Source organism: Caloenas nicobarica, chromosome 1 (assembly GCF_036013445.1).
Source record: "Caloenas nicobarica isolate bCalNic1 chromosome 1, bCalNic1.hap1, whole genome shotgun sequence".
Taxonomy (NCBI): domain Eukaryota; kingdom Metazoa; phylum Chordata; class Aves; order Columbiformes; family Columbidae; genus Caloenas; species Caloenas nicobarica.
Window position 1 is genome coordinate 203605762 of NC_088245.1, and position 120477 is coordinate 203726238.

The 120477-nt window shown below is 46.3% G+C and overlaps 2 protein-coding genes across 5 annotated transcripts; one reads left to right on the plus strand and one right to left on the minus strand.

The window, feature by feature from the left end:
• The first annotated feature begins 48451 nt into the window (after positions 1 to 48451).
• On the plus strand, positions 48452 to 93352 carry SESN3 (sestrin 3). Of its 4 annotated transcripts, none has more exons than XM_065634401.1 (11): positions 48452 to 48591; positions 72438 to 72503; positions 75231 to 75428; positions 76136 to 76318; positions 76693 to 76929; positions 78455 to 78602; positions 80834 to 80949; positions 83636 to 83826; positions 84229 to 84373; positions 85472 to 85595; positions 85923 to 93352. In XM_065634401.1, exons 1-10 carry the CDS (start codon positions 48493 to 48495, stop codon positions 85556 to 85558), a joined length of 1470 nt encoding a protein of 489 aa, XP_065490473.1. In that variant the 5' UTR covers positions 48452 to 48492; the 3' UTR covers positions 85559 to 85595; positions 85923 to 93352. The 4 variants fall into 4 exon arrangements, with proteins under 4 accessions (XP_065490473.1, XP_065490482.1, XP_065490489.1 ...); XM_065634410.1 differs by having other exon boundaries at positions 85928 to 93352; XM_065634417.1 differs by having other exon boundaries at positions 92513 to 93352.
• An 8120-nt stretch (positions 93353 to 101472) lies between these two features.
• ENDOD1 (endonuclease domain containing 1) lies at positions 101473 to 113700 on the minus strand. Its single transcript, XM_065626786.1, has 2 exons — positions 113191 to 113700; positions 101473 to 107073 (listed from the first exon to the last, which is right to left on the minus strand). Exons 1-2 carry the CDS (start codon positions 113482 to 113484, stop codon positions 105940 to 105942), a joined length of 1428 nt encoding a protein of 475 aa, XP_065482858.1. The 5' UTR covers positions 113485 to 113700; the 3' UTR covers positions 101473 to 105939.
• Between the last annotated feature and the right edge of the window lie 6777 nt (positions 113701 to 120477).

A 120477-nucleotide genomic window follows, 5' to 3' on the forward strand; every position in this document is an offset into this window, starting at 1 on the left:
CACCAGATCAGTTTCCTAGACCACAGGAAAGCTGTTCCTTCATGTTGGTGTCATGTGGGCTGATCCCGCTAGCTTTGCTCAGGCAAAATGCCACTGATGGATACTCCACAGTGCTGGGGCTCATCGGAGGAAAGGGAATGCTTTGGCGCAAGGTGACAAGTGCTGAGGAGTGAATGCTGGGTGTAACTCCCCAGCCTGGCTGGCAGAGCAAGCACAACCCAGCGTGCCCCAGAGGAGCCCGTGATTCTGTGAGAGGCAGCTCCCACCCAGACCCAGCCACCGAGAAGGCTTGTCCGACCTCCCGCTCACTGAGGCGGCACCCTGATGGCATCGAGACAAGGTCAGAAAGAATTGTGAAATGTAGCCTGCTCGGTCGTTGATTAAGCATGATGCCTTTTAGTGTCCCCTGATGCTGCACGTAGGACAACGAGCCCTGTGCACCACCCTTGGGAAGAGGAAATAGCACCTACAGACTTTAAACAGGGAGAAGAATAAGGGGCAAGTTTGATGTTTGATTCCAAGTGGTAGGCACTACCTAGGCAAATATTTGTAAAAGATAGCTCTGGTTCTTTGAACAAGGAAGGGAAGCGGAGGGGCAGGGACCTGCCCAAGGTCATCCAGACAATCTGCGGCAGATCCAGAGACCTTCGGGTCCCAACCCAGCCCCCACACTCTAGACAGCGCCACATCTCACCGAGAACCCACAGCTTCATGCCTTGCTTTGCGTGTGTTCTGTTTTCCTTCTCCTTCCTTGGGCCTTGCTTTGAAATCCTAGATATTCTCCCAGTTTCATAAATCACGTTTCTTATTTCCTTTTACTGTAGTGAGCTGTGCTTTGGGGTGCAGTTGCTTGCGATGCTGAGAGCAAGGCATTTGAGATCTAGGAATGACGTCAACCTTCAAAATGTTTAATCAGCAAGTCTTCCCTCTTGCCAACCAAAAATGCCATAAAGTTGATATGGTCCTTTCCTACAGACAACCTGAAGTCCTCAGTTACCACAGATTTCTGTCTAAAATAGACTGACATACAAATAAGCATTTCACAAAGGCCAAAAGTTGCCTCTCCGTAACATATGGAGTAGGTCACTGGGATTTCTGAGACATAGTGCTTTACCCAGAATATAAGGAATGGTACACATTACTATCTGGTAACATTGTTGACTTAAGTCTCCCATGCAACAGAAGAGAGAATGAAGCTAACTAATTTTTGGATGAACGAGAAAGCAAGCCATACTTTTCTCATGGGTAAGTTTTGGGTCTAATACGGTTTGACACAATATTTGCTGAAAGCTGTGGGATTTTGGAAGGACCAAAACGGTACCGCCCTGATATAAACATTTTAAAACCCCACCGGGTAGGTCTTAGTTTTGGTTTTTACAGTGTTTCCTTACTGGGAACCAGGTCCTCCAATAACAGTATGGAAACCTCATAAAGTCCCACATCAAGCCTTGCTTATCTAAATATGAGAAACAGCTCCTGCTCTGCAATACTTTCTGATCTACCTTTTACCTGAAGCCTGCAGATAATTTGCAAAGATGCTCGCAGCTCTGCACACCAGCCACCCACTCTCACCTGCCCACTCCCCGGCACACAGGAGCAGTGATCAGCAAAGAGAGAGAGAGGAAGGAGAGCTGCTTTCTGCAGAGAGCTTCCAGAAACTACTCTTTTACTGTAAAAATACTCGCTGCTGAGCACAATCCTCCTTGTCCCAGATGTTCCTTAGCGTCTTTTTTTTCCTCTGGTCTGACATGCAGAACACCAGCCATACTGAGGCAGCTGATAATTGCACCCACATTGCTCAGACATCGTCTCCCATTGTCCTTGAGGGGTCTCCTGTATCCTTGGTGCCTTCACTTTGTCTCCTGCTCAATCCAGGAGGCTCCTTGAGGCACAGAGCATCTCCAGCTGCCTGCCGGGCTCCTCCTCTGCCCACCAGCAAGGGAGGGCTGAGATAAGGTCTCTGCACAATGAGTTTTTGTGCTCCCCAGCTCTGCCAAGCAGCCAACCAAGGTTCCTGCACCTGTGTTGGTAACACTTGGGGCTGCCAGGGGGTTTCCCATGTGCGGTGCACAAGCCCCCAGTGTGCTCCACTGCCACAAACAGCAGTGAAAAGTGCCTTTCTTCCCAAAACTTAGGTTAGATTTGGTCTCTCAGTATTTAGGGCTTTAAGCTGTGGCCATGTGTGCCTTTTCCAATTGTCTTTCATTTGAAATCAATAAAAGCAACCAGTGCACTTAGTGTTTCCAATGTTTCTACCCGATGTTTCCAGTGTTTCTAGAGTGGAAATTCAACACAGGGCAAAGTTTTGTTTTTTTGAAGCAAGAGGGTCCACTATAAGGATGGAAAGGTCTCGTGGATGTGGGAAGCTTTGCAGACCTTCCCAAAGAGAAATAGCCTCTGTATGAATTTGGAGGGGTTTGTAAATGAGACCGCTCTGTCGGTAGCCTCAATGGCCACGCTGTGTCTCGGCACATGGCAGCAGCCTGCTTTGTACAGGTCTGCCAGCAGCTGACGGCCACCACTCAAAAAGTGGGATGGATGTTTTGCTGGTGGGCTGTTAGGGCCATCAGCCATCTGGAATGAACCGCAAAGCCATTGCTGATAAGGTATGTGGGTGGTCCAACACGGGCAGAATAGTAAATAATGAGACCGTTATACAAAGCAATCAGGGTCCATTTGAACAAAATGCACTTTAATAAATTTATATCTGCCTGTACATGGAGTAAAGCTCAGATGATTTACAGCCAGAGCCGAGGAGCATCTCTCCAAAGCACATAGTAAGAGGGGTTAAATGACCTTTGGATATTTAAACAAGAGAATGATGATTACAACAAGGAAGGTGATTTTACCTCTTCATAGAGACATGATGAGATCAGTACCATAAAACTGTATTCAAGTTAAATGTCAGCATTTTTAAAGGGCTTTTGAAAAAATTTTAGAGGTGGCAGAAAATACTCCCATAAATGATGTGAGGGTAAGGAGAAATTCCTGCAATGAGAATTATGTGATTCCTGGGCTGTTCAGTTTATCAGGAAGAAAACCGAGAGGCAGCTCTGACTGGGGCGGGTAAGCACCCTTGCCAACAGAAATGGAGGGTCGCAGCTGGTTATTGTGCTCGGCAGGAAATACATGAAAAGCTGGAAACCTCTGCTCAGATGAATGAAAAGGGAATAAAAACAGGTGAGGTGTGCTTTATCCTGATGCACTGGCCTTGAAATGGAGGTAGTGAGGTGATTCCTTGGCGGCCTGGGACGCGTGACAGACCAGACTATTTGAAAAAATGCTAGACAACCTTTAAGTCCAATTATCTGACCTTCACCTCCAAACCCAATGTTGGGGATTGCTCTATGCAGTGACAGGTGCTGCTGCAGCCGGCAGGAGGTGAGGAGAGGGCACCAAGCAGTGTCTGGACAGGGCTTACAGAAGGGCAGCCCCACATTTGAGACCCACAGCATCAGTCCTCCCGCTCTTGCAAACACAAATGGCAAAGCTTGGGAAGCAATTAGCAATGTTGTTTTGGTGGGTTTTGGTTGGTTGGTTGGTTGGTTTGGGTTTTTTTTGTTTGTTTGGGGGTTTTTTTTGTCCTTGCAAAACTGTAATGAATACATTTTATATCAACTAGTTGAAGACGTCACTTACCTGGCAAGGGCTGCGTTTCTCATGCTGTGGTGGAATGGGTCCTCAGCAGTGGGAGCAGAAGAGGGGGTTTCTTCTGCCTGTGATGGAGAGGACCCCAGCTTCTCTGGTACGCCCTACGCTGCTCTTCTGTATCACTTCCAGCGTTGTCTCGTATTAGCCAACTTCTGAAGCACAGATGGGTCTGTTAGTGCAACCTAAGTGGTACAAATAGGAGCTTAGGGACCCTTCACTGGAGCAAAACTAGGTACCTAAGGTGCCACTGAGCTGGCGCCGTGCACCTCAGGTGGGAGTTACAACCCAAGGGCAAATGCAGCACTGATAACAGCTTGAGGAGGTTTTGCACCATTTAAGCAAAGATTTTGCTGTGCGCTCCTGTGTATGACTTCATACAATCAACCTGCAAAATGCCCAAGCTCTCCAACAAGACTCATTTCGCTTGTTTGCTGTGCAGCACGCACCGATGAAAAATCCAGCACAGGCCAGTAACATGCCTGAAACAGCTACATTGATGCTGATCTTCCTGCCAGTACAATCAAGCAAGTAAACCCCTGTTTGCCTGAAGCTGATGGCAATAGGCAGAGTATGTTTTGCTGTGAAGGTTTAGAAGGACAACAGTTAAAGAAAAATCTAAAGACTGATAGGACTCAGAGTTCACAAACTCAGAGCAGTGAAAATAACATTCTCCCCACTTTCCCCAAGCTGTTGGTGAGGACAGCAACTGCCCTCCTCTCTTATACACGCAATTTTTGGGCGCTGGGTCCAAGCTGCCAGCACATTAGTAACCAGGTTCTCTTGCTCCAGCTGGGGATGTCTTTTCCCCACCCTGCTTTATCTGAGGGTCTCAGGAGCTGGGCAGAGCTCAGCACTGACCCTCCACCACACTTGGTTGAATTTCATCTTTAAAAGTGGGATGGTTTGGAGCCAAGAAGACATTAGGGTCAGCTGCCCAGGCTTCACTGGTAACACCACGCCATTGAGTCTGCACCTGTATAGGAATGAGACAAATGCTTGAAGGATACACAAGTTAGTCCTACTTCCCACAAGAAAACAATGGTTTCCTTCAAAGGTCATCATGCGTGTCAGTTAGGTCAAGAAGTAGTAACATTCATCAGAACTACTGCAATCAGCCTGGATGAGAACGTTACATGGCCATCCCGCATCCTACAAAAATCCCTGTATGTCCTATGGGACAGAATCTAGCTGTCCTCACCTCTGCCTCCCTGCCACAGCTCTGTCCCGCAGAGCTGGGTCTACGCTGGTTAAACTGGCTGGTAAAATTAGAGACATTTCCTTCATGCTCCTTAAAAATCCTGCCTCCAGCACATGCTGATCCCCCCTGTGGCTGCTGCCGCTTTCCTAGGCATTAGATGACCATATTTACCTTAGTATGTGGTTTCCTTTTCCTCTACTGTTGGGCTTCGATTCCTTGTGTCTGCCACAGAGTAGGATCACTGCTGGGCCTCCTCCTTCCCCATGAACCTGGAGCCAGCTGGTATTCAGGGGGCAGCAAAGATTTCGCTGCTGTAACTCACAGGAAACCAAATTCAGGGAGGGGCACAGTCAATATTAACCACAGGCATTATTGCAGACTAGGATTCGTATGCATTTTCTTTATGTGAGCCATCTGCAGACAGAGGTGGGCTTCTCACTCACTAAGCCCTGGAAGGGATCGTATGGCTGGACGACCACAAAACAGGGCTCCAGATTCACTTTTTTTCCTTCAACCTGTAGGGGGTTTTGCCCCGGCTTAGCTGGGGTCATCCGCACTGAGACCTTACTTAAGCTAGATGATGTTGGCACTGGTGATATCTACTTCGTGTGTTCCTCAAGATCTTGTCACATCTTCCAAGGGCACGAAGCAGGGTCAGATTCAGCGGGTGGGCTTAGGAGATTTCAGCTTTCTTAACAGATCACAACAGTGATGTGGTTCTATTTGTATCTTCCCTGCTTGCCCCTAGTTCACTGACACCATCTGTTAGACTTAGGACGCAAGATGGGAGCTGTGGTGAGCTGTGAGGGAAACAGGAGATGGAAGGCCATGGGGTGTCCTTGCACCTTTGCCCAGCCGATGTCCCACTCTGCAGACCCTTCCTCACCAAGTGACTCAGTGTGAAGAGGTGTCCTGTCACCCCATGGGTATGGAAACTCACCTCTTTCCTCTTTGCTAGGGCTGTCTACAGGCTGACCTGTGTAGTCTATTGATGTGCAGATCTCAGTGATCTCACGCCCTTCACCTTGTGTCTTCAGCAAACTAAAACCAGACACAGAATTGGCTACAGGTGGATGTTAGAGGCAAGTCTGGCAACAGCATGGCGATTGCTGAAATGAAAGCGCTTGGCTCCTTCTTGTTTCATATTCACCACTGAGCATCAGTATCTGCCAAAGGAGAAATGGCAAAATGAATGTCCTTTCTAGTGCTGTCCTTGGCCCAGCTGCCTCTGTATTATCCACTGTTTATGGCAAACAGGCACGTGGTGCTCTGGCTGGAGCAGAGACAAGGACGGTTGTGTGAGGAATGAAGCAGGAACCTGCTTGCATGGTGACTTCTTCACGAGAGGAGTTTGGAGGAGCACAAGGTAAAGTGCCTCTTGTACAGGGGAGTGCACCCGCAGAAGGCAATGAGTCAGTCAGTGTAATCCATACACTTTCACACCTTTTCACCTTGGTCTATGCTGAAGGTCACCTCAAGCAGTTGCACCACACAGCCTGGACTGGACAGTCTGGAGTGGCTGGACATGATGGTAACGACTCTTCAGGTGCCAGCATATCTCCACCACATTAGCTCATGAGCCTGCTAGGCTTGGGATATCCCTTTGACTGATCAGGCAGTTGGTATAAACAAACTACTGGCTGAGGAGGTTTAGAAACAAACTTTTCTCACAGTAGATTCTCCCTAACAGGGTTTCTTACACCTTCTTCTGAAGTACCTTAAGTTGGTCCTCGCTGGTGTTCCCTCATCTGTGCCAAAACCACAAAGTAGGAAAGTCAAGGTATTCATGCAGCTGGTAAGAGTGATCATTCAAAATGGGTGGTGCTAATGACCTAGAGCCCTTTCTCACCTTGGTGACTGCCTGGGCTACATTTAGCAAACTGTTTTAAAAGGAATAGCAACAGCTAAGCACCAAGCACCAGATTCTTTGTGATGATTTAGCTGAAGGAATACCAGACATGTAACGGGATCTCTAACTTTTGCAGTCTGCAAAAACATTGGCAGCACATGCCAAGATCTTCAGTTTATGTTCTCAGGTTGCCACAATATCATATACTCTTTTTTTTTTTTTTTTTTTTCTAATTTCAGTAGCACAGAGATAAACTGTGTTTGTGGGAGTTGTTATTCCTATTTAGCTTTGCACATTGGTGATGTTGCAAAGCAAGAATGCACAGGGCTTCAGGCAGTCTTAATTTCTTGAGCCAAACCTGAACTCTAGAAAATCAGACTTGGACCAGCAGTGTTTATATAGGACAGCATGTGGTCCTTCTGCCCTGGTATGTGAGGTAAGCATCAAGACTTCTCAGCTCTGTAGAGAGGAAATAAGAAACACTTTAAATGTATGTATTTTTACTTTCATTTCCTTTATTTTTTGGATTATTATGTGTAGCCACATTTTTTTACATTTGTTACAGCCTGCCACTTCTAGCAGAGGCCCAGGCTTTCAATGTTCTCCAAAAGTTTCTTAAGTATTTTGGTTTTCTAATGGTTTTCTTTTCCTGCAGGCAAAATTTCAGCATGTATTTGCAATGTCTTCACATGGTCTCAGAACTGCATCTTACCTTCTGTCCATATCTCATTCAGCTCCACTACTGTAATGCTAGAGTAAATACCTTGAGGTCAACACAGTTAATTACTTTTGGTAGAACTGGGATCAATATCTGTCCTTCATATGCACTTTCCACTCTCTTGAAGAATTCTTTATGGGCTGCCAGGGTCTCTTCGCTGGTGGGCTGGCTTTAAAATGTTTCTCTTCTTGGTAGTAAACTGCCTTTTCCAATGTTTCCTCTGGTAATATCTAGATTTTGTAGGCCACCTTCATAGGTGGTCTAATTTAGGCCAGATGCGCACACTTGTTAATGTGTCCATGATGATATATAAAAGCTCTACATTTAGAAACGCCTAATAGGGTATTTCAATAGTAAAAAATAGAAAGAAAAAAATAAAGGAGTAAAATAAATCTCTGTTCTATAAGCGCATGCGACACCAGTAACAGAACTCTGAAAAAGGTGGGTTTTGCTGACTGCTGAAACCAGCATCAGTTCTTAGACACAACAACCTAGTGGAAAGCCACCCTGACAGTAAATAGTCTCAAACACAGATGCCCAGTTCAGTTCAGTGCTTAGAAGCTCAGAGAAGTTTGAGATCCGTGCTCAGCAAATCACTCCAGGTTTGGTTGTCATATTCATTGGGATAACACCTCAGGAAACTGAGCAATGCATTTCTACCCATCCTGTTTGAAGCATTCTACTTGTAATCCTAAAACTCCTTTCTCCTTTTTAGAGAAGCCATTTCTGACTGCAATAAAATACTTACTGCAGTGGCTGAAGGTACTTGGCAGTCTTGCTGAGTCTGTGTCCTTTTGGGATGATGGACCAAACCTGGCCTCATTCTCAATAAGGGGAGAGTTTGTGAACGCTGTCCAGTAAACTCAACTTTGCGTACCCATTGAGCTTAGCTCCCTAAAGAGACCACTCCAGTCCAAGTGGCAGTAGGTACGAGACTAAATTGACTGCAAATTGCAGCAATGCTTTGTTCTCGGTTGTGTTGCTGTAAATCTGGAATATCTCTGCAATTCCCTTGGTGCAACCCAGACTGACTGCTATGAACGGGATTAGATTCTGTAGGTCTTGAATGGCCATGGATTGGCCCAGACAAAATGGAAATAATTGAAAACACCTGTAAATGCTTATCTGCTTTCTCAAAATGTCCCCACCATGTACTAAGCAGGGAAATACTTCTTTTGTAGTATTTGCAGGGCATAGAAACCCAGGAGGGTCTCTACATCATTTCATGTGAATTCGTAACACTTGGTTTTCCTCCTCAGAGATGTTTCCCGCTCAGTTGATCTAGCAGATTGGACTTGTTTGCTGTCCTGTGCCCCATGATCCATCTCCATTCCTTACCCATCAGATGTAGCGGTTGTCCTCTAGCAAACCTTTAATGCAGAAACTCTCAGATCATGCTGCATGGAGATCTCCTGACCTGTACGCTCTCATCAGATGTGATGGTCAGCCACTGCGTCAGACTTTCAGAGACAACCAGCTGGCTCCTGAATGACCAGTTCTGGACAGCAGAACTATCCCACCTGGCGCGCCACTTCTGTGGAAGTGTCTTCATGGTGGCAAAGGAGGTGAGGCGACCAGCTGTTCATAAAATGCATGAAATTAAGTAAATAGCAAATTCTTCCCAACCTGTAATCACCTAAGCACCCCCGCTTCCCACCCCGGTGTTGGAGGTGAAGGCTGGCATCCTGTGGTACCAGAACTCAGACATTCCCCTAAACTGTCTTAAAGTCTTGGAAAATTTGAGCTGCCCTTCATAACATGAAGGTTATGGTGAATGTACTTGAAAAGAAGCCAGAAGAGGGGAAGAACATGGGGTTCCAGCCCACTTCAACATTTTAATGATTTTTTTAAAGGACATAGAGACTGAAACCCAAAATCTAGGTAAGAACATCCCAGCATTTGCAATATTTGAAATTCCTGAAAACTTTGCCAATTAATTCTTTCCTTCTAGACCCAGGAAATAAATCACCAGCCTCAAACTCACCCTTTCTCTTCCTGCTCCACCCCAAATGGAATAGTCTAAACTAAAGCAAGTAACTGGTTTACAAGTAGACTTTTTTCTTGCCACTGGTCTATCAGTACTTGTGGGGAGCTAGAAACAAAACCAGAATAAATCCATGAACTTAACTCAGGTTTCTCAGCCAAACAGAACAAAAGAATGAAAACATCACCTGGCTGGCTATTCAACAGGGACACCCTGAGCTAACCTCCATGAGCACTCAGCATAATCTTTTTCCTTAAAGTGATCTCCAACTGCCATAGATTCGTGTAACACTATCCTAATTTACCCCAGATGGAGATCTCTCTTTTTTTCCCCCTGTTTCTCCCTTCCTTTCACCACAAATTTTACCCAAGCCCAGACCCTGAGAGCCTCTGGCACCATTCCTGTAAGCAGGCAGAGTTTACAATATTCAGAAGCTGTGGTAAACAGTCCGAAGATAGAAATGTTCACTGCTGATCCAGCGAGGATTCGCAATATAGCAGGAGCCTTATGACAAACCATGTGAGCAGAAGCAGATGACTGTAACGGCACCGCATCGCTATATTATTTTCTCACATTTGAGCTACGATTTGTAAAATAGCCAGTTGCCCAGATGGCTCACAGAACCGAAAATACTCAAAAAATACAATTTCAGGATTTTAAAACTAACTATGGCTTTTCTACATTACTTTTACCTTTTTTTTTGTTCCCTACATATTATACTCAATTTCACTAGTAATGGTTTGGGTTTTTTTTGACTTCCTGCTTCCATGTCGTTTTAGTAATTTACTGTACATATAGTAAATGCTGCTTTTTTAACCAATGTTCTTTGTCAAATTAAGCTTGATATCACTCCCTCGACTTCACCAATTTGACCTCTGTGAGCTGGGCTGATGTAGACAGGTAGCAGAACAACATCAATATTTTGTACTCTTTTGGTCGCCCAACTTCCATAATCCTACATATTATTCAAAGCACACTACCAAAGTGCTACTACGCCTCTTGTCCTCCTAAAGACTGAGCATACGCCTGAAGTCCAACCTCTCTTGTGACTGTCCTTTTCACATGTTTTAGCACAGAGCTGTAAATTTAAGCAGCGCTCTGGACTAACACTGATTTAATCACGGTAACTCTTCACGCTCCTACAATGCTGTGCATTTCCAAAGGACTGTTTAAGCAATAATTAACTCAGCATGGGTGTTGATGTAAAGCAGGTGGGTCGGTATTTGCTGTGGCTGCCCAACAGAAGGGGAAAGCTCAGCAGAGAGGCTGGAAGAGCTGTAGCAGGATCCCAGGTGCAAGATCTGGTCCCACCATGTTCCTGAGCCGAGCTTCAGCTGTGCTTCCCGGGGAGCAAACAGGGCAAGCAGCCCAAGCAAAGCCCTGCGATGATGCAGCTCTCCATTGCCACCCAACGCAACTGGTGCCTGATGGTGCTGGGCCACTTGTATCTTCTGTGTGCCCATCTTCCAGAAGACAAAGGAGGAGACTGTGCTCATTGAAAAGAAAAGCCACCGGATAGAGAAGGGATTTTTTCTGTCAAGATACTGGTATATAAAATATCATTACAAGATATAACTTTCTTGAACAATGGGAAAAACAGCAGAGCACAGGGCTGAACAGGGATTAAACACGAGCAATGGCAAGGTTCAAATGTAAGGGCAACCAGGGAAGCATCCTCAAACAGGATCCCATCAGACTTCTTTACTTTCTGTTATTTGTTCCAGTATTTAAAGGGTGGCCATGCAGAAGACGGAGACACCCTTTTCACAAGGAGTTACATGGAAAAAATGAGAGGCAACGGGTACAAGTTACTCCTGGGGAGATTCCGATCGGACACAAGAGGGAAATTTTTCATGATGAGAACAATAAGCCATGGGAATAATCTCCCCAGGGAAGTGGTAGATTCCCCAACATTGGACACTTTCAAGATTCAGCTGGACAGGTTGCTGGGCCATCTTGTCTAGACTGTGCTCTTGCAAAGAAAGGTTGGACCAGATGATCCTTGTGGTCCCTTCCAACCCAGTATTCTATGATTTAACATTTTAAAATATGATATGGAAAGAAAAGATATTGAATAATGTTGATATAACAAATATAGGTGTAATGACAACTAATGAGGACAGCACACCACTGACAAAGCAAATATCTAACAACAACAATTGGTTTTATATGCAAGCTGGAGGATGCTACAGAAAACAATTACTAAGGCCATGCATAGATAAATATAAAGTTGTAGCCAAAAGCAAATGAAGCTAAAGGGATTGAATGAACACAGAAATGCTGAGTAAGAGTCCAGAGGTTATAGCGTCTCTGGCATGACTGTCCAGCTTTGGTGGCAACATTTTAAGAGGAATTTCAAAAAAATTGACAGAGTTCAGATAAAAGCTCTGGGATCAATCAGAGGACTAGAAATATGGTTGGAATACTTAAAGAGATCAGTCTCCTTGTCTAGGAAAAAAGAGATTAAATGGTGCCTTGATGATACCTTATAAGTTTCTCCCATGCAGCAATTGGAGCAAAAAAGAGTTCACTACTCTCACGGACAAACCTGCAGCACGATCCAATGCCTTTAAGCTGACATTTGACACATTCAGAATAGAAAGATTAATTTTAATAGTGAAAGGGTTAATCACTGGAACAACTCGCTAATTGCTATGGAGAATTCTCTGTCAAAGGAAAATTTAAAATCAGGACTCATGTGTTCCGGGGTTTTTTTTGGTAAAAGTCATGCCCTAGTTCTGGTTGATTCATGGGAGTCACAGCTGCATAGATTCTGGCTTCAGTGAGTGACCAGAAGTTGTAATAAAGCCTGTGTTATGCAGGAGATCAGACACTTGATATAATTTCTAAGCTTTACAGTCTCTTAACTGAGAAACCCAGCAGATGACGGTTCTCCAGTTATGTGAGCACTGGGGTTTGTAGGTGTATCCTGAATTGTAGCTAACTCTCAAGGTAAGATGTGGCTGATAAGTAATAACTCCATTCCTTCTCAAAGCACTTAAAAGCACGGAAAGGTAGAAATTCAGTGGATTCAGTGAATTAACTTGGGCTTTTTAGGGTAAAGATCTATTTAAAAAGTGATATACATTTCTCCTTTCACCATCTAAAAGTTAGCAGTAAGATTCAGTTGCAGATTGAGACTGCTTTATGAGGGTGTTTGCCATGTAAAATGCACATGTGAGCTGGGTGTCCAAGTTCTTCCACACCTCATTGAGATGTAGATTCTTGGTTCACATGGACGGGTATTTGAGACATCCCAGGGTATGCTGCCTATTCTGCAGCTGCTTTTCCAGAAGGTCTCACCTCTGCCTCCTACCTACCGAGCCTGCGTGGATATATTGTTTTTGTAAATCATCACAAATGGCACAATATGTCATGTGTGGCAACCAAATCTTAGTGCAGCCAATGGAGTCTAGAGACTGATTCACATCACCTTAAAGTGTATATCTGTATGTGCCCACCTGAATCTCTCTCCAGGATCCATTGATTGCACTGATTAGGTCTCCTCTGATTACAGTTTGGATGCCCAACTCATATGCAGTCGATTTCTAAAAGCAGATGTCTGAGTCTGCAGCTGCACCCCACCTTTGAGGTTTGGTTTGGTTTGGTTTGATTGCCCATCATAAACATCTCGCTCTACATGATGTGTCCTTGACTGTCCTGCCTTCCAGCCATCACTCATTAGGGCGCTTATGTCCACCGGCTTCATGCAGATGTTTCACATGCCCTGAAGAGTCTCAAATGGCACCAAAAACTGTTCTCAGGCAACCTAATCACGACTTAGTACTCCCCATAAGGTAGCTGTCTAGGTTGTCTAGACCACTGATGAAGAACAAGAAGTACATTCAGAAAGTGATCAATCCCATCTGTTTTAGGCAGCTCTTTTAGGACCGCTTGTCTTACAGCACACCAGCCTCACAATGTGCTATTGGTTTAATCTAATCTTAGACATTACATGCAAAACCTTTTGTATAACTCTATTTTGCTCACTTTCTTTCCACATCTTCTCATCTGAGAACCTGCCTCACATTGACAGAACCATTTCCTGTGGTCCAGAAATTGGCCAAATCAGTCAAATATGAGTTGACATTTGTGACTTACTTTTTTTTTTTTTTCCCTTCAGTGAGATGGGAATAAATTGCTGAGTGCATGCAAATGGCTCCAGGCGTCTTACAAAGGAGGCATGAAAAAAGGAAACTACTCAACAAAAGGGAAGCGTTTGGGGAAATATCCATTTCATTTCACTTCATTCGTCATGCCCAGCATCAGCCTGAAAAGGGGAGAGGGCAGGATACAACCACGGCAATGCCGCATTGGCGCAGAAGCCATCCAGCCCGTTAGCCCAACTAGTCCTCATCTGGGCCCCCTAGTGAGGTCTAGGGCGGACTCGCTGCCGAAGCCTTGGCTAGCTCACTTCAGAGTGCAGACGTGCCCTATGCCTTCAGTCCCGGCCCTGGCAGATGGAAATAACGCTGACAGCACTTCCATGGCCCTCAGCCAAGAATTATATCATTCAGTTCTTTTTAATAGGAAATGTATGTCTTTCTTCATTTGCTTGCTGGCGTCCAAGCTTTTAGAGCTCCTCACTTTGTTTGCAAGCTTTCTCTTCAACTTTAAAAATCAGATGTTCCCTTGAAAGACAACCCTTGATAATAAAGCAAAATCACTTGGCTCCAGAAGCTGGAGCTCTATGATGGCAGATAATACAAGATTAACCAGCAAACTATTGAGCTCTGTCTGCCAGGAACCCACAGGTGTCAATGGGGAGGAGGGATGAAGAGAAGTGGGCCCACAGTCCTAAACCCAAACATGGGCTCATGTGCGAACTGCAAATCTCTCATCCTCTTTTACCTCCCGAGCTAATGATGTGTTGAACCTGGTTTGACTTCAGACATTTCTAAAGACCATGCATGCTAGCAGCCTCCCATTGGAAATGGCAACATTTGCACCAGTTATTTTCTGAACTATTATGTGCGTGTCTATGTGCCTGAAACACATACCCATATTTATGAACGAGAAAGAGAGAAATTAAATTTCTCTCCTGCCCAGTTGGTTGAGACTAGTTTTTCATGACCAGCAAAACAAGGTCTTGATAAACTACAAAATGCAGCGATCAGGACTCTGATAATCTGCATGCTGAAAGCAGCACACAAAGCTATAAATACAGAACGGGAAAAACCAGTGATCTCAGCAAGGCAACTGCCAGTAGGTGAACTAATGAAGCAGACACAATATTAACGTCAATTCTGCAGTCCTGTCTGAGTGCTGGTACAAATAGGAAAGGCCATTATCAGATTGACATAATCTCAATCCTTGCAAGTACACTTCTAGGGAAAAACAAGCCAGAAGGGTCTGCTGATCTTAATGGCTCTTTGCTCAGGGGTCTTCTTGGTGTTTAGACAAACTGCTTTCTAAATTACAGGGGTTAAAAGTGGGTGATTGTGCTAACATAGCTCTGAGGAGCCTTAAAAACGTATGCTAGACTCCACTTGCAATGCACTCAACTAGCAGCACAGCATAAAGATTTTATTGACACAAATACTTGATGCCACGTACCATAAATGGCCGAGTGATATTTGGTTCCAAAGTCTCTATAAGTCTGTGTAAATTCTTGGTTAAGACAATAACTAAATTGTGCAAAGCATCCTAAAAGGGGCCAATACCACTCTATGCCCCTCAACTCCGACATGAATTTTGTGCATCTTCCATCCACAAATCTCTTCAGCTACTCAGCTGGAGGGGGTAGTAATAACATGAAACGTTTCTTACAGACACTTTTGTATTAAGCTAAATCTTTGTCTCCATAAGTGCACAGGACTAAACACAAGAAAAAATTAAAAAATAATGACTTTTCAACACCTCTACAAATCATGTAAAGTAAGTTTTCTGGAGCTAAAAACATCTTGACTTTAAGGTCTGCTATGTCTCAACTTGTCAGTCAAAGAAAATGCCGGTGGTCCCTGAAGAAGGCTGAGAATTTATCTTTTCCACTCATATAAAATTCCCTTTTTTCAATCCTGCATGGTCATGCAATAATTGGACCTCAGACCCATTTTTGGTCCAGGAGTCAGTATTGTCTAGCCTGCATTTCTATGGGTAATTATATGGGGTGGGTGGGAAAGGAATTTCCCAACAGAGAGGAAGAAGGGAAGCAGTTTTGTGGCAGGTTGATCTCACTTCAAGGACCGGCGGCTGCTGGCGGCCTTGGGGAGGTTTTGGAGCGAGAGAAACGCCCTTAGAAGACGGATTAGTGCAGCCGAGTGCGGCGGAGGTGATCAAAGGTGCACGATCGATTTGTCAGGATCACTGCCACGGGTTTCGTGTGTGTGTACGTGCGTATTTACGTGGATATGTAATGTAATACATGCACATTGTTGGTTGAAAGGATCATTGCCATCTAGCCAAATATTTCATAATTTTTTATGGTCTGCTTAGCCTTGGATCGGCTGTTACATTGAAACGTCCCAGTAAGTGCTGTATAATAGATTGCAGACCTCTGTGAAAAACCACTATCAGTGTTTCAGCCGTGCACTGTACACGTGCTGGAGAAGTGCACTGTCAGCAGGATAGCAGCTGGGCGTCTATCCGCATTTTCCTTACTTTTACAAGAGCCAGTGACCTTCCAGAGGCCTTGATAGAAATGGGGTGAATAAAAACTAGGTGAGGCATTGTAGTTCTTGATGCAGCTTCTTTCATTGTGCATGAAATGGTTTGTATGTCCATTTGCGGGCACAGGGACTGCGTTTGAGTGCTTCTTGGGCATTTAGCATAGATCAGTCCACACAGCCTGCTACCGTGCTGCCAAGAGCAAACTGCACCTTCTGCTTCCAGAAGAAGATCTGGAAAGGTACAAAACAAAAAAGCTGGGGAAAGAAAAGAAAGAAAAAAAAAACTCCTTCAAAGCACAAAACTCAGCCCACATATCTAGATTGCTTTTCTCCTTTCTCTTTCGGTTCCTGCTCTCTCTGCTCTCCTGCAGCCTTGCTGTGTGAAGGTATGGGCCGAATGTGCCTGCTGCTACGTTTTGGGTGTGCTTAGGGCCAACGTGCCTACGCAAGATATAAAAAGCACTGGGTGCAGGGGGGGAGAGGCGGGAAGAAGAATGAGAAGGAGGCTGAAGAGATGCAAAGTAAGCTTAGAGGGACTCTAGGCACCTGGCGTTGGGTGCTTCTTCATAGCACTGGGAATCTGGTGAGTCAACACACTATCAGTATTATTGAGGGACAAGGCATGCCATGGGGAGATGGAAAAGGGACCGTGAAACACCACTTTTGAGTATAAAGTCCTCCAGAGTCCATGGAAATCCTTTTACTGATTTGACTGACCTTTGGACTGGGACTTCCATCTGCTGAGGAGCACCAGCAGTGCTGAGGTTGGAACAAAGGCTGCAAGACTGCTATTATAATTAAGTTCATTTCGACACATTGCTGTGCCTGAAGGGACCACCCAGGTCTACCAGGACTAGCTGAGCCCCTCAAAGTGGTCTATGTATTTGCCCAGGTGGTAATGGCTCATGGATCATTAACGACCAGAAAGGCTGATCATCGTTCAAAATCCTGCACCGTGCCTGGGCATAGCAACTGGCTCTAGCTGCCCTCGGTGATTTAGGAGGTATCAGACCTTAAGTCTCTTGCTTCTCATTGCCATATCTTGCATCTGGAATCTGTCTCATGTTTCTTCTCACAAGATCAGCAGCTCTGCTAGAATTTATGCCTGGGAAGGAGGCACAACCACCCCATCCTGCTGCAGTCATTTGGTCTTTGACCTGCTGCTGAGCCTGACAAATGTCTAGATGGTGACCCAGCAGTGGAAATCCAAACAACAGACCTGACTGCTTCTTCCACTGTGCTCCCTTGCTGCTTCTGGCAGCTTCCCTCCTGCCCTGTGATGCATGCCAGGCATGGACGGGATGTGTGACCAATCTGCTGTCTCAGCACAGGCCAGGGACAAGCTGGGCACATGTCACTTCGCAGGGCATCACATGCAGTGATCCTCACTCAAAGGCATCCTCCCAGCCCCAGCATGGTAGCCTTCCCTCGGCGCCTGGTTTGGAGCAGCGATCCACACATGGACCAGTGGCAGGGTCCGGGTGGTGCCACAGAGCACCTCAAATCCCATCAGCAGCTTCTGAGGTGTATGGACATCTTGGTGGCTGCATGGAGGAACAGAGACAAAGGAATCATAGAATTATAGAATAGTTGGTGTTGGAAGGACCTTCAAAGCTCATCTAGTCCAACCCCCTGCCATGAGCAGGGACATCTTCACCCAGATCAGGTTGCTCAGAGCCCCGTCCAGCCTGGCCTGGGATGTCTCCAGGGATGGGGCATCAATCACCTCTCTGGGCAACCTGGGCAAGGGTTTCACCACCCTCATTGTAAAAAATTTCCTGCACAGAAAGGAAATGTTCCTTTTCTAAAGACATTAGCTCCAGAGTCCGCATCAATAAAATGTAAAAGAGTTGCTGGCAGGAACAGCAACAACTGCCCAGGCTCCCTTGGGAGGCTACAGGATTACCTGTAGCCACCCAGGGAAAAGCTCAAGGTGCTACCGAAATGCAACCACCCATCAGGGTACGGTGCCAGTCACACACACAGATGCAAGGATGGGTTATTTAGAAACCCTGAGTCAGGCTGCAGTTATTGTACCATCCAGTTTTGTTTGGTGTCCTTTAAAGTACCCTCTACAAGGATATGGCAGGAAGAAAATAAAGAGGGGAAGCTCAGAGGTAAAGCGAGTCTTTCAGAGCAGGAGAGGATGAATTCCAGGTAGTTCGGTCAGTAATGAGTGGTCTAGAGCACAGGTTCCCAAATGCTCCTTCTCATATATTGTCAAAACTAATGGTTCCTGCGTTCCGATGGGCCAGGTATCGCTCTGAAATGGGTTATGTACTTCCAGTGGTACCAGTGCAACATGCTGGGCTTTGCTGGGCTGGTTAGATAACATACCACTCTCACAACTCAAGCAGCAAAGGAAGTTTGTTGAAATACAGAAATGGATATTTTTCAAAGGAATTTATTTGTACAATGGGTAAGCATCCTGTGGAAATTAGAGACAGCATTATGTCAACAAACTTAGCAGAATTATAAGTCACAATGCCATTTTATTGATAAGTGCACCACCTGCCATTAGCAGAACTGCAATTACTAACAAGCACAAACAGCCTCCACTTCAGGATATTGCAGCCAAGCTCACGTAGACTTGGGAAGAATGTTATTTCTTTTCTGATGGAAGTGGCTAAGACATTACAAAATTATCTTTTCCCAGATCAGGACAAAAGACCAAAATCTCAAATATATATACACATCTGAAGAACTTATTCAGACTACCTTAATGGAAAAAATTGAGTCAAAGCACTCTTTAAAGTGATTTATTTAATATTGATCATAATTATGTTTATATGCTGAAATGTATCAGCATAAGGGCATCTTCCCTCCATATGGTGGAGAGATTTGATGGGACTGTACTAAACAGTATAGAAGATGTTCCACGGACTGGACTTAGCTAAAAAAAAAAATAACTTCAGTATACACCTTGGCAAATCAACTTGGAAAAGGATGTCCAACCTCAATTTAGATCCAAATATTTAGGATGCTTGGAGTGCAATTCCTCTCCTTAGCTTGATTTGAATGCAACAGATCTGTTTACATCAGATCTATCTGTTTAGACCCCATTAAACTTCATACATCTAGGCCTCCCTAAAAGGCAATGTATCCCACCTACCTGGATGAGCTGCACCCTCAACTGTCTTTTTCTCCCCACTGATGTGAAAGGGGCTCCGCCGACTGCCCATACACAGATGTCACCTTTGTGAGTGTCTAAAGGCAGGTGGGGTGCCTCTTCTGTCCCTGTTCCTAGCACACAGTGGTTAGCTATGGTTTGTCAACCAACAGCTGAAGATCTTGAAAGCCAAAAAATATAATTCAAATCAACACCTCATTTGACACAGACTATATAACTTTCTAACTCCAAACATACCCATTTGAAAAATGTCCCATACCAGCCTCATCAGAAGCTGCTGCCCTCCAGCTCTGCCCCTGCCGCACTCCCTGGCTCTTCCACCCCTCTCCAGGCATCTTCTCACTTCCCCATCCACACTTTCCTGCAACTGCCGCCTCCCCAGCCTTAACCATCACTTCAGCTCACACTCCCCATCCTGCCTCTCGTGGATGTTACCACCTCCTGCTACCCAGCCCAGTGCCTGAACCCAGCTAGCACCAGCCTCTCCCAGTGTGGGGCTCCGGGCACACAGGGAAGCCTCTCTGCCTCACTGTGTCAGTGCCTTTCCTTGCACGGGCTCCGGGCACTGCTCCCCGTTCCTTACAGGGGACACAAACACAATATTGGAGGGTAAAACATTGTAGTGTGAAAGCCACAAAGCAAAAAACAAGAAGTATTTTTGCCACTGCCTTCCATGGGGCAGGACTAGGCATGTCAAATTTGCGCTGTTTTAACTGTTTTCTTGAAATGTCACTTTTCAGTCAATCCTATATTCTGGCTGTAAACCTATGACAATGGATTTGGAGAGATGATCAGCGTACGTGCTCCGGCACAGCACAGCTATGCCAGGAATCCCTCCACCTTGCTGAGGTTATTTTGTTTTCTGTCTGACAAGGTGAGCGCCACTCGTTGCTTTTTCTTTTTTTTGAGCAAAAGGCACTCAGATGTAAGCTATCCTGTCCTGACAGCACACAAACCTTCCTCCCCCATGCTCCCCCTCACCCCTGCCAAACTGGACGAACTGGATAGCTTCCCAAGATACACCCCAACTTTCAAAGCGCCGTACTGCTGATGCAGTCAAATTCACGTCTCCGTTCAGCTCCTCCACGTACAACGACACAAACTCTCACCATCTCCCAGGAGGATGGAGGTTGCGCAGCAGAGCTGGAGGCAGCGCTGCCCTGGCTGTGGGCTTGTGTGGTCCCCGCGGGAAGCCCATTCGGTCTGTCAATCATGTTCATCTTTTATACTCATATTTTCCATCAGAATCACAAGTGGTTTAGGACATGTCAGAGGAAGACGTGGTCTGGAAATTACTGTAGCAGCAGGGGTGGCCCACATACTTTCAATATGGGTTTGGTGCCCTTGATTGGGAGAAGATGGCTGGTCTCCATTCATGTAAGAACCAACTGATTCGAACTTAAATAGGGAGATCACGGGGAGCAAAGACAAGCTGCTCCACAGCAGTTGCCTCTTTTCTCACCAGGGACTGACGAGAACCCTGCTTTGCCCTCACCCTTGTCCACTGCATCCAAACCTCCCCAGGAACAGGACTGCAGCACCTGGATTTATGAGGCCCTGCACAGGATTCAGTCTCTGGACACTCAAATATACAAGAGTAATTTTTGGTCACACAGCCTCAGTATTAACTTACTCAAGTGAAGTGAAAATAAATTGGGTCATATTTTGAGGAGAATAAGATGTGTGTGCAAATAATAGCCCTCAAAATTCCATTTATTTTTTTAGCTTTTGCTATGTTTGATCTGTCGTAGTCCAGCTCCCAGACTGACCTTTAAAACAAACAAGTAGATGTACTTTTCTCCCAACACATAATTAAATTGTGGGACTAGGTGGCATGAAATGTTGTGGAGGCCAATAGTTTAGACAAGTTCATAGAGGACAGATCTACCAAGAGCTGCTGAAAGTAATTTTCAGGACATAACTTCCAGGCTGGGAAGACCTCAGACTGCCAACTGTGAGAAGATTTCTCTCTTTCTTTGAACTCCTGTTTCTGACCAGATTGAGCCAGGAGTGGGCTGGGTGGATTTTTGCTCTGGCTAGAAAAGGAGGTTCTTCTCTTCGTGCATGGCCTTTCTGCTGTGAACATAGAGCTTTTTTTCTCCGGCGCACCTGATGCTGTAGAGCCACACTATAAGGTCAGACTTTGCATGTTCTGGAGGGGTATTTGTTTGCTTGGGTTTTGGTTGGTTTTGTTTTGAAGAGTGATGAGGTTAAATAAAAACAGGCGCAGGCTGGACTCTTGCATTATTCATCAGAGTTAGGCAATCCTAAACAAAAGCCAGGTTGGCATTAGTGGGAGTTTCATGTGCTACTCATTCTTCAAGGAGATCTGGACCAACAGCGCTATCTGGTAGCCTCAACACCAGGAGTCCACAGCTCCGGCTTTCCCAGGGCATGGTGACACTGGAGATACTGGTGGCCGCGGCAGCCACCACCCAGCGTGCACCCACCTCCCCATGGGCTCAAAGAGGGATGCAGGAGTAGCGAGGCAGCTAGTCCGTGCATGGCATGAAAGCCTGTGCTAGGCTGCAAGAAAAAGGAGAGGAAGGTGAGATGGATGAGTGAAATCCGAATAGGAAATGGGAGACGTTAGGTTGGATTTTCTCCTTGCGTACAGTGGTACACAGCAAGACTTGCAGGGATGCAGAGCGGATGGAGATAGTCCAGTAGAGACCCCGAGGAGCCACTGGAGATGGGCTAAGCTCTTCCTGTGGTGTGTTGATGTGTGAGACGCACCCTGGGGCTGACTCATCCTCATGCTACTTTGGTGGATTCCCTTTGTCGTCAGGGCAGCAGCATCAGCACAAAAGAAGGAATCATGCAGCAGTGATTTCGGGAGCTGGGGAGTGGTGTTTCACTAGAATCAGCCTCTGTTTGCCATGGTCTTTGCTGTGAAGAGCAAATAAGGCTATGGCATGAATTGAACTTTTAAACCCAGGCCGTTCAAGTGGGTTTGAAATTAGGACCTTCTTTACCTTCTTTAGTTAATTAAAAATGAAAGGCTTTTTAGAGCATTAAGCTAACCTTTGATACAGTTAAAACTGTAAGAAGGGAGAAAAACCAGAATCTTAGCTCAGGTTTGGAGATGTAGTTGTTTCACCTTGGTGGAGCACAAGTTGTTTACAAAATTGATGTTTACAATAGGAACAAAGCGCCCTCAGATAAAGCAAGAAAACCTCGTTTACCTGCGGGGAGAACTGGTAACAGGATACTGAAGCTAAAAACCCTAGTTCAGCAGGGCATACTGAAATGAGTTATTTTGTGCTGCTTTCTGTTGATTTAAAATGAGATGACACAGAGACAGATTAGCTAAAACCACAGACATTATAAATTGCAATTTGGCCTCAAAAGCTGAAATGCTTTGATCTGTGACTCAAGTTCGGGCCAAACTGAAGAGCTTTTAAAGAGGGGGAAACGCGTACAAAGGAAAAAGAGCTTTGACGTAAACATTTTCTCAAATTACAGTAGCTGACCTGAATAAGTCTTCGCCATTATTTTCATCAGAGTTTAATTATGTCCACCAGGAAAGGTGCATAGCAGCATCTGCGCATGGAGTCTCTCTCTAAGACTAAACATGGCAGTCTCCAGTAGATTCATTAACCACAAACCTAGAAAGCATTTCTTCTTTGCTCCCCAGTTTGAGGCTCGTATTTGGTCTGGCCTTTCTGTAACAAGTGTGGTAAGAGATTTTGGAGCTGATACATAGGCAATTGGTTTGATTTTGTTTTTTTTTCTTTTAAATAGGATCAGAAAATCTAGGATTTGGCAGCTTTGAAAGTCAGTAAGGGTTAAGAATATGCTTAAAGCTATGTATGTGAGCCAGTGTGTGCTGAAGCAGGAGCAAAACTGTCCTGCTCTTCAGTGAAAAAGATTCTCCATCTCTTCGCCCCTGCCTTTGGAAAGGTTTCTGCTCCAGCCAGCCCTCCCCACTTTACCCAGCAGGTCATCGGGCAAAAACCTGGCTTATTTTCTCAGCAACGTGACCTTCTCTCACTGCTCTTTACGAAGTCAGGCGGTCTTTTGCAGCCTCTTGCAACATTTATCTTTTAAAATAATGTTTTGTTTTCACCTTTATGAGCAGACCTCCATTGTGGTCCCCATCACCTTGGCAAGCGTTTCACAATTCCTGCTTTCGCTGGCGTGAAAGGGTGAGTCACAGGGGGAAGGCTTCCAGCTAGAGACCCAGCCTGGCCACCCACACCAGCCAGGGAGGTGGCCCCGGGCAGCTGCAAGTGTCCCCAGGCAGCAGCCCGGGCTCTGGAGCAGGGGCCATGCTGGAGAACAGCCCACCGCATCTTTCCTATCCAGCTGAGCAAGCTGGCCCAAGGCCCTGCTGCATCCCACCGTCAGAGGACATCCCACAGAGCCCCTCTGTAGTGCGGCAGAGATGTCAGATTTTTTTATGCCAGGAGTTTGGCACTGGTAGTTTAAAGTCAAAGGGTTTTCCTGCTTCCCAGTGCGTAAACAAAACGTATCTCTAGTCCTTTTCCCGTTGGCCTCGTTACTGCCCAGCAAGGATTAGCACAGCGGTGTGAAGAACCCTCCAGATCCATCAGTGCTCCTCTTTCCTTTATCAGAGGTGCAGTCATACCTGTATTGGTTTGTACCACTTTTCAGAGGCTTACCAGCACAGTGTTGTAAACCCCACCTTTCATCCCAAGAAATGTCCTTCCAGATGAGAAGGGAGCCCTAGACTTGCAGGGGTTATCCTAGGCTGGAGGCAGGAGGCTTTTGGCTGACATTTGGTGATCCAATGGTCTGCCATGGCATTGACTGATTCACCACACATGTAACTCACTTGGTTGTTCTGCCTCAGTATCCCTTTGGCAAAAAAAACCCAGCAGCCATATATACCAGGATAATTGCACTGTTTAATGAGACAGCAGCCCTTCTTTCTGTAATTGCTCCTACTGAAGAGAGACCCATCTCCAGAGTAGGATGAACAGGATTTAATGCTGTATTTGCGTAAACCTCCGGTATAAAATACTGCTAAGAAAGTGTTTGGGTGGGAGAGTAAAGGCAACTTACTTACTTTCAAAAAGGCTCTATTTGGAGAGGTCGATAACCTAAATTTAGATATTGATTCAGCATATTGCTGAACCAAATGCTGCTCTTTTGTGTGCAATTCCACTCTTACCACTCATGTGCTTAAAATTAAGGATATGCTTAAATACTTTGCCAGATGAGGTCTTCAGAGATCCATTAGCGCTGTACGTTTTTGCTCTAAATTCACTGTAATTGTTTCTCATTGAATAGATGCTCACTGAGTAAGATACAAAAAGAGCATGGGAACAAAGGGACCCTCAATCTGAGACTTTGATCCACATATTATTCAAATGCATAATGACTGCTTTGATTTATGGATTTATAATTCTATTGAAGCATTCTGGAGATTACCCAAAACATTCCAGCTCCAGTCAATGCTGGAGGGTGTTACCAGAGCCCCTGCCTGGAATTAGAGGGATAAAATCTAGTTGCCTGTTTGCTGCTGAGATTACATCACAGATTGCAGGATAAGAGCGAGCTGCATGGCAATGCACTCACTTATATCTGGTGCTAATCACAAAGGCTTATTTTCCCTCTGACCCAAGAAAAGCATCTGAAAGTACAGACTTTCTTTTACTTGCAGTATATAGAATTTTGGCAGTATAACAAGACAGCAGACTACATAGTGGGTGTCTTGAAAGAAGGAGCAGATGGTAGATTGCTAGCACAAGGATTTAGCAATGCATTTAGAAAACAGATTATTTTGGAAGATGAGAAATTATGAAGTATGATTAGCCCCCTCCCCTGTACTCCCACTTCCCTCCCCAAACATATCCCTACAAAATGTTAGTTTGGCCATGCACCATAGGAATGACTCAGCTCCGATACTCAGTTAGACTTTTGCAAGAATTCAAATAGGTGACAGCTGTGGAGAAAAAAAAAATGCCCTGCTTTTCATTTGCATCAATAGCAGTTTGGATTTTTAAATTCATTTCACCTTACGCAGCCGATCCACCCTGTTGTTAACAGACATTACTAGTAACGGGACCTGGCCTGCAAGAGGGACCATGCCCAGACAATGGGGATCCAGAATCTGCTCTTGCTGTTGTTTGCTCCCCACGTACCACCATTCTTGTGAGCATGGGTGTTTCTCAGTCAGTGGGAACTCAGATCCAGGATGAGGACTTACCTTCATACCTCTCTGGCTGTGAAACTTCCTTTCCGCCATTCTTCACGTATTGGTTATGTTGACAGGTTCGGCTGTGGGATAGAGTGTGATGGCTCTGCTGTGCGAGCAAGAAGGAGGTGTTAGATGCCATTAAGTGCTGAATCTCTTAATGTGATCCATATAGTCTGGCTTCTGGGAGAGAAAGAGCAACATCAGAAATTGGGGCAACCTGTAGTGGTAACCGTAGGGAGCCTTCTAGTGACATAAGGAGTCCTCTCTTTCTTTAAAGGTGATCTTATCATGGGGAGAGGATAGATGAAGGGCTTTGTACTGCAAACAGGTGAAACCCTTGGCCATGTGAGAAGAAACAGTTTTGGGTTTCTCCCCAGTGCTGAGACTCTCGAGGTGGGACTTAGGGGTTGGCCAGACACCAGCTTGGGAGTGACTGTGTTAACTTGGCCATAGTGACAAAAGGAGATTTAAAAAGGATTTAAGAGGGGCTGTAGAATAATACTGGGAAAACCCTCCAGCGTGAGACACAGAGCAGGAACTGGGCAGGAAATATGAGTGCTTTTCTGGTATGGTGCTACGAGGTCACTCTTGTTACCCACTTCTCTGCTTGATGGCTGCATCGCCTCAGTGGCTGCCACCATTGATCACAGAATCACAGAATCATAGAATGTTAGGGATCGGAAGGGACCTCGAAAGCTCACCCAGTCCAATCCCCCCGCTGGAGCAGGAACACCCAGATGAGGTTACACAGGAAGGCGTCCAGGCGGGTTTGAATGTCTCCAGAGAAGGAGACTCCACAACCTCCCTGGGCAGCCTGTTCCAGTGTCTGTCACCTTCACTGAGAAGAAGTTTCTTCTCAAATTTAAGTGGAACCTCTTGTGTTCCAGCTTGACCCATTGCCCTTTGTCCTATCATTGGTTGTCACCAAGAAGAGCCTGGCTCCATCCTCCTGACACCCATTCTTTACGTATTTATAAACATTAACAAGGTCTCCCCTCAGTCTCCTCCAAACTAAAGAGACCCAGCTCCCTCAGCCTTTCCTCATAAGGGAGATGCTCCACTCCCTTAATCATCTTTGTTGCCCTGCACTGGACTCTCTCCAGCAGTTCCCTGTCCTTCTGGAACTGAGGGGCCCAGAACTGGACACAATATTCCAGATGAGGTCTCACCAGGGCAGAGTAGAGGGGAAGGAGAACCTCTCTCGACCTACTAACCACCCCCCTTCTAATACACCCCAGGATGCCGTTGGCCTTCTTGGCCACAAGGGCCCAGTGCTGGCTCATGGTCATCCTGCTGTCCACCAGGACCCCCAGGTCCCTTTCCCCTACACTGCTCTCTAATAGGTCATTCCCCAACCTGTACTGGAACCTGGGGTTGTTCCTGCCCAGATGCAAGACTCTACACTTGCCCTTGTTATATTTCATTAAATTTTTCCCCGCCCAACTCTCCAGCCTGTCCAGATCTCGCTGGATGGCAGCACAGCCTTCTGGCGTGTCAGCCACTCCTCCCAGCTTGGTGCCATCAGCAAACTCGCTGATAGTACACTCAATTCCCTCATCCAAGTCATTGATGAATATATTGAATAGTACTGATGCAATAACAGGGACCCAAAATGAACATCAGCAGTGGAGTCTGGTGTCTTCAGTCCCTGTGGCACCTTGAAATTAGGTAATGGTAAACCATAGAAACAATGCAGATCCCGGACAAGAGTTTAATTTTGATCCTTCACAGTTCAACCTCCTAGGATCTCAAATTCTTGGGACACCAGGGTGAGATTCACCTAGTGACCCAGATCGCTTTGGATGTTTCAAGTTTTGTCATCCTGAGTAAGAGGTCTAAAATAAATCAGGTGCAGAGCATTCTGAGGGTGCCTGTTTCTTCCAACAACTACATAAAGAGCTCAGAGTAAACAGCTCAGATATAGAATATTACTGTATAGACATTTAAGTTGGGCGAGATAAATGCCACCCAAAGGTCCTGGTTAACTACAAGAAATGTTCTGTTCGTAGGGAAATCAGCCACCTGCAATCCAAGAAATAAATTCAGTGTGTTCCCTATGCAGGAGAATACTATGGAACACAGCTGTCATTCAGCAGAACACCATGATTTAAGGCCCTTAGGGAGAAGAGGAGGCTGTACTGATCACTGAGAGGAGATTCTCTTTGGAGATGAAAAAGTCTGGCTTCAGCATGAAATTACACTGGATTTAGCATGTCATTTCCCCAGGTGCACCATCAGATCAGTTCATATCACTTTACAACTTAAATGAATTCTTCAGTGCAGTGACACTGGACATGGTCACTCCCGACCGTGTCAGTCTGCCTGGAGATGATGGAACTGAGGAGGCAGCTGGGAATTTTCCGGTCATCAAAGCAGCTATGTCTCAGCAATTACCAGCAGCTGAGTGTTCGGATCTCATTTTTGAGGTGGGAGTGGAGTACAGGAAACTAGACCTCACCTCATGCATCAACCACTACCTCAGCATTTCAGAGTGGAGGCACATCCTCCAGAAACCACCTGTTCTCCATTCATGCTAAAGCTGTGTCCTTTTTGCTATCCAAAATCCTGGCAGAAGTTTCTTCTGTTTTTAGACAGACTGGTAAATCTGGATGGTCTTGATCTCACAGCAAAGCCAGGTGCCTATAATCAGGAAGGAATTGCTTTTTTTGTGGATAAGTTTGATCTGGGGGCAGAACAAACTCACAAAACAGTCCTTGTCTTCTCTTGTGGAGTGTGGACTATAGGTACTCCTAAGATCTTGCAGATGTTGGAAGAACAGAATTTATCTTGCATATGAGTCCTCTGTGGTGCATGAAAGCTGGTGGAGAACTCTCAGGTCCTTGACTTAAGAGACGGTCAGCACTGCTTTTGAAGAAGGTGGGTCGTTTTGCTTTGAAGGAGTCAATAAAGTGTTTTTTGCTCAAGAAGTCATTGATGAATATTGGTAATCATGGTTACTGTCAGCTATGGCATTTTCTTTTGGGATCAGATTGTGGAAAGCCAGCTCTCACAGGAGCCAAGTGCCTTTGCTCTCCTTCATCCTCCTCATGATGGCCTTGTCTAAAATGTAGAGTTCACTCCTTTTGGATAGGGACATACTGCCATTGGGCTGACTGTTGGGTGCAAACTTTCCAAATGAGCTTTTTTTTTAAAATTTCTTTTTCTTTTTTCTTTTTTTTTTTTTCCTTCCCTGGAAATGCTGATCTGACACAAAGAGAACATACTTCGGGAATGGGATGACTTTGACAATACTCTGACAGAAATCAGGCAAGTTTCCAGTGCAGCCCCACTTGTCAGGTGGGTTTCCAAACCCTCCTCGTTTCTTGTTGGCTCAGGCACAGCACCCCTGGCAGGCGTCCCCGCTGAATCCCAGGCACAAGGCTCATGGGTACGGCAAGTTCCCAAAGCTTCCTGCTGCTCCATTGAAAAAACCCAGCAAAGGTGACTGATCTCAGGGCTGCAGTGCTAAGAAAGCAATCATCCCTTGAGTCTTCCTTCTGGGAGTCTTGGGAACGCTGATAAACAGTTGACACATAAAATACCATCTTAAGGTTTTCTCAGATGACGTTTGGAACTTTGCCATTTCAAAGGTTTTTTTTGTTTTGGAGTAATTTTTTTTTGGTCCCATGTGGAACTGAACATGGAATAAAATGTAGATCCAGCTGCTCAAACTACCGATTACCTCTGACTCTGTCAACACTGTGGTGTTGCTGCACTGCCTGCAAACGCTCCTGGGAGCAGACGTGACCCCTACTTAGCAGCTTCGTTCCTTCTCCCTGGGAGATCTCCACAGATGGTCCCACTCCCCACACATCCTCCCAAAGGGCTCTCAAATGTGGGGCACCACAAGGTGTTAATCCTGTCAACCTTTCTTCTTTCTCATGGCCATGAGGAAAGGCTATTCAACAAGATGCAGCTCTCTCTTCTTTTTATCGGGTCTGCAATGGCCAAAGGCATGTCTCTGTTTCTTCTGGGCTGGAGGACACAGGTCAGCCTCTATATGGGACTGGTGCAGCACCAAGGGCAACCTAAAGGGAGCCCCATGCAGGTGAGATGAGGGTGATTATGGAGGCCTGGAGATATGGTGGAAACCACACCAGCTCTTTTAACTCCATGATTACACATTCCCATAGTTCAGGAAAAATCTGCAATTTTAGACTCCCAGCTTGTTCCTTGGTGGTTTGAGTACTGCAGTGACGGAGCTAGCTCTGCAGAGCCTGGGTCTGCCCAGCAGGCTGTGAAAAGGGAAAGCCCAACCTCATTCGAATGATGCTGCAGTCAGAGCCATGCACAGCAGCATCTCACTGAGTACATGAAACCTGCTGGTTCCCAAGGGGAATTTAAGAAAACCCAAAGTAAATTTTTAAAAAGTCCAGTGTTTTCTAAGCCAGTCTGGGGTTATTGTGCTGAAGGAGGGGTGGATCTTGAGGATTTCATATGCTACAGTGCCAAGCATGGTCAGGGAGCAGCCGGGAGCCTCTCGCCAGTACAGGGCTGGGCTGGCAGCTGATGGGAAGCACTTGGTTCACTCTTTAAAGAAAGACTTGAAAGGCTCCACCATGGGGGAAGGAAAACACAAGAGCACTGGTATGAGGAGCTGGCTGAAGGGACAGAGACAGGCTGCGAGCTGGGGTTTAGCAGCTGAAGCCTATTAAATGGACAGATAAATCAATAGCTCTTTTAACAGGAGGGAAAGATCAATCTTATCTCTTTCCCTGCATGGCTTACTTCTACCCCCGCTCCCCTGTATTCACTTCTTATAGCCAGGCAAATTCAGACAAGTTGGACTGTGGGAGGCTGGATTTGGCCCAGAAAGCTTGCACCGGAGCAGGACCCTGCTGGGTTGTGCTGGCTGTGGCAGGGGTCCCCACTCCGTCCTGGCGCGGCCGGCTGGTGACCACCTGCTCCTCACACAGGACCTGGGGCTGCGCAACGGCCACGCTGCAGGGAGGTGGGAAGTTAGTGACAGTCATACTGGTAACAACTCATGCAGTTAAACAACAGAATCGGGTACAACACGTGGGTTTGATCAGAGTCAAGTGAAAGAGGGACATCCTTGTGATTTATACCTGCAGCCGAGGAGGTCACTCTCCTGTTCCCCGCAGTGAGCAATGCTGGAAACTTCACAGGATGGGTCCAGAACCTCTTCAGTAAGCAGATGTGGTCTCTCCTAATGGGAGAGTAGCTTCAGCCCTGCCATGTTGCTTCAGAAATGTTCCTATTAGCATTTTGCAAGGATCCTGTACCTGTCCACAGGCAAGCAGAAAGCCCAAGAGTCTCAAGAGGCCGGCCTTCGGCAGTGGCCCATCCTCTGCCTCCTTAATTCAGAAAGCTCCTGGGCACAGGCCAGCATGCCTGCCTGCTCACACAGCCCCCGCAGAAACGTGCAGTGCTCTAGAGATCATTTTTATCCAGAGTCATGAAAATAGTCCACCCAGTCAGACAGGCACAGCTTTGTATTGTTAGGAGCTGGTTCCACTGAGGAATTTTTGAATTCAGATTGCCCAACTCTAGCTCGGCAGGGCTGGGTGCCAAGGTATTTGGGCACAAAATGGTCAAGTGAAGTTTCATTCTTTTTTCGTAGGCAGACAATATTTTTATGCCCCGTCATGGCTGGGCAATCAAAACAGCAATTAGGTTGCATCAGCAGATGTGCTTACTTTTAGTGACTGTCAGTCTCAACAGCGCACAAGCTATATTCTGTTTCATACAAAGACCTTTTCAATTCCAAATATAACTTGGACCTTTAAAGTGCTACGTCAACCATCTGAAAAGCTAAGCAGTGGTGGCATTCACTTTTAGCACTCTCAGCCCAGAAAACTGCAGATGTTTATCTTTAGCACTGCTGTAAGGTGATCAGAAAATGGAGACCTTGCATCTGCTTGGCAGGGGCAGGCAGTGCACAGCCTGTGCCATCGCTCCCAGTCCTGGACAGGACAACAGAGCAGATTTTCCTTTCATGTCAGCACAAAATCAGCCCAGCTTCCCAGGTCTGCAAGGCCACTGGGAGCTGTGGTCAGCACAGCTCCACATCATTACTCTCCCTCCTGGTGTGGCCTGGCCCAAAGATAACCAGCTGTCCTGAAAGTCACGTAATGTCCCTCTGTGAGAGGGGACAGTGACAGTGCTGCAGGAGGAGTAATCTGCCATGAGCCCCCCAAGTCAGCTGAGAGAAATGGCGACTCACGTGGTCCTGAGCATCCTAAACAGGAGAGACAAACCATCTGCTGAGGGCTCCTGCCTCTGCAGGTGACCAGAGAAGACGAGCCACCGAAACATGTCACTTCACTTTCAGATGACCAAAGCTGGGTGCCATGAATCCTACCCCTACCTAAACACAGCGTCTGCACTCATAATTTCCCAGACATCCTGCATTCCCAAATCTACCAAGCAGTGATGAAACTTGCTGGTGCCTGTCACTTCAGAAAGTCGGGTCTCAGCCATGCCTCAAGCTTCACAGGAATTTTTGCAGGTTGGAGCAACTAGGGGATTAGGTACAATAATACACAAGAATTTCACTCAAATTAGCCAAGATGCAGCAAGGCAGAGATCCAGGAGAGAGGTTTGTCTCCTGCTGGCTCAGGTCATCGTGGGTGCAGCCACGTGCCCAAACTGGCACCAAAGGAGGGCAGGAACATCCACCTAGTGGCAGGGGCACCTTGGGTTACAGCACACCGCCCTGGAAACACGCTGCAAGGAGACAGTGCAGGGAAAGCTCAGGGCTTGAAAAGCACATAAGAAAATGGGGCTTCATTTTCATTTGAGCTGCTTTGGTATTAATAGAATATGAAAGAGTTTAACAGGCAAGAGCACAACCTGGTCATCTTAGGTGGTCTGCAGGCTGCCTGCAAGGAAAACAGTTTCACCTCTCCATGTTAGGTCATTTCTAGTAATGTCTGAAGTTAAGACCAAACCCTTATTTTTCCATATTGCTCTTGCTTCTGTTATATTCACTCTGCTCTTTTTTCCTCCCCTCAGGTTTGTATATGCTTATTTGTGCTGAGGATGATCAGCTTGTAGGAAGCGCGTCATTCACCGGATGCTACCGGAACTTGGCAAAAATTAATTCCATGTCTAGAGTCTGAACCAAAGCAAGTGAAGGTCACCTGAAAGTCTTTTAGTGACTTCAGAAGAATGCTAGATACTTTGTGCATGTAAGAAAAAAAAAAAAAAGGCAAATTATGAGCCTCCCAGCGTTGGCCCTGGGCCATCAGTTAGTTACTGCATGTTGCAGTGGTCAAAGCACCAGCTTCGTGGTGAACATGGGACAAGCTGGACAAAGGGTTCATGAGTACTGAGAGGGCAGGGACTTTTCCACACAAAGTTCTGAGGGCCCTGAGCTGGGGCTGGTGGAGCAGCTGTGATGGATGAACCCAGCACTGAGAGCCAAAGGCTTCCCTGAGGCTTTCTCGCCAATGTGTCCCTTTGCGGGCGGATTGCATCAGATGCAATTTAAAAGATATCAGGCTCTTTCCTAACTTCATTTGTCTATATAAATAACTGCTGCAGTTGTCAAAGGGCCATTCCAGGATCATGAAAGGGATGGGAACTAGTACTCAGAGCTGGAAACGGGAGGACAGACCTGACACAGCAGTGTTTTTCCCAGGCGAGCTGTCTGGGGCATCCTTCAAGTCTCTTCAGCACCCTGAATCCTCATCACCTCCTGCAAGGCTGGGGCAGCCAGGCCAGGTGCTGATCATCTTCCACTCCGTACACAGATGGAGGATTTCAGTTGTGCAGCCTCCTTTTGATACACAGGGGTCTGGGACTCATTGCTACTCATCCTATGCTATTATCCTATTTATGTCTGTTAAAACCCATACCGATCACCTCCACTTTACCAGCCTGTGTAACCTCCTTACTGCAGCAGCATCACCAAGTCTCAGAACATTAAGTGTCTACCAAAACAGTCTCCACTGCACCGTGGTTCCTGATTCCTCCTGCCTATACCAAGACAGGACTCCCACCAACACCAAGACTTGGGTTTTCTTCCTGCCCTGGACCCATGGCTGGAGAGTGGCTACCAATGGTGGCCTCAAGTGAGCTAAAGCCTTAGGGGCTGATCTGCCCAGAGCCATGAGGAGGCTCAGCCATCTCTCTCATGGTGTACAGAGCTGGGCATCAGGACACGGCCATGGAACAACCCAGGAACCATGAGGTGTCCCCAGGCCATGCTGACTGCAGTACTAGGAGGGCATAGCTATATGCACAGGACGCATCTACAGTATTAGCAGGGATACTTGCACCTAGGCTAAGGAGGGAACCCAAAAGTCACGGTCAGATGCAAGTAAACCCTGAAATACCAATATACTGTAAGGCTTAGACTCATCCTGTATCACCCAAACTTATAGGAATTTCCAGTGGTGCTTCAGGTGTCCAACAGGCTGATTTACCCTTTGGAAAGGTCCATCCCTTCCAGCTCACTGCAAAGGGAGTCTGGCATATCTGCGGTCCTAACTTAAACACCTCTGCTCTGCACATAACTTAAGTGAGCTGAATAATGCCCCAGAGCTGTTCATGAAACTGCACAAACATGCACTCAACTTCTGGGAGGAAAATGTTTGTTCATTCCTTGATCCCTTATCTGGTGCACTGCAAATGCTAAAACGGGCCAAGGAATCTGGCTGAAGAATAGTGATGGACTAGGAACAGAGATTAGCTTCATGTGCCAAATAAGGGCTCTTGATGTAGTGGCATTTTGAAACGGATAGCAAAAGAAGGGTATCAACCATAACGGAAGATGCAGTTTGCTTTTGAAAGAAAGCCTGAGCCTTTCTTTTTAATATAAATTCAGTTTCGAAGTTGCCTGAGAGCCTTTTCTTTTTTCCTACCTCACTCTTACACAATGGACAAATGTAGGGCATACACAGGGGAACTGCAGGACACTCTAAATACTTTTTGAGCCCACTCGTGTCCCTCACCGCGCTCTATGCTTCAGCAACTACAGCAGAAGAGACCAGATGCCTTCTAGAGTAGCTCATAGCAAAGTGCTCCCTGTTGCACATTTTCAATAAAAAATCATTTGTGGATTTTTTCAAATAAGGTTTACATCCAAGGACCTGCTTTATTTGCAACAACTAGGCAGAAATATAAATAAGAAGGACTTCTCATAACAGTGGCTGTTATAAAAGTGCTATTAGTCAAAATCTCCATCTCACTTGTTGGATACTATTCCTTTAAACCATGATTTTGCAGTATCACCAGGATGTCCCATGTGATGACCTTTGCTAAAGAGCATTTCTGCTGCCAGCTGATTTTTCTGCTGATGGGGGAGAGCTCGCAGTACAACCTGAGTAAGAGTACAGTCAAATCAAATGGTTTCTGGAGTGTGCCGCTGTGGAAAGGCAGCTTCAAAAGTTCAGTTCTCAGCTGTGCCCATGACCTGCACCGCGACCTGCACCAAGCCACTTCATCTCCTTGTGCCTCTGTTTCCGCTCCAACATTTTCGCATTTATCTCCACGGCTTGTGAGCTGGGCAGATGAGTTTCATTGTGTTTGTACAATACATACTAAACCAGAGCTGTCAGTCTGATTTGTGCCTCTTGGCACTTCCAGCATCACCAGTTCTTGGGGATTTACTGCGTGTCTGCATGTTCAGCGGCTCTCATGAAGTCTCCTCTCCTGGGATGGCGCATTGAATTAATTTTTCATTCAAAAGGAAAGTACATTTTTAGGCCAGCTTGAAAAGGCAAGTACTAGAGGTTCATACCTGGGAATGGAAATAACACGGAGGTGAGGTGGTGTTATTTCGGGTGTGCTAATCATTATTTTTAACACTTGGTGCTACCAGTGTGGCAGTAACACAGAAAGTGTACAAATGACATACCCACAATAGTAATATTAGCAGAGAGTCAAAATGGTCCTGTTGCAAAGATACTAGACAAGCAAACATCTAATTACTGTGTTTTCAGGGTATGGAAACCCAGCTAATTTACCAGGGGTTGCATAATGTGTCTGCATATTTTGTTTACAAAGGAAGATGCTGCCATTCAAAGGCCATGGGGGTGTCTGTGGGGTTTTTTTACCTGATTTATCAGGCCAGCCCCACGCCCCTCTGCACATGATGCCAGTGGCCCTACACTCCTCCCCTCCTCCAAACAGTGCTGCTGAGCCAATATTTGTCTGCTCCCCATGTTCTGCACAGGGCAGTCCTCCAGGGAGTAAGAAAAGGGGATGGCAAGGAGGAAACCTGGACTTTCTATTTTTCTGTTGTTGATTCCATGGCTGGCTTGTTATGGCGTGTGATGGCCTGGCAGCCCGCTGCTTAAAGGGCAATAATGAGACATCATCCTGCCAATAACAATGCGTGTCTTTATCTAGTCCTCCTCCCAGCGCACTGGGTGCCAGCAGGTGATGGAGGTGGCCCAGGTTGGGTGACAGGGAGTGACTGCCGAGCAGCTGGGGTGAGCGCGGGGTGCCTGGGGAGGGCATACAAATGCCACACTGGCCAGGTGACAGCACCCAAAAGCCACCTCACCTATGCATCTTTTCGGGAGGTGCTGGGGAGAGGATCACCACCCCAGGGAGCTGGGCACGGTGCCCGTGTGCTGGAGAGAGGTGGAAAGCCCAGGGGCAGGGCTCCAGGCGGCAGCCAGACACTCTCATTGTATTCACTTGCATGAATAAAATACAAAAGCGGGTTTATCACATCAGCCATCCCACGGTGGGAGGTAAAATGACCTGCCCCAAGGTCACTGTGAGAGCCTGCAGCAAAGTCCAGCCTGCAGCCAGGTTTGCGAAGAGAGAGAGAGGAGCTGAGACCCTCACCAACCTCACCCATCTGCATAGGACAACCTGAGACTGCATCTGGGAAAAGCTGCTTGTTACCTTTCAAATAATTTGATAAATTCAGCCTTGAGCTAAGCAAGCAAAATTCCTCACTTTGGTAGCTTTACACTCAGGTCCATCCTACCTTGATAATTTCTGAGTTTCCCAGTTTATCTGGTACAGGGGGCACACAGTGCAGCTCTCCCGTGCCAGCAGCAGCTGTGCTGAGCTGGGAGGGTACCTGTGCGGTCCAGCGCTGCCTCTATCTTGGCATCAGATCTTGCTGTGCTGCTGCGCCACGTACAAACCATTACATGCAATAACAAGTAAAGTGCTGCATGAACCTTAGCACAAAGAAGCAAAAAACCAAAACAATAAATGCATTTTCCACAGGGGCAGAGACAGCATCCTTTGAATAGGAATTGCTGGATCGGCTTATGACTCAGCTGGCTGCTCGCAGAGCAATTCGGCACATGCTCAACTTGGGAAGGCAGCTGAGGCTCTGCTGGCTTTGTTCAATTCAAAGCAAAATGAATGTGCAGATGCATGGTAAAAGGTGTGGGACACAGTCAAGGTCTGTAGCACTGGTAGAGCAGGGGGGATGCATTGCCCACATACCCTCCCTGCGAATGATGGGGTCACCCCGTTGCAGGCAGTCTCTCCGGAGGAGTCCGGGTGCGAAACGGTGGGTGAAGGGCAGTCCGTGCTGCGCACGGGGCTCGGCATGGCACGGGGTGCAACGTGCAGGGCTGGCGGGATGCGTTTCACTGCCCCGCTCAAGCCCTGCCTGTTGGAGCGGGAGGAGGGAACCAGCCCAGGCGCCAAAACGTCTGTTACTCTGCTTAGATCATACTCATAATGTTTTTCTGCATACGGATCTAAGTAAATAAAAAGAAACCATTCATCTCAGCTGGGAGGACTGTCAGCCTTTGGAGTCACCCTGTCCACTGATATCCAGCCACCTTATTTTTTGCCTGCTCTTTGGTTGCTGGCCTCCACCCCCCATCAGCACTGTTCCCAGGGCATCATCTTCATGAAACGGCCTTTTGTTCATAGGTGCCCAAAGCCGACATGCCTCTTTGGCTGCTTCATGTCATACGGACACCCTTAACTGCTGGTTTCATCTTCCTGGTAGCGATTGTCTCAGATGAAGTTTCAGTATCGCTGTTTCTCATCTGCGGCTTGAGAGCCCCATTTTCACCAGCCAGAAGCCGAAACCCTTGCGCTTGCCTGACCTCTGCAATTACCAGCAGGACTCTTGCTCCGTGGCACTGCAGCCTTTGGCCATGGAGAAACTTTGGAGCAGAGGCCACACAGATAAGTCACGGGAGACCTAGAAATGGTGCAGAGATTGTTTAAAATGCCCGGCTCTTGCCGCAGTTTCGTTCAAATTCACTGCTGTGACCTCACTTTCTGTGAAGTAGAATTTTGATTGCGGTGTCATCTGAATACTGCCTGTGATGGCAGAGAGCCTGTCCTCACCTCTGGAGGGTCTAACTGTTTTCTACTTTTTTGCTTCTTAATCTAAAAGTCACCAGCCACTCTAGACTGCAAGCCTCCCGTGGATCTTCATGGGCAAGAGGCATTACGGAAGTGCAAGGGAAAGCATTAAACACAACTGTTCAGGGATTTCCCTCGTCCAATGCATATTTATGTCTCTTGGTGCTGCTCAGGATATTCTGCTAGATGCAGGCCACCTTTGGTTTTCATTATACTGTGAACATCTACCTAAGTTCGGCCAGCAGCTTTTAATAGCTCTTCAGCAAACCTCACACATCTGCCAATGCCTTCAGCGGTGTAAGGAGCCCGCAGCACGCAATTCTACCATCCTCTTAAAAGATGAAGAGCAAAGCATGTTAATACTTCCGCAACAGACTCAGTGGAACAACGGCAAGCCCACCACATGCTGTTGCACCGAGTATGTTCGTTTTTTATTTCAGCTGTCACATTTCAGCTGCAGCACATGGGAGTCTGGGCTGGAAACCCCCATTACACCATCACCGCACCGTGGGTGAGTTCAGGTCCAAATGTGAACTTTGCAGATCAGTAAAGCACCCAAAAGCCCATGTCCAGGTGCAGCGCCTGTGGGAAGCCTGCCATCAAAATAGATTACCCTATCTCCAAGGCCCCTGGAAATTTTGCAGCAATTAGGCAAGACATTTAGGATAACTCAGAGTCCCAGGACCTGCTTGCCTGCCTTCCTCTTCTCAGGCAGCTCTTCGTCCTCCTGCAAAAGGCTGCCTGATGGCACAGCAGTTCCACACAAGGAGCTGGAGGCCCACGCTGCTGCTCGCCAGCTCTGCCCGGGGGCTGCAAGCGGCACGGCCACTCAGCCCAGCGCCAGGGAAGCGAACTGGCTCTGCTCATGGACCAGCTCCAGCACACGCCTGTCCTGTGTGTCAGCACAAGCTCTAGGAAACACCAGCTTGGATTTCTGGGCACCATGCTCCAGCGCCGGCTATGGCCATGCCTTAGTTTACACAAGGCAAGAAGTATGCTCCTCTGATGACACGGGAGCTTTCACGGGTGGATGCAACCAGGGTACTGAGGGGAGGGAAAATCTGCCACTCAACTTCTCCCCTGTGCTAACCAGCGGCAGCTAATTAGATGGCTAATGTCCCACCCGGCCCTGCAGCTCTCCTGGGAAACCCTCCCTGGCTCATCGCTTTAGCATGAACTGCACGGAAGCGTTGATAGAAGAAAATGAGATCGCGCTAAAACTATCATACTCCCCTTCTTGGTGAGAAGAATAAAATTTATTTCCATTTGTCACTCGGATAACTTCAGCTACGCTGTGCATGATCTGTTGAGCTCTTCCCATTGATGCCATTATCAAGTACTCAGCAGCCACATCAGCTTTGTCTTCAGTTTGAGTATTTTCCTGTTTTACTTTCTCTGCAGCTTATCAAGTACAGACAATGTTCTCTGATAACTCCACAGAGAACTGTTCTTTCTGGACTTTTATTTTAAGTATTCAGCATCTTGCATGAGCGGATCTCCATGTACTTCAGGAAATCCAGAAAAAGAGTATCAGGAGCAGACAGAGTCTGATTCTCCAGTATCTCATGATGTCCTTAATAACTACATAAAGCTCTAACACCTCCAAAGCAATTCCAGGTGTGAGAAAGGAGAATCCAGTTTGACAGAATTGCAATTTCTGGCTGCTTTTCATGATGAACCTGGATGTCGGCGAACATCATGTCTCTAGAGAATAACTCTCATGTTACAGAAGACACAAGAAGTCTGTGGCAGCCCCCGAAGGCAGCAGTCAGCTGTCCTGGCTCCCAGCACCTTGTTTTAAGAGTGAGCCTCAGCACACAGAGCCAGAGGAGACTTGGGCTTAGGTACCAGGCACCTTGGGAAGATGATGGTGTTCTTCGTACTGAGGAGTTTCATTGCTGCCAAGATGCCCACCCAGGGCAGGTAGCTCCACAGCAGCCGACCAGCACCCCTCCTTGTTTCTGAATTATGTCTCATGTCCATCATCCCGTCGGGCAAAAGGAAAACATGCTGCAGAAAGGACATGACTCAGTTTTATTATTTTTTTTATCAGACACCAACTATTCTGTCCAGCACTTTTCTCATTAAAAGTCAGGTTCCCTGCTTTGGGGCAAATAGCTACAGGTCTGCAAACCCAAAGACGTGATTTATTCACTTATGCCCCTCTTTCCCACCCATAGCCAAACAAGTTGGCGATGTTTTAACAACAGCTGCACGTGGCGGCTCAGAACACAACTGACAAAAATTACCTGGCACGGTCGCAAGTGGTTCAGCACACCGACAGTTACCAGTCACTTTCTTCTGCCCCCCCCAAGCTTAGTCATATTACAGACACTGCTTCTAAACCACATCCTTCTGTTGCAGTATGACTTGTCCCCACCGCTTATGATACATTTTCTGAATAAATGTGTGCATGTTGTATTTTATCGTGGGGAGAAGTTGCTGCGAAGGTTCAGAGGATCCCCAGTCTGCATGGAGGATGCTTTGCCCACCGGCTGCAGAAACTTGCTCGAGGCACCAGGACTCCCTTTCCCTCTAAACAAGCACTGCCCCCATCCCATGGTGGGCTTCTCGGCACTCTTTCTCCAGTGCTGTCGGCTAACACATTACTTGCATGGTAGCACATCACTGCTACTCTACTCAAAGGATATCTAATGACCCTGCCAAGGACGTAAGCAGAGAAATTCATTTTTCATAAGCTGACTGGGAAGGAACAAATTCTCTCCCTACCATTAGGAACGTGTCTATGAATGGCCCTCGTGTAAACACAGATTACATATTGCAGAACAACATCGACCATGGTTACTGCCAGCCACTTCTTCCCGAAATTCAATATACATTGATATTTATACCCAGCCTTTGAGGTTTAGCGTGCTTCAGCACAAATATACATTTATTAATAACGCAATACATCGGGTCTCATTGACTCTGAGTCTCATTTCACTCACAGATACACCTTTTTCCCAGACTGTCATGCTTGAAATAAGTTAAACCAGAGTGAATGACCTTTCAACAGAAAAAGTAATATGCTTAAGGCCACATTCAACATTATATATCCTTACTTCCCTGGACCAAAGTGATATTTATAGAGAGGGCTACATTCTGCTCAGCAGTTCATTATTGTTAATGGTATGTGACCCCAGCGATTACAGCAGAGTGGCTCTGAACACATATTGACAAAAGAGGGAGCAGGAATTCGGCCCAGCATTCTCACAATAGGAGTACTAGGACTGGAGATATGCCAGAGAAGAATTTGGCCCATACCATTTCTGAAATGAGGGAGCCAAATAATACAACAATGTAAGCTGATCTGTAGCCTGTTTACAAGAAAATCCGTGATTTCCAGTGATTTATAGAGCTCAGCTAGAGAAAGGTTAAGTTTCAAGAGCAATAGAACATGACTAAAAGAAGATATTTCTCCCTGTAAAAGCACAGTTTAATAGAAATGAGGACAAATAAAATCCTTAAGACATGACTTTGCTGTGGAACTACAATTCTTTTATGTTTTCCATTTCAGATCATGCTCCTGTGCTGTACAAAGGCATCGCTCTGCCTATAAAATCATCATTTATCTGCTTCTCCTGTCCAGCATTCTCCTGAATTTTCAATACAAATGCTTCAGTGGTGATAGTAAATAGTCCGGTCTGGGTGCCTGAGGTTCAGTTATATGAGATGGATCTGGCAGTTAGCAGAGCAAGATGCAACAACCGCTGTTATTACTCATTTATTTGCCCAAACAGGAGTCGGGTTGTGCCATTTCCAGGTCGGGGCCTCCAGCGCTGGAGCTGTGACTGCCAGGGCCTCACCAGCAGAGCAAGATGCATTGCTGACACCTTTTCTTTTTTTTTCCAGACCGACCCTCCCTTTCCCCTCTCCCAACATCATAAATAGAGCGCGTGCCTACTGCAAAGCCAGGCTGAAATAGGTCAGAGAGTCTTCAAAGGAAAAATCTACATGCGGGAGTCACACATTTCCATCCGTCGGCAGACAAACCGGCAGGCTGGAGGAGACGGGAGCTGAAAGGAGTTGGCCGATGTTGGTCTGGGGAAGCTGCTGCTCTTCTCCTCTGCAGCACCAGATGGCTGGGCCCATCCTGCCCACTGTATTTTTGAATATCACAGTGGGCACGGCCTGGCCGCACAGGAGGGAGGGAGGCACGAGTGGCAAGGTTAGCGGGTTGTGTGGCTCCGTACAGGCACACGGAGCTCCCGATACAGTCAGCTGGCTCACCAGCGAGTGTCTTTCTTTAAGGCTGAATCCTAACATTTGGGACTTCTCCTGTTCCAAGGATGTCCCCAGCATCTGGATGGCAATCCATGAAAGAAGAAACACGCCACACAAACAAGCCTTCAGCGCCTAGCCGATTTTGCTGGGTAAGATGCCGTGTGCTAACTGCACCTAATTGCTTCTAAGTGTGGTACCTTCTGAGAAAATTCCGCTTGCACTGACACTTGGGGTTTTCAGGGTGTAACCATCAGAAAAATAATGAAACAGGGTAAAAACATTTTTAAATGAAAATAAGTCAAGTCCAGAACAGATGCAAATCTTTCAGCACTTCAGCTCTTCTTTGTCTAGAAACAAAGAACAAACCTCTGTTGTAATTCAGCCTCATCTTCCAACATACTTATGTTCATATCTTGGGGTCTTCAATAGGAAATGGACCTAAATTATGTGCCATATCCCAAAAGCTGTTGAGTTTTGTATTTGTTGCGAAAATAATGAAAGTCATAACACTGCCAGTGAATACAAGAAGCTAATTTCACTGATCAGGCCCATCCTTAATGTGGCATCACACCATACCATGTGTTTCATTTGCAAAATAGGAACAGACAAGTTCTGCTGCTTGAGAAATCTTAGTTTTTTTCATCCAAAGACATTTGTGTGCCTCGCAGTGGCCGGGCACAGAACTGAGCCAGAGCATTGGAAGGAAACAGGCAGCAAAACCCTAGGTTCCAGTTCACCTCCTCAACCGAGCCAGCTATCTCCTGCTTGCCCTCTTTTGGCTCCTTGGCTTTTGAACTCCTGGCTTCACGGGAGCCTGGCTGCAAAAGAAGCGCTGAGCCTGACCTACAGTGTCATGGCTGGGCTGCGCTCTCCGGTGATGTGTGATGTGGCTGGGAGCCGAGGCAGGACTCCCACTTCCCAGCCAACGGCCAGCAGCGCTTCTCTGTCTTCTCAAGGAAATCTAGCCACCTGGACCCAGGCCCAAGGCACTGGTGGGCACCTACATCTCACAGAGATGTCATAACCGCAGCTTGATGCAGGCAACCATGTCTAGGAGGGGGACAAAAATTCGGATGCATCCTTCCCAGTGATGTGGTTGGTGCTTCACCTTGCAGTTGCACAGCTGGTGCTGAGACTCAGACTTGTCCTGGCTTCGTCTGTACAACCACAGGCATCCATGTCCACCCTGTGAACCCCACCTCCAACCCTGGAGGGGAGAGGCATTTCTGTCACCAAAGACAGTCCTGCTGCTGTCATTAAATGTGCTTGGTACGGCTATCTTCAATATTAATATGACTACATTGCAAGGGATTACTTGTAATTTTCCTTGTGAAGACAGTAAGACCAGGCTACTTTTGTCCTGACTTTCAGATTTTTTTTCAATTATTGCATTTCCTTGCTATATCACTCTCCAAAATGGTACAGACCAAAATACTTCCATAGTTAACCCAAAGCGTAACCTGTTTTTTCCATATGATCCCTATTTACAGGCTTGCAGCGTTGACCAGTATGGTCTCAGAAGGCTGAATTGAAGTAAACAACATGTTGAAATATCTTTAGCAAATTATCATGGAAACCACAGAAGTACATAGAGAAGAGGTTTCTAGGTTGGGTAGTGATTTAATGCTTTTTAGAGTTGTATAACTGTCAAAGACATTAGGTATTAAAAAGGCCTATTAGGTCAGTGAGCTCACCTCTCCTGGGCCAGGCCATAATTGTCTGTTACAATAAACATACTTTACCTATTCAGGGTTTAAACACCGCCAATGAAAAGGTGTGTACCCCCACCCTCGAGGAAGAATTCCACCAACTATCACATCTTGCTGTCTCATGTAATTATCTGAACACTCATTTTGCAAATTAGGATTTGTAATAGTTAAGGATGGGAAGTCATTTTGTAGTGTCAAAGTGTGCGTAACATCACTCAGGGCACAAACTTTATCTGCTGCCCTTCCTTCCCCTAACAACATAATATAAATTCTGTGCAAGTGATATTAAAATGATGCAACAAAAATCATAATGAAGGCAGGACTATCGGTCGTTTAACATAATGGCAATGGGCTGGGGTTTTGGCCTTGAGCAACCCCATCTATTTTCCTATGTATCCATGTCTGGTATGGCTTTACTGAATGATTCATGGACTCACGAAATATAAGGCACATGACACATGTCAATCACCTCGCCTAGCCATGCACACAGCACTTGATCATGGCAGTCAGACAGGGAGAGCGGGTAAGACTCCAGAGCTGAGTGCTAAGGCATGCCCTCTTTTCCTGCTCCCGAGCAAAACTTGAGGATCTTTTAATTTCATGCAGGATTTCTAGTCTTGCAGCAATCCAGTCAGAGCTGTTGCATGGCAGCTGCTCCCTCCCTTCCTCTCTCTCCAAGCTGCTGGAGGTCTGTGAATCACAAACATATTCACCACATAACAAGTTCAATTTTACAGCACTGATCCTGTCAATCCAACCTTTTCGGGAAGCATCAAGCTGTTGCATTAATGTATGAGCAACAAAAGCACTGCATGCCTGTACAGAAGCTGCACATCCTGGGGAAGCACCGTGTGGACTGAACGAGCAGTCCTGTAGCACCTGCACGGCGCGCTGCAGCGAGGGACATACAGCAGGGTCAGTACCCTATAGTCGGTCGACAGAGCACCTTCTGATTGCTCTTGTGGCAAGAGGATGCTTACGGCTTCGTGCTCTCTCAAAGGCTGGTTGTACAGTGGATGGTTGTTGGGTGTGATGCTTTCTGGAAGGCAGGGGAGATGCACTGTGTCCAGCTTTCAGCCTTCGCTTCGGGAAATTCCAGGCAGAAATATCGCAGCCCCAGCAGGAGCTCAAAGCTGGTATCACACCGCTGAACTGTGGTTAAGTGCTCATTCTGGTGGATGAAAGCAGCTTGGTGTTTGGATGTGCTATGTCTCTCAGCTGATCCATTTGAACCATGTTAGCTTGAAGGCTGCACAGGACATTCGGAGAATTTTGACCTTCTAGCAAAAGCCATCACATCTCACCCAATCCTATGGCGAGGGCAGCAGTCCATGCCTGGCTGCAACATGTCTGCCGAAAACACACCTCATGATTTCAGGAGGCAGAGAAATCTCTGCTTCCTTTGGAAGTTTGTTCCTGCTTTGTCGTTTCATCATAGCGTTTGTTTTTTTAAACTTGGCAAAAGTTGCAATCATTGATGATAAAAATCTGTTTAAGCCAGTAACCGCTTGTGCAACTCTATCTCAGCAGGTCAGTAACCTCTCTGAAAAGATGTGATGGCTCAAGTCGGTATGCTCCATATTATAAAGAAAAAAAATCTCTACCTTTCCCATACATGGCAATAATTTGCAGCCTCTTTAAGTGACCTCAGCAGAGAGGACTGGTTGTGTTTATAGAATTGACTACCGCCTTAAAATTTCCAGACAGGTCAAGATGCAAGGCTGTTTGTAACTTAAATACCTCTTAATTTCATGATTCTACTTTCCTTTACGACTCAGTAACCAGGCAAAAACTGAAGGAAACCCACAGCAGCGTGGCAGGTGAGGTACAGTTGGATGATAAAAACTGCCAGACAATTGTGAAGAGTGCCCTAAATATTTTTTGCAATACTTCTTTTGAGAAATAAGTTTACAAGGAGAACTTTCAAGAAAGTGGATATGTTGACCAAGAAGCTGGCTTGTACAAAGAGACACTTTTATTCTGAAGAACTTATGCACATGTTTAACTCAAAATGGAGCAAGCCAAGAGCTTAAAATTAGGCAGACATGCACAAGTCTTCACAGGCAGGACTCTGCAGATGGCGTAAGCTGAGCACACACATGGCGTTTCACAGGATCGGTGCCACGGGGATCCCAACAATTTATTTCCAAACACTGCATCCAGGCAGAGCTCAGGTGCTTTGAAAACTCTGATATTGTTTCTAATCTACACACTAATTATCTGACACTGGATTAGCACTGCATCTGGCCTTGCTAGGTACACTTCTGATCTCTGTTAGGCATTAAAACTCTTTGTAAAAAGAAAATGCAGAGGAAAAAATGAACTTCAGAAAAGATATCCAAAAGCATTTTTGTTGGGTGCAGGAAAGGATTTTAGGCAACTTCCATTTGCTGTATTGTTTCCAAAACCAATGAAACACTTTCAAAGTTTATGCTTCTCCTGACATTTCTCAGATACCAGAGTACTGAAAGGCAAGAGTGGGAGCCACAAAGGTACTTAAGTGCTTACGGTTTGTGTAAGGGTTGGTCAACCAAATACTTCAAGTGTCTGGGCATACGTGCCCAGCCCACTTTCACATGAAGTTTGTGGCAGAAGAGACTAGATATCAAATTTCCCAAATTTTAAACTTCCATACAAGCCAGCCTAACTTTCACACTCAGCTAATGGAAAACTTCCCTGTTTCCAGTGGGGTTTGCTAAAGGTCTGAAGTTTTCACTTAAGGTGGGAATAATTTCAGTGCAGAGAAATGGGACATAACCACATTTCTGAGGATGTCCCGACATGTGTACTTGCCACTGTGGAAATAAATGAATGGATGCTATTATTGAAATCTGAACATTTGCCAATGTTCCATTGTTAAATATTAAGAGTATCTCAATCTAAATAATTTTCTTACCTGTGTTTCAAACTTGCCCGCTACCACCCTTGCCAAAGGATTTGAGTTTTGAACCAGGCACTTTGACAGCAACTGACTCAAAGTGACCTTACTTGAGCTGAAGAGTCAACTCTCCAATGCTTGTGGCTATAATAACTCTAAACCATTTCTGTTTGCTTTAAAACTTCTAATTTCTGATAACGTTATCATGGAGTTCAGCAACAAATAAAAAAACATTATATCATTCATGTTGCTTACTTACATTTTAGCACTGCATTCAGATTAGACGATGGAACTAAGCTGTTTGGCTTTCCTTCATCGCTTCAGTTGTAATAGCACCACACGCTACTATGTGGGATGCAGACATGGCAAAGCAAGTACCTGCACTACAGCAAATGTTTTCTCATGTTGAGATGTCATTTGTGCTATACTGCTTGGAAAAATTAAAAAAAAAAAAAAAAAAAAAAAGAGTTTTATATGGCTGCCTGTGACTGCAACATTTGGATGTGCTCCACAATGACTTGATCGGCAACAGCAGAGTCCGCAGTGAGCCCATCTGCTGACGGCAGCTCTGCCTCAGGAGGAGATCCCTTTTAAACGGATGGAGGAAGATACTGCTGTAGATGCGGTTTTACTTACAGTGGTAAAGTCTGATCTGAGAAACTTCTCGGTAGTTCTCAAAGACAGTCAGATCTAGGTTCAATTAAGTCTCCTTTAAGAGATGTAAATTACTAATTGCATTGTGCCCTTTTTAGGCAGCCAGTTGACTAAATTATGCAATGCCTCATTTTGCAAAAACAGAAAGTATTCCCAGGCAAAGTAGATCGCAGTTCTCAAGCAGCTGATTTACAATTGTTTTGCCAGGAGAAACCTTGAAAACAAGGTATATAACACCCCTAATCTTCTTAGAAATTTCCTAGGGCTATGGCATTCTGTTTCCATAACAAAATCAAATCTTTCTATACCATCATCTTTCAAACTAGGAATTATACAAGGCTCAACATTTAATAAGCAAACTTTTATTGATATTGGTGGGACTATTCATATTCAAGCCTATATATGCATATTTAAAAGTTAAAGAGCACACAAACAAGGAAAACTGCAGTGATGCTATGATGCAAAAAAGAGGTTTATACCCCAGCTATCCCAGGCTGCAGATTAGAGATTTGTTTCTATCCTAATTACACACTCCACCTCTGTGCATTAGCATGGAACCTAAAAAACCTGACTCATCACTTCTAACAATCCCGGCGACCCGAGGCAAACGCACCCGCGCATGCGCGCTCCGAGCGCTCCCAACCCGCCCCGGAGCGAACGCCGCATCCCGCCCGCCCGGCGGCACAGCGGGGCTGCCCTGCCGGGGCAGAGAGCGGCTCGCCCCCCGCCCTGGACACCTTCGGCCGGCAGCAGCGAGTGCCCCCACCGCGCTGAACCGACCCGCGGCTCTGGGGAGGGGCCCCCCGGGAGGATGGTCTGGCCCCAGGGCCGGCAGCCGGGCGGGGCTCATCACACCCGTGGTCCCTCGCCCTGCTCTGCGCCCCCACGCCTGGGCCCGTGAGGACCATCCTGGCGGGGAGCGCCCCCGCCCAGGCCGGGGGGCCTGCCGGAGCGGCTCGGGGCAGCCGAGCCCCCGCTCCCGCCCCGCCGGGCCGCGACCCCCGCTCCGGGGGCGGGGCCCCTCGCGCCTCTTTTGCATAGCGCCCGTTGAGCCACCCTATTGGCCAGGAGAAGGCACGCGCCGGAGCGCCGGCCCCGCCCCTCTCCCCAACGCTGCCCAGAGACGCGGCCGGCCCCGCCCCTCCGCGGCAGCGGCCACGCCTCTTTGCCCGCCCCCGCTCGGAGGCTGCCTGGAGATGGGAGCCGGCGAACGCTCTGCCCATTGGTCGGCGGCGGGCGGCCTCCGGGATTGGCGGGGCGCGGCGGCGCTGGGCGGGGCGGCCCGCGCGGATTGGCGGAGCGCGCAGGGGTGTGCGCGGGGGGCAGCGGCCCGGCGCGGGTGCTGGGGCCGCGGCTGGAGGATGGGGGCGGCCGGCGGCGCGGGCTGCTGAGCGGCGCGGAGCCACCCTGCCGCCTCCCCCCGTCCCGCCCGGCCAGCGCCGCGCTCCCCGCCAGCATGAACCGGCTCGGCTCCGGCACCGTGGGCAGCGCCACCGCCGCCTCTGCCGCCGGCCAGTACCGGGTGTGCGGCAATTGCCGGAAGGTGCCCAGACAGGTACCGGGCTGGGGGGGGCCCGCTGTGAGGCGGGGGCAGCCGAGGGGGCTGCGGGAGCGGTGAGGCAGAGACTTGGTGGGGGGCTTGGGGGAGCGGGGCGGTTGGCCAGAGACTGGGGGGGGGGCAGTGGGGTGCGGGGGGCTGTGGGGGACTCCGGACCGGGGGTCGGCGCTTTGGGGCACCCGGGGCGGTGCGGGGTGCGGATGGGCCGTGCCGGGCGGTGAGCGCCTGGGGAGCGGGCAGCGGAGCGGGGCAGGGCGGGGGGAGGCGGCCCCAGGTGTGCCCGGGGGGCAGGGGGTGCCAGGACCCGCGCCCCCATCGCCTCCCCCCGCCCCGGGACGGCTGTCACTTGTGCTCGCCCTTAGGCTGCCCCGCGAGGGTTTGGGGGGCACCCTGACCTCCCCAGTGGCGTGGGGGGCCTGACCTGGGGGCCCAGCGGTACTTGGAAAGTTTATCCACGTATCTCGCTGGCAAAATCCATCACCGCGATCTCCGTCAAGCCCTTACGTGGGGACATCCGAAATCAGAGCTTTGCATGTTCAAAAGCACTAAAAAAGCCGCTGACCCCCCCCAGTCCCCTCGACCCCGTCCCCACAGCTTTCAGCAGCTCCCTGGGTGCCCCAGGAGCAGGGTGACCCCCGCACCCCCTGCTCCCTACATCTGCTCCGCGGGGAGCGCTCGCTGAGGTGCTTTTTGTTTGTCCAGTGCAAATGAATTAAAATTGCTGAGCTGTGCAAACGCGCCCAGTCCGAGCGCCCAAGATGAAGGCGATGCTGGTTTTGGTTATATTTTAATTCGGTCCCTCCCGATAGATTTTGCACCAGGTTGGTTCTTGCAAGTGCTGAGAAAGCCTGTAAGTCAATGAGCTCAAATATTTGCGCTCTTTGTCCAAAAACTGTTTTTCTTCCTCTGTGGGTCAGGCCAAGTGCCAATCAAAGTTGTTTTTCAAGCCTCTCTTCGCTGCAGTAGGACTGCTTTTTTCTTTCTTCTTTTTTTTTTTTTTTTTCTTCTAAGGGTTTGGTTTTTGGAAAGGAGGTGTGTATTTAGGGGAGGGGGGAGGAGAAACGTTCAAAATCGGTCAGAGAAGCAGATCTTAAAAATCATGTTTCTTGAATATTTTAATGGAAACAAAATCTTATTAAATGTGCATGCTTGGTATGTGCAGTTATTTTTTCCATAAACTCTTGGATCATATTACAGTTGATACTTGGTGCTCAGCTCTTAGCTCAGCTTGCAAGAAATGTAATGGATCAGAGAAGCGCACATCAGCAGAGTCTCGTTCTTAACCATTTCTTTGCAGGATCAAATCCCCTCTTGGCTTTAGCTTGCTGCTGTTACTGCTTTAAGAAGTACTTAAAAGAGAGAAGTTCTATGGATTTAAAGCCCAAAGCAGCTTCAGACTTGACATATGTCTAAAGACATACAAATTAACCGATGCCAAATATGTCTGTGGAGAAAGCAGGGAGGGAGCTTGCTTTGTTCTGCCAAATGATCAAAATGTTTTGTTGACAAATAAAGTGGTGCTTGGCAGCGCTTGTAGATCTAAAATTAAATGTAAATTTTTTAATTTTTTTGAAGCCAGAGTCTCATCCTACTGGGTAGGACTTTTTTTGTATACCTCTTTAAGATCACTGGGGCGTGGGGAGAGGGCTAGATGTTACTTTCCTGGTAATAGGAAACTTGCAGGATTGGATTGATTATTTTTTTTTTTTTTTTAAAGTAATTTAGGGGGGATGATGGTAAAACATAGGTGCTCGGTTGGGTCTGTTGAGGAAGGCAGCTCAGCACTGTCCTGCTTTGTGGTCATTTCAACTACTTTTGTTGCAAAATTGGAGAAAGAAAAAAGAAACTGAGCAACAGCTGGTGAAACCTTCTTGAAATATCAGTGTTTGTGCTTGCAGTGGTTGTACTAGGACATCATTGCATCTGTGTTTTAGGCTGGACAATAAACGTAGAAGTACAAAGCTCTTGACTACATCTGTGATTATTTAGAAGTGGGTATAATAAAATCACTGTAAATGTTAACCTTTTGCACTTTATTGGCAAGCATGCAAGTAGAAAACAGGAAAAAAGAAAAAAAAAAAAGTCTTGGTGGAAGTGAGATGCAAATTTGACCAGAGTCTCAGTGTAATAATCTTCAGATAAGTGCTGCCTGATCTGTTCTTTTGAGAGTGGTGGTGGTTTTTTTAATGCTCACGTGATAATATAGTGGAAAAATGATTGGCCTTAAAACATATTGAATCTCTTCTGCCCTCCTCAGTCATAAGTCATTATTTGAAGGCACTCGAATGCTCGCAGTTGAAGTAGTGCTGTTGCCAAAACAATAAGGGGCCAAGCAGGCTTCCTACTCGGTGGCCTATAAGGAAATTTGAAATAGTCTACTGGGTTTTGCATTTTCGTGGGTGAAAGGAAGTTTCTCTTTCAACAGGCAAAGAGGAGAAGCTTGACGCAGTGCTTAGGTTCCAGCTAATTTCAAATCAATCAAAGTTATGTTTTATTATGGAAAGTTCTATTAGGATAGTGTTAGAAACTTGCTAAGGATCCATGGGTTAAATTTGCCTACGAGGAAGTTTTTTTCATATTAAAAAGGTACGATTTCCGGTTGAGTTTATTGTTACTTGATACTTTAAATAACCAGATCTACTTGCAGAACAATTGCTGCTAATCAGAAGGGCTTATAGAGTCATAGAAATGACAGCTACATCATTACTTGATGTAGAAAAAATAATGACAACTGGTAATAGGTGATGCTGGTTTGGATTTGGCGAGTCAGCTTGTTGAGCAGACAACCAAGGCTAATGCTTTGACTCAGCTTAAAATAAAAGGAAGAATGAGCAAAACGAGATGAGTCGCTCCGGTTCGTGGGATTGATGGGCGGGCTTTGTCACAAAACTGTGGCATGTCAGTATGGAAACGTGCTTAAAATGGCCCGTGAGAGCTGAAGCCAAGTCTAAGTGAGCAAGAAGAGAATACATAGGAAGGGCTCAGTGTTTCTTTGGACAAATAGCTGCTTTGGGAAGGCTTTTAGGAACAAGCAAAGAGTCTTCAGGGGATGGAAAAATCCTGATCTGTCAGGAAATGTAGGAGCAGGGAGAATTTGCCAACTGTTCAAGCTTAGTTGCAAATTGCAAAGCATGTGAAGTAAAAGGTTCTTTTGCATGTACATACAAGTCTGTAGGATAGAAAAGAAAATGAGTATAAATGCGGTTCCAGGATTAAATATTTGTTTTGTGTTAGATTTCAGTGAGGGAGATACAAGGACAAAGGCAAAAGAGGTGCTGGGGAAGTGTGGTTTATAAGCATCCATCACTGTTGGCATGCTGGAAGTGAACCCAGCTTATCTGAGCCTCCTGGCTTAAGCCAGTCTCTGTGCTGGAGTCCTGGATAAAGGTATAGCTAAAGGTATAGGAAATCCGGGATCTGCTTCTGGTTTTCATAGACCTCCCCAATCAGGGCGATCCTGTCAGAGGGAAATACATGTGCCATCAACATGATGAGCGTAATTTTCAGTGCTCCTCATCCCCCCCACATGCCAGCCTCCTCCTTCAGTACAAATCTCAATATTATGCAAGTTACTAAAGCGAATTTTGACAGAAAAGCATACAGATATATGAAAAAAAAAATGTATGACATGATACCGTCAAAAGTAGGTCACGCTAGACTGATGTTGTAGTCTTCTGTTGATGAGACATCTGCTAGAGTGTCCTCTTCTGAAAGCTTTAGATGGACTAAAACTAGACTTCATTCATTAAACATCTGAAATAACGTCAAATATTTAATTCTTTGCTGCACTAGCAAGTCAGCTCAAATTAACCTTTGAGATTTAGTAACACAAAATATTCTAAATTCCCAAAAGTTCAAGTGCATTTGGGAAGTATTTGGGAAAACTTATAACAGAAAAATTGAATGAGACCTGCAAATAGAAATAGCAATGCTTTCTAGTACAGTTTTTGTATGCTTTCCTGGATGTGTCCGCTATTGCCCCCTGGCAGCGATGGGTTACTGGGCAATAGGGACCTTTGATCTGACACACTTTATCTATTTTTCTGTTCCTGTTAGTGATATGGCAGTGACTGGGGAGTGGGGATGGTGGTGGGGCCATACTGGAATGAGAAGTCACTGTGCTGAGAGGAGCCTACCCGCGGGCTTTCAAAGGATCGCTTTTGAAACTAATCCAGTTTAACACTGTCCCCAGTCGCGATGTGTGACCGTTTCTAAAAGGCTGACACACGGCAGAAGTGGTAAATGTTGTCGGTCCAAGGAAAGTGCAGAACGTTTCATAGAAAGCTGGGAGACCTTGAGCGCTGGCGTGGGGTTGGGGTGAAATCCAGTGGTACGAAATATAAGTTGTAGGTTTGGCTGTGTCTCACTCATAACTTTTTTAGTAAGAGCGGCTTCTTTGAAGGAGCAGGGAGAAGGATGTCGGTGTGCAGGAGGAGCAGCAGCTTCGTGTCGCCTGCAGGGCAGTGGCCCTGGGCAGGAGGGACCCAAATTAAACAGGCGCAGAGGTGACCTGGTTGGGTGCGGGGAGGTACAGAGTCCTGACTTTGCAGAAGGAAACTAAGAGTTTGCTTTTTCTAATCCAGCAGAAACAAAGGCTGAGAGGGAGGGGATATGATCTGTGCCTATAAATACATCTGATGGTAAGAACCAGCGAGGAGAAATTAGCTCAGGAGCAGATGGATGTAAAATGGATGTAAATGCATTTAAGGCTGGAAAATTAAAGTGTCCAGAGGTGTGAGGTGCTGGAAGAATTTGTTCTAGGTCTGGTGTTGTCAAAAAAAGCGCCTACTTCTAAGACAGAAAAATGTGTGAACGTCATTAAATGATGTGGTGCTTACAATAGCTCCAGCCTAGACTCAAGGAGCTGAGGTCATATCCAAAAAAAAAAAAAAAAGAGGCACTTTCATTCATTTTATTGTTCTATGTGGGTGAGTAAGAAAGTAGCCCAAAAGCGAACTAAAAAAAGTCTGATGTCAGGTCTCATAAGCCTGTGTAAGCTAAAATGTGTCACCATGAGTCATGGAGCTGCATGGAAATGCTGTTACCTGTTCCGTAGAAATCAAGAGGCCTTTCAAGGATGTCTTGATTATTTTGAGGAAAGTCAACCTGTTTCAATCAGTTCTGCACACAAGCAATTGAAAGTTGCTATGCCTTTGCTTGGGAAACACCTGAGGTTTTCCACACTGCAGCATCTTTGACGTTGGGTTACATAGTGTAGTTGGCTTTGGAAATCTGCTTAACAAACCTCAGTGTCACAGAGAATCTTATTTTGTAAAATCAAATCATGTCTTCCATAGTTCAACCATTCTTAATAATAGTCACGTCATGCTGTAGTTGTCTTAATTTACGGTTGCCTAAATGGCTTTCAATCTCTGATGCACCTTTTCTAAAGGAGTTCTCAAAGCGATTTGCAAACTCCAGCATGAAAACCTAGCTCTGTTTTTATCAACTCTAATTTTAGCAACTTTCTGTTGTGTAAAACATGGTGTTTGTGTCTTCCAGTCCCCTGGAGCGCTGCCGCGGCGAAACCAGCTCGGGTCACTCCTCCATTAATCCTGCGGGCACAGCTAGCCCGAGAAGATGGGTCTTTGAAGGTCGGAAATGTAAAGCTATAAACCAAGAGCAACAAACCCAACCTTTTAGGCCAGTTAAGATTGTCAGCAACAGGCCCCTCACCCTCATCATTTGTTCTTTTTCTGGAAAAAATTTTGGTTAAAACAACCTAGAGAACAAGATTTTTTCCTGTGAAATAAAGTGAGTGAAAATCCAGAGATGACCGTGGTTTCGCTCCTTCTCCACCCACATGAGTCTTGCAGTAATTTGTATCCTTTCAGAGTCTGATCCTTTTAGATAGTTATTCTCCTACCCCCCTGTGGTAATTATTGGCTTCATTGCGTGGAATGGGAGAGCGCTTTTGCCTTAAAAGCTAGCATAAAAAAATTTTCCTTGTACCTTTCTAGTCTTATGTGCTGCAAATGAGAAGGCAGAACTATTAGATTTTCATTAGAGCTGTAATGAGAGTGGCGTGAATGAAGCGAACCTCTGGTGAAGGACGCTGTTTTGCAATGAACACCTGTAAGAGGTGGCCTCGTAGCAACCACACTCATTTAGAATAGTCACTTTTATTTAAAAAAACACGACCAAAAAAACAGTCTTCCCTGAATTACAGGGAGGGAGTGGACACAGGAAAGGAAAGAAAGTGGAGAGGAAGATTTTCTTCAAAAGAAACTCTGAGGTTTGGTGTTGGGAGCGGGTTAGCCAAGCGTGGAGGTTGTCTGCTCTGAAGACTTAGTGCTGCTGGTAGGAGGGGTGAGTTGCATTAGCCAAATCGCAGGCTGTGGTTTGGAGAGGGGGACTCTGTGAGCATTTGCTTTAAATTTATGCGTATTACTTAATTAGTGCTTCAGATTTCACATCTCTTTAAATGGTGGTGTTTTGAAACCTGAAAAAAATAATATGGTTTGTTAAGGATCCTTGTTTTTTCCTTTCTCCCATGTTGGCAAGGGAGATGTTAATACTTGTTTGGTTCTTTATTTGAACCTTTTTTCCTGGCTAGGGGGATTTGAGCGAGGGAAAATAGTGGTATAATTCTCTGGCTTTGTGTAGCGAGGGGAGCTGGTCTGGAGATTTTATCATCAGATTTCCATTTCCAGGGCTGCAGAAAAAGAAGGAATTGCAAGCATAGTTTGCTTGGCCAGGCTGAATATTGGCTTTTGTCTAAGTGGGTCAGGATAGACTGGGGGGAAAAGGGGCATTTTCAGCAGAAAAGAAATGCAAATTGTCAGGAGTGAGACCTCAGTTAATGAGAAATTGCACATCATCAGCTTTGGAAGAACCTATATGGAAATAATCTATCCAGTTTAATTTCTCTGTTCTTTGCAGGTGTTCCTGTTTGTACGCAGAGCTCCTTCCCCATGTTGTCTCTGCAACCCAGCCTGCTAGTCTGTGCGCTTGAGGTAGAATCTATAGGGAACGTGATGCCGATGACTCAGATATCTTGCGAAATTCCATTATAGGGAAACAGGTTTTTTTTTCTACTGTTTATCTATCAGTGAGTCCATTGAATGAGTTGAGGATAGTTCAAGAAGTTTTATGGGGTTTTCCATGTGCCATCCTGGACTAACTAGTGTTACTGAGATGATAGGGGAGGCTGTGATCAAGGGGTGTTAATTTTAAATGTCTCTCTTAACCACTAGTTTGAAATTTTTATTATAGGATGCTTCTTGCGTATCAGACATTGGATAACTATCGGTTGGGGCAAAATACTAGTGTAGATGATAGTTAATATTGCGTGTTTAAGATGCTGAGAAACTATTTTGGTTTTGGCATAGACCATATCAGCCATTGATTTATTCAAATATCTTCATTTTCACGTCTTATTTAAATTGAAAGCAAGATGTTTTGAAGCACAGGCTTTTTTCATCTAGGACATAGTCCTTGTGACAATTGGAGAATTAAGTTGGGGAGAGGCTGAACAGGGTGTAAGTGATGGTGCTCAGGGTAAGAGATGGAAGTCAGTGCTTTTAATCTAGAGAGATGTCTTAAATCTTTCCTGGACGTCCCTGGTTACCTGAATTAGAGTGAGATAAATAAACAGATACAACCTCCTGATTAAACACCTGGTTTTTTTTTTTCTTGTTGATGGCTCTCATGTTTCTTTCAAGGTAAGCATCTTGTTTTGTTAGACAGGCAATGGATTTCTAATGGATTCTGAGCTCAGCACCCATCTTAGTGAACTTGGTAGCAGCATGAGGCTCCCTGCAGTCCCTTCCTCAGGGGATCGGCTGGGAAAAATAATATGGGGAGGAATATGAAGTATTCCTGGCTTCGTGTGTTGTGTGTAGGCTAAAACCGAAGGGATAACCCTGCGTCACACAAGATGTATGTTCCTCATGGACTTGCTCATATTGTGTGGGCTGTGTGTGGGCCACCCTTCGGGTTGTGGTTTAAGTCTTCCAACGTACAGAAGTGTTAGGTTAATGTGTACAAAAGCCAGGAGAAATTGCATTCTTGAGAATTGTGTGGAAGTGTAGGTCTCTATTATCCCTTCAAGCACAGAAAACATTTGGAAGAAAAGAACTGGCTTTAAAGTGAGGCCTTCATCTGTTCAGAATGAGCAATAAATGCATAAATACAATCAGTAAGATTCAATTGCTGCACTTCAGAATCAAAATGCATAATTGTCTATCTGTTTTAAAGTGTATTAAATTTGAACTTAGTTTTGATATTAGAGAGAATTGTAGATTCTTTAAGAATCAACCGGTACCTCAAAGGATTAATTAAGTTATTCCTTAGAAGGGAGGAATGTTTGTGAGGATGACTCCTCACTTGATGTTTTCACACACAAAACGTGACTTGTAGGTTACTTGGGAGTTAAGAACTTGTGGTTCTGAGCAATTCCACATAACCTCAGTAAAACAGAGATAGGTTGAAGATAACAAAGAAGTACTAGCTGTCTTGGTGTAAGCCATTCCTGAAGCAATACAGAGCTGCTTACTCAAAATCATCTTTTATCTGTTTCTGGGCTGTTTGTTACTGCGTTGGATTTGCTCTGGCTGATACCAACGAAACAATTGAAAGCCAGCGTATGTTCTCTCTTCTGTATGAATTGTGCAGTTAAAAATCATTTAATAAGACAGTATCTTAACAGCATTGAACCTAATTTAATAGCATGTGCTTGTAAATATGTTTAATATCTCCTGCTTTAGCATGTGGTGAAGGGAATATAGTTACTTTATTGGCTAAATGTATCTGGAGGGGTTTTGGCCATATGGTTCTAAATCTGTTTTAATGTAATTATCCCTATTAACTACAAAAATAAAAAATATTCCCTCCAAGTTGATTGACATTCTTCTCAGTAAAGCACCCTCATTGCTGATTAGAAGTGTGGAAATAGTAATTTGTTCTAGCATTTAGAAATTTGATTAGACCTCTAATGAAATGGAGCGCCTACACGCTGTCTAAATATTCTGCCTGATGCCAGTTGGATCTCATCCACTGTGGAAGAACACTTGAAATGTTGCTTTACTACAATTTGTTTTGTGTCTTGATGTCAGCTGTGCTGCCTGCATGCAAAGAGCCGCTGGCTGCTCCGCGGGCAGGGTGAACCCTGACCCTCCTGGAAATCGGCATCAGGATTTGATTATTCTGCTGAGAGCTCATGGTCTTACTGCGATAACTAGCTTAGAGTTAGAGAATTAAGGCAAGTGTTTATGTGGAAGGATCCGTACTACTAACTGTGGAAGCTGGGCTTTAGAGTGGCTGTGCACATACATTATACATAGTATGATGTGTATATGAGGTACAAGCAGGCTGGTAAAGTTTGCAAGTTGTCACTGTTCTTGTGTAGTAATGAATTGATAACAACACACTATAAATGAAAATTTAAAGCACTGCATTTCTCTCCCCATTACGAGCTGGCTTGTTCTGTTGCTTCCAAAGGTGGATTGAAACACCCATTGGGTGCCATGGCAGCTGTTCTAGCACACGTTTTAATTCCTCTTAAACTCAGTTTCAGCAGTTTTTGCTCAAGAGCACTACCGCTAGAAAACTCTGAATCAGGACTCTTTGTTACCGTCCTGCGGTGGAAACTTCCCGTCCCCAGTGGCAGGAAACACATTAAAATAACACTTCAGGTGCGGGGGTTCATTAGTCAGCTGTTCATTTGACCGGTTAGCTTCTCCCTCTGAAATACAGAAGATATGCTCTAATGCATCTAAACTAGAATCAGATATATCCTTTGGTCTTCTTCTTTGTATTTTTATTTTAATTCTGGTTCTCCACCATATTTAATATTTTTACATTTTGCACTCTCCACATTTAAACTATTACAGTGGAAGTCTTGAACCAGAAGAACTTCGACTATTTTATGCTGTATTAATGCTTCAGGAGACTTCAACTGTTTTTTTTTTGTTTCATCTTCTATTCCTTCCAGAAAACCCAAACAAATTGTTTAAGTACATTATTAGTTTAAGTTTTGCATTACTGGGAGATTGGAGGAGGTGGTAACATCAGGGATCATGCTGGTAGAACTTGCTCTGAGATAGGTGACTTTTATTTCAGCAATTGAAAACTTCTTGTCTCGCCTCAATGCTGGTGCTTCACAAGTAGGTAGAAAAAAAGGTGCGTTTGTTGAAAAGGTCAACTGTAGTGTAATTAAAGGCTGAAATTAAAGGCTGAAGGAGCTTGCAGCCGGTCTTGTAGTTCTTCAGGGCACATGGAGCTTGGTGCTTGTTAGACCTGAGCAAAGGATGAGTACAGAGCGAGCAGTCTGCACCGAGAGGGGTTTGCTGGAGCCGTCTGTGATGCACAACTTAGAAAAGCAGAATGGGAATGGAGGTGGAAGGAAGGTCTCCCTCCACGTCCCTGCTCTTTAGGCCACTTGCACAAAAGGTATTAGATAAAGCTGTAGTTACTTGACCTATTTATCCAACAGAAACCTGCAGTACAGGCAGAAGCAGTTTGACTCTGCAGTGCTGTTGCTGTTTTGTACGGGACACTCCTGCGGGTTAAGCTGTGCCTTGCAAATACTCCCAGGCAGCATCCAGCCATCTGACAGGAGTAATTTGACGTGTTTGAGACTCTAGGTCTGTGGCATTGCTTCTTCTTTCCCAGAACAGCTGGAATACCCGTTGCCTGGTCTAACTTGTGTCTGTACAGAGCTAAGCTGGGTGCAGATAAAGGCTGTGAATGTGTCTCTTAGGAGCTGGGCTTACTGGTGCAAAGGTCTCAGTTTGGGTTTGGTGGCTTCATTCAGAAAAAGGGCAAGTAGGCTGGAATGCAATGGAGGGTCTCATGGGGCAATGCATGTTATTGACTCTTCCGTAGCTACAGAAGTCTTTATTCAGGCAGGGTGTAAAATAAGGGGGTTTATTATTTCTGTAGGACTTCCTGGAGATTTTTTTGTAGAGTCATTAAGTCACTGCAATGTAGTAAAAGTCCTGTTAGTAGAAGTGTAGGCACTAATCTGAGGAGACAGTAGTGCCTGTCAGCTGAGGTTGGAGGTAAATCTGAAGTTCTGCCGATCTGCTGGCCTGGACAGCCAAAGAGAGCAGGAATAGCTGATCTGTCTCTGGACATGTGTCTGTATTTACATGCAATAAATCTTCTGTAACAGTTACGAGTCTTTGTTTTTGAAAATCAGCATCTCTTTTTAAGCTCTGTCAGGAAAATACATTTGTACCTCAGGTCTTTGCTGCCACCAGCTCAGCCACGTTAAGTCAGTGTGTTTTGCAGATGGCATCTCAATAATGACTCACTTTGGTAAGACGTAGCTTAAGATGCAAAATGTTCTTTTAAAAAAAAGAAGAAAGAGGAAGAAGGATTGTTATGGTCGTTCCAGCAAGTCAACAGCTTTGAACATGCTTTTGAGAACTCTGCCCTTCTCTGGCCCAAACCTCTCCCAGACTAATCAAACATAAACCAGTGGTATGTCAGCTACTCGCTCATTGTAAAACAGTCTCCAACCTTTGCAAACAAGGCTCCTTGGAAAAATAATTTGCTCTAATTGGTGACTATTTGGGGATTTCCAATCAGGGAAAGAATCAGAAGGGCTCACCTGTGTTTTTTCATCTGTGGCCCTAGCACCTAGAAGATTTCTCTGGATTTCTTTCGAAGAGACAGTGTAAGAAAACTTATTTCAGTAAACTCAGAGGCATAATGTAGATGCCGCCTCCCTCTGAAAAATGCTTACAAGTCAACTAATCAAAAAAGGCTTAAATTCCCGGCTTAGACAGCAAAGCGCTTGCTCTTGGAAATTGTACCTTTAGGCTAGATGTAAAGCATGTTAGAGAGATTTTGTTTTTCATCTGGCACGTTCTTTCTGTTTGAGTCATCAACCAAAGAAAGATGGCAAAAAAAGTGCCTCTCTTAAAGCAGGAGGACACTGCTCCTTTTGGGAGGGGATTAAGCCTTTCCAGGCAGAGCGGTGAGAACAGCATCAGTGTTCCTTACCTTGTCTGAGCTGTGACAAAGATGCTCAGCCGTACATGAGCGTTCATCTGAGAAACTTGTGCCAGGGAGGCTTCTCATTTTTTTAAAAAGCTTTTCAATGGATCAACTTTTAAAATTTTAAGGAACATCAGCCACAAGTTCTGTTTGCTATGAACTGGGAACCTCACGTCAGCTTTGTGTTCTAATAATTTTTTGATGGCTTGAATTTTAATGTGAACAGCTTAACTAAAGTTCTTCATGGTGAGGTAGCACAGCCAACATCTGCTTTTGTTCTTCCAGGTAGATACCATCAATCTAAACAAACATCTGCCTATCAAGTGAGTAGGGAAGGTACATATTTATATTGTCTTCATGTTTTAACTCTTATGGGGTTTTTTTTCTTCACCTTTTTTAGATCTAAACTGAGGTAACTCCGGATGACATGCATTTAGCAAAAGGGAAAAAATAACATCTGCTTCCTAAAAACAGTGTTAGTAAATAATGTAGTCAAGATTATGAATCAAATTATATGATACCGCTTGTGTTGAACAGCGCAGGAATGTGCTCACCCAGGCACTGAGGAGCGATATAATGTGGGCTGCATCTTTTAGACTGGATTAGCATGATGCTTGTTTCTATAACAGTCCAGTTTAGCTAAAATGTCTCTTTGGGTGATTCCCGTTCCTATCAATATTAGAAAATGTTTCATTTTTAGTGGCATTTATAGAATAAATAGTATTCTTTATGCAGTCTGCTGCAGATATACAGTGTAACAGCATTAGAGTGGGTGAGATCAGAACTCAGTGTCCTGTCTCTGACAATGGCCAAGGGAAGGTGGCCAAGGAAGAGGACACAAAATGGAGCAAGTTCATCGTGACACTTCCTCGGCACTGTCTCCCAGTCCCCGATTATTCGCAACTTGAAAACGTCCTGAGCTGGAGGTGGTTTCTCCATATTTAATAACCGTTCTTGCATTTCTTTTCCATGAGCTTGAACGATTCGCTTTTAAACACATGCCAGCTTCAGATGTCTGCAGCATCTTACGGCAAGGATTTCCACAGCTTGGTTGCACATTGTGGGAAAGGTTAAGTACCTCTGCTTGAGCTTGTCACCTGCTGGTTGGCTCCTAATCCTTTTATTGGAAGCGGTAAAAGCGCACTATGCATGGACTGTGACAGCCAGGAGGCAATCAATTAAAATATCTTGACATGCTCATGACAGCAAGCTCAGCAATTCAGTGCTGCTTTCCAAGACTCAAGCTACTGTGTTGCACAATTCTATGTGAAAAAGATGGCAGAAAGCGATCTGGGGGGACGCCAGTGCTGAGCTGAGCACATTTCCCTCGTTTATCTGGGTGAGAGGATTTGTTTTTCTGAATTTTGGCGACTTATTTCCATGACTCTTAAGATCCTGCACGCAGATTTAAAATAACTGTTATGATAATTTTGTACGTGGAGTGTGTGGGGAAAGCAGTTTAAAAAAGCACGCCTCTGCCATCTGTGTGATTTTCCTGTGTCTCAGAATAGAATGTGGTTTTATGTGGTACCTGGTGAGTGAAAGGTGCTTGGGAGAATGTTGCTGAAGCAGCATATTCTGGGACACTATTTGCTCAATGGTAGTTTTTATCAAGCTGAAAAGACTCCCAAGGACAGGGGCTTATCAAGTGGGAGTGTTGGCAGGAGCACGTGGCGAGTTTATTTCTGGAACGTGGGGCTTCTGTGATTTTATGTTTTCCTTGAGATGCAGTGAAGAAGCACCTGTGATACACTCCAGGTAGCAAGAAGCTCCTATGCAGCAGGTGTGCCGCACTTCTGCTAAAATTCAAACTTTCCACTTAACCATCCAGATTCAGTGGTTTTCACCATTGGGCTGAACAGGGGAGCAGGCAGAGTGCATCGCCTCCTGCGTTTTTAGAGAATACCTACAAGAATTATAGAATCGTTTCAGTTGGAAGAGACCCTCAGGATCATCGAGTTCAACCATAACATAACTCTGGCACTAAACCATGTACCTAAAAATCTCATCTATACATCTTTTAAACACCTCCAGGGACGGTGACTCCACCACTTCCCTGGGCAGCCTGTTCCAATGCCTCACAACCCTTTCCGTGAAGAATTTTTTCCTAATACCCAATCTAAACCTCCCCTGGCGCAACTTGAGGCCATTTCCTCTCATCCTATCACTTGTTACTTGGGAGAAGAGACCAACCCCCTCCATGCTCCAACCTCCTTTCAGGCAGTTGCAGACAGCGATAAGGTCTCCTTTCAACCTCCTTTTCTCCAGGCTGAACAGCCCCAGCTCCCTCAGCTGCTCCTCATCACACTTGTGCTCCAGGGCCCTCACCAGCTTTGTTGCCTCCTCTGCACTCTCTCCAGCACCTCAATGTCCTTCTTATGTTGGGGGGCCCAAAACTGAACACAGATTCAAGGTGCGGCCTCACCAGTGCCGAGTACAGGGGCACAATCACTTCTCTAGTCCTGCTGGCCACACTATTCCTGATAGAAGCCGGGAGTGCGAGCTGTAACCAGACAGTAGCTACAGGCATGTGCTACATGATAAAACATTTGGTGACAAGTGGTGGAAGTGCCTGGGAAGCAGGACTATATGGTCACAGAATCATAGCTACAGGTCAAACAGCTTTTCGCTTTGGAAAGATCTCGACCTTTGCCTTCTTGAGTTTATAGTGGATTTTCACACTTCATGAGTAAAGATATTTCAGTGTTTGGTAGTTAGAAAACATGTCGTGTTTGACAATAGTAATGAACATTGCTTGACTAACACCTCAGCCAGCAAAATGCCTTGTGTGGCCAGGAGACCAGTGCAGCCTTGTTGGTTCTGATAGCCTATAGGGCAAGTATTAATAGTTGAAGCTGGGAAGGAAACAATTTTAGCAAGCTGGTGCGGAGGTCAGAGCCCAGCTTCCTCCCCTGCGATGCTAATCAGAGGAGGATATTGTTATTATTTTTTCCATTACAGTGCAGAGGTAAGACTCTATACTTGCTGTGAGCAGATCTCTTTATGATGCTATTCCATCTGAACTGTCTAGCTTCATCATTTCAACTGAAAACTCGTTGGTGGCCGAATTAACATTTGTCTGGTTTCTCAAGCAGGTTGTGCAGCTGAGCTCCACGTGCCCTCCTCACTTAGAAACTGTTAACCAAGAACTTCTTTAAAACTGCTGTTAGCCAAAGACTTCTGTGAAACTAGCTTTAAATATTTCTAGAAGAGTTGCAGTTGCTCTAGTGACTTCGGTGCAGGAATAACCTTGTGAGTCTCACCTTTGGTAAAAATCTAAATCATGATGTTTGAAGGCACGCTGTGCCTGAATGGTGTCTCTTTGTGCTCTTCGTCACAATGAATGTGACAGCAGTGCCGAAGAGGAGAGGTGAGAGAAGACAGCTTTGCCAGTCCCTGGTTAAACAATTCTCCTAGTCTGCTTTTATAGTAGCCTGCAGTTCAGTGCATCTTTCTTCCTATAAACCCTTGGTGTGGTGTCTGCTGGAATACTGTGGCACTTGAGGATGTTCCAGCATGAATTGCAGTGGAGTCCATTCAAAGTTTTCTTTAAAATATACTGTTGGAGTACTTTGCTGTATACTGCTCTTATATTAATCTAATATTTCAAACATTTAGCATCCTTGAAATACTTTTTCAAAAAAACCAAAACCCAAACTAAGCCACTTTCTTTACAGTAGAAGAATTCCATTATACATTTACAGTATGGATGAATACCATTCAATTTTGCTTGCTTACAAGGCGTGTATTTTCAGACAATACTCCTATTAAAAATTTGGTAGACCATTCTTGGGAGGCATTTCTGCCAGAGATACATGACAGATTTGCATAACCCTAGGGGTCTGTCTTTTTTTTTAAATATCCACCAGTTATGCCGCTGCAATTGGCAGTGTGCCCGATGAATCAAATGTGTGTGCATTTATGAACTGAAGTATTTAACTATTCAATTACTGTATTGTAAAGAGGCTGTGCTATCAGTAGTTAATTTAGGTGTTAATTCAGGCCTGTCAAAGCAGCTGCTGTTCTATCTGTGCTTTCTATCAAGCGTGTGTTCTACCTGCTGGTTTGCTGCGTGGATCGCGTGGGGAAGCCGATACGGTCTCTCCGTGGGAGGACACAGACCACACGCGTGTCCACAGCTGCTGCCCATGCCCACGCTCAGCACGTGGGACCCGGCTGGCAGCGCAAAGCCAGGCTTGGTTAGTTGGGCTGTGCTCGGGCAGGACCGAGCAGCCTCTGCCTGGATTAAAGGACGCGCCGTGCTGCTTCGGAGACTCGTCATTAGCGAGCAGCAGTGCTGGCCTGGCCGGTGATGGGGTGGATTTACCTCAATGCAGTTTTGCCAGTTTAGTAACTAAAGGCTGCGTTCCCCAAACAAGACAATATTGGTCCGTCTCAGTATGTCAGACTTGGACTAAATCTGAAGGTGGAAGTGGGCCAAGGCACAGATAAAACAAGTCCCAGCTTAAACCACTGAAGTTTTGTGCTGTAACTTTTGCCCTTGATATCTGATGCTGCTGAAACATAGAAAGTGCTCTTCTGCCGTGCTCGTAGGATTTTGAGTCATCTTGGTGATCACAAGATCTTCTGTCCTGAGGGCGTTTCTTGGGGAGCATAAAAACTCCAGTGTTACTGCTGGGTGTGCAGGGAGGGAAGGAGGCGAGGTTCTCCATGGGCTGGTGAGAGGGAACCTTTGTTTCTCTGTTGGTTTTTGTTTTGTTTTGTTCTGTTTTGTTGGTTGGTTGGTTGGTTTGGGGTTTTTGTCTTTTTCTAAAATTTTGGTTTGTGTTGGTTTTGTTTCTTTGGGGGTTTTTTTTGGTTTTGGGGGGTTTTTGTTTTGGTTTGGTTTTGTTCCTTTGTTTTGTTTTTGGTTTTGGGGGTTTTTGTTTTGTTTGTTTTGTTTTTTTCTATATTTTGGATGCTGACGTAGACCAGAAGACCCTTTGTTCTCTGCTGGTAGGATGTGTCTTGTGTAGCTTCAGACCATTATGTTTGACCTGACTTACCGTGGATTCCTGTTAGTCCATGGAGGAAAACCAAGCATTTCCATGGCACAGTTGATCTCATCCTGAACTAGACATGATCTTTCTTTTTCGGTTGTGACAAAGGTCCAACTGGCTAACTCTGGTTTGGGTGTCCGTGTTTGGTCAGTTGACTTTCAGCCTCAGTATCTAGTAAGGATTGGGACATGGATAAGAACTCAGATTTTTAAGTGTGGCTTAAATTATATGAAAGTGAATCTCTAGCAACAAGGAAGTAGAGGTGGCTGTTTGTCTCTCATCCTTTTAATTTTTTAATAATCAATGTTTAGGTTTCACTGCTGGCGTCTTCAGTTGAATAAACCTTCTCGTGAAGATCTTTACAGGTGTGTTTTTGATGTATTCAGGTCTATTCTGACAAAAATGCAAAACGCAGTTGGACTTCTTAACTAAAGAGGTGTTTAGCAGCACACCCCTCAGGCTGACATTGGACTTGCAGCCCTTGCCCGTCTGCTCCCAGTTGCAGTTGGAGGTTGGTTTTGGTTAATAGCTGGAAATAACTTTGAAATTATCCGCAGGATGGGGAGAGTGATGCGACACACGTAGGACTGGAAGAGGATGTATGTGTAGGCTTTCTTTATGAAAAGAAGGAAATAGACCTTTCTGTCGATAACTGCACGTTCTCCTCTGGGTTTTTGTTCCTTGGGTTGAGCGCACCTGATCTTTCAGAGACCGAGGAACCGCTGTTGGACTTCTGCTGCCTGGCCGTCCATCTTGGCTTGGGTAGAAATTGCTGCCCTTTGGTTTCTAATTAGTGTGGATTGTGTTCCTAATAGCCGGTGGAGGGATGGGAACTGGGGGTAGGCTTCCTTTTATTGTGTGAAATCCAAAAGGGCTGTAACTTGTTACCAAAGCAAAAGCTCCCCATCAATTGTGCTGCCCTGGCTCTCTTCCCAGCTCCTTGCACCACTTCATCAGCTCTTAGGCACAAAGATGCCAAATTCTTAATGTTAAGAGTGACTGGTTTAAGTCTTTTGAAATGCCGTTCCATAAAAAAGATTTCCTACTGTTGGACTTCCTCTGCTAATTTTAATCTTTATCGCTTAGTTTGCAGGTTTGGAATTGCACAGTCTGTTAAGAGGAAGAAACCATTGCAAAATCACTTGAAATACCCCTAACAAATGACTGTAGGCTGAGACTTTTACTTGGTGAACTCTAATGTTTTGACATTGTTTATTCTGAACATCTCTTTTAGTGCTTCTGGAGATATGTCCTGGGTTTAATTATAGGAATGGGTCAGTTGTAAAGAGGAGTGCACTGTCAGCAAATAAAGTCTTGTGCATCATTCAAATTATTCCTCTTCACATTTTCTCGTTTGTCTTTTCTTTCTCTTTGGAAATTGTTTTGAAAAACAGGACACCAAGGCTTACCCTTCCAATGCGTACCCAAATTTTTGAAGTTGCAACACAAACTTACTTTGAGATGAATTTAAGATACATTCTGAAGCTGTAAAGGTCCCGATTTTATTACATTAGATGCCATTAATTGATTTTTTTATTTAGAAATGATGCATCAATAAATGTTTGCCAATAAATTTCAAGATTTCACAGCTTTGATGAATATACTTTTTTTGTTCTTGTCAGTCAGAACCTCACAGGAGTACTGACATGTGAAGGCCAGTAAACTGTGTCTTTGGTTTTCTGTTTAGTCAGCAAGACTGTGTAGCTTTAAATATTATATTAATCCTCTATAAATTTATGAAAAGTATTAAAGGTTCCACCTAAAACGGAATGCGTGTGTCCTAAACTTCTGCCACATTTCTAAGCTGCTCTTCCTCTGACAAAGTTAGGTGGATAAATTAAAAGGCAACTTGACATACGTAGAAATAAAAAAAATCTCTCCTGCATCCTAAGGAGGAAGGGTTTGAATAATAATAGAAGCTAAAACACAATCTTGGCTGTTGAAGTAACTTTTATTTTTCATTTATTTTTCATGGTCTCTAGATAGAAAGAGCAGAGGGTTCAGCATGACCGTACAATAGTGTTCGGTGTCGCTGAAACCCGGAGCACTTGACTGCGATCAGAGCAAAAGGATTTGGACCCTGCTCCAGGATCAAAGAACCAAAAGTGGAAATGTGTTCAGCGAGCAATAGTGGGTGTGGAAGAAACCAGTTTGTACTTAGGCTTTTAACCAGCAGCAGCAAATAATACTGCCTGTGGCACGTGAACTAAGATACACGGCATTCGTGTCTGTCCGACTGAAAACCAAAAGTGCACTCTGCGGCATCAAGTCCATGAGATTGAACTGCTGTATTTTGGTGTTTAAGAATTATAAGATGAATCTGAGACTGGGACAAAATCGATCCCTTTTGGGAGATTCAGCCCCAGACAGGGAGCCCTAAACCCAGTTCTCCACTCCCACCCAGGTGTCTCAGTGACAGACTCAACTCAGATTATTGTTACAGATGATAATGTGTATTATAAAGAAATAAACCACTGAATTTAAATAGGAAGGATCCTTAGAAATGCTAGATGGTAGCAAAATTACTTGTAGATTTTAGTATAAGAAAAGGTGTAATAAATAAGAAATACATACGCATCACCTTCCCTCCCCAAAAAAAAATCTTGTTTAGGAAAAAGAGTTTGTTCCTCAGGAGAAGCTAATTTTGGGATGTCCTTAGGCTTTATATTAGGTCTAGTGCTGTTTACTATCTTGATGCCTTTATAGTGGTGGCAGTTTTTGTTGGAGTGGAGGCTCTGAGCCCCTTTGCGGGCATTTCCCAGCTGCTTGCACCGCCCTGCACATTCACGGGCACACGAGTGGCAGCATTGCCACAGCTTGCAAAATTCCCTCTCCAGGTGCAAAATGTTTCTTCCCAGTGATTTCCCAGCCACCCCCGCCAGGTTGCAGCATGACCACCTTGATGTCGAGTTCAGGATGAATGAGCTTTTATGCACCACGTGCATGAGAAGCCCCCATACCACTTGCTTCTCACCTGTGCTTTCCACGTTTCTGGGTATTCAAAAGTCGTCCCTAAACCAGCTGTTCGATCAGCCCTGCCAGCCAGCAGCACCGTTCTCAAATAAAACAGCCTCCTTTTACATCTTGCTAAAAATAACCGTTTTTTTAAAGCCTGAGGACGCGGTGACTCATGTGATAGCGAAGAGGAAGAAAGGTTATTTCTTTTGCTTTAGGCTTCGGGAAGAAGGCGGCTGTACTGTCCCAGCCCAGCTTGGCTCCCACTTGGGCTTCACGGCCGTGTTGCCGTCGAGCGGCTCTGGGAGCCCTTCCCTTGCCACGGCAGCTATTTGGGATGCGGGTGCCATGTCCCAGTGCCCGTGGCCTCTCGGCTTTGCAGGGAAGGTGCGTGGTCGCTGCCACAACTGAAAATAAACCCGTGAGATGGCAAGTCGCAGCATTTAGCTCTTGGGGGGGTTTGGGCAGAACTCGCCCAAGGATGAAGGCATTTCTTGCAAATTATAGGTGTGCAAATGGGAAATGGTTCCACTTCATCACTATTAAAATTCCTGATACTTAGCTCACAACACCATCCAAGTGCAGCTTAAGGAGGGAAAGCAAGTCACAGAAAAAACTTGCTTAGACCTGATTTTTCCTGAATTCCGGCAGCAGCTCTCTGTGGTCTGCACAGGTCTCGTTCTGCTGACACCACAACGTGCTGCTGCAAAACCTGCATCTGGGCTCTGCCGTGCAGTGGCCCCTCTCCCCATAACCTGCTCAGGCTCGGTTTTCTCTGCTTATCTTTGAATTTCTTCATCATCTTTTTCCTTCCAAAGAAGCGCCCCCCCAAAAGGCACTAGTCTTGATGTAAACGGAATTGGTTGCACACCTTTTAAGATAAATTATTCATACTCAGACGATGTGTTTCTGGAGGAATGTGATGCAGAATATATCTGGTATATGTGCATACAGCATTTTAGTTGCTGGGCATCCTGTTTCTTGCTTCAGCCGCTTAGCAAAATAATCTGATTTCAAATGAGATATTTGGGACCTCGTCTGACTTGGCGATAGCCAGTGTAACCAGCAAAGACTAGTGGGACAGGAAATCAAACCCGCTTTCTTGGGAAACAAGAAGCTTTGCAAGAACTTTCACCATAAAGGACCATGTATGTGCAGTGTTACTGTCTAATTCCCATGCAGAATTTTTCATGTTTGGGTTCTTGGGCAGACCTTAAATCACTGCTCCAGATAAAGCATGCCCAGGAATAGTGGTTCTGTACAGCTCAACAAAGACAACATTATCTTTCTTAATGCTTGTAAACTTCCCATGTTTTTATTAATAGCATCCTGAGAACTTGTGCAGCTGGATGATATTTGCTCCTTTTCTTCTGACAAGCTTGTTTGAACCAGTTTAAATAAAATAAAAGCTTTGGCATGAAGGAAAAATAATGTTGTGTGTTGATGGAAGGGAAGAGTATACACTTCTAATATAGAAAAAAAACACCTTCCTGAAAGCATGTCATGATTAGACTCACCACCTTGAATTATCATGTTTGGGGGTTTGTTTTTTTGTTCCTGTTTGGTTGGTTGGTTGGTTGTTTTTTTTTCCAGGCTTGTGTTTCATAGAACTGCCACTACCTAAAAGGAGCTCGGTTTTGTCCTTTTTGTAGTATATTTAACGCACCACATTTTTCAAGTCTGACTATCTCCTTGGCTTTCTGTCATCCTTCGCAGGAATCGGTTGCAGATACTTGCCTGCGTTTTGTCCAGCCAAGTGCTGTTTCCTCCACTCCTCAGCAGTAGCTTATCTGCAGGGTCAGAGGAGTAACAGGAGTCACACTGAACGGGGAAGCAGGGGAACTGAGCCCACATCTGCTAGAAGCAGCGTATGTACTTTTTTTTTTTCCCCTGCTCTGGCCTTGAGGACCAGCTTTGTGGAGCCTGAAGAAGCAGGACACAGGTCAGCAGCACGGTGAGCAGTGGTTCAGCTCTGGTGCAGAACCGAGCTCCAACCAGAGCTGACCGTTCGCAGCCATCCAAGTTGTCTCGCTCGCACAAGCTGTTTCCTCTGGATTATTCATTATGAAGTGGAGGGTTAAACTCTAATATCCAGATAACCTTCATAAAACAAATAGAACGCAACCTTAAGAGTAATTTTGGAAAGCTTTTCTTTTTTTAAATTTTGGCAGAAGTGACTGGCAGCTCGCAAAATTGTGTATTGAAAGCTATATTAGAAAACATTTTCCTGTGCCTTGTGTAGCTGTGTGAGGAAGGGGCTGCATATGCAGATACCCGCTCTCTCTGTACCCTTTCTTCTTACTTTAGAATGAATACACATAATTCATAAGAAGTATTTTAGGGGATTTTGGGGCTGTGGCAGCAGGCAGTGGTTACAGTAAGTTGTCTCCTGGCTGCTGGGCCCCGCACAGTAGATCCAGCTTATTTCTGCGTCTTTTAGCAGCTCATTATTCCAAAGTCACAAATATAATTGTCCTGCGAGAGTTTGCTTTGGAACATCTTTCCTGAATAATCACTGCTGATTTCTGCATGTTTTTTCGTAATCTAATTTAGAAAGGACAGGATGTTTTTGAGGAGCAGGACAATAGTTACGCAGCTCCAGAGGCTTCATTTTCCTGTGTGGAAATCAGTGGCATGCTCCTCCTGGGACCAGTGCTGCTGTTCGTGTTACGCTTCAGCCCCCTGGTAGAGGTATTTAAGGGTCATTTGTTATGGAAAACATCAGACTTCTATGTTAGGGGCACAAAATATTTAGTATGCGAATCCCATACTGCTGTTGATGGGTAACTTTTTAAGACTCACCAGCGCTGCGGTGCAGTTAGGGACTGGAGGAAGTGTGCAGCCATGGTTTCCAGACAGATGGGTCTGTCTGGAATAGCCATGAATAGGAAAAGAAGATGCTTCATAACCATGAAGAGGAAAAGAAGGATATACAAGAAGCATTGGCTTTGAATTATGGCAAGGGAAATTCAGGTTAGACATTAGGAAAACTTTCTATCAGTCTGAGGAGTTAGTCACTGAAATAAATGACCTGCGGAGACGGAGGGACCTCCAGGAGGGTCTTCAAGAGGAGGCTGGACCAGTGTTGGCCGGGAGTGCTGGTCCTGCCCCTGGTGAACCAGCGGAGGAGCCTCCCCAGGTCCCCTTCAGCAGCAGCCACGCTGTGAAAGCCTCCGCAGGTTATCTTAGTTCAGTTTCTTAACTCAAATAAATCAAGAAAACCCTCTGGCTCTTGTTAGGCTATCAGCCTGTTCTGTACTAAATATATCATCCTCAAAGAGCGTTTCATGACGTCTGGCTGGGGTTTGCACAGCAAGGCTTGTGCCGCATGCGGGTTCTCCTCCAGGCTCAGCAGCTGAGCAGGGTGGCTGTTTTATCAGGTTTCTAGAACAAGTCTTTAACTGGGTCTTGCTGGTTTGCGTGGAGTGGGTGGCTGTCCTTTTCATGCAAGTATTTGGCACACAAAGCGCTTTACACTCTTCTCAACACTGAGAATCTCATTAGATGCTGATATTGAAGAAAACAGCTTCTTGGTTATGATTTCCTGAATGTGGCCTTTGTGCATATAGTAAGAAATTTTTTTCCCCTCCACTCTCCAAACTGCCAGTGCATTGCTAATCTTAGCATTGTAGCAAATTCTTTATTACTGTCGTCTGTGTATCTTCGACCTGGTCAATAAAACAATCAGAATTAGATGTTGGGGGTTTTTCTGTCTTGTCCCTTGCCAAAATCGGTGCCATTCATTTGCACAAAAAACGAGGGATGCAAAACTGATCTAACCATCCACGGTGTGATGTCTTCACCTGCTCAGTGGGGCTGTAAAACACGCAGGTGGCCTTGGGAGGAGAGCTGAGTTCAGGCCTTGAAGATCTCATCTTTCAAGATAAAGCAAGTTAATATTGTTATTCCTGACACTGATGGAATTATGTGGCTGTTTTGCAGGAAAAAAGAGTACAAGTCTCCCCGCCGTTGACAAGAGGACCAAGTGCCTTTATACCAGAGAACGAAGTAAGTTTGCAGTTAGCTGGGCTGGATGGGCGGTAGCTTTTAAAATTGGAATACTGAAGGATGGTTTTACGGTCCTGCTTGCCCAGTGGTACCCGGATGAGCCCCTTTGTGAGCAAAAGCGATGAGATCTCCAGGGCAGGCTCCGGTGGGTAATAACCCCCTGTCCATTCACCCCAGTGGTGCCATTTGGCCCCTTTTGGGCCGCCAGCACTCCCGCAGACAGCCCGAGTGCTCGGGGATGATCACTTACTATTCCTAATGCCAGGCCTAAGGGGAGGCCTGTCCATCGGTGCAGCAGTATGATTGTGTAGCTGTCAGGGCAAAGTTTGACCTTCAGTTCGAGAGAACCCGAAAATATGACTAACTCCTTAGAATGTAACTGTGGCTCTTGAGAGAATTTATGTTTGAAAGGGTACAGTTTGACTTCAAACTCGAGATTTCTGCCCATGATTTAATGTTCAACTTAAGCCTTGATTTGTAGCTTGCTGCGATAAGTAGAAACTTTGCTGTGGGGATGTTCTCCTGTGATCTCCATCTTCACAGAGTGTTATTTGTTGATCAATTAATTATTTGGGATGGTCGACTATAAAACCAGGACCTGTTTTTTGTTTTTAGTTGCTACTGGCAGATAATTCACATACTAGAAGGGCCAAGAACACATTTTGAAAGATGAGATAGCTTCTGTTCTCTGGATCTCTCTCCATTTATGCCCTGGCAAGGTTCGAATCTAAAAACAGAGAAAGTGTAAAGGCTGGCAACAAGAAAACACAGCGAAGCAAAAAGGAAGAGAGGTCAGAAAGTCTTTTAGACTTGCGAAGAGGGGAGAGAATGTTAAATATTGTTTGTTAAGCAAATGGCTACCTTTTTCCCTGTTCCTGGGCATGAAATAATACAGTGGGTAGGAAGGATGTAGTTAGAGATTAGTAACACATTTAATGTCTCACAAATCTTGATAATAACACTGCTCATGTCAAAGCTTGCTTTATTATCGTAATAGAATGAATATGGACAGAGCAATAACAGCTTAATTGTAAAGGTTCCTGTTAAAGCGCCGTAAGGCTTTACACGCAGGAAAAAAAACCCATGTTTGTGAATCCATGGGTGGTAATAAATCATGAGGAATTACATATACAATATGAAGAGGATAGTAATATGGGTGGAGATAAATCTCAGTAGCAGTAATGCCACATATTGCTATGCCTTACATAGCAACAGTGCAATCCTACAGGATTATATTTCAATTTTGTCAGCAGAACTTTTTCTCCATAACTTGTCCTGTTACAAGGAAAACTCCTGACAAGCTGGAGAAGATTAGAAACCTTAACAGAGACATGAAGAATATGATTTCCCCAAGAACCTACTAAATGAGGCAAAGATCTCCAATATATGGGAGATACACTTGCTGAAGAATAAGGGGGACTTCTTGGAGTGGAGCGAGGGATATACCATAATAAGTGAGATAAAGTGATCTCTAGTGTCTGAATAAACTTCTGATGGTAAAAACATTCTTAAGGAAGACTGAGGAGGCATCGTCTTGGGTACGAAACACAGAAAAGCTGTCACAGTGGAGAACTACACTGGTAAAAATGGTGGAGCTGCCCAACTGCGTAGCTGCTTCTTCCCTTTCTTTCTGGGCTCACAAATTAAAACAGGGAGGTACAGTGATGAGAAGTGAAAATGTAGTATCTATGTTGTTCATGTTTCTTTGTGTGTAGCTTCTATCTAAGATTGGATGGAAAAATATTTGAGACACGGTCCATTCAGCAGCCCATCATAAAGAAGGAAAACGTTTTTTAAATGAATATTTCAGCAAAAGCATTGTGTCTTCTTGGCTTTAGGTATTTTCTATCTTCATGTGCAGTAAACCAGATAAAGTGTTTTCTCATTTCATGGTGTTTGTAAAAGTAAGATGTCTGGTTTAATACTGTGCATTTTTAGAATAAATACTGGGTATTCTAGTCTTGTGCTTATAACTTCAGTGGTGAACATGTTGGGAATGGCTGTTCTTGGTGATAAACACTGAGTAATAGCACTAACACTGTGTCAGGGCTTGCAGTGCAAGAGCTATTTAACTCTTTTGCTGTTTCATTTCATCTTTTGCCCAAGGTTTGGATTGGTTGGAATAATTAAAGAACAGCTTTTGTTTAAAGAAAGCATTAAATTCCTATTCTAAATAATACTTGAATGTTATGGACAAATTAGCATATGATCTGCTCTTCAATTAGACAAGCACGGCAGGGGTAGGTTGCCAGGCTGTTTCTGTAATTTGGTTACATAACCCAGTTCCTCTCCATTAATTTTGAAATTGGTTTTAGGGCGGAATGCTTGGGTGGTGTGTGTCTATACAGCCTGGCTTCCAGAAAGACTTTGCTTTGCATTTAGCTCTTGTTTGCTTCCAGCTCTCTGTACAGATTTGACTTCAAGCATCTGTGAGTTTGGCTGTTTTGGAAAGATCTGCAGAAAAATGGTTTTGGTTTTTGTAGGAACATACTAAAATGACAGAGATACAGTGTAAAGTACTCTTCAGTTCTCAGTGTACAAGATGCATCTATATGTGTGTATTTGGGTACATGCAAGCTTGTATATACTTAAAAATATACGTCCAGATCTCCAGCATTGCCTTTAAGTTTGTACACAAGCAAACCTCTCACACTGCAATATGTTTCTCTCCAGGGCTGAAGCTGGAGAAATTCTTTCTCTATTCAGTTTGTCTGTCTTATTTTTAAGGTTATGCAAGCAAATGGTTTGGATGAACGTACTAATCTTCTTGTGGAAGAATACTCCACATCTGGTCGCCTGGACAACATCACACAGGTCATGAGTATCCATACGCAGTACCTGGAGTCTTTCCTCCGCAGCCAGTTCTATATGTTGCGCATGGACGGGCCCCTTCCTTTGCCCTATAGGCACTACATTGCTATAATGGTATGTAACAACAGGCTATGTATTGTCTCCTGCAACTTCAGAAAGGAGAGACTAGTGAGATATTTTGGCAAGGAATGAATTTTTGTGGTTTATTTTCATCAGAATATAGCATGCCTAGTCAGAAGGTTTTCAATGAGGAGGGAGGTTTAGCAATGTACCTATTCCCCTGTTTGCCACAATGACACATTTCTCACACGCCCATGAGAGTGAGGTTTTACAGAGAGCAGTTAAAACTCTGTCACCTTATTTCTGGATATTTAACCATCAGCATGCAGCAGTACGATGACATTCAGCGGACTGTAGTCACAACAAATTCCAAGCGGACACTAGGTTAACAATTTTTAGCCTGAGGATGTTGGAACATTGCAAGAGGGGCCAAGAGAGGTTGTGTGGCCTTCAAGGATGGAGATCTTGTCTGGGCTCTGAGCAACCTCAGTCAGCCCCGCTGTGAGCAGGAGGCTGGACCACATCTCCTCTCGAGATCTCTTCCAACCTGAATCAGGTTCTGTGATGCAGAGCAAAGTGATCAAACATATTTCCATTGGAGAATCCTCCAGACTGTATGGAAATGCATTGCAGTATAAAGCATGGCCCTTTGGAATGAAATTGTAGTTTTGTGTTGCATCGGTAACCTGTCTTCCACCTCCAGCAAAATCAGATTATATGCTAATGTGCTGCCCTTTTCCCTCTGTGTTTAATTACTCCAGGCTGCGGCCAGACATCAGTGTTCCTACCTAATAAACATGCATGTTGATGAGTTTTTGAAGACTGGCGGGATTGCAGAGTGGTTGAACGGTTTAGAATACATTCCCCAAAGACTGAAAAATCTGAACGAAATAAACAAACTCCTTGCACACCGGCCCTGGCTGATCACAAAAGAGCACATTCAGGTACCCGAGAAGTCCTGCCTGTAATAGCAGTAGAAGAACCGCGGAGAACTGTGCAAGCATCTGGTTCGGCTTCATTACCTTGAGTTAAAAAATTCAGGGAAGTACTAGAGCTTCGAATAAGCCAATAAATTCTTCTGTGTGACAAAGCCAATAAGATTTACTTGCTAGGAATAGCATTGGCTAAAATAACCCCCAAATAATAAAGGTAATATATTAGACATCTCTTTTTTTAATCTATTGAGAGTTTGTGCGCAAGAGGAATATGGTGGTATTGGAAGAAAGCGATCGATGCCTTTTAAAATCTATAGCGTTTTATAGACAAGCTGGAGGCCAAAAGAAATTTTATATTAACACTTCTTTTATTCTCATTTTAGAAACTTGTCAAGACTGGGGAAAATAATTGGTCTCTTCCTGAGCTGGTGCATGCTGTTGTCCTGTTGGCACATTATCACGCCTTGGCAAGTTTTGTATTTGGTAGCGGCATTAATCCCGAGAGAGATCCAGATACGTCTAATGGAGTCAGACTCATCGCGGTCAACAACTTCTGCGTCTGTGACCTTGCCAACGACAACAACATAGAAAACGCGTCCCTGACAAGTAGCAACTTCGGGGTTAGTGTCACAAGAAGATTATTTTACTTGCCCGTGTTTTGCATTAGAAAATTTTCTTCCCTTCTCTACTGCTTACATTTCAGGGTAGTTTTGTCAGTTTTTGTCTACTGTACTCGAATGCTTGAGTCTGGTAACTGGTAGCTCTAGCAGTTTGCAGTGCAGTCTGTTGAAAGCCGCACAGTAACAGCAGATGGTAGTCAGAGCGACGTGATTTTGATAGTTAATCTCACAACCCGTTGGACAAGACTATAAAACTTTGCTTTGAGCTGAAAGTTTAAAGTTCTAGTTTCTTCAGAGAGCGTGCCGCTGACTGGAGCCTTGTGTCATCCACGTTCCTGACGTGTGGAATGAAAAAATAAATAGGAAAAAAGAAACAGAAGTCATAATAATAATTTTGACTTCAAGACCTACAATCACAAAACGGGTCAATTCTGAAACACTTCCATGTAGATGGGAGGAAATCTGAAATAAAATTACTTAATTCTTCATACTGTTATTCCAGTCTTGAATCAACCAACAGAGAACTTTGATTACTAGCTAATAAATTTGGAAGCTTTCTTTTCTGAAAGTCGCTCTATAATGCTTTGAAGATGTCCTTGAATTAACGCCAATTGATGAATTAGCCTCATCACCTTCAATGGAAGATCAGGATTACTGCACAGAGTCACTAGATATATTTTTAAAAATTAGCAGTACAGTGTGAACATGTGATCAGTGCAGTTGCTGTATCTTAAATTTCTGGGCTGTAAGACATGGTGGCTCAGGTCACTGGAGTGTCTTACTCTCCTTTTGTAGTGGGCAAAGGGGTGCTGCTGACTCTGCCGCTTGTTAAGCAGCGAGTAGTGTACTGGAAAATAGTTATAGTGATGGGCAGAACAGAATCAAAAGGAAAAGGTGGAAAAGAAAAACCAAACTGTTTATCTTATGAAAAATATGAATGACAAGTACAGATCGCAGAACCCTAAAGTTTGGTGTATATTTAGTAAAGAGGCCCATTTTCCTCACAAAAGCAAGAAAAAGGGTCAACATAATGGTTCTTTTGATCACGTGTAATGAAAAGAAAAACACCGATTTGCTGTCTCAGGTTGTGCTCCTGTATTGCAGTCTTGCACTGCATCTCTTCAGAAGCATATTTTGCATTACTAATAGACTGAAAAAAGTTACCTTAAAATGGAAAATTGTTTTCTGATACACGAAGGGCACACAGATGGCTTTTCCTGAGCCATCTGCATGGTGGCATATATATTACAAGCGGCTCTGGTTTCCACATTCAAACACCACCTCTCCCGCTGTTAATCCCGCTGCAGCAGATCGCTCCGATAGGTGACAGTGACACGTCCCAGCTCTTTCTTCTGGCTGTCTGAACCCTGGTTGTCTGCGCCGCACGTGGCAAAATGCATTCTGGCTTGAGCTTTCGTGTTTGCAGCTCCTGTCTGTTTTAAACGTTTGTTGTCAAGCATGAAATCTGAACATGACACACGTTGTCTATCTTCTAATTTTGCAGAATGTCATGGTGTTTTTGCAGATTGCAGAGTCTTTAAGTGAGCTGGAGGCCTTAATGGAAAGGATGAAGAGGCTACAAGAAGATAAAGAGGACGAAGAAGCCTCTCAGGAAGAAATGGCAACTCGCTTTGAAAAGGAGAAGAAAGAGAGTCTGCTAGTAATTAATGGAGGTATTTGTGCTTTTCCAGTTCTGTTTTGTTTGTGCTTTTTAAGAACTAAACACATGAGGCCAGTTCAGTGACTACAACCTTTTCTGTCTATTTCTTTATTCTGGCTCTTGATCTACTAGGAGTGTAGTGAGGGTGGTCCTACCACTTGCCTCATCTGCTTAAGATTTCTTGATTGGCAAATACCACCATGCTTTTTGCTACTTGAATTTTAACTTTTATGTATTTAAAAAAAAAAGCGCCTGTAGGCATCTTTAAAAGATCAGTTGTAAATCTCTCTTTCTTTGTATGCTCTATACCCTCAAATTAATTCATTCATGTAAATACTAATATTTCACAGGTTTAGGTTCTACAGTGCTTAGAACTTCAATGACACTCTTAGGAGCCTTCAGATATGACATTTAGTTCAGGAAATATTTTGGGATGAAACTCAACTTCTTTACCATTTACTACCCAACTGGAAAGGACATTTCTAACTCTCCCTTCTGCGTGATCATACTGCTGTGCTGTTCCACTGCCTGCGTTGTGATATTCTTAGCATTTTTTTTAATTCTTACATAACATTCAAAATTCTGAGCTGAAAGCTTCCTTTCCAGTTTTCTTCATATGCTCTGGAGGCCTTCACCATACAAACCAATGAAATCTGTTTCCTATAGACAGGAAAATAGGTTTTTTTCCAAAGCAAGTGTTTTAAGAAAGAATACTATTAAGACAGTCAGAATCCCCAACCATTTCCTCATAGTAGAGGCTACTGGAAGATGATGGCTTGTGTGTTTTTAAGAAGTTACCCATAAAAAGCTTCACGTTTTCCTGACACTGTTCTTTGTCAATTTAGATCTCGGTAGCTTCAAACTGAACAGGTTTGAAGGTATCTAAGCTTTTGTGCACTGAGCCCAAAAGGGAGGAAGAATGTATGGTGGATCAGCAGAGAGATTGTTCTGTGGCTCTCTAGGAACATGCAAAATCTCTGAAAGACAATACATCCAACAACGTCATGACTGGGTTTTAAGAAATGGGCATTGTCCATTCTTCATTTATTTTTCTTTGGTCAGACAGTATCAGCAGCGTGGATAAACCCATTGCAGCTTCATTGCCAAATCGGGACTTCCGTGAGCCTCTGCAACTTCAGGTGTACAGGGAAGAGCTGCTGTTTAGGACAGAAGGGGGTTTTTTGATGGGGTTGCTGATAGTTTTGTAGACTTTCCTCCCTCTTTGCCTTTTGCTGATTTGAGTCGCAGAGTCTGTATGTGTTGAGCCTTTACCCTTTCATGAAATTCGGTCCTCGTCAGGGGAGAGGGGTGTATGTGTGCAGGTTTTTTATTCATTGCCGAGGATTTGCTGCAGCAGATGCTGCGCGAGCTTCTTCCTACGCAGTTATGTTTTGATTGTTTAATGAGGCAAAGAGGAGATAAAGCACTTCTGCAATTCTTAGATTAACTGACTTTTCGAGGTGTTAACAGTGGACATATGGCAACTGTTCTGTCAATGCATGTGGAAGCGAGCCAGGATTTTAACATCAGGGTCAAATGCAGTCAGCTGTGGAGTAGTCAACTTCTGCAGGGGTAGTTACACCATCAAGCCACCTGTTTATTCGGGAGGGAAAGATTGATTCCTGATAGGGAACCTGCGCTTGCTTAGTGACACGTTTTGGAGCTCTTTGAAGATGCTTAGTTACTGGAGCTTCTGGCAGCATTTCAGCCTGATGTACTGTACAGCTCTTTGCTCTCATATAATCTTCCACTGATATTTACAAGTGGAGTGTTGCGTTGCTTTCTGGTTGCTCATAATCCGGGTTACAGAACAGAGCTGGTGTAATTCTGGGCACCATGCCTTCTCAGCATAGCAATCCCGTTACCGAGGGTGCATTTTTGTGTTTCTTACCCTAATACAATGACTTTACTAACAGGATTCATCTTCCTGATCTGAGACACCTGGCCTCCCTCAGAAGTCAGCAGAAAGAAAAGCACATCTCCAGACAGAAGTTTAGCCCATCTCTTCCCATTTTGTAGGAGTACGTTCGATGTCTGGTGTGGGCTGACATTTAGGTGGCTCAATGAAAAGGATGGATCCCATACAAGCAGATTGGGGTTGAAATGTTTCGTTCCTTTGTACTGCACTCTTCCTTTGCACAACTTCTAAAATTGTTCTCTAGTCCTGTAGTAGAGTGGTAGTTGGAAGTCAGCGCTGACTCACATGCTTGCCTAAAGCAAAGTACTTTGCTGTTTTATTCACAGCATTTGACGACGAAATAGTTTCTACAGATGTCTCCCGCTATATTGAAGATCCTGGGTTTGGGTACAAAGACTTTGCAAGGCGAGGAGAAGACCATCTGCCAACATTCAGAGCTCAGGTACCATCTCTTTAAAGTACCTACACTCCAAGAATGTTTGTGTATCTCATTACAGGGCAAATACCATAAAGCAGTTGTAGTTGGGCATGCTTGTTCCATGCTCCTTTCTTGTCCTGGTCCATTAAATAACTCACAAGCTTCCACAAATCTACCTGAGATGAGTCTTTTACTATTTGTAAATCTCAGACAAGGGAATACTTAGCTTTCAGTCATATCCCAGTTATCACCAGAATTATTGTTTGAAAACTGTAAAATATATCACTAAATCTGGAATAAAAGTGAAAGGCAGAAGAGAAAGAATTTCTTTTCTGTCCCTCCAGATGTTGTTGAAAAAAATCCACTGGAAGAACTCTATTTCTGTCATTTTATCAAGTATTCTTGGCCCAGTGGTTATCAATACATAGATGTATATATGTCCGTGAGAGTGATTTGGTGAGTATCGTTCACATATATGCACCAAATCACTGGATTTTGAATGTCAGAAAAGAAAGCGAGTTCTTAAATGTGATTACTGAAGTTTTTTGTTGTATTTGAATATATTATTTTAGTGCTGTTGAACAGCATGTACATTTTACCTGTACGTTGCCTTAAGTATTGACATCTTTTTTCATGACCAGACTAATGAACTTCTTCATAATACAGATAACAGGAGGGACATTCTAGGTGGTTCTGTTCCAGCTTAATAGAGTAGATTAATCAGCGGTCTAGTAATAAATTGTAAGCAATCTTAAACCAAATCAGAGAACTTCAATTAAAAAACCAGTGGGTGCAGGAAAACTTCATGATCAGAAGATGTATCTAAGGCTGTAAAATAAAGAATGCATGGTCACTCTCAGGTAATGGATTTAGCTGTATGGCAGTCTCTGCTGATCTGGATCATTTACTCTGCGGTCTTTATATGAGCCTAAAGTAGGTAGATATTGCCAAAAAGAATAAGGTGGAGTCAGTGCCTGTAAATCAAACATTCTACTTAACTATTTTAGGAGCAGCAGGCTCCCATGGGAATAAAAAAGCTCCGCAGAAGATGTAATTGGAATTAAAATGTCTCTGCTCTTAAATAAACAGGACAGTTTGTGGCCTCCATTCGAAGGAGTCACCATGATAATTTAACTTGATTACTATGTCCTACCCTAAAGCAGTTAGACGTATATACCCACAGCCTCCCAAATGCCCTGCTATTAATCCTATTTAAATTGCAGTAGCATCCCAAAACCTTGCAATAAATCCAATCCTTATTCTGATAAGACAAGACTGTATTTATCTCTGTGGGTTTAAGTTTAGTAAAAAAAAGGTATTCCATACACAGCAGAATGTCTTTCATTTTTTTTTCCCTTTTTCATTGTTAGAATGGATTAACTGCTGTTAGTAAACAGGGCTTTCCCCTCCCAAGGCTTCTGGTTTTCAGAGTCTCTTGTGATGCCACAGGTGTCCTGAACACGTTTACAGGGCTGGGAGCTACGGCATGTTTCTCAGGAGCTTTATGGGCTCTTGGACTGGCAGCTGGAGGCCAAGTGTGATGTTGTGGTGCATTTCAGCCTGGAGAAGAGAAGGCTGAGAGGGGATCTTATTTATGCTGATAAATAACTGAAGGGTGGGTGTCAAAAGGATGGACCAGACTCCTTTCAGTGGTGCCCAATGACAGGATGAGGGGCAACGGGCACAGACTGAAGCACAGGAGGTTCCATCTGAATATGAGGAGAAACTTCTTTACTGTGAGGGTGCCAGAGCCCTGGAACAGGCTGCCCAGAGAGGTTGTGGAGTCTCCTTCTCTGGAGACATTCAAACCCACCTGGACACATTCCTGTGCGATCTGCTCTGGTGAACCTGCTTTAGCAGGTGGGTTGGACTTGATGGTCTCCAGAGGTCCCTTCCAACCCCAACCATTCTGTTGATTGTGTCCTACAGTGTCCTACAGACACTGTCCTCCCCGGGGGACCAGGCCAGCACACGTGCTCTGAAGCCCCTGGGTGAGGACCCTTTGCCCAGCGGTACCTTTTGAAAACAGCCAGACACGGGAAGGATGTGGAGATGATGCCCTGGATTGTACAGGTGGCATCAGCGATTGAATGGCTGAACACTTGCCAAGGATGTGGACAAGCTTAGCACGTTCTGTGTAACCACAGTGTGGAGAGCAGTTGCGCGTTGTTCTCCGCTGCTGCTGCCGTGCCTCCCATGCTCGGTGTGAGCAGGGAAGCTTTTATCCCTGCGGTCCAGCTGCTTGTCTAAGACCAAAGCAGTCTGGATTTTATTAGTTTGTTCAAGGGCGGTTCAGCACTTTACCCAATGAGTGTAAATACTCCATCTCTGCTCAGAGCTAAGCGTCAAAGCCTCCAAGAGGAACAAGTTTTTAAACCTACAGGTTCATCCCCTGTAAAATGACACTGGTTGGAGTGGTACAGCAGACAGTGGCAAATTGCCTCAACACTTTAAGAGAAGCTTTGGGTTTTTTTTTTTTTTTCCTCCTGTAGGCTAATGATATCCAGCTGGAGGTGGGGTGTTGTGATGCAATATTCATTGTCAGGAAGCCTGAGGGAATGGAGCAGGTGATACGGATGAAGGATTCAAAATGCAATTTTTTTTAAGAGAATAAATTTATAATTAGCAGAGAACAAAAACTATTGAGATATAGAAAGGATCGGACTAGGACTTCATTTGCACATTTGTATATTTCCTTCTCTTCCTGCAGGACTATACTTGGGAAAATCATGGCTTTTCCCTTGTAAACAGGCTTTATTCTGATATTGGGCATCTCCTTGATGAGAAGTTTCGGATGGTATATAACCTCACATATAACACTATGGCAACACACGAAGATGTTGATACAACTACTCTAAGAAGAGCTTTATTTAACTATGTCCACTGTATGTATGGAATCAGGTACGGACGAAAATTCCCTGGCTTAGGAGTGCATTTTAAACTGTAAACAGGATGAAAAATGAACCATGTGAAAAGCATGATTTTAGAATCCAGGAAAGGTACTTCAGTCTGGAAGTTAGGTTCGGTTTGCTGGCATATCAGTATAACTTTTGCTCCCAGTCGAGAAAATGATTATGAGTCAGGATGGAACTTATTACAGAAATCTCTTCTCTGAAGCCAGCCTGCATCCTTTGTTCAGAGAAGACAACATCCTAGTACTAAGTCTTTCAGATCTTCTGTTGGCAGGAGGTTTTCTAGAATGTATAATAAATGCTCCAATTTCCAAACTTAAGAACATAATGCTGCAAAAGACCATGGTTTTAAAAACTTATATCCAACGGAGTGATTGCCTGTGTTATTTAGGTATGATGACTATGATTATGGAGAAGTGAATCAGTTACTTGAACGCAGCCTGAAGGTTTACATAAAGACAGTGACCTGCTACCCAGAGAGAACTACCAAGCGCATGTACGATAGTTACTGGCGTCAGTTCAAGCACTCGGAGAAGGTATGTATTTCACAACCAAACTGGCTCCACAGAGACCCTCATACTATTTAAAAGTGAAAATATGGCGACGCCTAAAAACGGTGGTATCTGTCAAACACTCTCTTTTTAACCAGAGAAAAACAAATGAGAGGAAATTCAGTAAGTGTTAGATGTCAATTTTACAAAAACACTTTTTAGTGTACTGGAAATACTGATTATTTTTTCATTATTATTTTGAGTGACTTCTCCATAAAATTGAACTGACAACTGTAAGGAAAAGTGGATAAACTTTGGAATGCAGAAGTGGTCAACTATGCTAATACTTGGGATTTGGGGATCAAAAAAGGCCTTAACTCATATTAAAAAAAAATATATATATATATAAAAAATATTCATGGTGGTTTTCATCAATAAAAATGTGAACGTATCTTCAGATATCCATGGTAAACACTTCCTGACAGGGGTTCAGTGTGCATGTCCTTGCAAGCTTATCTGGCATAGAGTCATAGAATAATTAGGGTTGGAAGGGACCTTAAAGATCACCTAGTTCCAGCCCCCCTGCAAGGCAGGGACACCTTTCCCTAGCCCAGGTTGCTCAAAGCCCCATCCAGCCTGGCCTTGAACACTCCCAGGGGTGGGACATCCACAGCCTCTCTGGGCAGCCTGTCCCAGTGTCTCACCACCCTCATGGTGAAGACAGATCAATATGACCTTGATGTTAAACTTCTGAAATGAAATGCTGAGAATCAACTCACGTTGAGTTGAGCATGTAAACTCTTCCTTGTTCTGGCTCCTGTATAGCGGTCACAGGTGGTAGTAAAGAAAACGAAATATAATTCATGAAGAACTAATACCATTAGGATACAAAAATGGTTTTATTGGGACTTCTCAGGTAGAAGATTGCTTCAAGTAGCAGTTGAGGCCGGTTCTGTTCAGTTCTAGGGTTCCGTCTGATATCGCTGTTCTGCATAGCTGTGTCGAGGAACTGGTGTCCTCTGGCAGAGTACGGGACATAGTTTCTTGTAGCAAGACTTTACTAAAGGTTAGAAATTTCAGCCTAAATGAATAAACGATGTTGCATTCAGAGGTGAACTAAATGGCTGATTTAATTTTTAACAGGTTCATGTCAATCTACTTCTAATGGAAGCTCGTATGCAAGCCGAACTTCTGTACGCCCTTCGTGCCATAACTCGTCACTTAACCTGAAGCATTCGCTGGACGGCAGTAAAGGAGTTTTTACTGAGTACGTAAAGACCTTTTGAAATAGATACACACCAGAAGCTGTTTGTGATGTAGCATCAGGTTATTCAATTCTCTAGTGTCAAAGTTTAGCCGTGCTTCTTGGCGGCTGTAATGTGCAATGGCGTGTTTTATTTTCTTGATGCTTAACATTACTAATGATAACAAAAGTAACACTGAGGAGCACTACTTTGCATTGTGTCCGGCTGGATTTCTGCGCAGTGGTCAGGATCCTGAAACTGTTTTTATTATATCCAATCCTAGCGCTTTGTTCTTTGAGCACCGGAGTGAAGTGCTTAGAGACTTCTTTTTCCAAGCAATCATTTTTCAGATTAGTGGAGTCCAGCAGAAGCTCGGTTCTGCCTGTCCTGAGAACGTCCCACCGTGTTGTGACTCGTGGCAGAGACGCGCGGGCTGCGTTGCATGGAATTGCCCACTGGATTCTTCTGTGTCTCCTGGAGGCTGCTCGCCAGTCACTGTCTTACTACAGCAATTGAAGGTGATGCAAGATGTGGATGCAAACATTGAGCACACTTTAATGTGAAATTAATCACGATAAATCCTACAGCATGCTACTGAAGTGCGAAATTCGTCTGCTTTGTCGTGCCCCTTCCCGAGAGAAGAGGCCTCACGATTTGCCATTTCAGCCACGCTTACTGTGTTTCAATCATGCATAATCTTGTTTTACTGACCGTCACCCTCAGTTGTCCTTACAGAATCCATGCTCATCACATGCTGCAATTTGTTTAGTTGGCAGCTATAAAGTTGATACACAGGCTGACCAAAAAATAGGGTTGTGGGTTTTTTTGCACTCTCTTCTTTCTCAATACTTTAACTAAGGAAAGTAAAGGAAGGCTAGCATATCTGTTCTTTCATATTGGATGTATAGAAATTTATTTCCCATAACTTTTTCATAGCATGAAATCGTAATATTCAAAGTTTTGAAAGTTTCTATGCATTAGTGTGAGTGAACAAAAGAAAAGTGCAATATTTAAAAGGAAAGCAAGCTTTTTTCCCTGTCATGCCACTGCTAAAGTGTCCTTCTTACATAGCCATAAAGAAATTTTAGAACCAAATTTCTTTATTGTCTAAGGCCTAGCAGTTTTGTTTTAGCTTTTCCGGCTTAAGACAACCTGATACTGAGATGCCAAAGCACCCCCAAAACAAAGCATTCTTGGACAACCGGTAGTATCGGGGAAGGGAAGAAAGAAGCTGCCAAAAATGTCACACTTTTGTGCTGTTTTCTGTTGCTTTTGACTAATTTTTAAGAGCACAAAATGTTGATATTTATAGCTTTATTTTGTATTGCATTTAATGAACCAGTGAAGTGCCTAAAGAGATGCTTAAACTTACCCGGTAGGATGCAAGTTGTCACTGATTCAGCTTTTGTCCGTTGGTTTGGACTTTTCATATTTCTTTGAGGAGGGTGACCTTTATTTCTTGCATACGTTCAAAACTAACTGGATAGGTTTATTTTTAATGTTCTATTGGCTTGTAGAAGTTAACACAGGATTTTTTTTTTCCATTGGTGATTGCAGAATAGTTTAAAAAAATACTATCAGTCATATTTTAACACTTTTCATTGACAAAAATGTGGACCAGTACGCTACTAAAGTTAGTTTTATCTTTTTTGTCCCTTTTCTTGATACCTTGCTGTGACTTCGCATGTTGTTTTTTTCACTTTATCTATGTGTTCCAGATCAGAAAGCTAAATGATTGTACACTTTGCTGCACTTTCAGACTGCAGGCTCTGCATGTGAAAACCTTTAGAGGAAGAAATCAGTAATTAGGATTTTTTTAATGTAACATTGGCTATTTAGAAAGATACCAAATAGACAGCATCGGGTTCTCTTCCAGAGAGAGCATTGGGTAAAACATCAGACTTATTTATCTTGTATAGCTAACTGCAAAGATTTACCAGAAGTGTTGAAATGCTCGTACATATGAACTTAGGTTAACTTTCTAAGGTGTTATGATCCTTTTTCCTCCCTCTTGTGACTGTAGTGGCCATAGCTCATGGCTTTTGTGCATAAAACAGTTCTGCTGAGAGAAGTTTTCATGCAATACTTTTGCTTTTCTTCAAGTGATGGGAACTGCACAGTACTACTTTAAATTCCTTTGCTTTGAAAAGTCAAGTAGTTCTCAAGAAGCACAGCTGAGCTCTGGAAAGGAGGCGAAACTAGATTTAAGTAACTAATAGGATGGCTCAGTTTCCCTTCAGAAATGCAAAGACTCTTGGAGCAGGTTGAATTTTATGTTTAGAAACATGAGTGCCTTTACTTCTTTCCTCATGAAATATACTTGCCAGCTCAAATGCCTTCTGAGCAAAGTACATGAGCAGATTTGAAATATAGGAACCATAAATAGATTGCTTCATAAAATTTGTAGTAAACCAGTGATTTCTCTTTTTTTTTTATGTGCCATATCAAGTCACATATGGCCTGCAAGACATTCCACTGTAGGAAGTGTCATTGTACGACTAGTTTGCTATTTCTCTTTGGTTTTAATATTAAATGCAAACTTGAAACTTCTGGAAATATTTTCCATGTGGCATTTTTTTTCAAAGTATTGCATTTACAGTGTAACAGTTTATAGACTAGTTTTTATACTCAAATTTATGATTTTTAATAGGTGTTTGTTCAGAATAGGTGTTTGAAGTCAGACAACCCTACCACACACTTTATGCACGCTTTAGGCTCACACTGTGCCAAATTTTAATGTGTGAGTGCTCTTGGATTTTTTGCATTTTTAAAGCACTCATGAATGTGAATCTTCACACTTCGTTCGTTAGTATTATTCTTCAGAGTACCGTAATCTTGGAAGTGTAGATACTCTCCCTGTGTTCCTTTGTTGGAATTCATCTCTACCAGCATTAGCCTTAGTCCACAAAGTCGCAGCTGTGACCAACACAAAACCGAAGCGTCCCATCTCCCGCTGCTGAAGGGCGAGCTCGGGAGGTTCAGGTTGAGCAGCACAGGGAACGCTGGCGGTGGAGAACAGAGCTTCTGAGCATGGACAGCTTCTTGCCATTGCAGAGCGGCTTCAAAACGTGGGTTGCGATCCATTACATTCTCACTGAAATTGCCCCATTCTTTTGGTAATGAAGAGAAGGGGAAAAGGTGCCGATGGGAGAAGGCGTTTGCCTTTCCCAGAACGCTCTGCCTGCAGCCGAACGTCCCAGGAGCGGCATCGCGCAGGGACAGAAACCCTTTCAAACCAGGGTACCGTTTGTGCAGACAGCTACTAAAGCTGGTGTTGGGGTGTCCTGTGAGAATCTCAGTGAGCTGTAGATGCATCTGTTTTCATCAAGACTGAAGTGAAGCATATATTCTTTGTCCTAAGGCCTTTATTATAATGCAAAGGACGTACTTTCGGCTTTAAGAGTGAAAGAATTGCCACTATCAGCTCTTCCCACATATAAAAAAATCTTTAAGGATAGGAAAATCAATGATTGTAAACAATTACAAATGTAGGTCTCTCTATAAATTTAGAACAGAACAGAACAAAAAGGAAAACATTTTGCTTCTCTTTTACTGAGTGCAGAAGGTCAAAGCAGCAGATTCTTCAAAAGTATTTTTGTTTGTAGTCATGCCGATAGATGTTCTCATGGTATTTGGAAAAAGCAGCCAGTATCCTAAATTTCAATAGCAATTTAAGCACCTCAGCACTTAACAGAATCCTACAGGGAGCCCACTTGCATTTTTGAGTCAGATTTTTAAAGATACTTAAGTCACCTAAATTCAATAGAATAAAATCAGTTTCCATAGAGATTAAAGGAATAATGTGTATCAGATCCATGTGATTCGCAGCAATTGTTAATGAAATGGGTTGTTTTGGGGACTTAATATAGGCTTAAAGGAATCCTTCCAAAAGCAGTTAAACCGTGAGCTGCTGCTCTTGCAGAGCAGATTCTCGATGTTTCTCATGCATGTGTGTTTTCCATGAACGTAAGCATGCGTTTCAGGCTCGTTTTCCAGAGTTTGGACTCCCTTTTACAAGAGCTGGATTATTTAACCTCTGCTTGCAGAAAGGATTTATTGGCGATAGCAAGGGGATAGCTTGTGCCCGGACTTCAAAGTTTTAGCCAGAGGAAATATTCCAAATCTTCTTGATTTCAAGTGATGTTCTTTCAGTTACTTTCCTTAGAAGTTTGGTTCCTTCTGCCATAAATAAGGGATGACGTTGCACAAAATGGAGAGAGAGGGGAGTAGATTCATTGTAAATGGACTTTCCCAGAGGTGGTCTGAATATAAAGCTGTAAGAATTGGTTTGTCATGAGGGGTCATTCCAAGAGCTGGACAAAAATGTCAGTTTTTCACACTCTGAACTCCAGATTTATTCTCCCTAATGTCCTCTAGCCCTGTATTTGTCTGAAGAGGTGCATCCACCAGCTTTTCCACATTTGGGAATTGTAAATGAAAATGTTTTATCTCAAAATGAAAATGAATTTAGCATTTCATAGTTCCCAGGTGTGGGAGATGGAGGGAGCACAGTAGTACAAGGAACCTTTTGGAGCCTCTTGGTCAGTGCGAATTTATCCCTTAGAGCACATTTCCTGGCATGTGGTCATGCTGCTGCTCTCCCAACACACGTCATGTCTCTCTTGCAGACATTTAATCCTTCTGCTGCTCACCAGGGGGGCAAAAATTGTCATTTTCCAAGCTGCCGCCACCACCCCCCAGCATCAAGTGCTTCCGATCTTCCCAGCTCACAACCCCAAGCAGCCTCACAGGGACGTCCCCTTGCCTAAAGCAATGCTGGGCTCCTGTATCCCTGTTTGCTGTTGAGTTCAGAGGGTCTTTCTCATGTTCAGAAACACTTAATTGCCATATTGGGTTATTTCTGGACAGGAAAATTCTAAATCTGGATTGAAAGGACGACACTCAGTGCTTGCTTACAACATTTAGGTAGCATTTGCCAGTAGCATGTCAGATTCCATCTCTGGAGTTACAGTAATAATCCAGTGGATCCATTAAGGAAACGCTTTTTTTGGGAAAACTCCCCGTCCTTGAGCCGTTCAGTCGTGTGGGTTTCTTTGAGGGACAGTCTGGGGGGCTGAGGTCCTCTTGGGCTTACAGGGCCGTTGGGTGCTCCTCGGGTGCCTCACAGCCGGGCAGGCTGCGACCTCTGGAACAAGGAGATTTGGGTTTTTTTGCTTATCCAGGGGCTAAATCCAAATGCAAATGGAGTGGCTGCTGGAGATGGAGCAGAGTTGGGTGTTCCTGCGGGTATGGAGTATCATCACGGCTGGTGGAAAATACCGCCCGTGTTCCTGGCAGTAGTTCGAGGTGGTGTTTAAGATGCCGATGAATGCACTAATTGTGAGGAGCACACTGTGCTTTCAGGAGGTACAGACCACGGGCACTCTCGGGGACACAACCAGCGCAGGGGGAGATGACGTGTTGGTCAGTTGAAGCTTCACGGATGTGTCCCAGGGGTCCCTGTGTGTGTCTGTGCGTAGCAGAGGTGGTGGGAGATGCCTCCTCCAGAGGGGACAAGAGCTGGGACCCTTCCCTTGCTCCACGGAGGGAGCAGCGGAAGGGAACCGTTCCCTTCTGCTCGAGAAAAAGTCCCGCTGTTGAATTCCATTTTCTTTCTCCCATCAGCCCTTTGAAGGGAGTTTTCAGACGAACTGGGTGAATCACCAAGCACCGTGTCTCCAGCTGAGGGGTCTGGGGGGCAGTGACAGCAGCAGGGCCACACACACGTGGTCCAAAACTGTCTCTCATTCTCCACTTCATGCTCACGTTGTGCCACCAGATCCAAACCTCCTCCCTCTGGCCCGGGTGGCTGCAGGCGCAGCCGGCCCGGGGTAGTGGGAGATGCGGCCACTTTCAGGGGAAAAATAATAATAACTAGGCTACAGCCCTTGGGCTCTGTGAGGCAACACAGTCAGATATCTTTTCACGACTGTGACCGGAACTGGATATAAACTGTAGCTTAAAAAAACCAGGAATTTTGTAAACTTGAAATCTCTCGGTTTTACCCTTTTCTCCTTTTGCTGGAAAGCCACACGATGAATGTATATGCTTTGTCTTTCTATCCAACATAGCTGAAAATCAGACTGCCAACTCCTTGTTTTCTATTAGCCTTTTTAAAAAAAAAAAAAAAAAAAAGTTTGTGAGCAATATATGTAGCATGCTGTGAACGTCTGTTTTGATCTTTATAGTTACTCTTTAATCCATCAGTATTAACACCAGTTCTTTTTTGTGTTCCCCTTGGTACTTGGTATGCGGTGTAAGCAGAAGCTGTGATGGCTTTGCAGTCCTGTGCCGTGTTACTGTAACTCCTTGATTTTTTAGGAAGCACCTGACTGTGGGCCGCCCTGGGCAGGCAGCGTGCCCGGACACGACTGCCACTTTTTGGTCTCTTGTACTATGTATAGTTTTAAGTAGAATAAGCTTTTTAACAGAATATTGATGCGATTTCTGAGTCACGCAGGCTGCAAGTGTCTGGTGTGTGAGAGTCTTTGTATTTATAGTTGTTGGGGGGTTGTTTTTTTGTTTTGTTTTTGTTTTAATTCATAAAGTAGCAAACTTGATAAACATAGCCACTTTAAACTGCTCTTGCTAACCAGACCCTGCTGTAGATCCAAAACCACTGCAGAGACAGGGCGCTGTGCTGCAGGTCCTCCCGGCCGCGGGGAGCTGAGCCCCTCTGCACAAACCACACTCCGAGCCGCGTGTGGACCCAAAGGCGGGGAAGGCTGGGGCGGTCTGGCATGTGTTCCAGCTCCCCGTGCCCAAAAGCCGGTTTCTCACTGCCCCCGCGGTCTGCTCGCTGGTGCAGGGGGGGGAACGTGAGCCTTGCCGGCACGAGAGGGATGGACGGGCCAAATGTGGGCACAGTATTTCTGCAGCCAAAAAGCTTCCAAGTCTCTCTCCAGTGCAAAAATTAGCCTCTGATTTTTTTTGTCTGCAGAGCCTGGCGTATCAGGGGCAAGAAGCGGCGTTGGTTGTTCATTGGGGGCTGTGGGTCGGAGCCCCCGTGCCCGCAGGCTGGGGTGGCAGGCAGGGCAGTGCCGTTCCATTGCATCCCCCGCCTCGCACCCTCTGCAAGCGGAAAAAAATTGCCCCCAGCCCCAGCCCAGCAGCTTCTTGCTTCCTCCTGCTGCAGCCACGCAGGCGTTTCAGGACGGAGGATTAAGGACAAAGCTCTAGTCCCGCAGCTCCCTCCCAGCACCACAAAGCGCAGAAGTGCGGTACGTCCCCATGGTCCCTACAGCATCCCGCAGCGGGGACACATCTGTCCTGCCCTGCGCTCTGCAGAGACGCCACGGGCTCCCTGCTTGTCAGGAGCTTTGCCCGCAAGGTGAGGCAGCTGCTAGGAGCTCACTCTGGGTTTCCACAGCAACTTCTATCATTTATTTCTTTCTTTTATTGCTGGTTGGGTTTTTTGGGGGGGTTTTGTTTTGGCTTGGTTGTTTTTCATTTTTTTTTTTGCAGAGGACAAGCTGACCTAGTGGGATGGATTTTTTTTTTTTTTTTTTTAGTGTGTTAGCTTTTAAGTTACCCGACTTGAATTTACCTGAACAGATGCAGAAGGAACTTTTTTTTTTGTGAGTTAAGAGACAAAAATGCATTTTTAAACAAAGGAATCATGTATTAACATTTTAACAGCAATTCATAAATCTGCACTTTTTATGAGGTTTTGAAAAATCTATTTATAGGTACGGAACAATGGGGTTTGTTTAAAACTGTATCGCATTTATACTTGCTGAAATTACTTTCATTGTTATCAGTAGGAATTTCATTGGTTAAATAAAATGGATAAAACCTGTCTCTTGTTCAATCCATCATTTGCCATGTGCTGGGAGACGCATGTCAGGAGCAGAGTATCCTGTGTTTTGGGATGAGATCCAGTCCTGGAGGTGCCCTTCCACTCCATGCTTTTGTCCTGGGTTTTAATCTATGTATTATTTAATATATACGTCAATATAGATAGTAATTCTATTTAATCTATGCGGGTATAGGTCCTGAAAAATGTGTAGCACCTGCTGAAGGGGATGTCTTTTAAAAAACAGGCAGTTGTCAGGGATGAGGGACAGGGCGATGGGCATCATGATCTTCAGCCTTGATATGGGGCCAGTCACCTTCCCCTTAGGAATTTGTTCTGTGAAAGCCGTGGGCGGTGGGATGGACCAGGGGCTGCTCCCTCTTCCAGGGCGCCCTGAGCAGTGCTGCTGTCTGTCCCATCCAGCCCCAGAAGGGCAGCAAAGTGCTGAGGGGTCATCCCGGGGTTTGCCCCAGGAGAGATGCTCATCTCGCCTCCAAAAAGACAACACTAGTTAAGACGAACCACAGGCCTGGGGTGTTTTGGGTGTATCTTACCCTGCAGCTGCTGGATGCTCAGCTGGCCTGTCCTCGCCTCGTCCTGCAATGGAAATAACTCCCTGAAAAACCCTAAAAGCCCACTTCCAGTTCTGTTAGAGGAGGTGTGTGTCCCAAGAAGGGCTGGGACCGAGGGCTGTCACAGCACGGCCATTACCTGGTGGCATCCTAAGCTGGTTCAGCTTCATCCCACCCCCAAAAATACGTATACCACATTAAAAAAAAGAAGCAGATCTGTAAATATATGAAGTGCTAACTTAAGTGCTTTCAGTGGGAGTTTCAAAATACTGAAAATATCAGTCATCTTGGGTCCAGGCAGAGCTTCCCATCGCTGTCACCTCCAGGCACCAGTGCAGCTCTGGACAGGAGGGGGAGCAACTGTGTCACCAGCACCGTTGTGGAAAAGATAAAACCCATGCAATTCGCCTCAAAGCCAAGGGCTGCTGTGGAGCTCCTGCTTTCCTTCCCAAAGGTCCCACAGAACAGGCGAGCAGCCAGGCAGGACGGTGCCCCCCAAGCAGGCCCAGCCCTGGCTTTGGTCCTTGCACCTTCACTCACAGTGTGAGTGCTCAGGCAGGGGACCCAGCGCGGGTGGGGGACAACCCCGCTCCCCAGGGACCCCTCATCCTCGCCTCTCTGCCTGGGTGTCTCCAGGAAAGCCAAAGCCCAAACATCGTTGTGTGGGGGTGATTCTGCAGACCTTCACCACGACCGTCCTCCGTGGTCCAGCACGGCTCTGCTGCCGTCGAGCCGCGCAGCTGCTGCGGCCTGCTCCCGCGCCGCTCCCCCCAAAACCCAGCCCGGGGCCGGAGAAACCCAGAGGGTGGTGGCAGGGCCGGGACCGTGTCCCGGGATGCTCATGTGCCCACGCTGGGTGGCCACAGGACAGTCTCCCTGCACCCCATAGGTGACCCCCGTGAGATGCCCCCCGGGATCTGGGGAAGGGCCATGCCCAGGGTAAGGGTGGGCAGCCCCGCATGGGTGGTATGTCCTTGCTGAGACCTGGCTGAGCTGACTCCGAGCCCCCCAGGTCCCTCCCCAGCCTCCCGCAGCACGGGGAGACAGCCCGGTGCGCCCCTTGACCGGCACCGGCTGCGAGCTTGGCCACCCCCTGCCTCCCAGATGGAGCCGAAACGCCACAAGCAGCAGCAGAAGCCGGGTGGCCAGTGGCAGCCGTATTGTGTCACCGCCAGCAGACACCAGGTGCCCGTGCGTGGCTCCAGCAAGCCCACATCCATGGGGTTGGATTTCAGCTGCTGCTGGAGTCCCCTCGGCTTCTTCCCGGCATCGGCTCAGGCTCCTCGTGCCGTGGCACTGGGGAGAAACGGTGACCAGCTCCAGAGCCCCGTATAGGGCAACTGGTGGATCCTCTCTACAGTAATTAAGTAATTTGTACAGCAAGTTTGCAGCAATTGCTGCTGAAGTGCACCCACCAGCATGTGGATGGATGTCAACGCTGCGCGCTACTTTATCCCAAGTCATAGGCTGTGTGGGAGCGTGTAAACTCCCCCCAATAACTTTTAATTTTACCAGGATGGAGCAATCTGGTGATGCACATGGCCAGCAGGGCAGAGGCTCTACAAATCCAGGCTAGAATTATAGACGTTATAAATAACATCACTCATCACACTAACGAGGTAATTTAATTGATTTTTTTGTAAGCTTTTCAATGTAGAAAAGAAGATAATCTCTGGATTTGTATTTCCTGCTAAATTAGAACCTACCCTCTGCATCCTCCACATGTGCCTTTTGCCTTAGGGCTTTCTTCAGCCCCTTGGAACAAAAACTGAATGTTTCTGACCTGCAGGAAAGTGCTTTTGCAGAAGGGAAGCCCTGCTCCTCCTCCTCCTCCTCCTCCTCCTCCTCCTCCTGCCAGGGACTGCTGTTTAGAGCATCAACATGTCCAGGGAATAAAATATGCCAAAAAACAGATACAGGAAATACAACAAAAGGTGAATTCCGCCAAAACCCAAGTGTTTTAGCAGTCATGACCCGCGACGTTCGGTGCTGACTTGCACAGGAGTGAGTTCCCTGCTGCAGTGTGTGAGGGTTTAACCGCAGCCCAGACCACCTCTCCCATGATGTCCTCTTGGCCTGGTGCCCCTCGTGATGCACCAAAACCCCCAGGAGGAGAAGAGCTGGGCTGGGGAGATGGTCCAGCCTGAATACAGACTTGTAATTTGTCTTGCTGAATTACCTGGCTAATCCCTCATGGGTTCCTCTGCAACCGGTGGAGAGATGGAGAGATGCCACCAGAGGGTGACACCTGCCCCAAGCCACCTCCTGGTGAGGTGGATCCCCTTCCACCTCAGGGGAAACACGGTTGGGTTGCAGAGTTCAGCTCACAGAAGGTTAAACTCCAGTGCACATCTGCAACACAGCACAGCGATAATTAAAACATCAGCCGAAAACATTTTTTCTTAGATTTAAACTAATCTCTAGGTTTTTTCTTTCATTTTCCCCACTAAAAAACAAAACAAGAAAAATGTAAATTCAGCAGAGACCAGGAACAGAAGCAGCTCAGCTGGAGGCATCATTACCAGCTCTAATGAGCAGACCTGAGAGCAAATCCCCAGCACTGCAGAGATCCAGGACCCCAGTGCTGTGTCCCGGGAGGCCCCGCAGTGCTGGCACGACACGCTGTGCAACGTGCTGGGTGCTGAGAACCTGCGTTTGCTCACAGCTGGGAACGGGCGGTGGGGAAAGAGTGAGACTTTACATATGCTCCTGAGAGATATAAAGAACAGGTCCCAGGTTCCCAGACACGTCCCACTCCACCAAACCTCCCTCTGACTGGGCTTGGGGGATGGTCTGCAGCATTACAGGATCTGGAGCTGGACAAAGTTATCCTCCACCTCTGGAGCCTGAGTGCCTGTTCCCTAGTCCTTGACGACACTCGCCATCTGAGTTGTCGTCCTCTCTCCTTAACTGTCTGCTGGTGGGATGATGAACCTCAGAGACCACTTGCACCTCCCTGACACCAGGATGCTGATTGCTACGCCCTCAGACACACGGTGTGAACTGTGGGGTTGTCCTGTGTGGAGACAGGAGCTGGACTCGATGATCCTTGTGGGTTCCTTCCAAATCAGGACATTCTATGATTCTACGAAACCTCTTCTGCAGCCACTGGGCTCCTGGTCTCACAGATCCTTGAGAAGGCAGCCCCTTTGCTCCACATCAAAGAACTCGTCTCAGTTTTGCAGAGTGCCGTGTTTTTTCAAAGGCAGGCTATCACCTACAGTGCAAAGGTGTACAGTTACAGCAGGAGATGCCTGAGGGTGAAAGGCACGCTCAGCCACCCCACAAATATGCATGTTTTCCATGAACTCAAAAAATCGTGGGCCAAGTGTTTTGGGGGATGGGATCACTCCACACGGGTCAGGCCGACTTGCAGGGTTTGAGGGGCACACGGTGGTTAATCCCATCTGCTGCAGCGGGACCACACGCAAAGCTCCACCACCAGGCCAACGTGGCTGCGAGCGCTGGCGGTCGTTCCCAGCAGCACTCAGGAGGCATCAGCCGCTGGCATCATTCCTACCCACATGGAAGGACTCAGTGACCAAAGAACCTTCCAAGGGGCTGTGGGAAAGACCATCCCACCTGCACAACCACCTGAGTGACCCATGTCAATGTACACCTCAAAGGTCTCCATGGGTGGGACAAGTCCCATCAGCCACCAACCCTGGACTAAGCTTCACTGGCCTCAGCTTTAGGAATCCAGCTGAGGTGCCTGGGTTAAAGCCTAGAGAGATATTTAAGCTGAATGGGGAGCCTCCAGTGCCTGCAGATAAGAGATTTTAATTTCCCACGCTTGGGTGGCATAAATCCAGACAATGATGTCTCTCTGTCTATCATCGCATCACCCCTCTGGAGCTGCTCTGCTCATCTCAGCAGCTTGTTGGTGTCAGGACGAAGCAGAGACCACTTCTCAGCCATCACTGATCACTATTTAGCTACTGGCCACTTGATTTAATGGAATCGCAGAATCATAGAACAGTTTGGGTTGGAAGGCCCTTCAAAGCTCACCTAGTCCAACCCCCTGCCATGAGCAGGGACATCTTCACCCAAATGCTCAGTACCCCATCCAGCCTGGCCTTGAGTGTCTCCAGAGATGGGGCATCTACCACCTCTCTGGGCAACCTGGGCCAGGGTTTCACTACTCTCATCATAAAATAATTCTTCCTTATATCTAGTTTGAAACTTCCTATCCCTGTGATGCTCTTCTCTCATCACTGAAGAGCTCCCATGGTTCCTCTCCCACCCACTGGTATCATCCTGCCCATCTGCTGCAGCTCCTGGCTTTGGTCCATAACCCATCTTCTACCAGCAGGCACTGGGAGGTTTGGCAAAATCCATGATGTCACAGCAGTAAACATGCAGTGACATCTGCTCCAAATGTCCATTCTCCACCACATAAAATTAGTTTAAAACATCAAGTTATTCGTAAAGATCACACCGCAGAGGAATTTGAAGCCTCTGCCTCAGCTTTGCAGGTGACTTTGCTGCTGTTAGCTCCGTGAAAAACAGCTTCTACCTCCCAAGAAAATGGTCACAACTTCAGTATTTTTGGAAAGGAAATGTTTTTTTTCACCCGTACAAATGGAAGAGACATAAGCTAAGATGAGCCATGGCTGTAAGAGCACTCCTCTGAGATGGAGAGAGCCACGTTCATGTGCCAGGCCTGGCTCTAGGCAAGAGCGGGTGCTGAATGTCCGTGTCCAAACCTCTAATCCACACCCTGGGCTGCTCTGGGATGGTTCTGGTTCTTGTTCTAGCCTGGACCCAAAAAATCTCTTCCGTTAAAAATGGCAAAACGCCATGAAAAAGAGAAAAAACCTTTTGGATAAATCACCCCCTTCTGACAGGATATATTTCCTTGGAGGTTTTCCAACCAGCTGTAACACTAACACCGCTGGAAAGTCTGTGGGCCTTTCTGCTTGGCTGGAAACACCAGTTCTGTGGAAATCAATGGCAGATGTTGCCCCGTGTGAGATCCATTCCCGCATCGAAGTAAATCCAACAGCCTGGGAGCCTGTGCAATACGGAGCCCGCCTGGACACACCTCATGCTCCTCGCTCCCCAGCAAACCTTCCTGGCCAAACGCGTTACACTGGTGTGTATTTTCCAATACCTTTCACATTTTCTGGCACTGACTACACTGGAGAGACAACCTGTGAACGAGCAAGGGCTCGGTTCCTGCTGGAGTGGAGCAGCTCCTGGCTGGAGGGAGGTACTGAGATGGTGATGGAGCTCCATGCAGAGACCAGCAGCTCCAAAACATGCAATGGCAGCAGAGGCGGGACCCAGAGGACCTGACCCCAGGGCTGTGACCAAGGCGACGTGCTGCTGGGGTTGCCGACCCACTCTGCCGTCACCGGTGCCCAGCCCCAGGGTGGACACAGCAGAGACAAGGATCATCTCAAGGTGCACAGAGAGCCCTGTGTCGAAGCGTTGGGTAGTGTTGATGAGGCAAGGACAACTTTCACTAGATCAGGTTGCTCAAAGCCTCACACCCAGCCTGACCTCAACCACTTCCAATGGTGGGGCATCCACGACTTCTCTGGGCAACCGGTGCCCGTGTCTCACCAGTTCCTGCAGCCCTGAGAGGAACACGGGCTCTGCTGGAGGGGTTCATCTGCCCAAAGAGAGGTACCTGCAAAACACAGCTGCCAACACCTGATTTACTCATCCCAGGATCTCCCTACTGTCAGCAGAGGAAAACAGCCACATTTAGAATGAGCGCTTGTTTTCCTTCTAAAGAAGATGTGATAAAATTAGTCAAGGGAATAGCATCACACGAGAGGGAGTTCCTCCCTGCCACCTGTGAAGAATCATCCTTCCATGATGTGATTTTTCTGTATCCAAACCAGCAATTGTGCTGTACCCCAGGTGTAACCACATCTCAGAAGAACAAACCATCCCCTCTCCCGCTCTCCTGGCACACACAGAGCTATATTCACTGCCCGCGACCCCCCCGCTTTCACCTACATATTCTTCAGCTTAAAGAATTGACTCTTTTAAAGTGCTTTGAGAGAGAGAAGCTGTTTTAAAAGCACCAAAGGGCCATTAACATCAGATGTCAAGCTGTAACAAAGAACAACTGTGCTGCTGGTGCTTTCTTGATTAGTCAGGGTGCCCCAGGCTGCATTATCTCGTTTGCAACTGTGACAGAAACGTGATACCAGCCCCTCGTTGGAAAAGTAACTTTTATTTTGTTAAAGCCTTACATTTCCAAGGATAGAGTAAAGCTCAGAAGCCATAAATCATGCCCAGATAAGAATAATCTCAAACAATAGTTAGTCTGTGGCAGGATGTTGCTTGTTCTGTAATAATTGCTCAGCGTTCCAGGCAGATTTCCCACCGCCTGCTCAGACACGCAGCAGAGAAGAAAAGTGCTCCGTGCCAGTTGTGGTTCTTAGCGTTTGAAATCTGAGCATGTTAAGACAATTTTAACAATAGTGCTCCACATCTGCCCAAGTCCTGCAGCGCTGCAGCCCCTTAGATCTACAGGACTGCCCACCTGCGGTCAGGAGACACGGCTGCAGCACGGAGACCTGCTGGCCTGATCCCAGCTGGGCCGGGCAGCGACGGTGACGGGGCAACGCAGACCTCCCGAGGTGTCTCAGCTTTGCTGTCTCTCAGCACGTGAGCTTCCGAATCACTGTAATGAGGGGATGCACTGGAGATGCTGGTGGAGCTGGGATGCGGGGGCTGCTGGGTTAAGGCGTGGAGAGGCTGGGTGCATCACCCCTGCTGTGCAGCGACACACAGCCAGGACGGGCCAGAGGTAGGGTTTAAAATCTTAGAATCAGAGAATTGTTTTGGTTGGAAGAGACCCTTAAGATCGTCAAGTCCTATCACAACCTAACTCTAGCACTAAGCCATGTCCCTAAGAGCCTCATCTACATGTCCTTTAAACACCTCCAGGGATGGTGACTCCACCAATTCCCTGGGCAGCCTGTTCCAATGCCTGACAGCCCTTTCCATGAAGAATTTTTTCCTCATATCAAATCTAAACCTCTCCTGGCACAATATGAGGCCATTTCCTCTCATCCTATCACTTGCTTCTTGGGAGAAGAGACCAACACCCTCCATGCTACAACCTCCTTTTAGGTAGTTGTAGAGAGTGATAAAGGTTTAGTAAAGGGTTTGGAGGGAAAGCTGTATGAGGAGCGGCTGAAGTCACTGGGTTTGTTCAGCCTGGAGGAGACTGAGGGGACAGAGACGTCATGGCGGCTGCAGCTTCCTCACCAGGGGAGGAGGAGGGGCAGGGCTGAGCTCTTCTCTGGTGACCAGTGACAGAACCCGAGGGAATGGCAGGAAGATGTGCCAGGGGAGGTTCAGGTTGGACATGAGGAAAAGGTTCTTCCCCCAGAGGGTGCTGGACACTGGAACAGGCTCCCCAGGGAGGTGTCCCGGCCCCAACCTGACAGTGTTCAAGAAGAGACTGGACAACGGCCTCAGACACACGGTGTGACCTGTGGGGTTGTCCTGTGCAGGGACAGGAGCTGGACTCGATGATCCTTGTGGGTCCCTTCCAACTCAGGACATTCTGTGATTCTATGAGATAAGGCCATGCAGAAGGCACAGGACAGGCAGCTGTGGGGCGCAGCTGCCCCCTCCCCAGTGCTCAGGCTGCACTGGAGAGCTGCTGCCACCACACGTGCTCTCCAAGGCTGCTGAGGACCTTGGGTGCAGCAGGCTGGTGCCCCTGTCACCACAGCCTGGCAGCTCCTGGGACATGAGCTGGCTGCTTTCCTGCCTCTACGGCTGCCACGCAGCCCAGGAGGAGCACCAGGGTAGGGGCAGGATCCCACCAAGGAGTAGGAAACCAGCTCTGCATCTGGCTCCACAGCAGGGAGGGCATGTTTGAGGAGGAAAAGATGCAAAGTTTTGTTTGGAGAGCATCCGTGGGCTGCTGTCTGGCTGCTGAGAGCAGCAACCTGGACATTGCCCCTTGCAACCAAAACCCCCATATCAACAGCTCCAAGGGAAAGCAGTGACTCGTAAACACTGCTGACTTCACCCAGTTGGCATGCACAAGCTACATTTCTTTCTGAACAAAGCCAGCACTGCTTGCCAGGTGGCCTCTTTTTCTCCACAAACCAGCCATGGACAACCAAAAGTGAGACGAGGAGTTGTCCTCTGTTCCTGCTCAGCCCACCACCTCCCCACTTCACCCCCATTGGCATCGTTGCCCAACAGGTTGCCACCTGGGATGTGCACGCACAGCTGGTTGCACTGAATGCAGCCCCTGAGCTAAGGAAACAACCCTCTGTCGCTGCCATGAACCAGCCAAATCTCCTTTAACCCCCCAAATCCAGTCCCCCAACTCAGCCCTGCCGTGAGCCGCATGAGGCAGCAAAGCTGCTATTGAGTAGTGGGTTTTCTTCAACGTGGGACTGGCCACCAGCAGCACAGCACCACCGCGTCCCCCACAGGGACGGCAGCACTGGCTTGCGCACCCCTGGGACTCCTTGTGGGGTGCTATGGGAGATCAGGGGTCCACAAACAATCCAGGGCTGAAGGGAGGGACAGAGGTGAGGGTGAAGGGCAGGGTCCATCCACATAGGACCCCCAAATGCCTCTGGGAGTGCCACGGATGGAGTGAGGGATGCACTTCATTCCTAAGAGAGAAGCAACAATAAACTTTATCAATATACAACAGTGAGGTAACGAAGTTCGAAGATTAACACAACAGTGGTTTAACAAGATCCGGTGGCACGGTACATTTGATTATTGACTGCATAGAGGACAGGGTCAGAGAAAACTGTCAGGGATACCCTCCTGTTGAGTCACGAGGTTCAGAAAATACACCCTTGCTTTCTAAACTCCTTCTCAGAGAGCAGCCTAGGCGTGGCTGGATCCAATCCTAGTCCCAGAATTTGTCCACGGTTTATGTCTAAAGGATTATATACACACGATCGATCCTTATACCACTTACTTAAGATTCCAAAGTTTAGCACGCTATGAGTCACTTACTGAGGATCTGTTGCAGCAAGGAATCTCAGCCTCGAGGAGACACCTTGAGAGGGGTCCCTACCCAAGGGGAGATCCCTGCATGCAGCCCGCTGCTGGGCAGGAGAGCTCAATGGGCCTTGGGCTGCCCACTATCGATAGAGTAAGATGATTGACTTGTATTTGCATTCTAGCAAGACGTCTAGGTCACTGTTCCAGACAGCCCTGGGCTACCCTGTTGCCATCGGTCTCCCCGAAGTCCAGCATAAGCTGGATGCAGCCAGCAGGACCCTCAGTGGTGGCTGTGGCTTGGGGGAGTCACCACCACAGGGGGTCCAGCCAGGGCAAACACTGCTGAGACCCAGAGCCCCCCCCCCTGCAGGCAGCTGTAGCAAGAGATCCAAACCCGATCCAAACGCCCTTGCTGAGCCAGGCCTTGGGGAAGGGCAGCACCCCTGTGCCCTCCGCCAGCAGCAGCAGGTGTCCCTGTGCCCCTTGCCCAGCTGCAAACCCCTGATTGTTCCCTGTAAAGCCCCCGTGCGTGCCCCAGCTCCAGCATCCCTGATGTGGCAGGACCTGGGTCACATTGGGGTGAGAAGAGGTGGAAGACAGCGAGCAAGGAGGACAAGCGGTGCAGAAGAGGGGTTGGGTGCCCCTCTCACATAAATGTGTCTGCTTGTGCACGGGCTCACCGGGTGGGTATGTACACGGCAAAACAAGGGCTGCAACCCAGACCCCCCTCCTGCCTCTCCTCCCGCCAGACAGTCTATAGTCCCCGTGGGAGACAGAGGCAACGCAACCACTTTTTTCCAGGTTTCCGAAATTGGCAAAGGCCTTTGCTGTTAGGGCTCAGGCTGAGCTTGGCTGTGCTGGTTCTTGCAGCTGCGACAGCCACACGGACCTCTTCTTGCAGGTGGCAGAAGCCTCTTCCATGAGTGCTGCTGGGACCTCCAAGTGCAAGTGATTTGCCACAAGTACCCTACTCCCCCTGCCTTTTTCCTGCCGATTGCAGGACTCCCTTCCTCGATGTCCCTCCAGCCAGCTTCACCCAGCACAGCGCCGAGGGGACCCACCTGCCCTGCCCGGCGCTGGCTCCGGCCGCTCCGTCCCACCTCTGGGTAGGGACCAGGGCAACCCCGGTATCAATACAGGTTGGGTGATGAAGAGATTGAGAGCAGCCCTGCCGAGAAGGGCTTGGGGGTACCAGTGGATGAAAGGTTGGACATGAGCTGGCAATGTGTGCTTGCAGCCCAGAAGGCAAATTTTGTCTTGGGCTGCATCAGAAGGAGCGTGGGCAGCAGGTCAGGGAGGTGATTCTGCCCCTCTGCTCCGCTCTGGTGAGACCCCACCTGGAGTCCTGTGTCCAGCTCTGGAGCCCTCAGTGCAGGAGAGACATGGACCTGTTGGAGAGGGGCCAGAGGAGCCACAGAAATGATCAGAGGCTGGAACAGCTCTGCTGGGAGGACAGGCTGACAGAGCTGGGGTTGTTCAGCCTGGAGAACAGAAGGCTCCGGGGAGACCTTATTGTAGCCTTTCAGTACTTAAAAGGGGCCTGTAAGAAAGATGGGGACAGACTTGTTATCAGGGCCTGTTGTGATAGGACAAGGGGTGATGGTTTTAAACTAAAGGAGGGGAGATTCAGGCCAGACATGAGGAAGAAATTTTTTACACTGAGGGTGGTGAAACCCTGGCCCAGGTTGCCCAGAGAGGTGGTAGATGCCCCATCTCTGGAGACATTCAAGACCCAGCTGGAGGAGACTCTGAGCAACCTGATCTGGGTGAAGATGTCCCTGCTCATTGCAGGGGGTTGGACTAGATGAGCTTTGAAGGTCCCTTCCAACCCAAACTAGTCTATGATTCTGTGATCCTAGAACACCAAATCACCCTGCACGAAAGCAGAAAAATCCCCCCATGCTCCCCGTGCATCTCCTTTTCCATGTCCCCTCTCTGTAAGGATGTACCTGCCGCTGACCTAGACCAGTGGGAAGGGCAGAGCTGTTTTGCTTTGCACTTGCAGGAAACCCAGGAGGATCACTTTTCCCCAGTGAGGTGTGCTTTCAAAACAAGCCTCAGAAGGATGGCTGTGGTATGATCCATCCCCAACATGGGCACCAGCTCGCAGAGACCACAGGCATGTAAATACTGCTGCATGCCGGGGGAGCTGTCAGCTCTCAAGGGAGGCTGGGCAGGCTGGCAGCTGATTCAGAGCCAAAAAGTGTGACTACCAGATGCTGCTGGGCTTCAGAGCACGCACAAGGGCTTCAGGGCTGAGACCTTCAGGGGCTGAGACTTTCAGGGAATGCTGCATCTTGAAGCTTCAGGGCTTAGACCTTTAGTGGTCACCAGAGAAGGGCTGGGGAGAGATGATCTTGGTATGGCTAAGGGAAAATGTTTTCCCACCATGCGAAAGAACGAGCAGTGGGTCTTTCCTCACAGCAAGATCCACATGATTTCAGCTGCCTGGAAAGGCCCGACGACTATTAGATACACCCGCTTGCATCCCCTCCACCATGGGACCCTGGTGCAATGAGCAGTGCAACCAACAGCAGGACCTTGGCCCAACCCTTGCTCGCTCCCCACCATTTCCCAGCCCCAAATCCTTGCACCTTCACCTCCTTCCCCCTTCTCCAGGTCCCAGGAAGCCCCCTGTAGCTAAAATCCTGCCCTGGCCACCACCTCCTCCCCGGCAGCGATGGGCTTCTGTGGAGCTCTCTGCCAGTGCACAGGTCTCAGTGTTATCTTTGCTGGAAAGAAATAACCTCATAGCGCATTTAGCACGTTTCCCAGAGAAAGCATCTTGACACCTGCAAATCATAGAAACTTTGTGGCCTGCACTGATGAAACCTGAACACTTTACAACAGACCGAACTTGAGTTACAGTGGTGGCATTTACCAGCAACATCACCTTGGCCTTCTCTGTTACTCCCCAGTTGGTTCATTATTAATTATGTCACTACAATAAATACCAGAACAAAATTGACAGCATTTGGCCACATATCTTATAGCATTGTCCTGCTCCTCCTTCTCTCTGTGTCTTTGCAGCCTTGGTTTCCATCCCTATCAGTCATCAGAGGAGATTTTAGGAACAAATCGTTTGAGTATGTGACCAGCCAGGTAATAAAAGCCATGCAGAAGGGTGGCTGTGGCATCGATGACCAGCGAGAAGGTGCCCCCGATGCCGGTGGCCATGTCTTTGAGGACGGAGGGAATGGCACAGATGGAGTGGTAAGGGAAAGCAGCGAGGTGAAGGACAAACCCAACAGGGATGCTCAGGATCCTGTAGGTGAGGGTCACCACATCTTGAACAATTTGCAGGAAGCCCAGGAAGATGTTGACGATGACCCTCCCCATGTCATAGGGGATGCTGATGAGCACCATGCTGATGGCTTTAAGGTAGGACACCACCCCGTTCCACAGGCTGTAGACCCCATCCAGGACTGTACCACCAGCCCACTTGATAACAAGCCACAGAAAATAAAACACGAATTTCACCAGTTCCACAAACATGTAGATGAGGAGTTCCAGAAGTTTGATGAAAGGGGCAGCAATGATACCAGCCACTTTTCTCACCAAACCACTGTCTTTGGCCTCCTGGTTCTCACTTGTTCCTACTTGCTCTCCAGAGCAGATCTGACTGACAGCTTGCAGTATTGCTTCTGTTTTCTCCTGGTTTTGGTTGTCTTCCCCACAGTTTCCCTTGAACAACTGAACTCCTGTGAGAAGCTGCTTCTCCAGCTCTCCCACTGTGAGGTCTACCAAGCTGTTTTCATCGTTCACTTTTTTCACTAGTCCCAGGGACCACCCCTGCGGAGTATCACAGCAGGCTGCCAGCCAGAGCGTCTCTGGCACGGACACCTTGCCTTTAACTCGGGCACTGGAAGGAATTGCGCCTGCAAGGAGATACAGGTGATCCTTCTTGGAGCACTGAGGGACCAGTGCTTGCTCCACCACCCTCCCGATATCTCTGTGCCAGCTCTTGCTCAAAGATGGGCTCAGAGGCACGGCATTCGTGAGTGTGTAAGTGGCCATCTGGAAATCCTCCTCATTGAGCGAGCTGGGATTGAGCAGCCCTCGCTCATAACCGGAGCCCACGTAGTCTGAGGTCAGAGCTTGATTTGCACCAAGGTTGGCCATGGTGCCAACGACATCAGCTTCATGCACCATCTCATGCAGGTCATTTTCTGGATCGTCTATCTGAAAGAGTAGAGAGCAAAGTTACTGGGTGCAATTTGACTTCCTAGAAAGCAACATGTAAAATGGGCCTTGAAGTATGTTTTCCGTTATGACCACTACTACACACTGTGCCTCGGACCACATCCTGCACTTCCTCCTTATTTTCCTTGCAGTGCTTCAGAGGAGCTTACGCTCTGCTTAGCCGCCTTGCCAAACATGTAGGTTTAGGCTGCAAGGGATGCTTGCATCTCTCCGGTCTGGTCCACAGCACAACACAGCCTCCAGAATCTCCCCAGCCATCCTGCAACAAGCTGCTAACTTGTGGTTTTCTTTCTAGAAGAGATCTTGAAGACCAATAGATGGCTCAATTTAGGGCCATGTTCTCACCTCCTACAGTGGTGGTACCTCCAGTTCATTTAAGCACCTACTGTAGCACCTTAAGTCTGTCCCTCTGAACTATCAAATTCAAGCCATGAAGAAAAAGAAAAACAAAACACGGTATATAAGATACCTAGAGAAGGCATTTACTTCCTACCACTGATTGTGTAAGAAGCCAGAATGAAGCCGGGCACCACGGCAGGTGAGCTGAACTTCCCTGCCTTGAACACAGACATGGCAGTGAGCTCCTGGGGCTCTCCCAGGGCTTGTTATTAATACTTGGAACCTCACGTCATTAAGTCTGAACCTCATCCTTCATGGCTGAACACCTCCCGGCGTAACACGGGTAAGGACACCGTCACCGCAGGTCCTTGATGGAATCTGTGCTACCTGCTGTGTCTGCCATTCCTGTGCTGCAGAGCCAGAGGCAGCAATTGCTGCAGCAGTAATTTGTTCTGGAGTCCTGCACAGAGCCGTGCGTGGGAGGTAACGAGCAGTGGGAGCAGGAGCACCAAACGCCAGGGCGTGCTCAGGTCTGTCGGGCAGCAGCAGCTCTGTCTGCTCCTTAGTCACTCCTATTGACACTGCCGGTAGCTGTTCCCCGGGGTGTGCCAGATTGTCATTTTCTTCCCTAAATTAGAGGGTGAGTGTGTTGGTAGAAGCTTGGGGGTGGCAGACGGTGTCTGGCAGTCGCTGCCTCCTGTAGCCTCTGTTTCAGGATCTGTGGCCTCAGCTCCCAGCACTGTGCTGGGCCAGTTAAACCTGCTGCCTTTGCTCCTGGCCTATAGGCTGTTTACCGCACCATATAATATGTACTTTGGAGACACTCATGGGCAGACAATTCATCTTCTACCTTGAATCACTCCCCAGTCACCCTTCCCCATCCCTTGGCCATCCTGCAATGCACTTGGACACACAGATGTCCACGTACATCCTTGCAACCTCACCCAGAGTTTTCATCCTCTTAGTGCCACATCACCTCCTTGCAGCTCTGCAACAGCTTTTGCTGAGAGCCAGGGCGGAAGGGCCAGCGCCAGCCCCTGTCAGCAGCTCTCCATCACCCTGGGACAGGACTGAGCTCTGGCTGGTGTCCTGCATCCTCCCAGCCCCTGCGGTCCAGGCTCAAGCTCCATCTGCACCAGGGCTGGTCACAGTGCCAGCGCTGGCCGCTGCAGAGGGCTGCACTACCTCTATCTCCTGCTAGGAGGTTTCTTGCACTTCGTTTGGAAGCGTCTGATGCTTATTGCTTCAGGACTGGAAGGTTCACGGTGCTGATGCACAAGTCATAGCTTTTTCTAAATGCACCAGTTAAAAAAGGCTTATCCTGCACTAATTCTGCTTCTCTTGCTCGGTCACCCGGAGCTCATGGGCTGCAGCTGGCTGATGAGGCCGAACATTCTGCATTCCACAAAACCACAGTCCCTTCCTGCCTCCCCAACTTGTTCTCCCTGTCCTGATGAGACGAGGGTGCTGGGACACAGGATGCACCTGGTGTGTTTAATCCCACAGTGCGTTGAGAGGGGAGCGGGCGCGGGTGCAAGGCTGTGCCTGGGAACTGCCCCCCATGCTCTGGCCCCTTGGAGCCTGACACCCTTGCAGGGATGCTCATCCCTTCGCGCCCCCATGGTGCTGCTGCAGCCCCTTTCTGTCTCACGACCCTGCTACCTTCTGGACAAAAGGAGATGGTGGAGTGGGGCCGAGGTGTGGAACAACAAAGACATGTAGACCCAAGATGGATCAGCTCTGCCTCCTGGCAGAGATTCCCAACCTGCCTGAAGCAGATGATATAAACTTAATTTTCTCTGCTTATGAGCTGATGCATGCAAACCTGGAAGCGCCTATCAAAAAAATATGTTTCAATTTACCTGCTCAGCTGTAGGCTTTTGCACATACCATTGTGATTGTTTAGGTGCAATTAAAACAGAACATGACAAAAATGCGGCTGTGTGCTGTGCATGCGTAAGGCTCTGACATCACGGAGTTATGCTTATAATAACTCACGTTATGGTTTGCAATAACTCATGTGTAACTGAGGTTTTCATGCCTCCTCCAGCTCAGCCCCAAAGGCAAGCTGGCTCCAGCATTGCATCTAATCTTTATTGCAAAGTACCTTTCCTCGCTGCTTCGAAAAGCTTTTGGTCTGTGTCACCACCAAAGCAAATCTGCATTCATGGAGTCAGCCATGAAGCCACCAGTCCAAATAACCTGGAACAGCCACAGGCAAGATCCAAGCAGGCAGGTAAACACCTCATTCATAGAATGGGGGTTTAAAAATAAATTGTGTATCTGAACACCTGTATGGATATGAGCACCTAACAATATTACGCAGAATCACAGAATCCCAGAATCACAGAATGTTAGGGATTGGAAGTGACCTCAAAAGATCATCCAGTCCAATCCCCCCACCAGAGCAGGAACACCCAGATGAGGCTACACAGGAATGTGTCCAGGCGGGTTTTGAATGTCTCCAGAGAAGGAGACTCCACAACTCCAGTAACTGGAAGTCGCAGTTTCACAGAAGGGGCAGAGGCAGAGGAAGATTAAAAGTATGGCAAGAGGGGCAAGCAGCTTCCATCAGGTTAGGTCATTTACCAAGGCAGGACACTGTTACCTCCCACCTTCCCCACCCCAGTACTTGGGATCTCAGCTGAACTTCAGCATCCCACTGCCCTCACTCCTGCCTCAGACAGGCTCACGCCTTTGATTGCAGTGGAAATATTTCATCCAACCTTAGCGTGGGACTCATTTCTCAGGGAGGAGGCACAGTGCACCTTACGCCAAGGTTTCTGTTGTAGGATGTTCACACAAGAGGCTCTAGACGTACCTGTTTCTCCTGAATGTCTACCAAGAGAGGTGGCAAGAGCAGCTCAGAGGTGACTACACTATAGCTGGGTGATGCAAAGCCCATCTTGGTCATCTGGCTGGTGGAAGTCATCAGCCAAAGGAAAACATACAGTGATTCATCCAGCCCCTCATACATTAGGACAGAAAAAGCAATTCCAGAGTTTTCCATCTCTCTCAGCGCCACGGAAGGAGTCAAAACCATAGGTTTTCAGACAAATGAAACAAGACAAGGTAAAAGCCACCTAAGTGACTTGTTTTCAATCCATTGGAAATCTGTGGCAGGGCAGGTTTTCAGACCTGAGCCTGGTGGAGTCCCATCGGTACCTGAGGGGACTACCCTTCCTGCTCTCTAATTTTTCACTAATTGCTGAATTAAATTGCTGTTTCCAGCTGTCGATCGGGCGGTGGTGGCACTGACATTCCTCGCACTTCTCACCCAATTACTGCCTCTGTGCTACATTTGGCATTTGTTTCTTGGGCAGACATTCCTGAGGAGGTAGGCATGCAGGGAGTGAGACCATACCCTCACCGCTTACATCATTATACACACTAAAAAAAGCATGTGACAGCCCCGAGGCCCTCACCAGGGTGCCGAGTGTGTTTTTACAGCAAATTCTTTCTGCTTGCTGTGCTTCTGCATCAACACGTGCATGCACATAGGCATAAGCATACGCCACTGTGCAGCTGAGCCAGCTCATCCCCAGCTGTCCCTGTCTCGGCGAGGAAATTACCCAGAAAACAGGCAATATAACCTTATGGGGCTATGCTGCAGAGCAGGTGTAGCTAAGGGTTCCCCTCAGCATCCATCTGACCTTCCTAACCATCTGCCATATCCTTGATAGGAACACACACAATGGGTAGGAAGTCTCTTCCCCACTTTCACCTCCCAGGCAGTACCTGAGAGGGGTGCACGTGCTTATTTCTTGAGTCATAGGAGCTTTTTGTAGTCTCGATTTCTTCCCCTTACGGATTCTTCCGATGATTTTTTTTTCCTAGTAGTTTTCTGTCTCAGACTGACATTCCTCCAGTGAACCACAGAGCTGCTTCCTCCCACCTTTGAGAGACCTGCATTTCAGCAATGGGTGAAGGGGACCCATTAGTGTAAACTAAGAATGGACCCACATTAACCCATGGGGAAGCTCTGGAGAAGCCAGAGCAACTAAAGGTAGTACCTGGCCGATTACCTCTAGGGCTGCAGTAGGTTTAGGTGGCAGGAGACACAAGGTTTGGGGCTCTGGAGTGCTGGCGGGGATGATTAGCACTGGAACAGGCTGCCCAGAGAGGTTGTGGAGTCTCCTCTGGAGACATTCAGAACCTGCCTGGACACATTCCTGTGTGATCTGCTCTGGTGAACCTGCTTTAGCAGGTGGGTTGGACTAGATGATCTCCAGAGGTCCCTTCCAACCCCAACCATTCTGTGGTTCTGTGATTCTGTATGACAAGGTGAGGGGTGAAGAGGGATGGAGCAGGAGGTCAGGAAAGCCAGCTGGAGCGAGGTGCTGGAGAACCAAAGCTGCTGTGGATGCCCACTGCTCTACTGCAGGAACAGTTTTCGAGCCAGCCTGGGCAGGTCTGGAGAGTCAGACCATGAGGAACAGGAGGAGATACGGGGGCTGGAGGTGACGAAGGGTGTCAGTGGCCAAGGCAAATGGGATCTCATCTCTGCCGCTTTGCCTGGCTGCCTCCGTGGCACTGACCAGAGAATCTCACTTGCTATTTGTGCTTTAAAAATTCATCACCCTTCCTCAACTCCGCAATGGCAGAGTTTGCAAAAAGCATCCCTCTGTTTTGAAAGGGCAAGCAGAGACCTCCCACAGCCATCTAGGAAGTGGAAAGAGAGCAGATCAAAAGGCCCTTGGGGGCTCCTGCAACTCCAAACCCAGCCAAGAGAGCAGGGAGAGAGTCCAGGGTGAAGACAGGGATGCAGGATCTCCTGTCTTCACTGCCCGTGACCTCGTGGCCTCAGTATCTCATCACTCCACATGAGGACAATAAGCTCAGCAGCCATTCCCCTGGGACAGGGGTGAGCTTTGATTCTGGCAATGTCCAGCACCCAAGGGCCCCACTCCCAACAGGCTGCTCTGATGCTGCAGCCGTTCCTGCCCTCACAAAGCACCCTTGCACGCTGCCAACCTGTCCTGAGCTCAATAGGTGGGGGTAGCTTGATGTTTGCTACAAAATTCCCCACGATCACTGCTGAAAAAACAGAAACACAGCAAAAAAAAAAAAAAGAAAAAAAGAAAGAGGTCATGCGTACATATTCTCCTGGGGCACCAGCAATTTCAATTTTTTAAGGATTTCCTTTAAATTTAACAACCTTAAGGACTTGCTTAAACATGCCAAGTGTCAGGGGAGACAAAGACCACTGAGGCACTGGAGAAATTCGTTTTATCCTGCACACTTTTAACCTCACTGAAACCTGCAGGCTTCTGGACACAGCAACTCATTTCCCTACTGGCGTCTGCAACACAGCGACACGACAAAAAGCTGCAGCGTCAACTTTATGAACCGCAAATGGATGTTTTATCCCTGTGCAGTGAAGCTAAAGGGCTCTTATCAACACTGCAATCACGATGGCAACAGAACAAACTTGAACTTGACATTGCGATGTTTGACCCTGCTGCCCACCGGCACTGCTCCCTTCCTGTGAGAGCGGGCTCGGCTGGACAGACCCGTCAGCTGGGGTAAAAAATTACTTTCCCTTCCCAGCTTTCCTTAAACGCCCCATGAGACAAGGAACTATTTGTTTGCTCAGTTCCAAGCACAAAAATAAATTCTGCTCATTTTAAGTTAGTTTCAGAAGAAGTTCAACACACAGAGCTCCTGCCTCCTTTGCAAAATACTATCCCCAGCTTCACCCCAGGGGAAATGTTCTCCAGGAACATTTGCTTTACAGCAAAGGAAAAGCTGACTTACCTGCGGTTCGACCAGCCAGTTTTCCTCCTCGTTTTGGGCTGGCTTTGTGTACTTAAAAGCTGAATAAAGAGGGATTTTGTCCTTAGTACTGTAGAGGGTTGCAAAGCGTGGCTCTTTGTTGTACTGCTGACAGATTTTCACATGGAACGGCTCTGTAAATCCTTCAGGTGGGACTTGTCCCGGGAAAAACACGTTACACTCAGCAAAACCAATTTCATCCTCTCCAACAACTCTGCCCTGGGAAAAGCCTGGGAAAACTGAGATGCAAAGCAAAAATACAATTGATGTCTTCATGGTCCACTCCCCGGAGCTGAGGGAAGCCCCGTCTGCCTCCACTGGGTACAGCAAAGGACCTGTGCTCCGAGTCCACTCAGCAGCCGAGCCAGAGAGCGTCTGGAATTCGGGTGTAGCGTGTGAGGGAAATGAAACACGAAACCACAGCCGATCCCTTCGGGGAGCCAGCGCTTTCTGCCGGCAGCGCGTTGTGAAACCGAACGTGTGCCCGGCTGCGCTGACACACGCTGCGGATGCCAAGTGCCCGCGGGAGATAACGCCGAGCAACCTGGAATCATCAGGGCTGGCCGGGAGGAGGAGGAGGAGGAGGAGGGAAGCCCGTGGTGGGAGCTGAGCAGCACCGGCTGCCCAGGCTGGGGCTCAGCGCCGGCGGGGGTGTGGAGTGCTGCATTGCAGCACAGTCCCCGGCAGGAATTTTGGCTGACGCAGCCAGAAATCTTCACGGGGCTGCCAGGGGGGATGCTGCAAAGTCAGATTCATCGCCCCGAAGAAGGTGTTAGGTGCCCTGTCCAGCTGCAAGCCTGGCCAAAGGAGAGGAAGGGGAGAGGGAGAGGAAGAGAGGTGGCAGGGTATTGGAATTGCTGGGAATGCACTTTGCCCGTTTTTGGGGTGTCTGTCATCACTATTGCTGCCAACCACGTGCTGCTAAGGTACCTGGGAAAGGCGCTCTCCTCCTCCCGTCTCTCCCGGAGCTGTACGTGGCATCCAAAACCCTTCAGTATCACCTCACCTTGGCAGACCCTCCCTCAGAAGAGATTTAAGAGGCAGAAAGATGAAGACCCTTGGATCGCATACCCCTAATCAACACCCGCCACTGAATGTCTTGACCAAATCTATAGAATTGACCAAAAAAAAAAAAAAATTCTAGAGAGAATGAAACTGCTCCTCTGAATTTATGACCAGCAGAGTGACCACCCCAGTGAAGAGCTGCCTGTGACATCTTGGCTACTGCTGGGTAAAAGGCTGTGTTCCTTCAGTGACTGGGAAAATTAATGTTATCAGAACAGTGGCGATGGAAAGGAGACTACAGAGCAGTTCCTCAGAGTGAAGAAAAGGTGCATTTTACCACCCAATAAGTTAGTTATGATCAGCTGTGTTGCCAACAACTTAAAAAATTCTGTGTGCCAATAAGGCACAGGTCCCTTCTGTAATGTGATTTCCAAGCAAAAAATCCAAGTGCTACCGACCCACAAGTGCTTTGCAGATGAGGTAGGAGCAGTCTCTATTGCAAATGACGAAATGGGACAGCGGATGGTTAAAGTGCCTCCTCAAGGTCAGAGAATGAGCCTGTAAAAGCACTAAAAATAGACTAGAGTCTAAGACTATCATTCCTCTACTCAGAGATGACTTCTAGAAGTATTGAGGCAAGGAAATATGTCAGCACCTCTTGGTGTGGTGTTATCAGCTGGGAGAGACAGACACGGGCTGGGCAGGTTGGGGAACAATAGGAAATGCAGTAGGTGGGCTTGGTTTGGGTCCAGGCAGATGCCTGGTCACGCAGCCCTGACAGAAAGAGTTAGCCCCGTTCAGGAAAGGTGGTGGAAATGAAAGCACAGACACAGCCCAACCTGATGACAGCAGCTCCAAAAGACAGGCTTAAAATTTCATTTTTCTGAGTGTAAAAAGGCTCTGGGGAAATCAAGAACTGAAGCTAAACCTGAGCTATTAGATGTTTTTCTGATCCCTGGCTTGCAATTACCTGGGGAACAGAGGACAGTATTATCTAAAGTGCAGTAAGCCCTGCTCCCCAAGCAGATCTAGGCCAGGCGATGCCTTTAAACACCCCACTCCAAGACCGGCACGTGTTACCCCAGGGTTGGCATGGTCCCCATCAATGAAAATGCAGCATGAGGCATCTCGAGATGAGCAGGACAGTGACCAGCATGCTGAGCAGATCAACGACTTCCACCAGGAAACAGGGACATCCTGTCCTGGACCTGCACATCAACCTCCTGCCTCACAGCAGCACCTCTGTCTCACTGGGATGTACAGCCCCAAGCTGTCTGCTGAGCCTCAAGAGCCTCTCAGCTGCTTTTTGGGAACTGAGAACAGAACTTCCCTTTCAGGTTGTGAGGCTGCCTGCCTATTTAGCTCTGTATTTACCAGCAAGTGGATAATCCTTGGCTCAGCCTGAAGAGGAAGAGCCTCATCCTCTCATCTCATATGAAGAGCATCAATGAAGAAGCCTGCTCCTTTACTCCCCAATTCCCTTTTCTCTCCAAGCAAGGCCCCTCTCCAGTTTCTATCTAATTTAAGATAGCTGTTTGCGACCCTTGAATGTGAAGCTGTATATTTTTCTCTGTTCTTGCTAACATCACTATTACTAAAAAGTCTAGGATGCCATAATCATGGTGTGGCACTCACTGTGCTGGGAAGATACAGGCCAAAGGACAGCCCAGGTCTGGGAAGATCACTGTCTCAGCCAAAGGATCACAGACAGAGGAGTCAAACAGTGAGATGGAGTTGGTCAGAGGTTCTGATGACTGGGTGCTCCAATAGCTTGTCTGCTATCACAAGCTTTTATAGCCATCACAGGGGGTGATGCTGATAAGGAGTGATGTAGGGTGGTAAAATACTGGCCCAGGTTGCCCAGAGAGGTGGTAGATGCCCCATCCCTGGAGACATTCAAAGCCAGACTGGATGGGGCTCTGAGCAACCTGATCTAGTTGAAGATGTCCCTGCTCATGGCAGGGGGGGTTGGACTAGATGAGCTTTGAAGGTCCTTCCAACCCAAACTATTTTATGATTCTATGATGTTTCTGGGCTTGATGTAAAAAAAGGAATACTAATATTCAATCCAAAACAGCCCTAAGGCTGTTGATGTGAGCAGAAGGCCTCTGGGAAAATGCACATTGAGTTGGAAGCAGACACTATGAGACACCAGCAGTGTGGCCTCGCAGGAGCTGCGGCTGCCTCCTCCAAACCCACCGAGGGGCAACAGTGCAACAAGCCCAGTGGTGCTGGCAGTGCAGGCACCTCATGTTTCATGGGATGGAGGAGAGGGAACCCAGGGAAGATGCAAAGAGGCAGGTGGTGTGGTCAAAGGGACATGTGAGAAAAGTGATCTCTCAGTGGCAGGCAGAGGTGTGTGGGTGGACAGGAGAGGCTGTAGGCAAGAGACTGTAGGGACACAGAGTTTTGAAGGCATACCAGAGAGACCGGAGAGAGGACAGGGCAAGAAAAGAGGTAAGGATCTAGAAAATGGTGCTGGCTGGGAGGAAAAGGAGGAGACTGGGGCAAAAATTAGAGTTGAGGGGGGATCTGCATTGCTTAACAATTGGAGTACTAAGGAAAGTTTAAGAAAAAGAATGAATGGAAATAGGTGTGAGGAAATTGAGAGTCAAGTGAGAAGATAAAAGGGAGCTGAGGAAAGCTGTTTTCTTCTGTGATAAGAAAATGAGGAGAAAATATGAGGAGGAGAAGGGGGAAAGTAGAATGAAAAGAGGTTTTCATCCATCTTCATTGACATAACGTGGAAGACCAGTCCTCTTCCTCAAGGGTGTCCAGCACCAAGAGCAGTATCTCAAAGAAAAGAATACCTCCCTGAAAAGCGAACCCGAAAAGCATGCCAGCATCCGAACTCTTCAGCTGTGAAGAAGCTGCCGGGCTTTCCCACACTGTGCCTCCAGCCCTGTCTCCGTTCACACGCCTGACATTGGATTTTCTACAAATAGCAGATCTTTCTCCTCGCATGCCTGACCATTCTAGTCTAGTCTTTCAAAACATTCTTGACTCCAAATATTTTTGCAGGCCAGATCTCCTGTCTCCTACCATGACCTCTGGGCAGGACTGTGGTGCTGTATGTGACTGTTCCATTCTTCTGAGAAGGAAAGGAAGAAGAAAGTGTCCCCAAGGGCAAGCAGTCCCACTGGAGAGACACTGTCTGATTCAGTGGAGATACCAGAGATGGGGCTTGGAGCACGGCAGTGCCAGCAGACATGCTATGGCATGTCAGAGAGCACATCTGCCTCCTCTCTTTCTCATGGGGAAAGAGTCTCTTTTTAAAATTAGCTTAAGAACTTGGTCTGGGAAAGGAGCCCAGTGCTGAGCTAGGGAGAAAAGTAGGAGTGAAACAATTTTCCTGCTAAAACTGAGAGATCCAAGGGCTGGGAGGGCAGAAGTACAATAAACTCTTTGGGGAAGATCTTAGCATCATGCTGTTGGGATTTCTATACCCCCTTTAAACCAGGTCTTGATGCCAGTCTCTGTTGCCTGCTTGTTAGGTGTTCACACAGACGTCTGCACGCCTTCCCCACAGTGCCCCAGTGCTATGAAGAATGTCCCACCACCGACAGTGCTGCTTTGTTGCTCAGCTTCTGCCGTGATGCTCACAAACAAGAGCGGGTCAGCGAGAGGCAACTGACCACCCCGAACTGCCAGGGATGCTGATCTGGCTCCTCAGCTCCCTCACTTGCTGTTCCTCCTGCCCGCACTCGCAGTCTCCAGCCACAGCAGCCAGTGGTGTTACAGCTGAAGTGGTGTTACGGCTGAAATACGAAGAGCAGAAAAAATTAGGAGATTTAAAAACATAAGATTATGGAAGAGGTTGTCTGCGGTGCACAGTCAGAGGAAGAGGGTGATGGCTGGGAACGGTAAAGCATTCAAACACACGGTGCTCTGGGCGATAACACCATTAGGACAGGGACCGGTTCTGGGTTTGTACAATAACTCGCACAATGGGAGTCTGACAGACACCTTGTAAACCACGAAGGACAAATGCATGCCATAAATACTGAATAAAATTAGTGAAATCCAGAGGCTACATCCTTTGGCATTGTATCACAGCCTTCAGACTCAAGAGGTCTCTTCATCTTCAGGCTGTTAGAAACAAGCACAACAACGATCCCGTGCTTGACAGCAGAAGTGGGATAGATTTAGATTAGCAATAAAAGGCAACATTTTTAATCGTGCAAATGATTAACTATCAAAACAAGTAATTTAGAGATATGCTGAAAGCTCCAGCACTTCCATTCTTTAAATCAAGAGATGTTTTTTAACACAGTAACAACTAAAATAAAAGAATTGATGTTTCAAATGTAATGGCCTTTGGTTTACAGATTGTCAGTTGGTCAGAGCCACAACAGTTCTTTCACACCTTAAATCTGGTTTGGACAGGAAAGTTACCCACTTGCATGCTTTTGTTCTAGGTATTATTAGTGACTTTTTATTATTTGTTATATTTTATTTTTTCAAAAGTGCGGTGCAATTCAGTCGAAGCTGAGAGCTCGCTGTGCTAGGTGAAGGCAAGGTGAGACAGCTCCTGACAGTCTGCATTGACAGAAGACTGATGAGTGGGAACAAAATTAGAGGTATAGACTTGTTAGGCTTGCATCATCTCAGAAGGAGGAATGAGAAAGCCATAATCCTTAAGAAAGCTAAACATGCTGGCAGGATCCAGAAGCTTTAATCAAGAGGCAAGATAGCAGCCGCACCCAGGACTGCCTGACTCCAGTAATACCACTGTGTTTTGGAACCAAGGAGTGGGAGGAGTGAGATGTTCTACATTAAGGGTTTGGCCAGACCCAATAGATGGAGGTGAGGTTCCAGCTGCTCCCCAGCCCCAACACCCTTCGTGCCACTTGGATTGGCACTGGAGATGCCCACATGGATCCCAGTCATCCCCATAGCCAAAGCAGAGGAGTGGGCACTGCAAGGGTATGACTTGCATCATCCTACACGGCCAGGTGAGGACGAGATGGCACCTTCCAGATCTGCCTCTGACTCTGTGCAAGCTGTACAATGAGTCCAAGATGTCCACAGCCGGTCAGACAAACCTTGGGCAGGACTTAACGTACTGCTGCCACCACAGTGATTTAGCCCCTGAAAAATCAAGTGTGTTGGCTGTGCGAGGGAAGAGTGAGCAGAACTTTCTCCATGCTCTTTTCAGGCCTTGGCCTTGCTACTGAAATAGGTATTGCAACTGCTGCTGGGCGTGAACGTGATATCATATTTTCCACATATGTTTCTTCTTGGCCGGTAATGCCTGGGGAAAGATTCAGATGGGAAAAACACAATCACCAGTCCCAGGATCCCATTGCTGCCGTGAGTACAGGGCACAGGTTCTCCCCTTAGAGTTCCCAGAACAGCATTGGTGTACAACAGCCAGGACAAAGTATTTCCTCTAAAAAACAAAAGCAGCAGTGCTTTTAGTCACACTGACAGCAGAGTGGCAGGAAGTATTTTCCTTAAATTAGTGCTTTAAATAAATGGTTGGCTGGTTGGGGCTGCAAGTTAAATTCCAAGTGCAAAACCTAAAGCCTCTGGAGAGCAGACCTGGGAGATTCCTAAATTCAAAAACAGCTCAGAAGAGACTTGCTTTGCGGCATCTCAGGAGGGATCTGCTGCAAAACTGACTTGACTTTCTTGGGAGAGGGTACTCACTTGTCTGTGACTGTGTGACACTTGTCATGTATTGGGCTGAGGAGCAGGAGTTCCAAACACATGGTTCATCAGGTGATATTCAGGGTGCGCTCGGCTTCAGTGCTGTAGTGTCTCGTGTCTAGACTCCTTCCCCATAGCAAAACACAAGATCTCAGGGCAGGTGTTACAGATCTCCGGAGGATGCAGGAGAACAGAAATCAGAGATGCCAGCACATTACACAGGGACCCTCATAAGCCAGTCACTAAGGACAAAATATAAGGCTTCAACACCGCTTTGCAAAGAGAAATAAAAACCTGCATATCCTCAAGATCTGTAGCCCTGAATCCTCTCCTGGCTGCAGGCACTCAAGGAAAGGAAACTGCCTTCGTTCTCTCTCTTAAGCTCAATACCAGTACCCAGGAGATGGAGGTTTTAGTCTTACCTTCATCAGGTTTGGGGTCAACTGTCTCACTCTTATAAGAGTGCTCCAGTCACGGTCCTGCTGCCCTGGGCTGCTTTCTATTGGACTTCGTACAAATAGTCACTTATTCACACAATCAGGAGGCAAAAAACCTTCTGCCCTTTAGTTCTGTAGTGAAAGCACAAGAGCAAGAGACTCGTGGTCCAGCCTG

What these genes read in the sequence shown, in the direction of transcription:
- SESN3 (XM_065634392.1), top strand. Translation starts at nt 48,493, where the DNA reads ATGAACCGGCTCGGCTCCGGCACCGTGGGCAGCGCCACCGCCGCCTCT. An exon ending in GGCACTACATTGCTATAATG is followed by an intron (nt 75,429 to 76,135) that starts GTATGTAACAAC and finishes TAATTACTCCAG; the next exon opens with GCTGCGGCCAGACATCAGTG. An exon ending in TCTGCTAGTAATTAATGGAG is followed by an intron (nt 78,603 to 80,833) that starts GTATTTGTGCTT and finishes TTTTATTCACAG; the next exon opens with CATTTGACGACGAAATAGTT.
- ENDOD1 (XM_065626786.1), bottom strand. Translation starts at nt 113,484, where the DNA reads ATGAAGACATCAATTGTATTTTTGCTTTGCATCTCAGTTTTCCCAGGC. An exon ending in ACTGGCTGGTCGAACCGCAG is followed by an intron (nt 107,074 to 113,190) that starts GTAAGTCAGCTT and finishes CTACTCTTTCAG; the next exon opens with ATAGACGATCCAGAAAATGA.